Genomic DNA, 123,731 nt, shown 5'->3' on the forward strand with positions numbered 1-123,731 from the left:
CTATGATTACAAGTGGTCCTTCAGAAACGGCAAAGATATTTGGCAGGCCAACCACCCCCTCCCCCCACCACACACACATCCGTGATAGTTTGATTCTGGGAATGCTAAAGATCCCACTGCAATACTGGCTGGGATATTCCAGGAGTTATGATCTCAACATCTGGAAGGCATCGAGCTGAGGAAGGTCATCTTACAGAGGCTTAAGTGAGATCATAAAGGTTGCCAGGTTCCACATGCAAACAGTTGAAATCTGCTGGGCACACGAAGGCTTGGATCTGGAGTTTGTTGAGAGTAGCCATCTGGTAGGATTTGTAAATGGTGTGCTGGGTCCATGTTGGTCCCCAGAATATTTGATTAGATGCTTTGGGGCTAGGGAGAGCATTCTGGTTTCTGATCATTAGGGAATGGTTTTGGCTCCACACTTTTGACAAAATTAAAAACATCTCGTCTAGGGCTGTGGGTGACCAGTGGAGTGCAACAGTGTCTCAGAGGGCAAATGCTGAAGGATTAGGGAAGGGGGTGATGGAAACATGTTCTGAAAGAGATATAGCTGAGCCACTCATTTTGAGCCTGGGGCAAAAGACCAAATGGCACCTCCACTCATTCCAGGTAAAGAAGCTGAGTGGTCAAACAGCTGGATCTTAGTTCTGCATTGGTAATGGGACAGATGTTCTCCACCGAACTTGAAGGCAGCAGGCAAAAAAGTGTTAAGTTCATGGCAAGGCATCTGGAACAGTTTGTCCTCCATCACCTTGGGCCCCCTTAGTATATACTGTAGAGGCAGCTGCTTCATGCTGCTGAACAAGAGGGCTAGCCTAAGCTGTCACACACTGGGCCAGCCCAACCATTGGATAAAATGAGGCAGTTGTCTCAGATTCTGACCTGGGGATATGGATGATGGTAAGCGAATTCCCTGATAAACAGTGATCTCCTCTGAATTCTAGGAAACCATTCCTATTCTTTGAAATGAGTAGTTCTGAGACCTGGATGCTGAACAGTTTTAAGTGGTCCACATTTTGGCATCCAACTATACCTTCCACTCTAAAGTGCAAATTAGAGTGGAATTATCTTCCTGATTTGGACTTTTTCCAACATTTGCAATGTAGTGGATGTGCGTGCACGTGTGTGTCCAAGAAGCAGCTGTAATTGACATAGCCTGTGTCCCAGAAAGCCATGGATGTCATGTGGCAAGAAATGGTATGCTTCCAGGTACTCTCTGTGGCCATGTCTCCGTTGAGCGTCTGGGGCATTCACAGGTCTGAGAAGATGCCCCGCACCACCATCTTCCACAACAGGCTTAGAAGACACATAGCTGAGAAGCAGCTTGGGCAACACTTTGTGCCTCTACAGGAGACCACAAAGCCAAACCCTGGGAATCTTGAACACACAGTCCGACGTGAGTTTTTAAAATAGCCACATGATGGTTGGGTAGAATGGTCTAACATGGAAGGAAATGTCTTCTCCATCTCAGCCCAGGATGTTTAGTCACAAACTGGGTAAAATTTGAAGAACATAACAACAGTCCTGGTTGGACTGGACTCCAACAGCATTCTGTTCCCCAAGTTGCCAACCAGATGCCAACATGTACCCAAAGGTTTTTCTTGCTCATGTTCCCCAGCTATACCTAGTCAAAGACCTTTTATACTGAAGATGATACATAACTCTTACAAGTATTGTATAAGTAGCCTTATACTTCCAAATTCCTTTTCAACCTGTCCAGGGTACCACTTGTCCTTGCATAGTTTGCTAGCAAATCCCATAATGTGGCCACATATTGCATGGAGAAATAGTTTGTATCCTGCCAATTTCTCACTATTATATTTCACTGAATTACCCATTTGGCTTCTATTGCCAAGAGAGACAGAACCTCCAATTCACTTTATTCACACTTTGTATTTTCTTATGAACTGTTCATCCCCCTTCCTTGTTTCCACCCCTACTCCCTCCCCAGCTGCCTCTTGAAGAAGCTAGACAAAGAGTTGCTTATTCTAAATGTAAGTCTATATATTTAATACAACTGAGGTATAATATACTGCCAGTACAGGTTGTTCTGGATTCAGCAGTATACAAGTGCAATAAATACATACCTACATACTAAAAAGGATATTGGGCATTATGTTAGTGGCAAGAGATGGGTGGGAACACTTTTGTCCCTCTGAAATGCAAAAAGTTCACATTCATAAGAGGAAGAAATATTCTTAGACATCTTTAATAAGGAAAATGAAATTGCTTACCACATCCAGTAAGCCAGCCATCATGTTTCTAGCACCCAATTGGTCAAAGTTCAAACAAAACATCTCAGGATCTGCAGAGAAAATGATTTAGAACAAACAGGAAAATGATTACCATGCCAGCAGATGAGGGCAGGCCACACTCCCCAAAGTAGCTGGGAACCAGTACAAAACTAAACTTGGTTTAATTTAAATCAGTGTTTTTCAAACTTGGCAACTTTAAGATGTGTGGACTTCAACTCCCAGAGTTTTCCATCCAGCATTCTGGGAGTTGAAGTCCACACATCTTAGAAGTTGCCACGTTTGAAAAAACACTGATTTAAATGTAATAAAAGCTACAGTCAGGTAAGTATAATTAATAAGACCTTTTCATTCCCACCTGTTTCACATTCTCTTTCCATCACAACATTTGACCTCTGGATCTTTCCCCCCTTCTACATCAGAAGATGTAGAAACAAGGCAAGAACTGCCTTCTATAAACAGAAATTATGTGTTTAGCCTCCCCTGGCCAGGGGTTTGTCCTAAATTCTTCACATAGCAGGAAGAAAAATGTAATGGCTTTGTGTTCATTCCCCCAAAGGAAGTCAGGGCATGGTACAATTCTGTCTTAGATGCTGATGGATCTTCTTGGTTGGCTCCATAGGTGTTCGCCGGTCCTGGTTGTCAGAATACCTGGATGATCTCTGGGCGCACGTCTATCACTCCTTCCCTCGAGGAGCACTATATGCTTTCCCAGTTGTCTTTGTGGTCATGTTCCTTCTTTGCTGTGCCACGTAAGTGGGTTGTATTGTGAAAAATCACCAATGGGGAATTCTGGGAACTCTAATTTGCTCCAGGTCCCACTCTTGGAAGGAGGGTGAGGTTCTATAAATTAAAGAAAGTTCTTAGAAAATGAAGAATTAAGTATATCTCATTTGCATAATAGGTTTAATTAAATTCCTTTAAAGTCTTGAAGAAACATTCGGTGATCTATATCAGCTTTCCCTAATCTGTTGTTCTCCAGTTTTTGCTGTTCTCCTAACCACTATGGCCTTTGGAAGCTGTACAATCCCAGCAGATTTGAAGGATAACCAACTGGAGAAAGTTGCTTTGGAAAGCAATGTGCTATGCCTTCATTTGCTGCAAAATGTAGTAAGGAAGTATTGCTTCACTTGGGAGAACTCCTACCTACTCTGCTGAGTAAGGTCTGGACTATGCCCCAGAGTCTGTTCCAATGGTGTCACTCCACTCCCTGCTGGAGTCTTTGTTGCACCAAACCACAGATGTTTTCTGCAAGTTGGACACAGAATAACTCAGCTGTTCCAAGATGTCCTGGCTTGACCTTCCTCAATTATACCATATGATCGTGCAAGAAATCAGACGTCTTTGGAAACAGGGGGAAGGGTTAACCAAGCTGTTTTTTTCAGTGGCCAGATTTAAATAGCACAACATACCCAAGAGGAAGGAACACTCAGCTGAAAGCTGGTTTGAAAATATATCTCTAAAGATTCCAGAACGGGAGATAGACATAACATCTCCAATGTCAACAAGTGTATGAGGAATCTTGGTAACTCAGCATTTCGGCTGGCTTAAACGCTCTCTGTGCTAGTACACGTCAGTAATAGATTTGAAATAGGCAAAACAATAACAACTTATTTTTTAATATATAATTTTACTGAAAGTTTTAAAAACAGATAAAAACTAATACAAACTAATATAGAGCAGGAAAAAATGAAATGAAAGAAATCAAAAAGAGAGCTAAAAGTGCAAGAAAGAAAGAAAAATAGAAAAGAAAGAAAAAAGATATAAAGAAGTGCCTTCCAATCTTCTTTACAGCAGTTATAAGTACAATTATAAATTTACCTCTTTCTCTAAAGTTACATCATGGATCTCTTCTTTCTATAATCTATCCTATCTAATTGTCAGAACTATAAACCATAAGTTCATTTTTTTTCTGTTTTATGCAAAAAGTCCATAAGGGGTTTCCAGTCAGCGATAAACACAGATATTGTCTTTTCTCTAATCAAACAAGTCAATTTGGCCACCTCAGCAAATTCTGTCATCTTCACCAACCATTCCTCCGTTGTAGGTATTGCCAATTCCTTCCAAACATCCAACCTTTCTTGATACACTTTTTGAAAAGGCTTTCCTTCCACAGTGTGGATTGTATTTTCTTTTGCCAAAGTGACACAGTTTTAAAATTTTACTTGGAACAATTCCTGACTTTCAGCGCTGTGTGGTTTGGAGAGAATTCACTCAATAAAAAACCCACAAACATTGTCTTCACTATACTTAGCTTCCTGAATGTGGGTCTTCCCATTTCACTTGGACTGTTAGTTGGTCATGACGTAGCCATAGAAATGGACCTTTTCTCTGAATAAGGAGGGGATATCCACAAACAGAAGCTCTTATGCTTGTTCCAGCCCAGGGGGATGAGCAGAACCTGGGTCTCAAGACGATCTGAAGTAGCTGAAATATTAGCAGTTAACAAGAAGTCGATTTTTGTGGGGAAAAATGGTAAGCTCAGAATGGTTGGCTTTGAGTGATCAACATAAATTGGAAATCTTGAATTCAAGTGTATGCCTTTTTAGCTCTCAGCAAATTTCTGGCTTCTGATAAAAAACAGTCATCACTACAAATCACTGAAGATCAAAACCCTTGAAATCTGCCCATCTCTATACCAGTGTTTTTCACACTTGGCAACTTTAAGATGTGTGGCTGGCTGAGGAACTCTGGGAGTTGAAGTCCACACGTCTTAAAGCTGCCACGGTTGAGCAACTCTGCTCTAGACCAAATCACTGCATAAATAAAGAAGCAGCTGCAACTCCAATGGTTAGATTAGGATCGGAGCACCGGGTTCAAATCCATACCTAGCCTGTTGCTCTTTTTCAGCCTAATCTCCCTCACAGGGTTGTTGCAAAGATGAAAACTGGTGGGGATTGGAAGAGCCGCTTGGGGCCCCATTTGCTCCTGGGTGATTGAAAAGTAGAAAAAAACATTCGGGAAAAAAGCAACAGCAATATTAAGAAAACAGTGCAGTCCCCAAGCACTGAGCTGAGTTTGAAGGCGAGATTGTATTTGGATGTAACTGATCCGTACTCCCTGCTAGAACATGCGAGAAGGGCGAAGGGCGTCAGTGACTTAAAAGTAACTCTCAGGTCCTCGTTTATATTTTTCTCTCTTGCCAGCATTCTTCTGGACTGAGACACAGCTTCGTGAGGGAATCGGCATTTTGCTGGCCCATCTTCTGAAGACTTTTGAAGGTCCAGAATACAGTCCTATTAGTTCCAGGACAGTCCTTGTTGCAGTCTGATGACTTCACAAAGAACAAATGTTTGCTATTATCTTGGAATAAAAGTAATGCAGTTTGAATAAAAGTAACATTGGCATAGGTGTCATCTTGGTTCTCAGAGTTGAAGAACAGGCCAGCCAAAGGCAAAACTTCGTTTACAAAGTCCTGAAAAACTGGGGTTTTACAACACAACTCACAGCAACTGCTCTGTGGCTTTTCCCTCATCAGCTCCCCTTCAAGATTACAGGCATTTAAGTCCCAGACTTGGAGGCAGCCTCACTCAGCTGTGAAACAACAGCTATAGCTGCATCAGTTGTTAAACCCTTTAAAACTTGTTAAATCCTTTAGCGTTGAAAAACCTACTACTAGTTTTTATAGGTATTTGTTATCAATAAATCAGTTTGATATGCAGATGCTAAGACATGAGCGGAATAAAGAATTAGAGGTCCCTATATCACCCAGACAATGGGAGAACATTTGAACTTCTACAGCAAGCATGTCAGAGGACCTTAACTTACGACTTATACAACAAAAAATAATATTGAGAATTTATTGGACTCCATTATGTTTGTATAGAAAAGGGTTGTCTAAGACAACATGCTGTTGGAGATGTAATAAGGACAATGCTTCTTTAAAACACATGTTCTTACAATGCCCTATACTTGCTAAGTTTTGGCAGAAAGGAGTGGATCATATAACTGTGACTGCAACTTGGAGGCAGCCTCACTCAGCTGTGAAACAACAGCTGTAGTTGCATCAGTTTCACAGAAGCTTCCAGGCAATTATTTCATTGTGCAATTGTCCTTATTCCTTCATGGGATTTCACAAGGCAGCCCAGATTTTGTCTTCCATTCCAGTGATTTTGCTTCCCATAGAAAATTCATTTACAAGAGAAAGATGCAGATGTCAAACATCTGTTCTTTGCTAACAGGGACATTCTGCAGCTTGCAGTATAAAGCACTATGGCTGTTCACAGCCTGTGACTAAGCAATGGTTTGCTTAACCATGACTCTGAATAAACCATAGTTGGCCAAGTTCACTTAATACATTAAACCATAAGCTGTGGTTTACAAATGACACCGGCTTGGTTCACTCAGCACGCTTAAATCAAAGCCTAAGGAACTGAACATTTGCTGTCCTAAGAGATGACTGCTTTTAGCTGGGGAAGGATACAGAACATCACATTCTGAAAGGCTGTAAAGATCTGGCTTTTATCATTAGCTTAGTATTTTCCTCCAGGCGCTGGGCTAGATGCTCGATGAGCACAATATAGGTGTGAGGTGTGCAGTGGAGTTATGGGGTCTCTGGGTTATTGCAGAGTTCATGTGGAAGATGGGTGGCCATATACATTGTCTAAATAAATGAAATCAAATCACTGGGACATCAAGATGGTGAAATGACACATCACACTAATCCATAATATGATTTGTATGTTTGGGCTTAATTAGAGCTCCCCTAACTGGCCTGCAAAATTCCAGATGACAACTGGAGGGATGGCAGTCCAGAGAAACATGGGCCAAACTCTTGGCTGCTCCGGTCATCTATTTTTGCCGGCTCGATCTCCGCGTGCAGGTTGCAGGACCCCGGCTGGTGACTGGGGTCACACCGTGCACTAAGCCACAGCCTGCTTACCCCTGCTGCTCAGTCAGCCAGTACTGATGGAGCTGGAAGCACCGCAGAAGCCGTAAACCCTGGTTCACAAAGCAGAGCCCAGCGGGACCGGTGGCTTCGGCGTGCTGTGGTGGGTGAACCCCGCCGCCGTGTCTGTCACCCCGCCTCGCGCCCAGAGGAAAGCCGGCGGGGGATGCTGCGCCCTCCGGGGCGGCGAGGGGAGGCAGCTCCCTCTGCTTTGCAAACAAGGCCTGGGAAGGCGCGCTCGCCCGCCCCGGGTCGGGGAAAGGCGCGAGGCGGCACGGCGGCCAAAGGAGAGCCGGGCGCGCCCAGCTTCTGACGGTTGCGCGGTCGCGCCTCTGCCCCGCCGACCCGGGCCGAGCGGACCGCGAAGAGAGCGGCCGCAGCGAGCCGGGCGGGCGAAGCCTCCCGTTTGGCCCCTCCCGGCGGGCGGGCCCAGCTCGCCAAGCCTTCCTTCCCGGGCTCCCTTCCTGACGCCTGGCGGCTCTACGGTCCTTTTGCCTCGGCCGGCTACACCGCGCAGGGAAGCGCCTGGGCGCCGGAGAAGATCGCCTCTCGCCGGGCCAGCCGAGCCGGAGAAGCACCGCGCGCGCCCCGCCAGTCCGAGCCAGCCGCCGCCGCCGCCGCCACCATGACGCTGAAATCCGAGCGGAGCGGGGACAGCGGGAGCAGCATGCGGACAGCGCTCTCGGACCTCTACCTAGAGCACCTGCTGCAGAGCAAGCTCAGGACCGAGGTGAGCGGGGCGCGGGGCCGCGTCCGGGCCGGCGGGAGCTGAGCGCAGCGGGGCGCGCGTTTGGAGCCGGGGAGGGCTGCTTTCTCGCCAAGACCGGCCCGGCCCTGGTTGGGTTCTCCAGGCGGCTCGGGCGCCGAACGGGCTGGTTGGCCCGCCGGCTTAGAGGGACATTTGGGGAGCTCTGTTTAGGCAGGGCGCTTCAACTGGCCTGGGATTTGGAGCGCGACGCGTCGGACTGAAGTCCGAAACAGGCTCGCGGGAGTGGACCGAAAGCTCCCCTGGATGAAACGGGCAGGAGGGAGCTCCCGGCGCGGCTGGAAGGACCTACCTCTCCGATCCGACCCTGGCCCACCCTCGCCAGGAGGCCAGCTCGGGTCGGGTTTTCTTCACCTTCGGCCAAAATGGACCAGCTCGCTGGAGCCAACCGCCCCTAGCCCTTTCCTGCTGCTGGAAGGGGGGGGGGCGCTGTTAAAAACGCGTTCTTTGGGGGTGAACTGTGGGAAGCCGGCAGGAGGAGACGGTTTGCAGGGACCCAGCTTTGGGCTGGCCTTCCTGAATGATTATATGATATTCGACTCTTGGCCCAGAGGTGGGCTTGAGCGCTGATGTTAACTTGGGGCTTCCAGATGGATGTTGGCTAAGCCTAATAGGCTGTGAAATTGGTCTACTTTTTCCTCTTTGAATTGCTTCTCCTCCTCCTCCTCCTCCTCCTTCTCCTTGAAAAACACAACATACTTCTACTTCTAGGGAGTCTGGTAGGATCTCCTTTGTAACCTTCCAAGGAGAAATGCTGCTTGCAGAACCAAAACTTCACTTGGAATCATCGTAAACGTTTGTATGGAAGGGTGGTAGAGTTTTGGGAGATCACAACAGTTTTCCCATTTCCATCCCACTTTTCTGCCTCGAGGACAACTCAGAGAGCTAATTGCAGAGCAGTAAAACACAAAGAGATGAAGTGACCTATTGGTCTCCTTGTAGGACCACTCAGACAGTCGTGATGAAAGAGATCCTTATGCAGGTTGAACCTTGTCTGCCTCTGGCCAGGTATGTTTTTCCAGCCAACTACAGGGACCACACCAGGTTGGGAAAAGGTGATCTGGTTTGCTATGGCCAATTGAAAGTGGGTGGGAAGAGGGTCCCCCAGCTCTCCAGAAAGTAGAAATCAATAGCCGTTGAGAGCTTGATAGACATTTAAGGAGTCACATTCTGGGCAGTGTGAAGGTTGAGCCCTGCAAAATATCATGTTTATGAGCAGAATGCAGGCTATGGTGTAACCAGACAGGTAGACAACAATGAGAACAGTAAGCTCCACTTCTTGAAATCTCTGTGACGTCAGATATCCTACAAACAGGGCTCTCTTGACCTTTGGTCTTCTCCCTTTTATGATCCTCTCCCCCCACGCAAAGATTATCGTGAAGGACAAGAGATGTGAAAAGAAACCATCAACCAGCATACTGTATGTGACCACACACTGGAAATACACAGTGTGCTGGATCACCTGATCTGGCGTGTGCACTGCTGTTGCCTGAACTGTCCCTTGATTTCTTTAAAGGTGGCAGAAACGTGCTGTGCTCCATTCCACCCCAGTGGTGCAATTAAGTAATTTTAGATGCTGGACTTTTGCCTCTTTCTGTTTTGATAGCACTCAATGTCCCTTCAGTTGCTTTAAGCTAGACGGGCTGTGTTGGGGGACCTCCCCCCCTAGGTCGAGATGGAAGGCTGGCATTTGCCCCAAAGTCCTGCTTGAATGACTCTGCATTTTTTTGTGTTTGGAACAATTGGAGCAGATACCTTTAAAGGGAGGGCTGAGATTAATTAGGTGGAAGAGTTCATTCTTCTTGTTTTCTCTGTTCCTTTGGTTGCATAAGAGGCAAGATGACTGTAGGTGTGAAGGAGATAAGAATTGGGGCAAACCAATCTTGTGATTGTTCACATTGTCACAGCACTTGGGCAGTGAGGGGGAGATTCTGGTGCCTGCCAGGGAGGAAGCTGACTCCGGTTTGCTGCAAAGTTTCATCTGGTCTGAACAGGAAGTGGCTTGGTTTGTGCTGATTCAGCTGCCGAGGAGAATGTAGATAAAGATTAATTTGAGCTAAACTGTTTAGCTACCTAGCTCAGTATTTCTGACATTCCTGTCATAGCGTATGGCATTTAAAAAAGAAAGGGGGGGGATATTTTTCATCTTATTTTTTTTCTCTAAAAGATTAAAAAAAAAGGAAATGCTAGTAATAATAATGGAGATGGAGAAATGATGTGGAGGAGAAAAAAGGCTTCTTTAAAAAAAAAGAGTTAAAAGGAAAGTTGTTCCATTGTAAAACAATGATTAGCCTTTTGAGGGATGCCTGGAGACCCTGTATAAATTCAGAAGCAATTTTAAAAAATGATGGGTAGCTGCGGCCCAGTGCTTGTTTTGGAGATATGCCTGTGCCCCTCCTTCTAAGACAAAATGTTCTAGGAAAAGAGCATTCTGCTGGATAGTAGGGATGAAGAACAGCCCCCCCCACCCGCCATATGCATTCAGGTAAATGGGTGTTTTGAGATGGTGGCCATTTTGTGAAAGTGCTTACAACAGGGTTTCCAAATTCCAAATGGGAATTTGGGGGCTTCTGGTAGCTCATCACTCAGATAGTTCATTGATATGTTAGCCATGTTTTAACAAGCTTTTTTTTTTAAGAAAACCACATAAGAGCAGGGGCCACTCATGCCTTTTGGGGCAAGCTTTTCCATAGGAAAGTGCCCACTAAGAGAATGCCAACTTTTTAGCCCCCTTTCACCAGTTTTCCCAGAATGCGGGAACTTTCCAGCAAGCACTTTCCATTTGCACATATTGATTCTGTCTGGAATAAGTGGTTTCCAGGATAACCAGGTTCTGAGCCATATAAGGTTTTATAGGTAATTATCAGCACCTTGGACTGCACATGGAAAAAAACTGGCAGTCATGGCTGCTCCTGTAACAGTGGCACAATGTATCAGTTGTGGGTTTGACCTATAAGTAGCCACATTCTGTACCTGTTGAAGTTTCCCAGTGGTCTTCAAGGACAGCCCCATGTAGAGTGGATTACAGTAGTCCGTTTAAGAGGTGACAAGAGTGTAAGTGACCATAGTCAGTTCTTCCTGTTCCAGGAAAGGTTGGTACACCAGCTGAAGCAGGGCAAAGGTCTTCCTGGCCACGGCCTCCCGTGATCTTCCAGCAGGAGCTGTGAATCCAGGAAGCCTTCCAGATTGTGAGGTTGCCCTTTCAGGGGAAGCCCAAACCCATTCAGAGTCAGAACTGGCATAAAGTTGGTGTAATCCTGACATTGGCTGGCTTCTGAATTAATAGCCACTCCATCTTGCTTGGATTACTCCTGAGCCTGTTTGCCCCCATCCAGGCCTGATGGCCTCCAATTAGGTCTTCTGCTGCATCTCCTGTTCAACCCAGGGTAGATCTTATGTAGCTAAGATCATCTGCAATAGAGAATTAACTTGTTGGGATATCTATGGTTGGCTTTGGGCAACTCTAATTTTTCTTTCTTTGAGCTAAAGCTATCTGGTAGCTTTGATCTTTCTTCACATGACTTGGAAGCTGGGGAGAACTTTGAGTTTGCAGTTCTCCTCTGAAGCTTCTCTGGGCTTGTCAGAATCTTGAGAATTTCCTGTCATCCATTGACCCCAAAACCTGACTTTAGCTTGCTGCTCAATTCAGTGTTTGTCAGATTGGGCATGTGATGCTTCCTTTAGCTTGTTATATCACTGTTGAGTATGATACGCCTGAATGTTTGCAAGTTTTGAAATGTTGTTGATTGGATTACAGAATCAGAATTGAAAGGGTCCTTGAAGACTTTCAATCTACTGTTCAGCTCAGTAATCCAGATTACAGCAGACAGCAGAGGCTTTATGTCCTCTGCTTGGAGATACCCAGCAAACAGGATCCTTCTACTCCTTAAAGTATTATTTCCACTAAATTACTCCTACACTTAGTTTCCAGTCCCCTGATGGTCCTCTTTACAGCTCTTCTTGATTGTCCATCTTAAATTTTGGTGCCCAGATCTGGATACCGGAGCTGAGTTAGGGGTCTAACAGCACTGATTGGAGTGAAACCATGACCGACTGTCTGTCCCGTCCAGCCTCATTTCTTTAGGAATTGAATTTGAAGTATTTTGGCAATCCCAATTGGTGATAAAATGGGACACAATATTTTCTGTTGGGAAAAAGTTCCCTACTCTATTTTTTTGGTTGAAAAGTTTTTAGACTGATACCGTTTTGGAAATCCATGAGTGAACACCAGGCTGGTCAAATGGAGGAGCTGGAATGGATGTTATTGCTAATAAAAGTGTATTTGTTTAATCAATATTTATAGCCACCCATTTTACAACAATAACTCTGGGCAGTGCAGAAAAGATTGAAACAAAACCTAAGTATAATATACCAGAGACAAGCTCAAAATCTGAAACCAAATTTATAGCAAACTTAGAAAGAGCATACTGTTATGGCTACAACTCCTGGTTTGTTTTCCCTGCCTGTATCTTTCTTAAATAACTTAAAAGGAAGTGCATATGTTTGTTATGGATTGTCATCTCTTTAAATATATACAAAAGTTAATAAAATATTGACATTACTTTTGGCTATAATGTTTAAAAGTATACTGCTTAGGTCCACTTAATTAATTTTCTCCACCCTGAATCAAGTTCTAATTTTGAGATGCTTTCCACAGTTGTGGAAACCTTTTTTCCCAGATATTTTTATACAGCATGTAAAATTAATGTAACGCCTTTTAAAAATGAAGCATACTTCAATATAAGTATGTCAAGTGAGGTCTCTGTTGTTTTCAGAACAGCAGACAAGCATCAGGGACACTTTACCAAAAATTTCCCAATGCACATTTTTGGAGAAAGAGAAGGTGTGCTAGGGATGATGGGAACTGTGCTTCACTACACAAGAGAGCACCAGATTGGGGGTGGCTGCAGTATAACCTGTTTCCTCATGACCTTCAGAACAGAGGGTGGCTTTTAAAAGTAGCTAATGACTTGGAAATGAATGGTCTTGTTAATATTTGAACCTATTAACACACCACTTTGCATTGTTTACTGCACCTCTTGTGAGGTGTGTGTGTGTGTGTGCATGCGTGCATGAGTAAAAGTTATTGCTTTTGCCTTTCAAAGCTCTTCCCTTAAACAACTTTAAGGCACCTTTGCAAAGTGCTGAGATTACAACCCCCAGAATCCACTGCCAACATGGACATGATGGTACTTGAAATGCAGCATATCTGCCATGGCTGCCTCCCAGTCTGTTTTCAAGCCACGTTTTCTTCCTTAAAGCTCCCACGTTCAGCATTACTTCTGGCTTGATTGTGGACATCTTTGTCCTCTGCCAGAAGAACAGCATGTGCGGCCAGGACTTTGGCATAATACGCTGCCATATTGCATCCTACCTTAGCAATAAATTATGGCGTTTTGCCATATCACAATGACATACAGTATCTGGGCAAGAAGAGATGCCCAAGCAGTGGTGCTGTGAGATCCAAGGATTCTCCTTCTGGAGGAATCCCAAATTCAGAGCTACTTTGTTAAAAAAAAAGGCTATTATTCAATATCACCCTCAATCTTTTCCCCCAGACATTCTCTGGAAGATGGAGATGCTCTTGATTAAAGAAGGAAATATAAGGGCTATGAGAGTGTGCCAGGAAGTGGGAAGTGAGGACATATAGGTTGGTTCCACACAGCATGCTAGACTTGGTTAAAATAGGGTAAATTGTGGGTCACTGTATTGTGGGAATCCAGCCACTGACTTAACCCTTGGATGAACCAGACCATCATGCTGAGTCACATTATGGTTTATTTTTTTGGACACGGCATGCTTTGTTAACTCGGGTTTGTTACGTTATAAGAATCCCGCCTTTCTGGAGGGTTTATATGAAGATTTGGGTCATCCAAAGGCTGGCTGAGTTTCCTTATGAATTTCAAGATTATTTTCTTTCTGCTGTTGCTGATTTGGAGAACGGAAAATTAATCTGAACTGGATTCTTTTCCCTAGTTGCAATGGTTAGTAACCATTATGCTGAACCCTAAAGATGCCTGCTTTTCAGGCTGTGAACACACACATTTCTGGGCCCTGAGGTCCTACATTGCTAGTAACTGTTGTAAGCCCATTTGGGGGTCTGTGAACTCTCTGGAAGTCTGTGTCTCTGACACTGAACTTTATGCAGTTGTGATTGGGAAGCAAAGAGTGAAATACTAGGAACTCAGAATTACAAGTTAGGAAGCTAAAGCTTTGAAACCATACAGACCTGTTGGGACTACAACTCCCAGAAAGCCTGTGGTTGTGCTGGTTGGGAGTGCTGGAGTGGGAACCCATAAGAACATAAGCAGTCCCTTGCTGGATTGGACCCCTGGTCCATCTAGTCTAGTTGCCTGTTCTCACAGTGGCCAACTGACTGCACAAGGAAGCCCACTGGTCTCCCAGCAGATGGCTTTCAGAGGCAGTCACACTGCCCTCAAGGCACACACACACGCATACAAATACACCAGTCTGTTTTAGGTTGGAGAGCTTTATAACCATTCTTGATCAAGAGTGCTGATGGCCAGCGTAGGCTCTCAGGCCAGCTCCAGAAAACTCGCTGATGTCATCACCATCATTAATTTATTTGACCACCTGGTCTCTCATGCCCTCCCTGATGGTTTGTACATGCACTGACCCAGGTGTAGGCTTGCCTGGCAGCAGCTACTAAAACTGAAAAACTGCTGAACACTGCAGGTTTCCACAAGCCTTCAGACTCATGATGCATTGGCCTCGCTGGGGCATTAGGAGAAATTCAGAACAGGGTGTGGCTTCTGTATTGGTGCAAGTGAATGGACTCTGCAAGAATACCTGGGACCAGCACTTGCTGGGATTGCTAGCTCTGGAGGAAATACTCCAAAAATAGGGAACATGTGGTCTTCTAGATGGATGCTGCTGAACTCTACAGCTTCCAGGGGCTACCAAGCATGGATACCAGCATGGGGAGCTGGGAAGTATAGTTCAGTAACATCTGAAAAGCCACAGCTTCTTTGTCCTAGCTTAACCTGCATCTCTGGTGGCCTACAATATCCAGATATGTGGGTTCCCTGGTCCAGTCTCCCCCAGTGATGCCTCTTACCTGGGGGAGAAGGCTGTTTTTCTTCTCTTGGCTCCAAGCAAAGGTTGGGGAATAACAGGCTGGGGGATAGAGTGGAAACATCCTGACTTGAACAACCTTTGTGCTAGTGGCTGGAATGTGCTGTGCGCCTGGGAAATCTTTGCTGAGCCTAGAGATCTTGGCTGCAGCTTCGTCACAAGCTACTTCAAGGAAAGAAGATGAGATAAGAGATGAGGTTGGGCTGAGTCAGCTCTCCTGACAGGCCCTTTAAACCCAGGCTATGGCTACTGTCAGTGTCTTGGTTAGATAAGACAAGGGGAAGACGAACGTTGATCCAGTCAAGTATTGCAACATATAGCAGGTTTCCGTCTTCGTCTTTCAATCTCTGCTTTGCTGTCTCAGCTTATAGCTTCTAATCAGTTCTGGATTTCAGAAATCTAATCCAATTCCCATCTGAATGAGTGCCATTGCCCAATTCTTGTGGCTCTGACTTCATCTATCTCCAATTTGGGGCAATTGCTGTGCTAACTAGAAGTTGATGTTGAGGTCCTCCACATTCAGAGAGCACCACGTTGGGAAAGGCTGGTTTAGATCCTTGGAAAACTGTAGTCCTTGTGATATACATAATGGACCCACCGTGCTTGGGAAGAATTTAGTGGTGGATGCTAGAGAGAAATTAGTGCTCATAAAGTACTATTAGGCCCAGCTTGTGAATATGGTTAGCTAGTTTGTGCCTTAGCACATTGTACATACCCACCCAGGCTGGAAACTGGGTAAACTGCATGAACCTTTATATTGTATGGATATCACCACTCAAAGAAAAGTTCTTCTGGCTCTCTTTGAAGGCTCAAACTTGAGAAACAACTTTCAAGAGGATGAGCTGAAGCCACAGATTTCACCCTGAAGTTGGACAGGGACAGTAATGGCCATTTCAGTAGTTCTCAATTTTTTGAAACCAGCTAAGGGTGACCTTGGGTGAAACAGAGCCTTTCTAACGATTGGCCAACAATCTCTTAGCTGTCAGTTTTGGAGTTTCTGTACCTGTATGCCCCCTCTTAAGCAAGCTGTATTTCATTTCATTTTCTGCTTTTCCTAGCAAAGAGTTAACTTGTATGTTTGGAAGGATCAGAATTAGGGGGATTGCTTGGGATTGTGTTGTTCTGTTAATAACCAATGAAACTGAGGGATGATTATTGGACCCAAAAGGAAAGATGGATGAGAGATCAACCATCTTATCTCCAGATGGTTTCTACTATACCTGGAACAGTGTTATGCAAATTACGTTTTTTTTTAATCCATTCAATTGTGTCCAATTCTCAGAGACTGACAGGACAAGTCCCTGCAGTTTTCTTGGCTTTTTTTTCAGAAGTGGTTTTTCAGAAGTGGTTTGCCATTGCCTCCTTCCTAAGGCTGAGAGAAAATGACTTGCCCAAGGTCACCCAGTGGGCTTTGTGCCTAAGGCAGGACTAGAACTCACAGTCTCCCGGTTTCTAGCTCAATGCCTTCACCACTAGACCAAACTGGCTCTGCAAATTAGGTGCAACTCACCTAAAAAACAGGCAGAGCTTTGATTGCACGATCACGGCTGCAATCAAATCAGTCACATCTTGACTTTTTTGACCATACTAGGCAGACACCCCAACCCATAGAGATTCCCTGTGTGGCCCTCAAGCTTCTTCCCTCAACCCTGATACCCTCTCCCTTGTTGAAAGAGCCTTGTTTATTTCTGTAAGCCACATTTATTGGGATTGGGCTACAATGCTACCGGGAGCATGTTTTCAAAGCAGTGCCTGATCCTGCACAAACTGGACCTCATCCACTCTGTAATCAAACCTTGGCTCTTAAATCTTTTCAGTATTGAGGAGTGTGTAGCTGCTAAACAATCCACAGTATCTTTTTGTTCGGCGGTTAACAGAACAGGGCACGTGTGAGAACTCATTCTGCTTCTGCTTCGGTCACAGCTGTCTCTCTCTCTTTTGCAACCAAGGTGGAATGTATTTTTACACAGAAACCAAAACACCAACTTCCTCAACTGCTTCATGTTCAGCCTAAAGACAAAACAGCCTACCATACAAGAGATGCATAATTAAATTGGCCTGCTTTAGCAGCTGTGTTAAGCATACAGACTGAGTCTCTATCTGCAGATATGCTGAAGTGACCATTGTTTCTTTCTTTGATGAAAGCAATCTATTTCCTTTAGCCAAGAATATGACACAATTCTAATTATGACCGGTTGGACTTGGCCAGTAAACACCTTCATGCAAGGGCTGGCAACATTTTTGAGACTCCAATCTATGTACTATTTTAGTATAGTTTTTGTGGACTGGGGACCTAGAAATGGATGAGACCACATTTTTTCTGAGGTCTTCCTTCATTGTTTGCTATTTGGGGTACCTGAAACATACTTAATGTTAGCATATCTTAATCAGCCTTGTTTTGTTTTACATATTGTTGTGCTTTATTAAATAAAATAAATGACAGTGATTGCCAACAAGAGGTTCCAGCGAACTAAAAAAATACTCGTATCAAATTAACCTTTCATACTGACAAACCATATAATCTCCACTAAGAAGACTATAAAGGTAGATAATATTAAAACTTTAAACAAGAAAGGAAAGGAAAAGTAAAGTAAAGCAAATGACTGGAAACTGCCCAGTTGCTGAAAGTTGGGTGGCATATAAATTCAATAAATTATGGTTGGTTGCACAGTCAGACAGATGTTTAGATTGGATTTGGCATTTTTGTCCACCTATCCAGTCCTTCCCGAGGACTTGGGATAGACAGATATTGTTGTTTCATAATATTAAAGGCATCGTCGCAGGGTGTAAGCTGTTCCAGGTAAAGCTGACTTTTGCAATTGACTGATGGTGATTTTGTTGTTGTTACTGAAAACTCCTGAACATTTGACCAGATTGATCATGTTGTCTTCTTTGTCCTGGTATCAAAAACGAAAGTTCAGATATTGACATTCAGAGCAGATTGAGAACCTGCTCCTCAAAAATAGTTTTGTTTTCTGCTGGGATACTACAGGGGAAAATGCTACCTTTGAATTTACCAACCCTGTTTTGAGGTGGAGGTATATTTTGGGCTACAACAGAGTTTGGGTGCTGAAAGAGGCCCACAAGCCACATTTGGTCTATTCCTACCTTAATGGCTAAATGTGTTAAAGGAGTATGACTTTCAGAGTACAAGTGTGAGCATCTGTGGACCCAAATACTCTGTACTGTATTCTGGAATCAGCAGCTGTGCCCCTAGACTTGACATGGGTCCAAGGATGGGATTAGGGAGAAGAATCCTGTCTTAGAGACCTCTTCACCTGAAGCTTCTAGTTGGGGTCTCTCCTAAACCCAGCCTCTGTTTTTGCTCCTACAGACAGTCTCTTGTCCAATGAATGCAGTGACCGAGGACATTTACACCAACGGCTCAGCCAGGAATGGAAGCCTGGCCCACGCCAATGGCCAGGAGTTGCGGAAAATACGTTTTATCCAGTTTGACAAGACCACGGAGGAGCCCATGGTGAGCTGATGGGAGAGAGGGAAAGAGACCTAATTGCGGTCATTCCAGATGCTGGGAAATCTCTGTCTTGATCCTGTAGACCAACAATTGCAACAAGTGAGAAAGGAGTGGGTCAGCTCTAAACAAATGATTGATTATTTTCTTCTTTGGTCAAAGAGCTTGCCTGAAAAACAGTACTTTAGATGGATGGAAGGAGTTTCCTTGTTTGTTCTGCAATATCTGGCAGCTTTATGAAGGTGGGGAGGAATGGGGGTAGAGTTGAGCCAAATGGAATATGACTAATGAGGAAGACTTCTTCAGAGATGCCAAGCTTTGGTAGTGTATAGTTACTGGTTTATTTAAACACTGCACTTTAGTCCCAAAGGCTTCCAGAGCAGCTGACATAATGTAGATCATGCTCTAGAGCTACTTTTGGGGTTTTTTAAGATACAGCACAGAAGGAAAAGTAGAGGGGCAGGGGAAAGGAAGATGAAACTCTCAGTCCAGTTTGTCACATACTTCCTTGTCTGTTCCAGGGTATCACACTGAAGCTGAATGAGAAGAAAAGCTGCATGGTGGCCAGGATCCTTCACGGAGGCATGATTCACAGGCAAGGTAAATAGAACCAGGCCTGGAAAAACATTCTAGGAACCACCTACCTTTTTGATAACCACTCCAACTGCAGACTTAATGCATGACTGCATCCCCTTTTCCTCTTCTTAGCAGCTGTCATGTTCCCCGTTACGATGAATGCTTTACATCGTAACGTTTCACGTGCCTTTCACTGACACGGGGTTGGGGGTGCAGTTAGGCATTGTTGCGCTGGACTGCTTATCTGCTTTCTAGGATTGGAATGTGTTTGGGCTACGCTTTGGTTTCAAGGTTTTCTTCCCAGGCAATTGGCACTGTCCGTTGCCAGCACCTGGGGATAAGGGAGTTTGAACCGGTTGGGTGAAGGGAGGGGTTTCGTTTGCACGGAGGGTTTTTAGTTTGTAATTCGCGCGCTTTTGTTCATTCTCAGCTTTCTCTGTATTTGCATACTAATCCTTCAATAAATCAGATTTCATAAAGTTACACTTGTGAGTCTGGTTCAATTAGGTCAGGCAATCATTACATAAAGCTGAGAATCATAAAACTTTACCGTTAACATCCTTCCAGAGTAATCTGTGAGGAAATAAAGTTAGCGATGACTGAGCCTACTCCTTACTCGGGAGAAAGTGAATATTCGAGTGCGGGGGAGCCGGATTCCACGGTAAAGAGAAGGGAAAAGGCCCCCACTCCGGAGTCGGAGGACCTACAGGAGACTTCGAGTTCCAGTCCAGCGAAAGGGAAAACTGTGAAATCTAAAGTGGTTAAGAAAGCAGAAGAATCGCCGGCTGAACAGGTGATGTGGGATGAGGAGCAGGGAACCCTACCAGGGACGTCGAAGACGTCTTGGAAGCAGAGGTACCCGCTGCCCCCGAATGTAGCCAGGACCGATAAGAGAGGGTCGGAGGATTCCGAGACCCCTGTGAGGTTACAAGGGTGGGAAGCCAGGATGCAGTCCCTAGAAGAAATGATGATGAAAATATCATTGGCTTTGTGGGGCCCGGACAGAGGGAGAAGGGAACATCATTCCAGACAGTCGTCCCCATCTCTCCCCCCACCCTCGGGTGTGAGGAAGAAGGATCGGAGAAGGCATCGGGCGGAATCACCATCTAGCAGTCCCAGACGTTCGTCCCCATCGCCCCCACGGCGTTCGGAAGACAGAGGAAGGAGGGAAAATAAGGATGAGAAGAGAAATCCCAAAGTCAGGATTTTGAATTCCCTCCCCCCGATTGGGAAGATCCCCTGTGTCCAAGAGAAGGGCTGGGCAGAAGGAGAGGAAGAGGAGCCCGCAGGGCGCGAGATACAGGGATTTCACTGTCAAGTTTGATGGGGATCCCACTAAGCTGTCATTTTTCCTGACCAATGCTAAAAGCTATATGGAGGAGTTTGGGAGGCTGTTTCCTTCTGAAAGGGCTAAGATAAATGCTGTTGCCACCAAACTGAAGGGGAGGGCAGCTGATTGGTTTGTCCAATTAACTGAGATGGATGCCCTGGAATTAGACGAGTTCGAAGAATTCCTGTGGGCGCTCAAGTTGCATTTTGCTGACCCATTAGCTAAAGAGAAAGCCAAACTGATTCAAGGATCAAGGTCCGTTGCAGACTATGCCCTAGAATTCCAAGCTTTAGCTGCAAAGGTGGACGATTGGTCGCAAACGACTTTAATAGAAATGTTTAAGGATGGTCTGAGGCCCGAGTTGCTGAGATGGTCGTTGGGAAGAGAAGATCCTATTACCCTATATGACTGGATCCAGCTGGCAGGGAACATTGAGCAAGCCCACGCTAAGTTTGCACAAAGCAGGAAGGGTCCCAAGCAAATGGCCATGATAAGAGCTGCCAAGTCCACGGGCACCACGGGCAGAACGGGGCGAACGGTATGGCAGGAGGAGAAGGAGAGCCGCTTTGCAAAAGATCAGTGCCTGCGGTGTGGAAAAGAAGGGCACAGAGCAGCTGCGTGCCCGAAACCCCGGCTGAGTCTGAGTGCCCGAAACCAGCTGAGTCTGAGAACCTCAACTCTACATGGGGTCCTCACATTGGAAGAAGGGAGCAGTAGGAAGCTAACATGTCAATTCCCATCTCAAATCCCATTGCTTTCTAAGCAGCCATCTAAAAATGTTTCCCTAAGATGGATGGGCAAGCTTTAGCTAGCCAGAGGTTGCATTAACATTTCTGAAGGGCAGTAGAAGACCACTGGTAGTTAGGGATATCATATATGTGGGACTAGGATTCCCTACTTCTTTCCTGCAGTTCAAAGGGAGAGAGGAAAACTGTCTTGCATTTTTTTTATTCTTAAGCCTGTTGTGTAGTTTCTGCTACTGTTTCCTCTCTCAAAGTCTTCCTGATTTCCAGCAATCCTGCCCTTAACATTTGACAATTAATTTTTATGGGCTTTGGAAAGGGGGCCCATCCACCCCTGATGGAGGAGGAGAGCCGTTTTCTCAGGCTAGGAGTTGCTGTTATCTGCTGTTCTTGGCATTGTTCTGATCAACCATGGCTTATTTTCCCCCAACACATCGCCGTTCTGTGTGTCCTACTTTGACAGGTTTCCTTCATGTGGGAGATGAGATTCTTGAGATCAATGGGAAGAGTGTGGCCAACCATTCTGTAGACCAGTTGCAGAAGATCCTGGTAGGTTTGGGGACAAGGGAAGGCAGGATGGATCTAAGCTTTCCTTGGGGAAGAGAAACTGGGGCTAACTACAATTCTCAGAAGCGGTAGAGAATAAATCGTTGGACATAAGCCAGGCCTTTTTGATATATGTTTAGTTTTAAAAGATCTTTAAAAAAGGGAGGGTATGCGAAGAATATCCAGATGTAATTCTACCTGATTCACTGAAAAATATGCTCTTGAAAACACAGGGAAGGTGTGCTTGTTTAACTGGGTGGTCTTCACATTTATTTAGTGGTCCACAATTTCAGTAAATTTGAGAAACAAGGGTTTAGCATCTCTTGGGAACTCAGCCAGTGTCCCTGCACATCACACCAACCCAGGATTTTTAGTTATGGTTTAAAAATTAGAAGTAATTCACACATCATGGCTAGATGTAATTCACACATGACGTTAAGTCACAAGGGGTGAGTTTACTCACCATTGGAAGCTTGAAACCAACAAGCCACTATGGCTTGGTGTTATGTGTGAGCCAGATGTCCTTCCCACCCACTACCTCCCTTTGGGGTCAACTAACTTTCAGCTTGAAATTCAACAGGTGAGAAACTGCTAGGTATGGGTTTGAAAATTAGATCCTCCTTCTGGTTAAGTTCATAAGTCATTTTTCCCAGACTGCCAGGCCAACCTGTATCTTTTGGCTTCTGTAGAATTTCAAAAATAACTTGCAGTCTCACCTGTATTTGCATTTTGGGTGACTGAAGAAGGAGCATTTGGAAGTTTGTTCCGTGGTTGGCCTGGAAACCATTTCCTAATCCAGATAATTATTTTCTCTCTTTTAACATCTAGAAAGAAACCAAGGGAACTGTCTCCCTAAAGGTCATTCCCAACCAGCAGAACCGTATTCTGGCCCTCCAGGTAGGTAGAGCATTTGTAATAAGCAGTTTTACTGTTTTATGTGATATTTTAAAAATCCGATTTTTAAAAAAAGTATGAATTTTGCACCCGGTATGTAACATGGATACGTCTGCTTGATCTGTTCAGCCGAATTCTGCTCCTGTCTTACTCACAAAGAGGATGCAAAGTCCTGTCAATTGGAAACTTTACTCTGCATCCCATGCATCCCTAATCAAGAAATAATCAACTTATGTTGTGTGAAAAGGTGTCATACATTTCTGGAGAAGAATTGCTTAAATAAAGGTTATTAGGCCCAATAACCAAATGGAATCACCAGATGCCAAAACGATCTATTGATTTTGGGGCCATGAGAGGCAAAGGGCTATTAACTTCTGCTCTTAGAGAGTTTTGTTTTTACTACTATACGAAAGACGACCATGGTCCAGATAGGATATGGAACTATTTTCCCCGGTTTGTTCAGGACAGAACAAGAAGTTAGTTCTTCCTATCATTTCCCCAATATGCCAATAATCAGGGGTGGTATGTTGTAGTCTAACATATGAGGATTGCTGGCATAAAAATACACTTTTGCTGACTCCTCTTCCCAGACTAGGTGTTAGTAAATCTTGATAGCTGGATGAGACTAATGTCTTTTGAACCATAGAATCATTGAGTTGGAAGGTATAATGGTATGTGGGAATGACCTTGGAAGACTGAGCCCAGAGATGCTGCCTGGGAAGTAGTCAGATAAGAGATGGCATAGCCTGCAGCTGGACAGTGGGTGGAGCAAGAGGCTCAGAAGTGACCCTTCCTAGTTTCTGGGGCTGTAAAGGAGATGGCAGGAAAATTGTACTTTCAGACTTGCAAGATTCTGTTAATGCAGCCTTACAATAAAGTAGAATTAGCTCATCTGTGTTTCCTGTCTGGTCTACCTGGTAAGGCTGACAGAAGGGACCTCAAGGGTCATCTAATCCAACTCTCTGCATTGGCCCAGAATTTGGCTAGTCCTTTTATTTAAAGCCATGGAAGCAAGTGACCTCATTCCCTCCTGTGGCAATGTTGGACTACTGCACAGCATTTCAGCTGGCTGCCCCCACCCTCATTGCCCTTCAGATGTGGGGGTTTCAACTCCCAGAGTTCCCCAGCCAGTGCGGCTGTTACTGAGAATTATGGGAGGTGGAAATCCACAAATCTGGAGGGCATCCAGACTGTTCTAAAGCATTCTTTCCCGAGCAAAGTACACAGGAAAAAAATTTGTATGCTCAAATACTGGTCATCTCCTTTTGGGCACAATGCCCAGTAATCCTGCTGTATATGTGTAGGAGTTGGGAGTCCCTTCTCTCTTTCCTGCCGGCTGTTTTTCTTTCTCGTTATTTTGATATTTTTACATATATGTATTACCGCCTTACGCTTTACAGGAGGGAGGTCCAGCAGTGCATTGCACAGAGAACTTGGGGTTGTTGGGAGAAGCAGAAACCCCAAAATTCTTGGATTGCAGCTCTCTTGTCCACTCTCAAGTAGCTTGTTCCTTTCTTAAAGCAAAACCAACCAAAGTTCAGAGTCCTGTAGCATGTTAAGGAACCAAGTGATTGACACCGATAAATGATTTCAAAGAGAGAGAGAACAGCAAGATAAACACTGATTAAAGTGCAAACAATTGGTGGGAATAATTCTCTTGCTGTTGCACTTGATCCCAAGCAAAATCTTTTCTGGATCTCAGGCAGCACCACAGAGGAACTGTGTTGTGGATTCCCACCTGCCCTTGAAGTTATGTCACATTGTTGGGCAGCAGACTCTTGCAGGGAAAGGCTATTTTTAAGTTGCTTCTTTTTCCTGTTCTTGGGAACAAGCCAGATACCATGCTGAACACACTGAAGCCCCACTCAGAAACCACTGCAGAGTGAATGGTTAAGGATGCTGTTAATGCATGTTTTTCAAGAACTGCCAAGCCCACAGGATCCATTTCTCACGCCCCTTTTTTTCCTCTGAGTGGAGCTCTTCCAACTTTTAGCTATTGCAAGGCAAATAGAAACCGACCCTGGGAACCTTTTGCTAGCTGTGTGATCTAGTGACGATTCATGTCAGGGAGTCATCTTTCTTGAAGAACGACCGTAATGCTGCTTTTATTTTTGCCTGTTTATTTATAGTATTTATACCCTGCTTTTCAATGGGTAAGGCTCCAGAATGGCTTAGAGATCAACAGCAACAAGATAGATCCTACTGTTAGGTTTATAGCCAATGCAAAATACAAAGCGAAACCAGGATCGGGAAGGAAAAGGAGGAAATTGTCAATTATCAGTGCATGTTGTGCAGATGTTAGAGTAAGAAATATTGCTGCAGCTGTAACGCAGTTAGAGGTTGTGGGTCATTTTCTCACAGTGATCTGGAATGGGTTCATTGTCCTGAGAAACAAGTTGGTAGTCCTAAATCAGTGGAAATAGACAGGGCAAAAAGGTAGGGAAATAGAGAGGCTAAGGTGGCAGATGAATAATATTTGAGGAAGGAAGGAAGGAAGGAAGGAAGGAAGGAAGGCAGGCTCTTGAGATGGTGTAAAGAACTTGTATCTGTTCCTCCCAGGTAGACCAGGCCTCCTCATTTTATCTAGGTTATGCAGGAAGCCTTAGGGGAGGGAGGAGCGGTACATATTGGACTACACATTTATTTGTATCTAAATGTGTCTAAGATGAAAAGAGAAGAGTCAAAGGAGGATCACCTGCATTTTCTTCTGGACCTTCACAAACATTAGAAGGAAACACTGTAGGTTATGTGGTTTCTGTTAGGACCTCTCCCTGCCATACTTTCCTTCATAGTTTGAGATGTCTCTGATATACCCTTTCTCTCTTATGTTCAAAGTAATGTTATTCCTCTGATGCAAGATAAAGCTGATTGCCCAGTTGAAATTTCCTTTCTTTTTTTTTAAAGAATTTTATTAAATTTCAGAAAAAGATAAAAGATGCAGAAAAACAAAAAAACTACCAAAAAAAAGGAACTAAAGAAGTGTGAAAACACAAGAGAAAAAAAATTAAATAGGTTACAAAGAGAAGTGACTTCCAACTTTAAACATCAAGGATGTACAGCCAGTTGAAATTTTCTTGATTCCTCCCATCCCAACAGATGTTTGTCAGAGCCCAGTTTGACTACGACCCACAGAAGGACAGCCTTATCCCCTGCAAAGAAGCTGGCCTGAAGTTCCAGACTGGAAATGTTATTGAGATTATCAATAAAGATGACAGTAATTGGTGGCAAGGCCGGTTAGAAGGTTCCTCCAGTGGCTCGGCAGGACTTATTCCATCTCTAGAGCTCCAAGAGTGGTGGGTCCTGCTTATGTATGTATGTCTGTGTGCCCTCGAGGCAGTCTTGACTCCTGGCAACTGCCTGGGCTAGTCCCAGCAGTTTTCTTGACATTGCGTCCTTCCCAGGGCTGAGTGTGTGTGACTGGCCCAAGGTCACCCGGGTGGCTTTGTGCCTAAAGTCACAGTCTCCTGGTTTCTAGCCTGGTGCTTTAACCTCTACACCAAACTGGCTCTCTAATTATTAGCTAAACTGACGACCTCGAGAAGTTGAGACCAGACTGGCCAGCATGGCTGAAGCTGACTTTGAATCCTGTCATCCCTCCAAAAAAAGCTACTTGGTGTAGCTCTCATGGGTGCCTTCAACCCAACATCTGCAGTAGTAATTGGGCTTAATCCTTTGGTGCCCTTCCAGCTGCCACTGGGCAGAGCTCAGTCCCTTGATGAAATCAACAGCTAAAGAGCCCCTTTCCCCCCCTTTCCAAGCCCTTTGAGAATGACAGAGACAGGATGCGGCGGTAGATTAAGGAAAAGCCATGTTGTGCCCAAGATTTACTGTGATCACTGCAACCTACCCTTTCACCTTCCTGCAGGCGTGTTGCCAGCATGACCCAAGACCATCAGTCCGAAGCCCAGAGCTGCACTCCCTTTGGAAAGAAGAAGAAATACAAAGACAAGTACTTAGCAAAGCATAGCTCAAGTGAGTCACAACTTTTGTTGTTCTGATGGATTCTGCTCAGCATCAGGTCATGCTGCACTTTGTGGCTGTGTTTGCACAATATCTTCGAGCCACGCCAATAAACCTGGGCTAGTTTAACCTGATAGTCTAGTTCTGGATGCTAAGAGAAGGGTTCCCACAACGCAGTGAACCACAGATGGCCCAATTCCGTTGTGGGCTAGCCTGAGGATGTTATGTGAAGCCAGCCTTGGCGCTGGGTGGTGGTAGAGCAGCTTTGTTACGTCCTGGTTTTACTGAGGGACCACTGTGAGATTGGGATGGGGCAGACTCTGTATTTAGGAAACATCAGAAACACCGAGACTTCCTCTTGGCACTGGTCTTGAACTTCATGTATGCATCTTGTCACTCTCTGGCAGCCTTCCCCAAAGAGTCCCTGTTAGCAGAATTCTGTTCAGGTGCCTTCTGTTGGGATTAACAGAGGTGTGGAAGGCATACAGTGAAAGACGGGACACTCACATGGGCCCCTTGGTCAACTGTGGAACTGAGTAAGTGCAAGAGTGCCATGTTCCACCAGGACTTTTCCCCCATGTCTCTTCTCTCGTGAAAGACATTTCCAAATTCAGTTCCATAATCGGAGGGAACGAAGAACTGAAAGGAAAAAGCACAGCACGTTTCCGCACATCACCATTTCTTCTGGTCAGCCTGTTTTTCCAATTAGCTCATCCTGGCCTCGTCTCCAGCATCCTGTTCTCTGTTGCTTTTTAGACTGTAGGTGCCAGAGACTGACCCTGATTGTTTTTGCCCGCAAAATCTATTGGTTATCCCTAAGATAGCAAGCCCATTCATAGGTTAGTGGTAAAGCTGCATCAAGAGTTCAGTTGTGTTCCAAAGCATTGCTTTGCTGTTCGCTGAATCAGGAAAGGAGGTGATCCATGGCCACAACTTCTCCAAGAGGAAAAAAAAACAGAATTTTGTGGTTTGGATAAAGTACACAGATTTGCATGTGGAATGCAGTTTCCAGTCACCAAGGTTCTCCAGAACTTTAAAGATGATCACACCATAATACAGGTAGACCTCGCTTAACAACCACAATTGGGACCAGAATTTCAGTTGCTAAGCAATACAGTCGTTAAGTGAATCCTGATTTTACGACCATTTTTGTGGCGGTCGTTAAGCAAATCACATGGTTCCCCATCGATTTTGCTTGACAGAAGCTGGCTAGGAAGGTCGAAAATGGCAATCATGTGACCACAGCACACTGCGATGGTTGTAAACGCAAGGACTGGTCATAAGTCGGGTTTTTTAGTGCCATCGTAAGTGCAAACCGTTGCTAAATGAATGGTCGTTAAGCAAGGACTACCTGTACAACCTGCAGGATGTCTGTGGGATTCACATTTTTCTGGAGCTTGGCTAAATTCTTTGCTTTCCTTTTAGTTTTTGACCAGCTTGATGTAGTGTCTTATGAGGAGGTGGTCCAGCTGCCAGCTTTTAAGCGGAAAACTTTGGTGCTTATAGGTAATGAAATCATACCTCGCTCTGCTGTTTTAAGTATTAAATCAATGAATTCCTACCGTTCTAATGCTTTAGATAACGAAGTCATGTATAAGAGAAAATCCTACACCTTTTTATCCTAAGATAGCAAGCCCATGTTTTAAGGTGCAGAATATTTGGGGAGGGTGGAAGGTGAATTGTCAAAAATATCTGCTAACAGCAACCGGGAGGTGATGGAGCTGGGCAGGCAAGGTAGCCCAACAGCTGTTGATGTAACACATATGTTGTACATAACTACTTTGGGGACAAAAGGAAACAGGAAGCTTTGGCTAGCTAAGGTCTTATTTACTGTGACTATGATTAGTGATGCGGTGGCATAACTATCTTTGTGATGCCTGACTTACTTTTTCTTTTGCAACAGGGGCAAGTGGTGTCGGACGAAGCCACATTAAGAACACGTTGCTCAACAGACACCCAGAGAAGTTTGGATGTCCTGTCCCATGTATGTCTGCCCACAAGAAACCTACTGACCATGACTCTTTTGGGGAGGTTCTAGATCAGTGTTTTTCAAACTTGGCAACTTTAAAGTGTGTGGACTTCAACATGCTGGCTGGGGAATTCTGGGAGTTGGCCCACACATCGCCAAGTTTGAAAAACAGAGTTCTAGATCCCCTATCCTGCTTTCGGGATTTGCCTGCCTCAGAACATGCCTCTTGGCTCTTTCCAGCTGAGGAAGATGTATTTTTAAGTTGGAATGTTTTATCCCACTTTCCTGCTTGTAGCGCTCCCAAGCCATTATACCTGTATGAGTCTCATTCACATTGCAAATGAAATTGGCCATACTGTAAAGGAATTTAGAGGTGTCTTTGGGGAAGCTATGAGAGAACCATTAAGGAGGGACTTCATTTATTTATTCATCAAATCTGTATGCCTTGGACTTGGAGAAGAGATTACGCAGGCCAGCAATAGAAGGAACTGTGACAAAGGAACTCAAAATATCTCCGCCTTGATTTTGTTTAGTGTAAGTTGGAACAGAGAAAACTTGAAAGGCTATCAAGATTGATGTCAGCCCTTTGAAGTAGGCCTGGTCAAGAAGCAACCAATACATTCCTGGAGTGCTACTGTATATAGGTATATATATAGGTGTATTACCTATATACCCTATTTAGGTAATAAATGGTATATTACTAGAACCTTGAAAGCTTGTCAGGGTTTCTATCTGTCCAGTCTTTATTTATTTAGCAGATTTATATAGCTGCCCATCTCACAACTGACTTATACTGAACATAATCAAGGTGGAGTTGAGTTTCTTTCTCACTCTTCCTTCTATCTCTGGACTGTGTAATCTCTTCTCCAAGTCCCTCCTTAATGGCCCTCTAATGCCTTCCCCAAGGTCACCTCTAAACTCCTTTTTAGTCTAGAAGGAAAGAAGAATAAAAGCTAAGTTGGGATGATGGAGAAAGCTTGGGGGCTACCTCAAGAGTTTTTAGATTGGCCATTTTCATCCTCCCCAAATTCTACGTGTGCCCAGCAAATGGTTGCCAAGCCTGGTTGAGCTGGTATTTCCACCCCTCCCCCAAATTCCCAGTCACAAATTTTCCCAAGTACTTTTGGCCCAGGCTTACAAATATAAGGACCTCTTGGGTTCACGCATCTCCACGTAGATGCTATCATTCACTTATCCTCAGAAATTTAGGTGGATTCTCTGGTGAGCCACCTCCCAGCAGTATTGTCACATGGCATTGATTTTCGCAGATACCACTCGACCCCAAAAGAAGAATGAAGAGGATGGGAAGAACTATCACTTTGTCTCCACGGAAGACATGACAAAAGATATCTCTACTAATGAGTTCCTGGAATTTGGAAGTTACCAGGGCTATATGTTTGGCACCAAATTTGAGAGTTTGCACAAAATCCATCAACAGGGCAAAATTGCAATCTTGGACATTGAGCCTCAGGTAGGCAGGGGCCCGTCATTCATCTCTTTGTTTTATGGGCAGAGTAAATTTGTAAGCATCCTCCTCCTCATTGCCCAAAGCAAAGCAAAAAAAAAGGGAGGGCAAAAAAAAAAAGTTCATAAATATTTAGGAAGCAGAGACAGGTGGAATGTAGATCACATCAGAGCCAAGAAAAAGGATGGAAGATAGGTAGATCTTTCCACCTATTCCTCCTCAATTAGGAAGTGAAGTTGAAAGTGACCAAAAACACCTTGGGAAGTTGATATAGACAATTGGCACTGTAAAGCAAATTGAGTACATCTATCTATGGAAGACACCAACTTATCCTGTAAGAGCATCCCATACTTTGTATTATTGTTACATTGGTAATTTATATTCAGATGGACATTTTTAAATGGTCAGAACCAAGAACACTGTAACCCCAGCCTTGTTTATTAAGCAAGAATGAAATGGAATCATATCCATGTCCGTTTACTCCATAGCAGCCTTTCTCAACCTTTTGTCCCCGGAGGAACCCCTAAAATATTTTTCAGGCCTTGGGGAACACCTGCACATTCAGGCTCAAGTACAGGCCAGAAGTTACCAAATTATTATATTTGTTTCACATGTAGGCCTGTAGATGTGCATTAACAGTGTTCTTAAACTAAAGAATGAGACTTGCCTGTTTAATGTGAAGTTGCCCGAATTCAAAATAACTTTTTAAACAAATTGTGACCATCCATCCAGGGAACCCCTAGTGACCTCTTGCAGAACCCAAGGGTGCCATGGAACCCTGGTGGAGAACCCTGCTCTATAGTGACCCAAACCTTGAAGTGTAATAGGCAGTCATGTCACAAGTCAGGGAAATAGGCAACCTTTTCTCTTTAAGGCAGATATTTACTGTCTCCTCTTTCTGGCAGACGCTGAAAATCATCCACACTCCTGAGTTTTCTCCTTTCATCGTGTTCGTTGCTCCTCCAAACAAAACTGATCAGGTATCTGGTGCTGGGACCTTAATGTGAGATCGCAGATGTTGTCAAAAAGCTCTTTTGGGTGTAGCAAAGAACCCACTTTCCTTAACACTGAGCTCTCTTAAACACAGCTTTGTGCCTGACCCTTTCCCCATGGGGGTGCTATGAATACAGAGCAGATGTGCCTCCCTGACTCACAGCAATTCCTGGCATATAAACTAAAGCCTCTTAGTTTTGTGATTTTCAGAAAAGTGTGTGTTGACCGTGATTTAGTTGAGTAAAAATACGTGCAGAAGCATTTCAGAAGTCAAAACCTTTACGGGTTTTTTTTTTTCCAAATCCATTTTTTTTTAATCCATTTGAAATCCACCTGTAAATAGCAGACACAGAGAGAAGAGTTGGCAATTAAGGCTATTTTAAAATATGGTGGTTTTTTTTTCCTTTTAGCTGAGCAGTAATTTCTTCACAACGTTAATGAGAGAGCTCAAGTCCAACATCTGCATGCCACGGCCTGACCCTTGTAATTTTCTTTCTGTGTAGACGGAAACCTTGCAACAACTTCAGAAGGATACTGAGGCCATCCGGAGCAGATATGCCCATTACTTTGATTTGGTGCTGGTGAACAACGGTGTTGACGAAAGCCTTGAAGAACTGCAGGCGGCTTTTGAACGGGCATGCAGCTCCCCACAATGGGTGCCCGTTTCCTGGGTATATTGAGCTGGCCTGGGTCTGACAGTGCTACTCGGGCCACCTGAATGCAGCATGTTGAGGACGATCAGGGTCACCCGCTTCCCTGCTCTATGCTTTTGCCCAATGCGCAACCTTCTAGGAGCAGCCATTGCCTGTTACTGCCAGGACAAGTTCCCGTCTTTTCAGCTGCGAATATCCTCCGAGTATATATGGAACCGGCTTGCCCTCTTTGCTCTGTATTTCCACTCATTTGCAGATGTTAGCAGCAGGGATAGACCAAGAATTCTCTTCCTCCAATAAGGTTAACAGGGATACTAAGAACACCTTCTAGGTAAAAGCCATAAATGTGGTAACGCATTTTCCTAGTTTTTCTCACTTGCAATACAGGCACCTTTAAAACCTCTGCATGAATGAGGTTTATTCCTTTGCTCATCCTCTTTTGGGGAGAGAGAATGGTTAATGTTGAACATCTGGTTCAACTGGGTGTTCTTTTGCCTCGGTCAAAAAGGTGTTTTGGTTCCACCTCTACATCCAAGCACAACCCCAGGGATGTGGCCCTCAAATAACTACCTGTCAGATGGGGCATTTTGTAACTAACAGTGATAGCAGGAGGGAGCATGGATGACCATGTGTTAAGCCTCATGCTCTGAAGATGCCAAAAAGAGAGAAAGATGTGCAATAGACCCATTTGGTTGAATCCATTACAGGGAAACTAACAAGCAGCAATAAAGTATGATTAAAAAATGTGACTGGCGTGTCTTCCTATATGCTACCCATCTTACGAAAATTGGAAACTAAAGGTAGAAGCAGATATTGTAGGAGAGGTGTGTTAATGGTGGAGAATCAGAAGTCTGGTAGCACCTTTTTGGACCTACAAATTTTATTAAATGGCAGACGCTTTTGTGAGCTGATGGATCACATCTGATGAAGTGAGCTGCAGCTCGCAAAGTCCAAAAAGATGCTGCCAGACTCCTTCTAAAGAAGTGGTGAACAGTTCCTCTTGGTTAAGGCACACTGCAACCAATAAACGCTAAATAAAATAAAATGAATAGTAAATACTGACTGGGGCAGCGTTTCTCAACCTTGGCCGCTTTTAAGACATGTGGACTTCAAGTCCCAGAATTCCCCAGCCAGCATGAAGTCCACATATCTTAAAATTGCCACGGTTGAGAAACACTGGGGTCTAGGGAAAAGCAAGCAATTACAGTAGAGTTGAATTCATTACATCATAAAAACTGCAATCATTCTACCACTCTCTCCTCAGCAATATGAATACAATGAACCCGTTGCTGATGAAATATAATCTGAGAATTGCCATCAGGAAAATACCATCCCTCCTAGCCTCTCTATGCCAAGTCCTCAGTTGCTTCCCATTCCCCCCTTGGCTTTTGCAGTGCTGTAGTCCAGCCAAAGAAAGCAGCAATAAAATAAGGTCTGTAATCTTTTAATAAAAAAAGCCTTTTAAAAGTAGCATCGGTACTCTGCCTAGAAAGGGAAGAGAACAGGACAAGACTGGACTAGATCATCCTGCTGAAAATGGTGATTGTCTGCTACAATCGCGACCACAGAGACTGATTTCCAACCTTCTTCCAGAGACTGCTTAGGACGGGTGAAAAAAGAGAAAACGCCTCTGAATTCTGTTCTTGGGCTAGGACAGATGGTGGATGGCCCCCCTTTGTCGACACACGTTTTCATGTTCCCTCTTGAACTAACAAAAGCAGCAAAAGCTTTAGCACCCTGAGTGGGAAATGTCTGGACTTGTTCTTAGGGAATCAAGGCAAGTAAAAAAAAAATGAGAAAAGGCTACAAAAACATTGTAAAACGAAGCATCTGACAACATGTGGCTTAACTGCTTTCTCTTCTTAATCTTCACCAACATTCTGCAACTCTTCAGGCTGGCAAGTGAAAAAATGGGTTGCTAACAGTGCCAAGCCTGAGCATGGCATTGCATCTCCCAGACAGGGTTCTCAGTTCTTCTGCAAGTCGCCAGGGCCTGGCCAGGGAGTCTGCTGCCTCAACTACCTCAAACTATCCTTAGAACAGGACAGAGGGGGCGTGCCGCACTGGCCCCAATAATTTGCACAGCAATCAGGACAAATCTTTACACACTGATCCAGTCTGTAGGCCATTGTATTTTTCCTTCCCAAACTGGTCCAGGCTGCTGGCTCTGGGTGGAAGCAAGGAGTTACTCTGAACTCTCCTCTGTTTCTTCTCGTTTCTTCTTCTTCTTCTTCTTTTTCACGCTCGGGTCGCTGACCTGGGAGAAGAAGAGAAGGACTCAAAAGATTCACTCCCTGTCACTCCTTTCTGGAGAACCCAAATATTCCAATGTTATTTCCAAGATTAGTTCCCAAGAATACCAGTGGAAGGCACTTCACACAAAGTTTTTAATATGGCACAGTAATTTAAAAAAAAATGTTGTGCAATTGTTACACCTCTCCTATTGCCACATCAGATGCTGCTCCAGACAGGCGGGCCTTGCTCTTGTGAATAGGCCATCACAGATAAAAAAAACCCCCAAAACCTGTCATACCCTATAAAATGTTTGCAGATGTTTAAGCTGGTTATGGCATTACCTTGTTTTCAGACAAACTTTCCCAGGATTTGCAAATCATGCTAAACCACCCCAGAATTACTAAGGTTAAAAGTCATTAACTGTAGCATGGTGTGAAAATGCCATCATTTGCTTTGTATCTGGCCTGTTTAAGCATACTGTGTGAACAGAGTTACTATATTTTCAGTGGATGAAGTTCACCAACAGGCAAACAGCAATTAACATGCACGTGTATGTGAAAACAAGGATGCAGTTCGAAAACATGCAAACGTGAGTAGATTAATAGGTACCGCTTCGGCAGGCAGGTAACGGTGTTCCGTTTAGTCATGCTGGCCACATGACCACGGAGGAAGTGTCTATGGACAAACGCCGGCTCTTCGGCTTTGAAACGGAGATGAGCACCGCCCCCTAGAGTCGGACACGACTGGACTTAATGTCAAGGGAAACCTTTACCTTCACCTACCATTTCAATTAAGTCTCCGCTGCTCTCGGCAGACGCCATCTTCCTTTTTTCTTTCTTCTTCTTTTTCTTCTTCATCTCTGCTTGCTCCTCTGGAGAGGCTGGGGGAGATGAAGCTACTGCTTCACGATCACCATCACTCTCAATTTTTCTTTTCTTCTGAAAAGCAAGACAGGAATGTCAGAAGCACTCTGGCCAGAGCAGCCTATTTTGCAGCTGAGTTGCTGTTCTTGCTTCTTTCAGCAACAGAACAGCCTGTGTTCATTTTGGTATCTTCTCTATTTTTAAAAAGCTGGAACTGAGGCTTTGCAAAACATTTTGTTTCAAGCTGCTCTGAGTACAAAATGGACTGTCTCGAGCCTTTTGTTTCAAGCTCCAAGCTCAGCACATTTCCAAGTGCCCAAAGCAGGACATTTTATACTTAAAATAGCATGAAACAGCGCATACCGTTGTATGAAATACACATTAACACAGAAGGAAAACCCAGGTTTTAGATGTCTGGGACTCATTACAGACACCCTGCTGCCAGAGATGCCAATTGCACTGTTTTAGCTTTGCTGCCTGAGGAAGAAACAGAGCCACTGATTCCCTAGCAAGAAATTATGCAGCTTGACAACTAAAGAGGATTGAGCAAGTCTTGGATGGATCAGAGGTCAGCTGGCAGCTGTGTTGATTCGCCCTTCTCATCGCCAAAATGACACAGGGAAGCAACAGCAGTTTTTGCACAGATAATCAGAAATGCCTACAGGGTGATGCAAGCTATGATGGGACTGCAAAAAGCCCCACACTGATAGCTCTTTTAGAGGCCTTTACTTTCAACCTAGTAACAAAACAGAGTTCAGTAACAGAACTTAAAGACAGGACCACTCCCCATCCCCCGAGACAAGATGCTGATACAGAGCTTTGCAGTAACCAACCTTGGGCATCCTCTCTGGCTGTTCTGGAATCTCTTTTTTCTCCTTCTTCTCTTCTGCCTCCTTCTTTACAGAAACCCTAGGAAGAAACATGAGTTTAGTTCTGCATTTTTCCTTCAGGGGAGTTGTAGTGCCAGTCTACCCTGCTCTGCCCCACTTTTACCCTGAAGGGGAAATGTGATGTATGGAAAGCTGGCATAGACACCCACACGCATGGAGCCAGAGTGCAGCTTTCCTAGATTCATGTTGCAGGCTGACTCCCTCTAGAGCCACGGAAAGCAGTCAAAAAAGGGATAACTGCCTGCTAACACAGCGCGGATAGGACCCTCTCCCTCCAGAGCTCCCTCTCGCTTTCCTAATGCAATTGACCAGAAACCAGCATATCTTAAGGCAGAGGCACCAGCAGACATTACCTGTTGTAATCCACATAGTCTTTTTTCCAAGCTTGTGGAGTTTTCTCATTAGGTTTGCCATGAGCGTCCAATAATCCTTGCTTGATCATCATCTTCTTCTGAGAAGCCTGAGGATAAATAAGGAGACAGTTCAACTTCTGCCCTGCCTTTAGCTAATGCAGGGTGTGATAAGGTCCTGCACTCTGAAATAAAAACCAAACTGCAGTCCAGTTTGCTGCCACATTTATTGGCAGTGAAGCCCACAAGCAAAACAGATGTCAAAAGCACAGGACTGCTCCTGTGAGCTGAAGTCTCTAACTCTTGCATGCCCAGTCTATAGTGGAGAGCCATCAGTTTTGGGTGATAGATCGGCGTCATCTTTGCACAGAGTGCTCATCAAGGCTATTTAAACATCATTTGGCTCACCAGGGAGATTCAGCATCAAGGGCCACTCCTGAAATTGAGTCAAGCTTAAAAGTACAGGTAGTCCTTGCTTAACAACCATTTGTTTAGTGACAGCTCAGACTTACGACAGTGCTGGAAAAACTGACTTGCAACCAGTCCTCACACAACCGTTGCAGTGTCCCTGCAGTCACATGATCACAATTCGGGCACTTGGCAACTGGTTCACATTTGGAACCATTAAAGCGTCCCATGGCCACGTGATTGCCATTTCTGACCTTCCTGGCTGGCCCTGGCAAGCAAAATCAACGAGGAACCTCATGATTCTCTTAACGAAAACCTGGTTTGCTTAATGCCTGCAGTGATTCACTTAGCGACCGCCACTAAAAAGGTCATAAAATCCGGTCAGATTTGCTTAATGACTGCTCTGAATAGCAACCAAAATTCTGGTCCCAATTGTAGTCATTAAGCCAGGACTACCTGTATTCAAAAGTTACAAGGGGTATGTCCAGGGAAAAACAGTCACTAAGGAGAGCGAACACTGAAGAAGCCAATACCCCCAAGTAAACTTCCAAAGACCTGAAAAAGTGGGTGGCCCAATGGGTCCCTTATATTGTGAGAGTTCTGTGGCTCTGCCAGGCAGCATAGCTAGAGAGGACCACAACTATTCCTCTCTAGAATCCGTCAGTTCTTCAAAGACAAATAATTCACCACCACCCAAGACTTACTTTGGGACCAAGCCCCCACTTGCGAGGATAGGTGTCTCTTTCCATGATCACACGCTTGATCTTTGCCACAACTCCATGGTCACAGGTAGAGATCACCGCGGTTGTCATCAAAGCAATAGCTAAAGGAAAACATATAAAGAAAAGCTGAGCATTCCTAAGCAAGGCACCATAGAAGTCCTCACACAGCCTCAGAGTCAGCTTTGCAGATGCAATCAATTTTGGAGGGGCTTAGCAAACCCCAGGCTGCTTCATTCTTGGCTTGAACCTGCTGTGCAGAAATACGAGAGCTCTTCCCACAAGGAAGTTTAATTACATCCCTTCCTCATGGTGTCCTATCTTGAAATGATTCTGTCTCTGGAAAGCAGATTTTTTTCCCCTCTGATTTTTCACATGGGAAACACATCAGTGCATGCAAGAATATAAAGAAAGCAGAGATCATGCTTACCTGCCAAGAAAAATCTCAAGCTGTATAGGAGTATTTAATACTATTTTTCTGTATTTCTGTACTTAAGATTCGTCATTATAGAAAGGCACCTCAGAGCAAAGTGTGATCAGACGGCTTCATTCTTCTTTGTTGAGTCAGAACCCCAGATGAAAGGGCTCTGGCTTCTCTGCCCAGATCCAGTCAGTAGCTAGCCAAACACCCTCACAACCTCCAATAGAACACTGGAAGCCTGGAAGATGTTTAGAAGCCACAGAGCATTGAGGCCACAGAACTGAAGTCTCAATGTGACAGGAAGGGAAGAGCAGCTGCACTCAGAGAATGGATAAACTTCATCATCATTTCACATATAGCCCTGAGCAAATGCAAGCGGGAAGGGATGCTGAAGACACGTTTCAAAGAACGAACAAGGCCGCACAAAGCGGCGCCACAGTTCTAGGGACATGCCCTGTGAGAATCAAGAGGGGAAAAAAACAGGAGAACCTCATTTCCGATCAATAGGTCTACAGGAAAAATAGCTCTTCACCATAAGTCCTGCAATTTCCCTCTCATGCCATGGCACATTTACTTTGTCCAGGACAAGATGCATGTCCATGCCAGCAAGATGAGATTTATAGCATCATTTTAAGTGATCTCTGTGGTAGCACCTCGACATCCAAAAGCAGGCCTGTGCAAACATGTATCCTCCTACTAATCTGAAGATGTCCCCTACATGAGATTTAATATACCTAAGTCCTCGACTTACAACCATTTGTTTAACAACCACTCAGTTATGATGGTGTTGAAAAAAGTAACTTGCGACCAGTCCTCACACGACCACTGCAGTGTCCCCGTGGTCATGTGGTCAAAATTCAGGCACTTGGCAACCGGCATGTATTTATGATGGTTGCAGCATCCCAGGGTTATGTGATTGCTATTTGCGACCTTCCCAGGGGGCTTCCAACGAGCAAAGTCAATGGGGGAAGCTGGATTCACTTAATGACTGTGATTCACTTAATGACCACACCAAAAGGTGGTGAATCGGGTGTGACTCACTTAATGACTGCATCACTTAGCAACAGAAGTTCCAGAGCCAACTTTGGTCGTAGGTCGAGGACTGTACTTATAATTATTTTTCTGCCAGAGTACTTCCAAGGAGCATATGGTGAAAGAAATAAATTTAAACCACACAATAAGGCAATTATTTAATTTGCCACTAGACATCTGTAATTTGCCTGTGATTTGCAATGCTAACAAGTACTATAGGTTACTGCCCAGAATAATCACCAATTATTCTGGTGGCATAAAAAGAAACTCCATACGCTTCCAGAAAAAAAACTGTTGACTGGGAAGAAGAGCAACCGCAGACAACAAACTTCCTAGCAAGCAGGCCTGGCCTCCCATTCTCACCTATGCAGATGGCCTCTCCTTTTGTGGTGATCACAACTATTTCCTGATTGACTTCAATCCCATCTTCATACCGCAGTAATCCAGGAAGCATGATCTTCGCACCATAGCAGATTGCGTTCACCTGAACGAAAAGCAGCGACCGTCTTAGGGAATTCTACATTTCAGCCAAACCTGCTTCTTCTGATTTCACACTCTTGCGAACGTACAATGCCTTCTGCATTTCACAGCCTTGAACATAGCCCACAAGTAACACGAAGACTAAAATATACAATCCTGCCTCAATTAATCAGGCAGCACCTTTCATTCCTGAAAATGCTTAACAGAGTTACTTATTAAAGTACCACGAGAGACATTTGAGAAAATGAATGGGGCCCCTTTTGAGAAAATGAATGGGGCCCCTTCTAAGAAACGGCCTGCCACAGCAGAAAGAATTTTCAGTTTCCTTAAGATGCCGATTTATATAAGCAAGTTTGAACCCACTGGTTCCCTTTCCTCTGAGTGACTCTACTCAGTACAAAGACGAAACCAGTCATCTGCAAACAATGACTGATTCTATCTCCGGCCTGGAAGCAATCCCAGGCACAAATTAATTATTTATGTCCTGGATTTACATCCAGCCATTTCATGTATGAGCTCTTAAGCAGCACACATACAACTCCCTCCTCCTCACCCCCACCACCCTGGCAAGGTAGGCCAGGCCGAGCAAGAGTGACTACAGTTCTAAGCTAGAGCAACTGGCTGCAATGCCGTCAGTGCAAATAGGGGGCACTTACCGCACTGTCTTTCATTACGAGCCGCTTGTGTGATACCAGCAACTTCTCCAAAGGGAAGATCACCCTCCGGAGGTAACTTTCATCCTTATTGTTGTCATACTGCCACTGAGCATCCAGCACATCGTGCATGGTCACCATGTGGTCCTAGAAGCAGATCCCCACCAGCCCCCAGTGCATTAGAATTCCTGCTAGGAACACAGAACACTGCTTTACAGAAGTCAAATTATCTATCATCTATCAAAAGTTTTAAAAACAGCGGTAAAAACTAATACAAACTAATATAGAATAAGGAAGAAAAAAGAAAAAAAATCAGAGAGCGCTAAAAGAGCAAGAAAGAAAAGAAGTAAAATAGAAAAGAAAGAAACCAGATACAAAGAAGTGGTTTCCGATCTTCTTTACAGCAGTTGTAAGTACAATTATAAATTTACCTCTTATTCTATGGTTACAACATAACCCTCTTCTTTCTATAATCTATCCTGTCTAATCATCAAAACAATAAAACTTAAGTTCTTTTTTTTTTGGTTTTATGCAAAAAATCTAAGGGGTTTCCAATCAGCAATAAACACGTTTTTTTTCTTTTCTTTCTTTCCTATCATCTGCTACTTGATCCTGTTCTAACCAAGTACTACATTTTTCTGCATAGGAAGCTGTATATTGAATCCTTGCAATATAGGCTCTCCCCAAATGCAAGCCAAGAATGCATTAAAAACACTGGGGAACAACTTGCTCTATCCACATTTAGCCTCATTCAGACACATGGGGAACTAAGGAACTTATACAAGCATTGGTGTAAACCAGGGTTTCTCAACCAGGGTTCCATGGAATCCTAGGGTTCCATGAGAGGTCATTAGGGGTTCCCTGGGAGATGATTTATTTAAAAAAATTATTCCAAATTTGGGCAACTTCACGCCCCAGCTTTTCAGGATAAAGTCTTCTCTCCAGAACTCTGCAAAAATCCTTTGTAGGTATCATCACTCCCCACTTCAGAGAATCTGACTGCTTTGTGACCTGTGCTCCCTCCCAAAACAGACTAAACTTTTAAAAGCTGAAAGCCACTGTTTTCCCACAGTGACTAAGAACGAGCCATATCAAGCTGTTCAGGTCATGTTTAGCGTTAACCTTTATGTAGTTGGGTTAACTTCAAAGCATTACAGCCTAGCATCCCATGTAATTAATCTCACTTGGATGCAACATAATGTTGTAGGCTGAGAGAGGGACCTGGCAGAAAAATGAAACTTCCTACCCCAACATCTCCCAACTACTTACTGTCCCAAAGTTCAATTACCAGAACAGGGGAAGAACCCTGAACTGAACTCAACACTTTGGGTAGCTAAAGCCACATGCCTGGAAGGTCACACCCTTGACCCACCTTCTCTCCCATGACCCCAGAGCGCACTCGTCGGAGCTCTTGCATTTGACCGCCGACCCCCAGCAACAAGCCCAGATGCACGCAAAGTGTCCGGATGTAGGTTCCAGCTTCGCAGCTCACCCAGAAGATACCTGGAAAAGGGGCAGAGGAAAAGCTGACGCCAAGGATGCGAAGAGCACCTTGTCCATAAGAATCTGAGCTGACTATTTCAATCGAAGCCATCAGTACTGGGTGATAGATGAAAGTCATCTTTGCACAGCATGCTATGCCATCACTTCTTCATCATTTGGCTAAGAAAATGCTAATAGGGGGACAGCAAAGCTAGTGAAAGAAGGTTTGGAAAGATAAGCTGCAGTGAAAGAGAAGGGGGGAAGGGACAGGAAGGGACAACCAAATTTTTTGGGGGGTTCCATTACCCAGTCTCCTTTCGGGATCATATTCAACCAGTTTGCTTTCATAGATGGTTCGGACTCTCAGCTGCCTCTTCACTGCAGCAATGAGGGGAGGTCTCTGAAACAGGGCACCCGTCAACGTTTCTATTGCCTAAAGAAAAAAGAAATATTGCTATGTCAAGCAGCCCAGAAGCAAAGAGGAAAGGAATTTTAGTTACTCCCTCAACAGGTTCAAGGGAAACATCAAATCAAGGAAGACCAACTATGGCCAGCGTGGTTATTTAAGCCTGCAAGACACGCTCAAAAGCCCATCAAAACTAGAGCCACATTCCCCAGAGCACAGCACCGTTATAGCCTCTCAGTTCCACAGTCACAACCATTCTAAGTTCAAAACATGGTTTGCTGGTATGACTGACATTTCCATTCATACCTACACAGGAGAAAGCAACAGGTGAAGGTTTCATTTCCTGCCTGGCCAAGACTTACCCTTGAAAGTTGAACCTCACTCTCAATTGCATTGTGCAGCCGAACGATTCCCACATACTCTTTGCCTGGAAGATGACAAAAGAGTAGTAAGGAGGGGCCACTTGAATTTTACTGTTCCATCACGAGGCAAAGGAGCTTGGGCATTCAGTGTATAGCAAGACACCTTCTTTCTGGATTAGAGACAAAGCAGACGACGTACCGGCACTTTGTTGAGACTTGACCAAACGGGTTGCTCGCTCAATGCATACAATCAGGCACCCAGTAACTTTCGGGTCCAATGTGCCACTATGCCCTGTCTTCTCAACACGGAGAATGCGGCGGACCCAGGCCACAACCTCATGGGAAGATGGGTTGGAAGGCTTATCCAGGTTGATGAAGCCCGTCCTAGGACAAAATCACAGTGAGGTAATGACTTAAATCTATCTTAAATCAGAAGAAGCCTTACAGGTAAAGGTCAGCTATAACAACATAAACAAACAATGGTTAAGGCACCAGACTAGAAACCGGGAGACTGTGAATTCTAGTCCTACCTTAGGCACAAAGCCACCTGGGTGACCTTGGGCCAGTCACTTTCTCTCAGCCCTAGGAAGGAAGCAGTGGTAAAGCACTTCTAAAAATCTTGCCAAGAAAACTGCAGGGACTTGTCCAGGCAGTCACCAGGAGTCAACACTGTCTCAAAGACATGCATGCACACAACACATAAACGCGCACACACAGATTTCAAGCACATTACAGGGTTCACTATAACTTTAAGCTGCAATAAACATTTATGTATAAAATATTAAACTAAATTCCCTTTTTGTCTTTGGCTTGTTTTTGATTTGGCCAACTAGTACACATTGCCTAGCAGATGATTTACTACACTTTATGTGTCACAACAATAGATAGGTTACCCTGTGCCAAGCTAAGTGTCAAAGTTATAAAGAAATGGCAGCACCGGGTAATTGTTAAACAGAGGCTCATGCTTCAGTGCACTGAAAACCCAAGGAGAGAAGAGTACCTTCCCTTTGTGATTTGGAAATTCCATAGCAAAAGTTATAAAGCGACTTTCTGCATGGTGGGGTGGAGGAAAAGATGACTTTACATTGCATAACACAATCTTACCTTACATACTCAGAAATCTCTCTTTTTAAGGGATTGCAGCCAGAAGGAAGTGGGGTGTAGTGTGCAGTCCTCACATTTAACTTGTCAAAATTCTACAAAACCCCAAAACAAAGCAGAATTATACTTAGTTTATAGGCAATTTTTAACTTTGGGCTGTACCCAAAAGTGCCTATCAGATGTTATACATCTGATCTTCTTTGATGAAAGGCCTCAGCAAATTGCCTTGCTCTGAAAGCTATCTCCCCTTTACTTAAGTTTCCTTGGAGCATAATTTGCCTTGTCAGCTCCATAAAGACAGCAATACCTAAAATTTACTCTCAGCTAGTAAAAGATTGCTTTGGTTTTCTTGAATTGTAAACTATCTTGTATTTGTACAAAAATGTCATAGTGACATTAAACAGACCCATTTCACTGGTACAAATATCTTACCTTGAGAAGCAAAGGCCATTGTGATGTGTCCAGCTGCGCCACTCTTGATTCAGGCTTGATAAGGAATTCTTCTGTATGTTGTATATCCTAAAAACAATTGAATTAGTAGATGAATAACTGGGATTGTGAACATGAGCGTGAAAACTTCTCTTGCAGCTAAGATTGGGCTTAAGATAAACTGTCTCTCAAAAACAAGAAATGAAGCACCATCTACTTGTATTATATTGTTCATCAATGATTGCAGGACACAGTTTTCAGTAAGAAAACGTGGAAGCTGCAGCATACGCTACTCTCAGCAGGTGGTAACATCATGGTTGATCTTGCCGGGGCTCAGGAGCTAAGCAGGGATCAGAACTGGTTGGGAGCCTATCCAGGAATTCCATGGCTGCAGGCTAAACCAGGAAATCAAAAAACATCCCAGAAAAAAGGAGTGGCCAAGAAAACCACAAAGACGTATCAGTGAAGTTAGGAGTTGAGTTTGACTCTAGAAAGACTTTAATTTTACCTAGTCTAGGACGGAAAAAACCATAATTAATCATCAAGCTTCTCTCACTGTACTTGAGAGCGTTTTTAAAAATAGAAGTCAGATTGGAAGCTACTGCCTAGTAGAATAGAGCATAGTTATCAGGATGCATGTACACGTTATTAGCACATAAGGTGTTTTCAGTGCTACAGAAAAATAAAAATGGGATCTGTAAACAATGATGATATCTTAGTGCTAATCTTGCGCTGTGTGGTTAAAATAGCAATGTTCCAGCAAATGCAATTTAAATTGTATTTTTCTTTGGGAACACCACAGGATTACTGAGTCTTAACGGAGTTTGCTACATAAATTGGCAAACTACAATACTTGGCCAACTCACAGCAACATCTTCATCGGGCAAAGACTTCTTTTTCTTCTTGTGTTTCTTAGAAACAGAACCTGTTGAGACATAAGCAAACAAATCAATAAAAATCAGCACCTGCTGCAAACTTAAAGAGAGAAAGATTTGGCAGTGTTTACTGGTCTACCAAAACTAAGCTTTAGTGCTTTGATTAATGCTGATGGGAGAATACACAAAGTAACTTCCTAATAGGGAGCAGATAAACGCTAGGTGAGCGACGGTGGTACAAAACAGAAGTGATATTGGTAATAGTAAGAACTTCCAACTGTTCTTGTAACAAGATGTCCAGGACTCAGAGGGAATGGAAAAGTTTGAAAACTTATGTTTTGGGGGAGGTTTTTCATTTCAAACTCCTTATATAAAACAAACATACACACGAGATCCCCTGTCCCAATTTTTTGTGCTAACACATCTGGTGGACTGCAATTTGAAGAAGGCTGCCCTACTCCACCTTATCTTCCAAAATGGCCTACCAGGGCCAAACACGTGCCTACCATTTTTTCCTCCCACCATCCTTTAACTCTTGGGAGAACACCAACAACATTACAATACAGAGCGGGCAACTCACATTAGACACAACTACGCAACTTGAAGTGAAACGTGTTCAAAGTGAAACATGTTCAAAAGCAGCATAAAACAGTACTATAGGCAGAAACACTGTAGAGCATTCACATAAACGCATGCATTCAATAGGCTGGGTGACTTTAGGCCAGTCACGTTCTCTCAGCCCAGCCCAGCCCACCTCACAGGGTTGTCGGGAAAATAGGAGGCAGGAATATTATGTAAGTTTCCCGCCTTGGGTTATATATATAAAAAAGGCGGGATAAAATGATGAAACGTCCGCGCGTTAAGTTTCCAAGACTGTCACAACTGTCACAAAAGGCACTTCTGTTTCTGGGTAAAGGTCAAAGTTCCCTTCGGAAACGTTTATGCCAGGTCAGCTCACCTGCACTGGAATGGGAAATTCCGGCGCCCACCCCGGGGAACAAGGGACCGCTCAGGGACCTCTTTGCCCGGGGCCCCAATTCTCCAAAGCCCGGTTGCGAAGTTTCTGCACCCCCCCTTCCTATTCCCGCTCCTGAGCCCCGATATCACAGCAGTGCATCCTCCTTCGCAGTCCCTTCCATTAAAAAGGACTTCTGTGCATGCACAGAGTGCATTTCCCGATGCACCGAGAAACACGTGCTTCCTCCCAATGGGCCTTTCAGAAACAAGGTCCTCGGGTCTAGAGACAAAAACGTCCCATCGTCAGCAACATGTGAGCCCCGACATCTTTTCTCACGCACACCCTTCCCCTCTTCGCCGTCTGAGACCCTGAGACTCCCAATCTGTCCCCGGACGCGCGTTTTGCACCCACCTGTCCCGTCCGCCATGTTGCCTCCGCCACGCGCTGCCTCAGACGCAGGAGCGCGACTGCGCTATCCCGCCACCCCGCTCAGACCGGAAACGGCCTCTCCGCCCACTTCCGGCTCCTATCCCGGCAAGCAGAGCGCCACGGGGGCGGAGCTCAAAGGAACATCGAGGATAGAGAGAGACGGCAGGAGCTAGTCGCTGTACCATTAAACGGCCGGCGGGCTGGGGGGAAACCAGGAACGGCGTCTAACGAAATAGTGACTGACCCACTCGTCTCTGCTTCGCGGGTCGACTTGAAATTCACGTGCTGACAAACCAGAGCAAATGCTTTCGGTTTCCAATGACGCAATGGCTTTGGAGAGAAAGAACGCGAGGGAGAAATGGCACCAGACCAGCGTTTCTCAAACTTGGCAACTTTTAGACACGTGGACTTCAATTCCCAGAAATCCTCAGCCAGCCACACTAAGTCCACGTGTCTAAAAGTTGCCAAGTTTGAAAAACGCTGCGCTAGGCTGACCTTATTTGCAACCTGACTGCAGCTCCTGGGATGGTGCTTCCTCCCGTCATCCCCAAAAAATCTAATTCAGAGACAGCAGCAGCAAGGAAGCAGATTGGGAAAAAAAGAGTGATTTTAAGATGTCTGGACTTCTCTGTAAGCAATCTTATAAACTATTTTATTTAACAAAATTTTAACACCGCCCATCTCCTTTATTTTATTTAATAAAATAGTTTATGGGGGCACTTTGAGAACCCTAAGAGTTAAGTGGTTTGTCTGTAGGCATGAGACAGCCCACCATACCTTGGTCCATAAATGCTGAAAACGGTGTGCCTTGCATGGGAGACTATTGTTATTTGTTCAGTCACTTCCGACTCTTTGTGACTTCATGGACCAGCCCACGCCAGAGCTTCCTGTCGGTCATCAACACCCCCAGTTCCCCCAGGGAGGAGTCCGTCACCTCTAGAATATCATCCATCCACCTTGCCCTTGGTCAGCCCCTCTTCCTTTTGCCCTCCACTCTCCCCAGCATCAGCATCTTCTCCAGGGTGTCCTGTCTTCTCATGTGGCCAAAGTATTTCAGTTTTGCCTTTAATATCATTCCCTCAGGTGAGCAGTCTGGCTTAATTTCCTGGAGGATGGACTGGTTTGATCTTCTTGCAGTCCAAGGCACTCTCAGAATTTTCCTCCAACACCACAGTTCAAAAGCATCCATCTTCCTTCTCTCAGCCTTCCTTATGGTCCAGCTCTCGCAGCCATATGTTACTATGGGGAACACCATTGCTTTAACTATGCAGACCTTTGTTGTCAGTGTGATGTCTCTGCTCTTAACTATTTTATCGAGATTGGTCATTGCTCTTCTCCCAAGGATTAAGCGTCTTCTGATTTCCTGACTGCAGTTAGCATCTGCAGTAATCTTTGCACCTAGAAATACAAAGTCTTTCACTGCTTCTACATTTTCTCCCTCTATTTGCCAGTTATCAATCAAGCTGGTTGCCATAATCTTGGTTTTTTGAGGTTTAGCTGCAAGCCAGCTTTTGCACTTTCTTCTTTCACCTTCATCATAAGGCTCCTCAGTTCCTCTTTGCTTTCAGCCATCAAAGTGGTATCATCTGCATATCTGAGATTGTTGATGTTTCTTCCAGCAATTTTAACTCCGGCCTTGGATTCCTCAAGCCCAGCATGTCACATGATGTGTTCTGCGTACAAGTTGAATAGGTAGGGTGAGAGGATACAGCCCTGCCGCACTCCTTTCCCAATCTTAAACCAGTCCGTTGTTGCATGGTCTGTTCTTACTGTTGCTACTTGGTCATTATACAGATTCTTCAGGAGGCAGACAAGATGACTTGGTATCCCCATACCACTAAGAACTTGCCACAATTTGTTATGGTCCACACAGTCAAAGGCTTTAGAATAGTCAATAAAACAGAAATAGATGTTTTTCTGAAACTCCCTGGCTTTTTCCATTATCCAGCGGATATTGGCAATTTGGTCCCTAGTTCCTCTGCCTTTTCTAAACCCAGCTTGTACATCTGGCAATTCTCGCTCCATGAATTGCTGAAGTCTACCTTGCAGGATCTTGAGCATTACCTTACTGGCATGTGAAATGAGTGCCACTGTTCAATAGTTTGAACGTTCTTTAGTGTTTCCCTTTTTTGGTATGGGGATATAAGTTGATTTTTTCCAGTCTGATGGCCATTCTTGTGTTTTCCAAATTTGCTGGCATATAGCATGCATTACCTTGACAGCATCATCTCGCAAGATTTTGAACAGTTTAGTTGGGATGCCGTCGTCTCCTGCTGCCTTGTTATTAGCAATGCTTCTTAAGGCCCATTCAACCTCACTCTTCAGGATGTCTGGCTCTAGCTCACTGACCACACCGTCAAAGCTATCCCCGATATTGTTATCCTTCCTATACAGGTCTTCTGTATATTCTTGCCACCTTTTCTTGATCTCTTCTTCTGTTAGGTCCTTGCCATCTTTGTTTTTGATCATACCCATTTTGGCTTGGAATTTACCTCCAATGTTTCTAATTTTCTGGAAGAGGTCTCTTGTCCTTCCTATTCTATTGTCTTCTTCCACTTCCGCGCATTGCTTGTTTAAAAATAATTCCTTATCTCTTCTGGCTAACCTCTGGAATTTTGCATTTAATTGGGCATATCTCCCCCTATCACTGTTGCCTTTTGCTTTCCTTCTTTCTTGGGCTACTTCTAGTGTCTCAGCAGACAGCCACTTTGCCTTCTTGGTTTTCTCTTTCTTTGGGATGTATTTTGTTGCCACCTCCTGAATGTTGCAAACTTCTGTCCATAGTTCTTCCGGGACCCTATCTACTAAGTCCAGTCCCTTAAATCTATTCTTCGCCTCCACTGCATATTCCTTAGGAATATTGTGAGCTCATATCTAGCTGATCTGTGGGTCTTCCCTAATCTCTTTAGTCTGATCCTAAATTGTGCAATAAGAAGTTTGTGATCTGAACTACAGTCAGCTCCAGGTCTTGTTTTTACCGACTGTATAGATGTCCGCCACCTTTGTCTGCAAATGATGTAGTCAATCTGATTTCGATGTTGTCCATCCGGTGAAGTCCATGTATAAAGCTGTCTCTCAGGTTGTTGGAAGAGAGTGTTTGTTATGCAGAGTGAGTTGTCTTAGCAAAATTCTATCAGCCTATGTCCTGCTTCGTTTTGTTCACCCAGGCCATGCTTACCTGTAATTCCAGGTGTCAATTGACTGCCCACCTTAGCATTCCAGTCTCCCGTGATGAAAATAACATCTTTTAGGCGTGTTGTCCAGTAGGTGCTGCAGATCCTCATAGAGCTGCTCTACTTCAGCATCTGTGGTTGGGGCGTATATTTGGATCACTGTTAGATGGCTTGCCCTGAATTCAAATTGAGATCATTCTATCGTTTTTTGGATTGTATCCAAGCACTGCTTTAGCCACTTTACTATTATGAAGACTACTCCATTTCTTCTGTGGTCCTCTTGTCCACAGTAGTAGATCTGGTGGTCATTTGATGTGAAGCGGCCCATTCCCATCCATTCCAGTCCACTGCCGCCCAAAATGTCTATCTTTAATCTTGACATCTCACCAATAACCACATCCAATTTGCCCTGGCTCATAGATCTTATGTTCCAGGTTCCAACGGTGTGTTGATCCTTAGAACATCGGATTCGCCGTTCACCACCAGCACCGTCGGCCGCTAGCCGTCCTTTCGGCTTTGAGCTAGCTGCGTCATCACGTCTGGGGCTAGTTGAACTCATCCTCTGTTCCTCCCCAGTAGCATTTTGACCATCTTCCGACCTGGGGGTCTCATCTTCCGATGGTATACCGACATATCTCTGGTTGTACTAATCCATTTAGTTTTCACGGCAAGAATACTGGGGTGGGTTGCCATTACCTTCCCCAGCATGGGAGACTAGTGAGGGTGAATCAGCCTCACTTAAGAATAATTTATACTGGTACTTAGACTGGATGGTCCAGGGGGAAGACAATGTGCACTAATATCAGCTAGGGAAGCTCTCTTCACAAACACCAGCTCACAAAAGTGCAAGCAGTAGGACTGGGGTGTTTTCAGTGGCAGAGGCCCAAGCTGTCCTTTATGCTGTCTTCTTTCAAAACATCACAGAAGACATGCCCATTATTATTAGAAAACCACTTTGCGTTCTTCTGTAAGAGTGGTATAAATTAAAAATATCCATACCAAGCCAAGTGTTTGGTCAAGTCAACATTCCTCCTGCAATAGCCATGAGGTCAAATTGTTATTAAAATACAGTATGCCAGCTTTTTACCTATCACAGTTTGTTGAATAGGCCATGATTGCTTGGATTCACATAAATTAAGCCAAAATCAAACAAGCACATAATGGCTTACATATGCCGGTATGAATGCAGCTAACAAAATACTTTAAATGTGATGGAAAAGCATTAGCAAAAATCAGTCTGGCAAGATTTTTTTTATAGCTCAGGCCTCTTTTTACTCAAGTATGTAAAGGGACACTTGTTCAAAATTATTTAAAACTGAATACACCTTCAGAAAAAAATAGTTTAAAAAATCAGACTTTCCCACACCTCAGTAAGAAACCAGTTCATTTTCAAAGAATGTTAGACCCAAATTAAATTATACAACAAGCTAAGACTCAGGCAATGTAAAAAATCACAGAACGTTTTCAAGACAGAAATTAATCCAACGCAGAATCCTGAGAACACGGTTTAGTAATCCATTTCGGTTCAAATAGACAAGTATTTTGAAATTCCTACAACTCTCCCAATTTTTTTTGTTATACATGTTGATTTTAATATAGCCTGCATCAGAAGCATAGTGCCGAGAAGAATGCACTATATATTTGGTGGGTGACACTGACAAAAAAAAGTTGCTTAAAGCTTTCCATAATCTCAGATGAAACAAGGGGAATGTTCTGAACAGTTTTCAGACAACATTGCAAATCTCATATGAGTTCCACTGTGGATGAAGGAAGAATTCTAAGAAGCTGCAAAACAAAATATGGGCCAATAGTAAACAATACGGGTAAGCACCATGCAGCTCTCTCAAACTCATAATTAAGTTCAAGGAATGACAAGTTAGAAGGAACAAGAAATGTCACAACAAAACGCCCTCTGGCACAGGCAAAGCATGTTTAAAAATGGAAGATATAATCCAACATATTTGGGCCAGAAGTTCCCTCACCTCACCATATGAGGAGGTTAATGACATATGAGGAGGTTACAAACATTTACATACAGAGAGGCAAGATTATTAGTTTCAATGAGTTGAGTACAGAAGCTGTTGAGATCTGATTAACTGTCTCCTTCCCACTAACTCTGACTACTGCAGATCTCCTTAAGTTCTTCAACTCCTCTCAGGGTTTCTCAGCCTTGGCAAAGTTAAGATGCGTGGCTGGCTGAGAAATTCTGGGAGTTGAAGTCCACACGTCTTAACCTTGCCAAGGTTGAGAAACCTTGCCTCAACAAGAGCAGCATCATTGAAAAAGTAACATCAGGTACACAGTCAGAACCCCTGACCAGAGGGGGTGATCATCTCCTGCACAACCAAGTGGAGCAGGTTGTTCTGCTCAGCAGTGAGCAGCAGCCAGAGTTCCTTCTGCAGCACCTTCAGGGACTCCAAGTCTTTCTCCTGGCAGGCCATAACAGCCGACTGGAGGAGCAAGAAGAGCTCTGAGGGCACGTAGCCGGAGGAGGCATCCAGGGCCTCCCAAGAGTACTTCTCAAGGGTCTGGGCATGTTCTGGCAACAGCTTGGACGGTGGGGGCTGCAGCAGGAGCAGGAGCAGGACTCGGGTCACCTCGCAGTGAAGCAGATGGTCGAGGAACGCGCCAGGCAGGGAGGTGGCACCGGTGGCGGAGGAAGAAGCAGCAGAGGCGGCCCCGCTGCCCACCTGGGCCAGGTGCTGGGCCTGCGTGAGCACCGCCAGGGCGCCGTCGTAGTCGCGGGTGAGCAGCAGGCAGGAGGCCACGTCGCGCAGGCCGTGCAGCGCCTCCAGGGGCAGGCGGCCCGCGGCCAGCAGGTCGGCGGCACGCAGGAAGGCCGGCACAGCTTGGCCCGGCTCGCCGGCGGAGCGTAGCTCGTTGCCCAGCTCCAGCCACAGGCCGGCCGCCAGCGCCGGCTGGCCCAAGTCGACGTGCAGGCGGGCGGCGAATGCCACGCAGCCGTGGGCGGCCGGCAGGTACTCGGAGAGGCCCAGCCCGGGGCCTTGGCGAAGGCGGAGCTCGCGCTCGTGGCGCAGCCAGAGCCGCGCCGCCTCGGCCAGCGCCGCCGCCTCGCCCGCCGGGTGGCCCAGGCTCTGCGCGCAGCGCGCCACCGCCAGCTGGCACCAGGCCGCGTACGGGAGGCTCTCCTGGGCGCGCAGCTCCCGCGCCAGGGCCGCGAACTGCTCCGACGCTTCCGACACGTTCGGCTTGCGCAGGAAGCGCTTGCGGAGCTTGGCCGACACCAGCCGGTAGCGGGCCAGGAAGTCGCCTCCGGCGCCCGCGCCCGAAGCCGCCTCACCGGGGCCGAAGCCCGAGGACAAGCCGGCGCCCGGGACCGAGAGCATCGCACCCCGCTTTCCCTCGGCCCCGCCGGAAGTGACGGCGTCGCGTTGCTTAGAAACGAGCCCAGACGTGAGGAGAAGGGAGGCGCGGCTAGATGAAGCCTGCCCGAGCATCTGATTGGCTGATCTAAATCGGGGGCAGGCTCTCGCATTGGGCGGGTGTGGCTATAGGCCTTCAAGGCGAGTTGACAATTTAAAAGCAAACCTTGGTTTGTTTCATAAGCCCCAATTGGCTTAGATTTGCATCATCCACTTTGCGATAAAAACCATGTTTTGCAAACAGTGACATAAGCTGCATGGTCACACAACCTGCTAAACTCTTAATAAACTTGTTAATAAACTTGCTAAGTTTGCATAACGTGGCTGTGTTGCCTGTAAACTCAGGCACCCAGAGTTTGGCATGGAGCTGAAGATCCATTCCCTGAATTTGGGAGAGAAACAACTTAACCTTTGCAAAGGTGGCTTTCTGCCTACCTGAAAACAGGAATCACACAGCAATTCAGGCAAAAGCAAAAAGCGTTTATTAAGGAGGGTGAAGACCTTTTATAGGGTGCAGAAACAAATGATACACACATTCAGTACATGTGATATGTCATAAAGCAAGTAATCAAACAATGAAAGACACTGATTACATGTGAGAATTGAATAATAGAAAACATGGATTCTAGATAGCATTCCACAAGTTGCAAATTTACGAGTTACATTAGTCCCTTTCTCAGAGGGGTTTGTATCTTCTAAAACTTGCAAGACTATTCAAGGACTTCCAGAATATGCTCCCCATTGTTTAGTTGCTGAAAAGGCAAGTTCTCACATACTAGAAGAAATGGCCTTGTCCCAGAAGAAAAAAAGTTTTCCTAAAGTTAGAAAAGAGGCCTAGACTGCCATGTTAGAAATGCCAACATCACCTTTCCTTAAAAGCCAATAATGAAGCTAACAATTCCAGGTAACACCTCAACATAAGGATGGGGCTCACCACACCCTAAGACAACAGCTAGGTTTCCACATCATGGTGAACTACACAGATAACACAATTTGTATGTGTTCTGTGTGAGTCTGAGTTGTAGGAAGCATCCAGTGTTTTGAATTGCTTCTTTTTGAGGCTGAGAAGGGACAGACAGTTATGGGCTCGTTACTCCAATCTTTAAAAAGGTGCTGGGGCAGATTTACAAAGCAGTCCTTGGTTTTATGGCTCTTCCAGCAATAAACTGGGCTAAAATGTTTTGTGAAAACTGAGGCTTGGGGGTCAATTCAATAGCCATGAGTTAGCACATTCTGTGAATGCACAATTGCAGAAGAGCAATGCCCTAGTTTCCTCACACACACACACACACACACACACACACACGGATAGAGTTTCTCCTAAAATGTGTAGCATTATTTATATATACAGTACACACACATACACGCACCCCCAACCAACTTCCCCAGCTCAAAATATCTATACTAACTGAAAATCCACCCCACCCCGCCCCCTGGGGCCAAGATGTATGGCCTTGCCCTCCCCATATGCATCGCTACTGGTCCATTTCAGCCCTCCCCACCACTGGAAACAAGTATGGTCTCTAATTTGTTTATTTATTTATTTGAATTTATTAGCTGCCCAACTCCAATGGACTCTAGCCACCAATGGATCCTTCCCTCTGCCTGTTACAGAATGTAGATAACAGGCAACAGGCTGACCCACACAGTTAGTTCATCCTGGAGAGCTGAAAAAAACCATCTGTTGCATGGCTGTTGTTTCCCCAGCTTGTCCAATTAGTGTCTGAGCAGAAAAAATCCCCCATTGGAACTGAAACTGAACATCCCTTCTGAAACTGAAAGGATTGAAGGGCTTCCCTATCTCTTTTCCTGAAATGTAGACTTCCTCATTGGTGTAGGAATGTTCTTTTGTTTCTATCCTATTTCTTTCCATTTCAATCTCCAAAGAGTTCAGGAGATGTGCGCGTTCCAGTCTTCACAGCGTCCACATAAAGGATGTTAGATGCCTCCAAACCATTTGTGATGTTGCAAAGTTCAACTTGTTCCAAAGACAAGTGGCTTCATTCATTTCCCTAAAATGTTACCCTGCTGCTTGCTTGCTAAAAGAGGGTCTGAAAGCCAATGGCTCTTTAGGCTTCTTCCAGACTGGCACTGACTAGCAAAGTTGGGCTGGTTCACGTGACACATTGAACTGCAAAGTACCCATTCACATTTTAGTAAATTATGCAAACCCATCCCAGGAAGTCAGTTTATATAAAACAGGGTGGGAAAAGTTCATTGATCTTCAGGAAGACATTTATGATTACAAATGATGGTCTATGATTACAAAAGATGGTTTATGTTTATGAAAATAATCTGTAGCTCCTACTGTTTCAGAATGGTGTCACATGGTCTATATAGAATAACTGACAGCAGTGATTCAAAGGATATATACACACACTATGCCCATCCACTATTCTCTTTTGGATTAAGCAACATGAGGAGTGCTTGGTGCTCTCAGTTTGGTAGTTTGCTTGCAGATGTTTCATTACCTGACTAGGTAACATCATCAGTGTCATTAAGCAACATGATGCAGAGTGCAGAAGGAGTAAGAAATAGTAAGATGAAGGAAGGTCGGAGGTAAGAAAAAGGAAAGGAAATATTTGCATGAACATCATTCATTGTATCTCCCCATATCTTTCTGTCCTTAGAAACATTACAGTACTTCTCTCACACCCATGCACTGCTTCATGCATTTTCTTCTCTATCCTCTAGGCCAGGATTTCTCAGCTTGGGTTCCGTGGCACCCTCGGGTTCTGCGAGAGCTCACTAGGGGATCCCTGGGAGATCACGATTTACCTAAAAAAATATTTCAAATTCAGGCAACTTCACATTAAAGAGGAAAGTTCCATTCTTTATTTTTAGTTTAAGAACACTGTTAATGCATGTATATAGGCCTACCCATGAAATGAATGTAATAATTTTGTAACTTCTGGCCTATATTTGAGTCTGAATGTTCAGGGTTCCCCAAGGCCCAGAATATATTTCAAGGATTCCTCCAGGTCAAAAGGTTGAGAAAGGCTGCTCTAACCTAATAAAGGAAGGATAAAAATCAATCAAACAAACAAATAAACAAACCCTCTTTTTGGTGATTTCATAAACTCTACCCAGCTATGAATCTATGACTTTCTCACTTTTCATCTTCCTCTTGACCCATTCACTCTTCCTTCATATTTTTTTTTATGATTTATTTCTCATTCATTCTCTGTGCATGGTGAAATCACTTCAAAATATTTATTTGTACTGGTTACTCACTTCTGTATTCACTCCACACTCATTTAGCACCCATATCTTTTTATCACACACACTTCTTAAGTACCCCAGTCCCACTGCACTCAACTTTTTCCATTTCTCCTAGCAAACCCAACTCTTACTTCTTCATAACAAATAGGCAGGAAGCATGCTTTTATACCCAGGCTTTTTACTTCTTTGGAAATTCATTCCTTGCAACAGACCAAATGCTATGCACTACCTTTTCTACCAATATTTGCATGTCTTAAAAGTTCTCCATCCATTCCCTTCCACACCTCACCACTTTCAATAAATGTTCTTTTCCCCCCCAATAATGTTATTAAGAATTATAAATGGAAAGGATAAAAGCCAATACAAAAAAAAATGCAAAGGAAAAGAAAGAAGTGTGAAAAAGAAAAAAAGGAGAAGGAAAAGGAAAAAAAAGAAGTAACTTCCCCCATCATTCTAGCAAGTAAAAACAATCTTAATATCTTATCACTATCTCTAAATACAACATAATCTCTCTTCGCCCCATATCTCATCTATCAAATAAAAAAAAAGCAAAATCCAAATGTTTCATCAGTCATTCTTTATCAGCAAAAGTCCAGTAAGGGCAACCAGATGTAACTATTTTTCTCCTTTAGCCTTGGTTGAATAAGCCAATCTTGTTTTCCTTCCCTGAGTTTTAAAAATATTTTTTAACCCCTTCAAAAAGAGTCCCAGAGCTAGTTTTTTGTTCATCTGTGTTTTAAGCCAAAAACCTTCTAGAACTTTAACAGATTTCTTTTGTATATCCAATATGCAAATGGCATCAGCAACTAGAGAGGGCCGATTTCACAGTACCCCATATAGTATGGGCTTCTGCCCTTACTCCAAGGAAACCACAGAAGATTTTATCCATTATTTATCATACTGCCCTATTTCTGCTTCAGCACGTGGAAAATTTCTAGAGCCCCTCTTGGTAAGAAAATCATTTTGGCCTGATTCATATAAAATTAAATATATAATGAATTTAGACAAGGAGACACCGCTACGGAGATTAGCAAGCTTTGCACAGGCTGCTGCTAAACAGAGAAAATATTTTATCAAAAGTTCTTAATGTTTTCTAATATTTTATCTGCTGTGATAACACTGTTTTAACGTTTTTAATGATTTGTGTACATTTTAATCTATTTTATTAATGCTTGGCCACTTTCGGGCAGGTTTTATTTTATTTGTTATGACCAGTGGTCAAAACAATAATTTAAATAAATTGAAATTGTATATCCAATAAGTAAAATTTGACCTTTTATTACTTCTAATAAAGTCCTTCAAAACCTCAACAGAACTTTGTATATCCTTTATTGTACATCCAATAACAAAAAATATCCAAGTCAATTTCTTGGTTCAGTATTTGTACATTTCCTTTTTGGGAATAGGTCATGCATCAGTTCCGTTGGCATGCCCGTATCTTTCTCCATATCTTTCCCATTACTGGTTACATTTAAGTCCCCCTTCAGAATAATTTCAAAATCATCCGTTGTCACTTGTTCTTGTTCTTTAATTCCATTATAGCATGCTCTGTCAATTTTGTCAAGCAATTTATCCATTTTATCAAAGAACTTGGCAGACAAAAATTCCAAGGTTTGTATTGTAGATGTCTGCTCCATTTTCTTGATCCTCTAGCTCCCTCTAGTGTCCAACCTTCAAAGTCCCCTTATCATAAACAGCCTCAAACAGTCACTATTTTCCCAAGGGAAAATTTCTTCTAATTAATTCAGAGCTCTTTGGGAGCATTTAAAATTATTATTATAAGTCCATCTGAACCCTTAATCCATTGTTTATGAAGTCCATATTCTTTTTCTGTTTAATACAAAAAGTAATATTTTTAAAAATCGCATTTAAAAGTTCTTTCTCTAAGGAAAAGGTGACTCACCTAGCAAATACAATATAACCTGCTTTTCTGAAGGATCTTAACCCTTATGCGGCAGCAGAAAAAGAATCCAGAATGATTAAGAAGTGAGGCTTGGTGGATCTTACTGTCTTTAAAAAGCTGCGTTAATTACTGTGAGCAAAGATGGTTCTTCCCTTGACTCCCAGCCACTCAAGCCATAGGCAAACCACAAAATTCCTGCAGTTAATCCTAGGAGCAGCTGTGCGGAGTCACATGGGTGATCTCAAAGAACTCTCCTTAATCCGGAGAGCATTTCAGTGACCAGGATCCTGCATCCTACAGCGATCTTTGTCAAAATGCCATCCCACTGCAAAAAGGGTTGTTCAGCTCACCATGGCCCTCAACCGGAAGTCCCACTTTCAGAAAGGTTCTAAGAAGGTGTACAAATTATTCTATTTGCTCTAAGGTGGTGGGGTTTGGGTTGTTGTTGTTTTTGCCATTAAAGGCTGGTCAACGATGGAAATAAAGTACTTTAACTTTGATTTTAGGGTATTTATATCTAGCTTGCCATTATTCATTCCACTTTCCTAGTCCAACCAAACAGTCCTTATCTTTGGTATATTAATTTTCTGGTCCGTACCACTCATTGCACCATGCAATCAATCACTGCAAATTGTTTGGATTCTTAACCACCAACATGGCATAATCTGCATAAAAGTATGCACACATTCATATACCTGAACAACACGCTTCTAATATCACCACAAGCATTTCTTATAATGTTTATCCATAAATATAGGGACGCGGTGGCGCTGCGGGTTAAACCGCTGAGCTGCTGAGCCTGCCAATCGGAAGGTCGGCGGTTCGAATCCGCCTGACGGGGTGAGCGCCTGTTGCTAGTCCCAGCTCCTGCCAACCGAGCAGTTCGAAAACATGCAAATGTGAGTCGATTAATAGGCACAGCTTCGGTGGGCAGGTAACGGCATTCTGTTTAGTCATCCCAGCCATATGACCACGGAGGAAGTGTCTATGGACAAACGCCGGCTCTTTGGCTTTGGAACAGAGATGAGCACCGCCCCCTAGAGTCGGACACGACTGGACTTCATGTCAAGGGAAACCTTTACCTTTACCTTATCCATAAATACATTAAACAACCAATGGACACCACATCATTCCTTTCACTCCTAGCACAATGTTGAAGCATTTGCTAACCATTCCACTTTTGCTCACGTTTTATTTCTTCATATTGCATCACATATTCCTCTCTAACTGCACTCAGAAGCCCAGCCTTTAACACCATATTCACACACAGCATTCCATACTGTAATTAGAGTCCATTCACTCTATCCTATTGTATGTTTTCTCCAAACCAACAAACATATAATAAATATTCGTTTTCACATTCATACATTTCTCAATGGCCAGCTAAAGAGTGAACATCTGATCTGTGCACCACTGTCCTGCATAAAGTCACACTGCACTGCCCCAATTTTATTCACTGTCGCCTCTCGCATCTGGTGCTGTTTTGGCTATGTGGTCTTGTCTAAGGGCCATGAGGCTTTTAAAACCCCAGACCCTCCCACTGCCGAGCCAAAGCTTAGCCCCATTGCCTTGCATTCTTCCTATTTCTCTAAAAAGAAAACAATCTATTTCCCCTCTGCTGGTTCTCAGCAGCTTCATCTAGTGGTAAACATTGACTCCGTTTTCATATGCAGTAAACCCTACCAACCACATCCATCTCTTTAACTTTGCTGACTGAGCTTTAGGGCTCAGCAGGCTGAACATGTTTTAGGAAATTCTCAAAAGAGACTTTGAAAAGCTGTGTGAAAGCTAAGCTGTGAACTCAGTCCTCATCAGGGTGAATGTCTGAATGGAGCTGCCAAGGTATGTGATGATATGAACCACTTAAATTTTCTTGGGGTGATGATGGAGGGCTGAAGTGGGTTCAAATGTGATTTTAGTCTCCGGGCTTCTAGTGATGAATTTAGTGCTACCATTGCAAACTCCACATAATGGAAATCTAAGAAACTAGCAACCACACGCACACTGCATTGACAAGCTATCAGCATTTAAAGATCAAAAATAATGATTCCAGGAATGGGCAACTGTTGAGCAATACGGACTACAACTTTTTATTATTATTATTTTGCAGAGCAAAGTAGGAACTTGTGCCATGATGTGATAACCCAGAAGTAGACAGGCTTCCCATTTTTATTGAATTTTCTGCTTTTTATTTTTTTTTCTGATGAACTAAATGTGTGGCTTTGCTTGTGGAATCTACTAACAGTTTTAATTGCTGTCAGGGAGCGTTGTGGGGAAATTAGGAAGGTGGGGACTCAACTGATGGGTTTCCTGATCTTAGTCCTCTTGCTTTGGAAGAGCTTGACCCAGGAGATCAAGCTGGAGTGGCTTCTTCCATATTATCTCATTCTGGAGAGCAGCAAAAACTGTGTTCTTCCTCAGAACATAATCTAAGACAGACAGACAGCAATATTTAGGGCTTGCCTTGGTGCCAGCATTATGCTGGTTAGGTTATTATGTTGATTTTAGATGGGTTTTTTTATGGGCTACCCTCATAAGTCATCTGGAATCAATAGAATAGGTGGCCTACAAGTAGTTTTGTATATAAATAAATAGGGACATTATATTTAATGTATGTTCTTGTGTGCAGACAACAACATGGCTCCAGATATGGCCAACTTGAAACCTGAATACCTAGTGGTACACTAGATTTTCATTATGTTTCTGTCACTTCCATTTCCCAAAACTCAGCTGGCAGTTGACCCCACTTCTCTGTCTTGTTTAGGTATTTTAAAACAGTTCTCAACATCACATCCTATTTGAGTCTGCTCAGAAACAGACCCTATTAAACCCAATAGAAATCAAGGATAGTTTAATAACTGAACCACTTCTTGGGCTCCTAAAGACAACTATAGCACATTTTGTGCTGCTGATCTGACATTATGTAATCAAAACAACACTTTGGTTCTTTTTCATTCAACCATCTTTTAAAATTTCAAAAATACATACTGAGGTTTTTTTCATCACACCAATTCAATTCATTCAAAGAGGCAAGGCAGCTGATTCAGCAACTCAAGCTTATTTAAATCTATTGACAGCTCTTAGCAATGTGCTGCATTTAAATATTTAACAAATGTGTATAGGTGCCCATCTACCACAGGAACAATAAAAAAGTAAAAATATAACACAGAAGTCAAACAAAAGAACCATGTCGAGGAACTGGAACAAATACATTATCAACCATGCTGGGCTCCGTTTACATCTTAGCCTCAGGGCATGGGAGAAAAGCCGGTCTTCATGGCCTTTTTTTTTTTGGGTGCCTTTGGGTTAGTTTTTGACTCCTGGTGACTGCCTGCACTAGGCTTTGCAGTTTCCTTGGCAAGGTTTTTCAGAAGTGGTTTGCCATTGCCTCCTTCCTTGGGCTGAGAGGAGGGACTGGCCCAAAGTCAGCCAGCTGGCTTTGTGCCTAAGTTGAGACTAGAACTCCCAGTCTCCCGGTTTCTAGCCTGATGCCTTAACCACTACATGAAACTGGCTCTTCACGGTCTTAGGTACAGCTATTAATTTACAAAGCCAAGCAACCTGGGAGGAGTGGGAGCCATGCTTTTCAGAGAAGAAACAAGTCTAGAGTTTCATTCCGGCTAAGTTTATTAGGCAATGATGGGCCACCATGAAATGTGTGGAACCACCTAATTAATTCTGCCATATCTTTTTCCACAGAGGTATGTGCATCCATTCCTGTCTTGGCGAGAACCCCAGAAATGGATCCAACTCATCTAATGAATCCACATGTGGAATCCAGGATGGCTTTCTTATGGAGACCCTGCCTGCAATGTACTCGATCATTGCCCTCATTGGTTTCATCAGCAACCTCCTGGCCCTCTGGGTGTTCACTTTTGGCACTCTGAAGACAAACTCCATCACCGTGTACATGAAACACCTGGCTGTCGCTGACCTCTTGCTCGCCCTTTGTTTGCCCTTCCGGGCGGCTTACCAAAAGCACAACGGTCCTCCCGCTCTCTGCAAAATGATAGGCATGATCTTCTACATCACCATGTATGTCAGCATTTTGCTTCTCAGCTTGATCAGCCTGGACCGCTACTTCAAAATCATCAGGCCCCTTCAACAGTTCCGAATCCACACTGTGCCATTCAGCATTGCCATCTCCATGGTGATGTGGCTGATCTGCATTGCCACGATGCTTTGCTTCCTTTTGGACAGCAATGCAAGCGGGCCCTGTGACAAGTGCTTCCACTTCAAGTACAGAACCAGCACTGCGGGCATACTCAATATGACGGCTGTGGCCATTTTTTTCCTTTTGCTGTTCCTTTTGCTTTATTCCTACGGCAAAATCTCGCTTAGGCTCCGTGCGGTCTCTTTAAAGAAAACGCAGCAGCACAGTAAGAGGATGAGCACCCGAGCTGTCATAAAGACTTTTGTAGTCTTGGTCGTCTTCATCGTATGCTTCGTCCCCTATCATATGGTCCGAGTACCCTACATCCTTGCCCAGCTGAGGATCATTTCTGAGCAGAAAGTACAGGCCCTCCATCTTGCAAATGAACTGGTTCTTTGCATTTCAACCCTCAACTGTTGTTTTGACCCTGTGATTTTTTTCTTTCTGTCCAGCAGTTTCAAGAGATCCCTGTTGGACACCACCCTTCGGAAGCTAAAGTGGGCTTCCCGAAATAACCAGGGAGCATTATATGTCAGATAATCCATTACAGACTTTGGGGTCCAGGAAAGTGGAGTTGCATAACTAGGATGAATTTCTGGGTATTAGTTCTTTGTACTAGATCAGCCTTCCTCAAGATGGTGACTACCAGAAGTTGATGGACGGCAGAGATTAAAAGCCCTAGTTAAGGATTTCTAATCCAACAATTCCAGAAGACACCAGGGCACAGAAAGCTGGCTTAGACATCATCCAGTTAAGATGCTGATATATTTTAAGAGAAGATAAAAGCCAGTGATGGGATTTTTAATCCCTACTGGGGATATGCATACATTTGATTTTTTTTTCTGAGAAGAACGTGGACAAAACAAAAAGGAAAGAGGATTTATATTAAAAATAGTTTGTGAGAGAAAGCAAAACTGACAAATTTTGTATGTCTAGACAGAGAACTGAGTGCATTGCTCTTAAAAGTTAGTTAAGCTGTTCATACCATTTAAAAAATTTTAAGTTTCGCAAAATCTATTCTTAATGATTCTACTTCTGCCTTCTGAAGAAACAGGAAACATGCTGGCCTTCATGTTTCGCATGATAGTTGTTCTGACACCTTTTAGCAAAACTGGGAACCAAATGTTTAGGAAGTCCCCGACTTGTTGAAATGCATTATTTCTTTTGGCTTTCTTGTAAACTAAATTTTCTATATATTCCTCTCTAGATTAAGCAATACGTTGGTGAAAAATGATTTCTTGCAAGTCCTATTTGCTTACAACAACCCTTTAAACCAGGGTTTCTCAACCAGGGTTCCATGGAACCCTCGGGTTCCAAAAGAGGTAGCTAGGGATTCCCTGGGAGATCATGATTTATTTAAAAAAGTATTTCAAATCCAGGCAACGTCACATTAAAGAGGTAATTTTCATTCTTTATTTTTAATTTAAGAACACTGTTAATACATATATACCAGCTGACACAGGAAACGAATATAATAATTTTGTAAGTTCTGGCTTATATTTGAGCCTGGATGTGCAGGGGTTCCCCCAGGCCTGGAAAAAATTTGAAGGGTTCCACCAGGGTCAAAAAGTTGAGAAAGGCTGCTTTAAACATTAACAATAATTCTTGGGAGGCATTTATCTTTACCTCTAGGAATGAGACAAAATCTTCTAAGAATTATTGTTAGTCTGATTTTTTTTTTAACCTGTTCAATCATGTCCAATTCTTGGAGGCTGCCTAGACAAGTCCCTGCAGTTTTCTTGGCAGGTTTTTCAGAAGTGGTTTGCCATTGCCTCCTTCCTAGGGCTGAGAGAGGGTGACTGGCCCAAGGTCAGCCAGCTGGCTTTGTGCCAAAGGCAGAACTAGAACTCATGGTCTCCCAGTTTCTAGCCTGGTGCCTTAATCACTACGCCAATCTGTTTGATAGAATTGGGTATTTCTACATGTCGGATTTTGGGGATTACTAAAAAAGGGAAAAGCTTCTGTTGCTGAGTGTTACATATCCTACGGACAGTGAGATAAACTATGTCATTTCTTAAAAAGCAATATTTAAAATTGCTTTAAGTTTTCTTGTTTCATTATTTAAAGGACTTGTAGAAATTGATGGACTAGACAGCTTTTACTGGAGAACAATGACATTTGATGCTTCAGCTTTCTTAAAACAAAGATGCAGAATAGGCTCGCACTGATTTTGGGGGCTTAAATGAGTCAGACAGCTAAAATTTTTAGTATAACATCCTCTGCAGCGAAGTAGCAAATTCGAGAAAGAAATGTGGCAAGAGCTATCACAATACAAAATCTATCACTCATGCAAAGTACAATTACAATTGCAAAAAGCTACAGTTTTTTCTCTGCACTCATGGATGTTCAAAGAAATGCTTAACAAGAGAATTCTTGGCCATGGCAATGCAATGTTTCTTGCTCATTATGTCTTTCATATAATTTAATCTAGGTTTGGTTACCCCTTATTTATTTTAATTTGGATTTAAAACTATCTTTTTTTTAAAAAAAAAGCCAGAGAAATTCAACAGTGAGACTTTTTATTTAAAAAATGCATATAATTGTCTGTTAATTTTACTTAGCAGAGTTGGGTTACTGCTGTACATATATGTTATTTCCTTTATGAAACATTTGTTTTGTCATGCTCTGCAGATTAAGAATAAACAAATCCAGGTCTGGAATACAACATGAAGAGATGTAAATGCGCAGAGACTAAGGTCTTGAGACCTTTTAATAATAAAATAAAATAATAAAAGTGACTGAAGGCTGGCCTAGAGAAGGGTTGTTTAAAATGAGAGCATAATGCAGCCTACAGGCACACGGGGTTGAAATTGGGAACGGATTTACTCTAGCAAATCTGGAGGGCTTTTAGGGTGAGGAAAGCTTGCAGAGAGAAAATTGGTTGAAAAGAATATTTGTCCCTTAATATTCAAATTGATTCAGATAGCATGACCAGGTGTAAATAGTTTCTGCTCTGCTCCTAGGTGGTCATGGTTTGATTAGAAGAATGCTCCTCAGATTTATAGCTGTAAGTTCTTTAAGCTTTGCAAAATCCCATCAGATGACGATGCCCTTTGAAACTGCTTGGTCTGGGACCTGCTTTAGCATTGCAAGACATTCGTACCAAGGATCCGAGTGCAAAGGAACATCTTGCTAACTGGAGGGTTTTGTGGTTTGGAGACTTCTAATAGCAGGCAGCTTGAACTTCTCTGTCTGAAAAGTTGCTTCACTGTTATTTCTTACAAATAGTTGCCATATGATCAAGCCTGACCTGTCGCTCTTTTTTCCTTGAACATCAGCACTGCTGAAACAGAACTTGCTCCATTCTTATTTTTAAAAAATGCTGGATGGACATTACTGAAAACAACTTGGGTTAAAGTGAGCCTCAGGCTAACCTCTGTGTTCAACCTCTGCGGGTAGTTCTAGCTTGGGACCGTATTTTCTTGCCAAGCCTCTTTGGTGTTAAGGCCAGCTTTGGTATACACCATCACTTTAAGTATCCCACAATACCCCTGCTGCAGTACCGCATCGGGGCATTGTGGGACATTTAAAATGGATGTGTGTTGCTAGTTGGTCCGCATGTATTTTCTGAGATCTCAAAAAAAAACCAGACACACAAACGTCGGAAGTAACAGAACAGTAATGATAATGATCCATGCCGCTTTGGCATGTGAGTGAGCAACGCTAAATGCCTAACTTTAATACACTGTGGTTGTCTTATCGGAAGAATTCGATAAATTTACACACATGCGCGCACGCACACACACACAATCCGCCAAAGTGAAAGGCCTATTCAGCCTTGCATTCTGCTCCCATGGCAATAACGCCACCCCAACCACATCTCTCCATTCCTAGAGACAGGTAGCTATCGTGACTCAAAGCCAAGAGTTTGCCTAATTTTCCTTCCACGTTGTCCAGTTCAGGCATCACTTATAGGAAGTTCTGCAATTTCATTACAGTTTGCAATTTGTAGAGGACTTTGCTTTTAATCTGTTCAAGATTTCCCGCCATTGGGTGACCAAGTCCTAGAAACCACCATCTGTAGAACCTTTCCAAATGCCAGTCCATCTTCTAAGTCTTTAGTTGGGAATATGTTACCCTTTTTACATGCTTGCAATTAAAAAGAGAATTTGACAAAGCAGAAATAATGTGGGGAGACTCCTACGTGTTAAGAAAGTGGCCCAAATTAGAGGGAGAGGAGAAAGGAAAAGAAAACTAGTAACTAAATGTCCCACATACTTGTGTGGAATTTAAGTGAAGGAACCAGATCAGAAAAGTAGCATGAGAAAATCGAGTCCTTTTGTGTCTTGCTTTGCTCGATGAGGTTAACCACAAGGCTTCAATGTAGCGTAAAGTTTTGATAAGAAGCAAATATAACCTGTTCAGGTTTCAGTCCACCCCACTTTTTCTTGACATGCTCCTGTGGGCTCCAAGACTAGCAAATTCTTCTAAACACAAGCCCCAAAGTCAACTAGCAAAACTTGATACTGCAGTCATACACTTGGAATTTACAAATTAGAAACCCAAAATTCCTTTTCAAATCTTAATTCAACACCCTTACACATACCCACAGACACACATCGGTTCCTGGTTTCCCACGGTTTTTTAGCTTAACAGCATGATTTAGGTAACTAGCAGGGGGAAGGCAGCAATATAATTGCTGTTATGGGTAGTCCTTGCTTAAGGACCACAGTGAAGTGGTCATTAAGTGAATCTGATTTTATGACCTTTTTAACGGTGGTTCAGCAAATCACTACAGGCATTAAATGAACCATGTGGTTGTTAAGGGAATCACACGGATCCCCATTGATTTTGCTTGCCAAAATCTGGCTGGGAAGGTCAAAAATGGCGATCATGTGACCATGGGATGCTGCAACAGTCATAAGTGTGAGGACCAATCATAAGTCAATTTTGTCAGCACCATTGTAAGTCTGAACCATCACTAAATGAATGGTTGTTTAGTGAGAACTACCTGTACTCGTAAACAATTAAAAAGCAAAAATAGCCAAACTAGCTGCAACGCCCCCCCACCCCCCCAAAAAACTCATAGGGGCCTTTATTAGAACAACTGAAATTTTACATGAGAACTGCAAGCTTTCTAGTTTCTAAGAACTCTTTATTGAATGAGAATTTTGGTTATATTTCTCCCCCCCCCAAAAAAAGGGTGAGTTATCCTCAAACCATGTCTGAATGAAATAACATTCTTAAGTGGACAGAAGGTCTCCCCATTCACATAATTAGGCTTCAATAGGGGAAGAGGTCATTAGGCTGCATTTACGAGTTTTCTAGAACTTCTGGGAAGGAAAACCAAGCCTCCCATTTTTGGAAATTCTATAAGCCCAGCTACTAAAGTCAAAACTGTTTCTCTCATTTGTGAGATACATAGATCCCTCAGCTGCTGGAAAATAGATTAGAGATTGTATTATTTTAACAACATTGGAGGGAATTTAATCAGTGGCAAATTGATTCTGTCACCTATTTGGGAGGAAAGGTGTTGCAAAGGTGCAAAGTTGTCTTTGGTTCAGGATTTTCCTGTTGAACTAAAGATAAGTCTCTAAGGCAGTGTTTCTCAACCTTGGCAACTTTAAGATGTCTGGACTTCAACTCCCAGAATTCCCCAGCCAGGCTGGGGAATTCTGGGAGTTGAAGTCCAGATATTATAAAGTTGCCAAGGTTGAGAAACACTGCTCTAAGGGTTTTATTGCTGCATTAAGCAGTGGGGAACTTTCCCAACTTCACTTTGGGCGCAGGTCTGTGTTTTAAGAACAGCTCTCATTCCATCTTCTTTATGCAAATATTCTGTGTTCTGAAGACCAACCGCAGTTCAACCTTTGGGATGCCTGTAAAGGGATGTTGCTCGTCAGCATTTCTACTGATGCACGAGGACAGCCAAGTGTTAATTGTGCAGCGATTCGGAGGCTCACCTGCAATTGATTTGTCCATTTTTGACCCATGGAGAGTGGGAAGAAGAAAGATGGAAGGTGTAAAAGCATTATTGTATAATTATTAAAAAAAAAAAAAAAATGGACCCCCCCAATAGTTACAGCAGCAAGAAATCTTTTTTCATGGGATTCCTACTGTCAAATTGGGATTCCATTAGCATCCTTCACTTGATGCTTCCCAGACATACCGGCATTGCAGCTCCCCAAATCCCCATGTTCTGCAACATGATGGCCACACTTTGCAAAAACCCATCCGTTTGGTGAAATGAAGCGGCGAGTCAGCTGCTCAGCTCAGAAAGAAATAGCACTGATGTTTTTTATTAGAAGAAGAGCATCAGAAAAAAAATTACAAAGCTTGATGGCTGATGGTGAGAATAACAACTACTGTTCCTAGAGCAACAAATGAGTAGCCATGTGAGGGATAGGATGAATGGGAGCTCAGACGGCTACTTATAATAAAGCCACATCTCTCCTTACCAAATGTACTGAGAACACAACCCAAGGTCCACTTCTTGCAAAGACTTTCTCTGAAGTTTCTAGTTGGTGCATTCCTGAAACTCAGTAGCTAAGAAACACCGGAAGGCTGTAGACGTAGGACCCAGTAGCCTTGATCCAAAGATCCTATCTGCACCACCTCTACATTTGATGCATTCTAAGCTGTCACAAAGCTCATACACAATTAAGAAAATCAAGGTAGAAATGGCCTCACACACCACTCTTGGCAATATCTTCTGCTGCTAAAAGCTGAACGTCGACTAAAAGGAGTTCTTAGGAGTGTTAGGAGCAAAAAGCGTTACTAAAGCAATCAAGTTAAAATGAAATCAGAAACAAAATGGGAGGAAGTGGGGAAGCACCTATAGATCTAGTTCTCGCAGAGAACACCAACTCACTGAGGTGCAGCCAAACGCTACCTGGGCAAAACGATGGCAGACAGCAGCTTGGAGCTCATGGAATAAATATTGCTTCACTAGACAAACAAACCTAAAATATATTCCCTGAAGAAAATGAGCATTTCAGGAAGAAAGTTCAATTAGACCTAATTTGTGGATGTTTGTGTAGGGTTGCGGTTGTGTAGGACTCTAGTTCTTTAAGGAACCATTTTCTCTCCTGCTCCCCTATTCAAGGTCTGAAATGACAGAAGTTTCAAGAGGGGAAACGCCACAAACATTAAAAAAACTGACCAGCGAACATGGCAGCCAATTCTTGATGTATAAAAGAACAGGGTCCTTTTCTAGCGTTTCCTTCTTGGCAGCTTTGCACGTTCAATATCATTCTAGTAGGGGAAAAAAAGTCTTGTTTACCTGAAAGGGATCGAATGCTCAACTCTGGACCTAGGAAGGATAGTTGCTTCTCCTTGGTTAGCAGAAGTGTCCCAGCAAGAGCCAATGAGTTCAGCCAAGGCTGGCTGAGCTTGGCAATAACAGTTATCAAGAAGATTTCTTCCATTTTTCACAGTGGATCCTCTTTTTGCTTGCGGTTAAAACATCCTTTCCCACTCCTAAATGCGTGCCCAGATTAGTTCTGAACTTTGGCCCAGGCAGGCGAACCCAACCCCAGAATTTGCATCCCGAGTTCTGATGAAGGGTTTCATCCTTCGTTATTAATAATGAGCATGTTGCCCCGAGTCCAGTGCAAAATGAAGGCAAGATATTTCTATTTGGCTTGAGGCCAGAAAAGGTGGCTTTGGCTGCTCCCTGTAGGTGGTGCTCTTCAACAGAGCATCAAATCTTTGCTTCCTATGGTAGTTCTGGACATCCTTGTTGGATCTTGCTCAAGAGGCACCGGAGGAACAGGAATCTCTGGTGATGGCAGGGGTGCAACCAATGTTCATCGCCCAGCCCTAGAAAGAGCGACACTCTAGAACTCCTAGTTCCTAGTCAAGGAGCTCTTTCCTAAGGGTATGGTGATAAGAGCAGATAGTGGGAGTATTGCCTCCACTCAGATCTTTGAGCTAAGCATCTCAGTTTCAGCAGAAAGACCCCACTTGCTTTCCTTCTGTAAGGCCTGAAAGGAACAGTGCTACTGAGAAGGGGAGTCAGTGAAACATGCAATTATTTCTTACTTAATTGGCTAAGAGGAATAATCAGATGCCTTCTCTCTCTCTCTCTCTCTCTCTCTCTCCCTGTCCTCAGTCGTTTGAGCTTTAGTCTGGAGCAAGGTTTGGCAGCTTCCAGCTTCCAAGTCTTGAGAAGTCCAGCCTCTTGTTGTCAATAAAGAGTGGTCCTTCAAAGGAAAGAGCAGAAAAGAAAAAAAAGCAACGAAACTACAGGCTGAAAAACCCCCACGGGGACTGTGCTTCTGCCCAACCCAGAAAGGGCAGCAAGGCATATCTGGAGAAGGTTGAAGTCATTATCAAAATCAAGAGTGTACAACAGGGGAAACTGAAAAGAACTGCAGTGCTGTGGTTGTCGAGTTATCATTATCGTTATTAGTAACATTATTATTTTTTACAGGGCTGGGGAATCAGGACTTTAGTGTCTTCTCTCCCCAGATCTGTGTGTTTTCTTCCCTGCTCCTGCTCTAAAGCTTTCTGAAGCAACTTTCCCATCACATGGCAAGTTTGACATCGCCAGCAGGCAGCAAAGAGAAGAAGCCTGAAGAGGCTTAACCTTCAAACATTGGGTACCTGTGAACTTTGGAAGACTCAGAAGGCTGGAACAACAACAAACATGTCTTGCAGATTAATTGGATCAACTTTCTTTGAGACTCTACTGATTTCCAGGAACGTGCGTACGTCCAGTAAATCCTTGACATTTTTGTACACGGGAGGTCTAAAAGAGGACGGTACTGCTTTCAATAGCAAAAGGTGCAACATGTAGCACCTTTAGAGTCACAGCAGGTCTCTACATGGCTCCCAATCCCATTTGACCCAAGTTGAGCCAATTGGCTGGGCTTTGGAAACCAAGGGGAGCCAAGCAGGGAGCCTAGAATGGGGAGAGTGAAGAAAAGGCAGCAGAGTTTACTATTTGTTTGACCATCAAGTGATTCTGGGAGGACCTCTCCTCTCTCCTGTGACAGGAGGCCAACTCTGTGAGGTATTCACTTTTTTCTCCCCATTCCTGAATCAGCAGTTCCCAACCATCAGAAGCCCCAGCGATGCTAGGCTTGAAGTCCAAGGAAACGGGCAGTGTTTAGCACATCATCTCTTGTGAGGTAGCAACCGCAGAGCTGACGGTATCCTGTGAAAGACTCTCGGCCATGCAGCACTCGCCAGTTGTCCACAAACAGGGCCTACAGACGGAATGAAAAGTAGTGAAGTAGCCTACAATATACAGGTAATCCTCGCTTAACGACCACAATTGGGACCGGAATTTCAGTCACTAAGCAATGTGGTCGTTAAGCAAATCTGACCCAATTTTATGACCATTTTGTGGAGGTTGTTAAGTGAATCACTGTGGCCATTAAGCAAACCATGTGGTTGTTAAGTGAATCACAAGGTTTTCCATTGATTTGCTTGCCAGAAGCTGGCTGGGAAGGTAGAAAACGGCAATCACGTGACCGTGGGATTCTGCAATGGTCATAAGTGCAAGGACTGGTTGCAAGTCGCTTTTCCCAGTGCTGTCGTAAGTTCAAACCATTGCTAAATGAATAGTCATTAAGCGAGGATTACCTGTAATACACTTTCAAGTTCTGGTTTTGTTGTCAGAATCCGGGAAGGATTTTAGCAGCCTGCCATGTATTCTTAAGCAGGAGTGTGCACCTTTCACCAACTCAGGGGCACGTGGTGCCTTGAGGGCTGAACTCCAAAAGTAAGCAGGTTCGGAACCTAGTTTTTTTGGGGGGGGGATGTCAGGAGTTTTAAGGGCCCAAATGGGTATTTGAAGCACACACAAGGCTTAATACACCCGTTCTGCTCCTTGCTCCCCTGAAAGATGCAACATGCAAACATTTGGGCACACCCATGCATGGGGAGTGGTGCAAAAGAGATGGTGGCAGGTTGTTTGAGGCCACCAGGCTGCACTTTTTGCACCTCTGCTTTTATGAATGAGAAGGGAACTAGTGTAGTGAAGTTGCTTTACACAGCCCAATGGTTTATGCAGTCCAGTATTACCATAGCAATTAAGAACCTAGAGTTTTGGTCTCTGAGTATCCTTTGTGAACCAGGCCCCTAAAAGTAAATGGGCTGACAACTGAACTTTTTATATACGTGTTCAAAAACGTTACACAGACACCCACATGCTTAACGTGATATCTGCCTGCACTCTTAAGGTTTTTCGTCTTCAATCATGTTGAACTCTGCCGTTTGGCAGTCACTTCTGCTGAGGCTGTGGGGTCCACCCCCGAAGTTTTAAGGCATGGACCCAGAGGTCTTCAGTTATGCACCCCTGGCCTGAAAGGAAGGAGCAGGGCTTCTCAGAGCTATCTAATTTCCGAGCATTTCTGCCTGTGATCCTCTGGATGGATCCTGGATTCTGTAGTAGGAACTGAACAAATTGCTGCCTGCTGAAGTGGCAGTGAATGGGAATGGAACATTTTACTGCAAAAGGCAGTACGAAAGGAAACAAACAGATATCCCACAATAAAGGCTTGGAAGCATTCTGTGTATCCGCTTTTCTTCTCAAGGATGAGTAAGAGGAGAAGAACTTGGCCCTCCTGTAGAGGGGTAGGATGAAGTTGGATTGGAACAGCGAGAGATTTATCCGGGCAGCATTCCACTGCCTGACATTATCACGCCTCCTGCCTTAGCCGGCCTCTCCCACAAGCCACCTTCTAACTTACTTTGCCTGGTTTCAGCTTGACCCAGAGCTCGTTCTCGGGCCTCCTCAGCTCCGTGGTGAGTGTGCGGTGTGCCATGTACCACCGGTGCACAGTGTCATAAGGCACAGTGTTAATGACAGCTCGGTCGTAATTATTGTACCTGAAGAAGGAATGGAAGGCTAGTCAAATGCATTTGGCTGGAAGGGTCCCTACCAGTTAGGACTACCCATTGCTGAACCCCTATGCAGAAGTAACTTCAGTCATCACTGGCCAACCACAATCAAGCTGGCTTTATACATCACAGTTAGCCCCCCATGGGCTTTAATACGGGTTGTGGAATAAGCCGGGTTGTGGAATAAGCCGCTGCTGGCTGGGTTCATAGGTAGCAATCCATAAGCCATGGCTAACGAACTACAGGAGCTGGATTCACATCATAGGCTGGGCCAGGAGCAAACAGATCACGTTACGGCTTAACGGGAGATGTCCGTAGGAAGCCAAGCCTTAGCAGAAGGCCACCCCGCTCACCTGATCAGGTAGAGCTCCTTGTTCCAGGGATAGATATTCAAGACAGGCCCGACCCCAATCATGTGATTGTGGCAGCCTCCCATGGTCTCAATGTATTCGTGCTTCAGTGGCACCTTCGTGAGAAGCTCAAAGTCATCTGGGGCTCGCTGGAGCACCTGTTCGGCCGCGTAGAAACCATCCACCAGCAGAGTCCGGCCCCCTGTCCCTTCGTGCCGGAGGCAGTGGAACACCTGGATGCTGAGAGGAAGCACTCAGTCAGCTGTAGGCATGGAGGCCAAGGTGAAGGGGTAGAAACCAGAAGGGCCTAAGTTGCTCACAAGAGCCTTTTTTATTATTCCAGAACAGCAGCTCTGAAACATTAGGCTGATGACCTCTCTGCTCAGCAGGGGAAACTGCAGCCCTCCCAGAGGTTTTTGTGACTATTTTTAGATTTCATCCTGCCTTTCATCCAGAAGCTCAAGATGGTACAGGTAGTCCTTGCTTAACGACCATAATTGGGACCATTTCAGTCACTATGCAGTCATTAAGCAAATCTGACCCAATTTTATGACCATTTTTGCAGCAGGCGTTAAGCAAATCACATGGTCATTGAGTGAACCACATGGTTTCCCATTGATTTTGCTTGCTAGAAGCTGGCTGGGAAGGTCAAAAATGGCGATCCCCTGACCATGGGACGCTGCAACAGTTGTATATGTGAACCAGTTGCCAAATGCCTGAATTGTGATCATGTGACTGTGGGGAGGCTGCCACGGTCTTAAGTGCGAGGAACAATTGCAAGTCAGTTTTTCCAGCACTGTCGTAAGTCAGAACTGTTGCTAAATGAATGTTTGTTAAGTGAGGACTTCCTGTACATATAACTCCCTCCTCTATTTTTCTCCCATTAAAAACCCTACAAGTAGAGTGGTGACTGGCCTAAAGTCACCCAGTAAAATTCCATGGCTGGGAGTGGACTTGAACCTGACCCTCCCTGTTCCTATCCAACTTCACCATTGCTGCAACATCCAGCATCCTGGACTGTTCATTATGGGGACTGGGTGATGTATTTCGGAGCCATCTTTGCTTTCTGTTTGAGCTTGTTTTTCATGCAGACTATTTATTAATGTATTAAATCAAGTTATTTAGCTGGCCAATCAACATGCAGCTCAAGGAGGTATATACAATTTAGAAACAGCCCATCACAACCAAAACACATGAAAAAATAATAAAACTGCCCCTGAGGCAACTTCATTGACACCCTTCCCCAGCCCCTCAATCCCAAAATAATCGAGACGGGCATAAAAGCTCATGACCCAAGACTGGGAGGAAAGATCAGGCCCTAAAAGCCTTCTGAAAGGCAGGTAGGATTGGGACCATCCAAATCTTTGGAGGGAGGGAGAGGAAATGCTGTTCCATGGGGCAAGCAAAGTGACAGAGGCGGTGTACCTCCTGAGTCCCACCAGATGATACTGCTTAAATGAGGGAACTTGGAGCATGCCCACCCTGCTAGATCTTATCAGATGGGCAGCAGTGATAGAGAAGGTGCAGTAGCTGCCATCTGCTCCTCAAGCAGGAACAGTGAGTCCAGGAGGAACCCAAAATATCAGGTCTGTCTGGGGTTCTACAACTGCACCCAGAACCAAAGATAAAAATTCTCTGAACTCAGGTGCTCCTAAAATCTACAGTGCTCATTCTTGCTAGGGTTGAGCTTCAGCCTGCTTGCCCCCATAATATGCTGCATATCTTAATATTTTGAATGTCAGGAAGCAAACCATGGCCTTTTCAGTTTGCTTTCTTTTCACCAGTGATATGTTAAACTTTGGGTTCTTCTTTACATCACATTCGTCCTCCCTTAAACCTTGCCCAATGGAAGGATACAAAAGCATTACAAAGTGCTGTTAGAGCTGAGCTCAAGTCAACTGGAATTCATCTAAGCCGAAGGCCTTCGATTCCATTCTCTAGTGCAGCTGCCTTAGAATGATGTCCAACGCTGAAATGTATATAATATTGTAAGAAAAACATAAAACTGCTGTCGTAGGTAACAAGGGCAGGGCTGTGTCTTATCTTACTGATGTCATTCTAAAACAATGAGACTTGCAAGATCGTGTTATTGTAGACACTCTCAATAAAAGTAGTCTTAGCCTTCCTGTGGAGTTGATCCTTGGACTGGTCTACCTGGTGGGGCTGACAACAATCTTGCAAGTGTGATTGTACTGTACCTCCTCTCCTTCTTATACTCATGTGAATTAGGGAGGTGTCTGCCTGAGCATCTTCTGCATATTTTCTGCCTGTTTTAGGCTTAAGAAACGTTTTTCCCCTCATTGCTTTGATAATGGATCTCGCTCATCTCCATCAAGGCCATCTTCCCTGCTCCCTACAAAGGTTAATCCTGTAACATTATTTTATCATATAACTAGATGTGGTCTCCCCTTCCATATGTATTGAACAAAATAAATTGTACCCGTGTGATTCAGTCTGAGATGTGCAAAACATTCTGAGGTTGAACTATCTCAACACCTCCAGTGCCAACTCATCAGAGACTTTCTGAGGTTAGAAGAGACAGCTGAGGAGCAGTGTCAGAATGGCTCATACCACTCATTACAATAGTATTCTTTATGGTGTGCTGTCTTTTTGACAATTGGCCCATACCCACAAGGTTCCTGGAAGTAGGTGGTATCTGTATGACGGTCCAAAGCCAGTTTGGTGTAAGCTGTGTCCCCCCGGGAAAAGTCAGAGGTGAAATACCACATCCTGCCATAAATTGTTTCCCTAGAAGAGGAGAAAAAAAGAAAGTGAAAAACAGAAAGAGAAAGAGAGAGAGAGAGAGAACCAACACCTGAGTTGACATCAACTGTTCCTACAAATGTAGATCTGGATAAAATCAGAATTGTCCATGTGGACAAGCAAGTGACACTATTCTAGTTCATAATTCCCAGTAACTTCTGGAAACCTGAAGCTTTTGCTTGGTTGGGCAGGAATTATTCCAGCTGTGTTTAAATCCTTAAGGTGGAGTTGCACCAACAGAATTACAGATAAGCCAGCTGAATATCTTTAATTTTATTTATTAATGATCAGTGCTTCATGTCACTACTCTGAATGGCTTATAGCAGCCTTTCTCAACCTTTTGACCCTGGAGGAACCCTTGAAATATTTTTCAGGCCTCGGGGAACCCCTGCACATTCAGGCTCAAATATAGGCCAGAAGTTAAAAAATGATTATATTCATTTCATTGGTAGGTCTGTATATATGCATTCACGGTGTCCCTAAACTAAAAATAAAGAATGAAACTTACCTCTTTAGTGTGAAGTTGCCTGAATTTGAAATAATTTTTGAAATAAATTGTGATCTCCCAGGGAACCCCTAGCGACCTCTCACAGAACCCTGGGGTTCCACAGAACCCTGGTTGAGAACCCCTGGCTTATAGCAAGTTACACATCCATAATGCAACACCTGACCTTAAAACTGCTCCTTGATAAATAGGACTGGGAAAGTAGGTTGAGACACCTGGTTGTTGTTTCCCCTATTCTGCAAAGATCTAATCTACTGCTCTTTAAATGATTTTTTTTAACTAGCCCACCCCATGTAAGTTTTATGTCAATCTGTGTCATCTTTCACCCAAATGCAAGTGGTGATCTTTGAAAAAAAATCGGGCGTAAGCTGTACGTCTCACAGAAATAGAATGAAATGTACTGAAGCTGGGATAGATGGAGACAAATCTGACAAGAAAACCGCTGTGCACTTGGAGACGCAAACATTTGTATCCGATGCCAGCGTGATGAACATTGGAAGTAACCGGATATCCCAGGCTGATCTGAACTGATTTAGGCTAAGCTTTTGCAATCTGGGCAGAGAAGGAGGGGAAAAGGAAAAGAAGCAGGGAACCATTGCAAGTCCCTTCTTCTTAAGGCTCCAGGTCAGCTCAAGGTCAGCCTGGCAATTTAATTTTAATTAGATGTGAGATGTGTTTCCTTGCCCTTTCCTTGGGGGTGGGAAGAACTGTTTTGATCTTCAGATCTCCCAGGACCAAGGCTGCCCTCTCAATCTGCTTTATCAAAACAGGAAATATTGCTTGCCCCAAACACTAAAATGTTCCCACCCAGCCAAAAGATCCTGCTCCTCCTTTTTTATTTTTTTGTTCAAGCTCTTTTATGGTCTTTCAGAGAAACAGGATTTTTGCTGGATCTGCACATTAACAGCCTGCAAATGGAAAATGGTTGCACCTTTGTATCTTAAGAAAAACGAAATCTGGCATTTTTTTTTTAAGCAGAGGAGAGAGCATGGCTGTAATGGAGAAAGAGAATCCAGAAGCAATTGATAGGGACAGATATAATATTGGGGGACTAACTCACAGCCTGATGTGCTTGACGTGCATATGGTCCCAGGTTCAGTATCTAATACCTCCATTAAAAAGCTCAAATAACAGCTGATAGGGAAGTACCTTCTCTCTACTTGAGACCTTGGAGAGCAGCTGTCAGTTAACCCAGGCAATTGTCTAACCTTGTATGAGCCAGTGTGGCAGGACAGGTCATGCCCATATTGCAAGCCCCTGGGATTGCTTTCCTCCCTTTGTTACTCCTACGTCCCTCAGCGTAAGGACGGCAGGGCTGCTGTTAAAAAGCCCTGTGTTTGGAACCGCTGGGTGGGTGGGTATGGGAGAGGAGGAGGAGGTAAGAGGCAGAAAGGGAAAAAACAAAAGGTGTACTGAAATGCAAGAGAGAAAGAACAGGAGATTCTGTCCTCTGGAAGGAATATTGTATTCAGGAGCAGAACTGTAGTAGAAGTGGTAGTGTGTAGTAGCTATTGCAGTAGAGTTTAGTAGTTGTAGCAATGGGGTATTAAAGAAACAGTCATAGTTTAGTGATGTAATGTATTAGTTAGGAATAAGCACTGCTTAGAGTAGTTGTAGTAATAGACATATAGATTTAGGAAATCATAGAATGTATTAGTTGGTCACTTAGATAGGCAAAGCATTTTTATATTACCAATAGTTGGTTACAAGTAAAGTACCCCCCCAAATATAAAAGGGGAGAACCAAAGGTCTTGTGTGCAGTGTCTTTGTGGGGAACGTCCTGGGTGAGTCTGAATAAACAATCCCTTGGGTATCAAACGAACCTGTGACAGCCAGCAAGGCAAAGGGCAAGGCCTTCCCAAATGGTCCGTAGTTACCTGATCAAGCTGATCCTCTCTGCTAAGATCTCAGTGTCTTCTTTGGTTGGGGGAACGTTTTCTACAAAAGCAATCCCATACAGCAGGAAATTCTGCAGGAATTCTTTCAGCCCCTCGTTGGTTTCCAAGAAACTCCTGTAGTCCACGGAAGGCACTTGAGCTTCCTGGTAAATCTGGGCATTCCAAAGGACACGTGGCTGCATGACTTTCTGCTTCTGTCCCTCGTAGCTGTTTCTCAGCAGCCACTCTAGACCATACTTGGTCACGTGGCCATCTGGCCCTGATGGTGACAGGAGACAGACAAGATTATGGGACCGTTCTTCAAAACGTGGGTGTTGCACCACTAAGTTCTCAAGATGTTTGGTTTTGCTTTTTGTAAACTTGGTTAGCACATGTGTAACAAACACTTTGGGCTTATTAAAAAACTATGGTTAAGACAAACTATGGATTAGCACAAGGTGTGAACCCAGCCAAAGATTCTGTTGGTTGTTTCTTTTGGTTATTTCCAAGGGTACATATTTGTTAGTGGTGTACAATAAATCAGTTCAAGGCAACTAGTCCCCAGGTTGGTTGACTATGCTAGCTAAGAATTCTTGAAATTGATATTTCAACACACCTGGAAAATGTCAGCTTAGACAGGACCAGATTAATCAGTTAAAAGATGTAACCTTATTAAAGACCACCACCCCAAAAAACAACAACATAGCTTTCCTGCCAGAAACCAACCAATGTTACAGGGTTTTCCACCAAGGCTCTCTGAAATAACCAAGTTTGCACTGCTTGCCATATGGCCAGCATGGATAGAACCAGGTGGACCTCTTTAGGAGGCTATTCCATCTTCCTGACTGTAACAGTACTTCAGTAGGGCTTCAGTCTGAAATGGGACAGTGTATCTGGCAAGTCAACATTAAATTGGTAGATAACCTGTGGCTCTCCAGATATTGATGACCTACAGCATCCAGCATCCCTTAACAATGATCATGCTTCCTAAGGATACTGGGAATTGTAGTTCAACAACATCTGGAATGTCACAGATATTTATCTCTGTTATGCAAGGAAAAAAAACAATCAGGAAAAGTACTGTGGAACTAGGAACAGGCAATTTCTGTACTAAGCTTTGTCATGAATGGCCTTCAGAAATGGGTAGGGTGAGGTCTCAACTCTTTAGGTGGGGAATGGGGGTTTGCTGGGTGCAATCTGTCCCCTGAACTTCTCCAGGACCCTCCAAAACAGCTAAAATACTTGGCCCCATCCAGCCAGGAGACTGCAAAAGATCCGCTTTATGAGTTGTGTGTGGCCCTAAACAAACTATTGACTTCAGTGTCAACTGAATGACCAAAGAAGGAAGAAAAGAACCTATGAGAACAGAAAAAAGAATTCCTTCTCTAAATTATTCACCAGCTAGAGTATTTGTTTTCTTCACTTTCATCCTGAACCAGAACTCCAAGCAGATCTGAATGTCCCAACAGCTTTACTTTTGTTAAACACACACACACACACACATAGCCCAGGGTGAACCTGAGGTACTATGTGACAGTTTGCAGGCAGAGGCCACTTGACTCTTGCAAACCCTTTGAGTTCCAAAGGGGTTCTTTTCAAAACAATGCTTAGTCAAGAGAGAAGCTCAGATTCACCAGTGACATTTTGGGCAGGCATTGCCCCGTTTGTCAAGAGCAACAGAAAAGCCACTCTTCCAACTTTCTCCCAAGGTGGAGAACTCCAGGTATACTGGAATTACAATCTCCAGAACTCTGTATGGGCACCAGCCTGGAAAAAGCAACTGTTGAATTGCATGTACAGGACTTTTGCTAATGGTGTTCCAAGGATGGGAGATCTTGCCAAGATACGTTCTTGCTTAAGTTTTTCCATGTTCACTTTTTACGTCTTCTAGAGGTTGCCACAAAGTCCAGAAAGTCAATCTTAATTGGTTCCCTAGGATCAACAAAATCTGTCCCTGCTTGGTGTTTCTGCAATTCTGCTTTAACTACATTTGGGACCTTGGAAAGGGCAAATTTGGGGTTATTGAATATTTTGATGGGAAGATCTCTTGATACAAGGTGGTATGTTGGTTGAGAACTGTGATTCACAGAGGACGTTGCTGATGACACAGCAACCTAGACAGATTTGGGTAGATCACTACTACCTTAACTTGCAAGATTGCTGTGAAGGAAAAAGGGGGTAGATGGACAACAATGTGTGTCACTTGAAGAACACTGAAATAAGATGGAACCTAAGAAAAGACAAGAGGATGTGATGGTAGCTGAGGCTACCACATTTCTGTATCTACAGCCCTTGCATTTTTTCACTCCAAAAACATGATGGTGGAGCTCACTTCCAGGAGCTCAGAGACAAACTTTCCCATCCCAATTTCAGAAAGAAGAACCATCTCCCTCTCTGCCTCTGGAGACACAAAAAAGCAGAAACTCACAGGTGAGGAAGAGAGTAGTCTCATTGACTCGCACAGCCTGGGGCTTGATTGTGAGATCCACACTGGCCGTGTCCAGACTGCGTTGGTTGGTCTTGGAGTTGTAGCAAGATGGCGAGCGGCAGTGGTCACGAAGCCAGATGTAATCGAAGCGCATGAGCGTGTCCAGGTATTTCAGCTCTAGGAAAAGAACATTTTTATTTTATTTATTTATTTTATTTATTAATCAAATTTATCACTGCCCATCTCCCAACATCCTTCCCTTGGTCAAAATGAGTAACATAATTAAGGCTCTCTGCTTCCCCTTAAACCAGCCTTTCTCAACTTTTTGACCCTGGAGGAATCCTTGAAATATTTTCCAGGCCTGGGGGAACCCCTGCACATTCAGGCTCAAATATAGGCCAGAAGTTGCAAAATTATGATATTCGTTTCATGGGTAGGCCTGTATATATGCACTAGCAGTGTTCTGAGACTAAAAATAAAGTATGGAACTCGCCTCTTTAATGTGATGTTGCCCGGCTTTGAAACATTTTTTTAAATAAATCATGATCTCCCAGGGAATCCCTAGTTACCTCTTTTGGAACCCGAGGGTTCCACGGAACCCTGGTTGAGAAACCCTGGTTTAAAGGGTTGTTGTAAGCAAATAGGACTTGCAAGAAATCATTTTTCACCAATGTATTGCTTAATCTAGAGAGGAAATATGTAGAAAATTTAGTTCACAAGGAAGCCAAAAGAAACCACGCATTTCAGCAACTCAGGTACTTCCTAAACATTTGGTTCCCAGTTTTGCTAAAAGGTGTCAGAACAGCTGTCATGTGAAACATGAAGGCCAACATGTTTCCTGTTTCCTCAGAAGGCAGAAGTAGAATCAGTAAGAATAGATTTTGCCAAACATAAAGAATTTTTTTAAGATGGTAAGGTCTGTATATATGCATTAACAGTGTTGTTAAACTAAAAATAAAGAATGAAACTTGCCTCTTTAATGTGAAGTTGCCCAAAGATGAAATCATGATCCCCCAGGGAACCCCTACAGACCTCTCGCGGAACCCTAGGGTGCCACGGAACCCTGCTTGAGAAACCCTGCCTTAAACTATGGGCATATTTTACCACCAGTGCAACTTGTTTGGGAATACAAGTCTCATTATCAGCAGATATACTTCCTGAAATGTATGAATCCTGCCTGGAACACTCAGGTTGGCTTTTTCTGGGAAAATAATGGAATGTTCTGGAAACAAACTGCCCCATTTTGTATATAGTTGGCAAACTGCGCTCACCCTTGGTAATGTTTCACTCAAGAGAGCTGACAAGAACATTAAAAAGCAACTAAAATCACCATTAGAGAGCCAGTTTGAAAAAGTGGTCAAAGCTGGACTAGCAACCGGAAGACCATGAGTCCTGCCTTAGGCATGAAAGCCGGCTGGGTGACCTTGGGCCAGTCACTCCCTCTCAGCCCTAGGAAGGAGGCAATGGCAAACCACTTCTGAAAAATCTTGCCAAGAAAACTGCAGGGACAAGTCCAGGCAGTTGCCAGGAGTCGAGACTGACTTGAAGGCATTAAAAAAACCCTGTTAAAAGCAATTAAAAAACACCATTCAAGACATGTTAAAAATAAATAATTGCCAGCAGTCCACTGACTCAGCAATAAAAACTTGCTTGGGCAACAAAAAGCCTGATGAAATAAAAATGTTTTTGCCTGCTGAGTAACAGACAGGATGCTGGTCTAATCCTGACTTTGATAGGAAGACGCTACAGTATTTGACGGAGAAACGCTGAAAGAAAAACACTGGACTCAGTTGCTCTGTATATGCTGTGACTCAGCCTAACTTCTTGTGTTCTTATAAACTTCCCCTCTGCCTGCCTACCAAGCAAGCTGCTTAAGCATCTAGTGCGTAGCTCTAACACAAGTCTGGATATTTATAAAGCCAAGGTGGCACCATTCACATGCTAGACACATAATGAGAAACTTTGGAGAGAAGGTGATCTCAAATTTGCAGCCTGCCTGCCTGCCTGCCTTCCCTCCCTGCATGGTGATGTTCGAATGTACCATGAGGATGGACCATGGCCATGGAATGCTTCATAATGTTCAAGGATGGGCAGAAGAAGGCTAGAAGGAATGGAATGCATCACTTTGGAAAAGGGCATGACCAGGTGGCTGGCATCCAGAGCAGGAACATTCCCACCCCCCATGATGTATAGATGTACTCCTACCTATACCCATCTCTCCCAGTCTTTTGGAGCCTCTTGCCTTCAATGTCCAGTTCTTACCTAGGTGACCATCTTTTAACTGCCAAGCACAGTTTGGTGAGGCGGGGATGGTGTGATGCCAGTGGGTCGAAGCTGGAAGAATCCGGAGACCTTTCTTCAGCTGGTGGTGGAAGCTGCAGAACAAGTGCCTCAGTTGACAGCCCCACATCCTGGGAAAGGGAGACCCGGAAAGAAAGAAGCAACAGTGATTTCTAGAATTAACTAAAAATGCAAAGCTACCCTGCAATCTCAGCTTAGCCCATGAGGGTCAATGGCGTAGCAGAGTGCAGGTCTTTATACCCAAACATTGCAATTTGCCACCCAATTCTGTAGCCATGCCAAGCTAATGAGACAGGGCTCCAGGAAACCAGTGGAGCCCCTGAATTAAAGAGGGAGCATCTTTGAAGCACCCCAACTTCCTCAAAGCTCCAAAGAACATCAGGGAGCACATCTGCAGTGTGGATTACTGTTCCAGACTCAGGCCAAGCTGCAAGAGACAGTCTTCCAGCACAGGATTTAGCAGTAATCACCTTGAGGGCAAACTTCAGAACTGGGAGATGGCCAACATGCCTTGTTACCACTGACACTTGCTAAATCCAAATACAACTCATGCCATTGTCTTGGTGACCACAGATCTTGTTGACTGTGTTGGAGCACCAGGTATTGAGGGTATCTTGGGGAGAGCAGAGCAGGACAATCAGATGCTGGCTTCTGCAGCTGAAAACCAGCTTCCATTCATCCTTCTGGTGGTGTTTCTCCAGGAGCCATGGGTAGAGCACACCAGCGCAGGTGTGTTTGGCTGGGAGATACGGTGTCACTGAAACTGGCTGCTCAAGAAATGTTCTCAAAGGAGATGGAGGAAGTATAGGCAGAATAGATGATAGATAAACAAGCTGATAGATAAACAAGCTCAGAAAACTGCTTTAGTTTAGTTTAGACCTGGGCCAGGCCATTTGCCCATGTGCTTCATATCACCCACTATATTAGCAGCATTTTTCCAGGCTTTTGACCTGCAGAAATCCTTCCCATTATCTGCTCCATGATTCTTCAAACTGGAGATGCCAAGAAGTACATCTAAGACTCTCTGCATAAACCCCCCTGTTTTGTACCCCTGCCTTGTGTTTATGGCTTGAATCATGAACCAAAAGTCAGAGGAGTGTGTATGTATGCGCATGTGATGCAATTAAGCACCAATAAACTATTTTGGGGTAATTAACTCATACCCAACAAAGATTTACAAAGCGAACACAGACCCCTTGGGAATTTTAAATGAAAAATGCTATTTCCTAGCTAGAATTGCCCGATACGTATTGCAATCGAGCATTTTAAATCTAAAATTTGCTTCCTGATCTTTACAGGGCACATCTTCAAAAATAGCCCCATATATCAGATGACTGACCATTCCCACATTATGGAAATTATGACAGATGAGCACAATTTCCCCACTTTTGCTCAAGGAGCCCAGAGCAGAGCTGCACCTCAAACCTGTATCTTCTAGGTTCCAGTGAGGAATACCTAGGTGTGGCTATGACTCCTGTGATCTCCAGTGGTTTCTTTAGTAGGTGGAAGTTATGAGACATGGGCTCCAGAATCTTTATCTGGAGATCCAAGGTTTGAGGCCATCTTACACAGAACAAGAGAAACAAAACCACAAAACAATCAAGGGTTAGAGGAAGGGAGAATGCCAAAATCAAAAGGAAAGAAATAGCATTTTTCTAGCAGTCCTATTTTTCGACTTTCATATCTTTGCATGTGTAATCTTAATACAGGCATTTTGGTGCACATTTTGAGAGGCAAACTGCATTGCAAAATTCTATGAAAGATAGAAATAGCATAGAAACACATCCCAGTTCATACACTTAGGATAAATGGATGCTATACAAAAGCTCAGACCTAAACACTTTTCCCCTACATCCCTGCCTTTGATATTTATTTTTAAACATGCTGGCTTGGCTCCGAATTAGGTGCTTGCACAACAATCCTTAACTCAGATGCCCAGAAATCCCGGTCACAAAACAGCGGGGATTCCTTAATCCCAGAGGCACCAAACAGAGGCCAGTTTACAAAACATCATCCAAGCTGCCAAGAAATCATTTTAATCAGCGATTGGTCATTCTCTCTTGACCTAAAGGACAGGATGAGAACCAGTGGGATCAGATTGCAAGGAATGAGGTTCAGGCTAAATGCCAGGAGGACCTTCTTGACTGTACAAGCTGTCAGCCAGTGGAACAGGCTGCCACATGATGGGATAAGGTCTCCTCCACCAGAGGTTGTCCAACAGAGGCTGGATGGTCGTCTGTCAGAGATGCTGTAGTCGATCCTGCACTGAATGGGGGTCGGACTTCATGACCTCTAAGATTCTGTCTAACTCTCTGATTCTATGATAAAAACGTTTTCTGAAAAGCCACCCTGCTGCCTTAAAATCTGCTCCTGGGGTGGGGGGGGAATAATAAGAGATTGAGAGCCAGAGCTACAGTCCATCTATGGCTCTGCTTAGAACCCAGATGCAGATGATACCTTTCGTCCACCTGCTCCACATTTACTCAGTGGCAGCTCTCCTGAAACACATCTCTAAAGGCAGAGCCCAGATTTCAACACCTATTCATGCAGTGCTGGGAATGGTTACTGACATGGGGTGGGGTGGGGAAGTTCAGGCTTGAAATCCTGCTCCGTAAAGAACTACATCAACATCCAAGAGATAAGAAATTGACATTTATACCCCATTGTCTAAACCGGTGTTTTTCAAACTTGGCAACTTTTAAGATGGGTGGCCTTCACCTCCCAGGATTCTGGGAGTTGAAGCCCAGACATGGCCAGTTGAAGCCCAGACATGGCCCTTTAAATAAATGAGCCAAAGAGATGTTTAAAAATGACATCAGATAGGCCGTCTCAAGCATTAAGTGTATACTACTCACACACACGAACACACTCACAGACGCATACACATGCCTATGGCTTTGAAGTCATCGGTTTTCATGCTATACATACAAAGAGACAAAGATCTGGAAGAACAGACATTGCTCTTTAAGTTGGCTTTCCAAGCAGAAGGTCCTGAGTTCGATCTCTGGGACGTTCTGGCAGGAAAAGGAAACCTGAAGATCTGGAGAGCCGCTACACTAACAGCAATGCCATTTCAGTATATTATGAATACATGAACCACGAGAACTGTTCTCCACCACTTTAGCTGACCTTTTGAGTCACTCAAAGGCTAACGAATGACTGCCAGATGGCAGCTGTTAGGCTACTCTCAAAGAACAGGAAGCACAAATCAGGAATGACTTTTATTAGACCAGATTAGGTTGTGCCAGGGCACACATATATTACAAAAACCCAGCTGGCTGGCCCTGAGGAGGTAATTTTCAATCACTTGCTTTTTATTGCAGAGATTCTGCTTTGGTATTTGGTTCTTTTGAGAAGTTCTGTAATATTTCAGAGGTTAAATCCTTCAAAAATCCTAAAAAAGCCAGAGTTGGACATAACCCTAAATTGGATCATTTAATCCAATTCCTCCCTGATACAGGAAATTGGCTGCCATAATCGCCCTCGTCCAGCATTTCTTTTAAAACTCCCAAACAAAAGAATTTGGATCATCCTGGCAGCAATTCTTTCTAATCTTTAGTAAAACCCTTTTTTGTTGAAATTTAAACTTGTTGGTTCAGGTTACACCAGCCTTTCTCAAATTTTTGACTCTGGAGGAACCCTTGATGTATTTTCCAGGCCTGGGGGAACCCCTGCACATTCAGGCTCCAATACAGGCCAGAAGTTGCAAAATTATTATTATATTCGTTTCATGGGTAGGCATATAATATATGCATTAACAGTGTTCTTAAACTAAAAATGAAGAATGAAACTTACCTCTTTAATGTGAAGTTGCCCGAATTTGAAATAATTTTTTTAAAGAAATTGTGATCTCCCAGGGAACCCGTAGTGACCTCTTGGGGAACCTGAGGGTGCCACGGAACCCTGGTCGAGAAACCCTGGTTGAGAACCCTCTGGAGCAACCCAAAACACATTTGCTCCATCATCTGTCTGGCAGCCCATCAAAGATCTTCAAATTATAAGACTTTTGGTTACACACCACCAACCTTTTCCTTATGACTTAATCTCCAAACACTTACCTTTTTTAATCTCCATGTATTTAACTTGCCTGTCCCAATTTCTTTATTAACACGTTCTTGTTAAGAAGTTATCCTAATGCCCTTGCTTCCAAACTATTTGCAAAGGAAAAAGGAAAGAAACATTGCCCATAATAAGTCTTAGTGTTTCTAGGATTTACTGTTTGTGTTATATGTGTTATTTTGCTAGTCCCAGCTCCTGCACACCAAGCAGTTCGAAAACATGCCAATGTGAGTAGATCAATAGGTACCGCTTCGGTGGGAAGGTAACGGCGTTCCGTGTCGTCATGCTGGCCACATGACCACGGACGGGTCCTTACGGACAACGCCGGCTCCAAGGCTTAGAAACGGAGATGAGCACCGCCCCCTAGAGTCGGACTCGACTGGACTTTACGTCAAGGGAAACCTTTACCTTTACCTTTGGGTGTCCTAGGGCCAGAAAGGCAAGGTAACGAAGCGTTATTAAGGATAACAAGAGTAATAAAAGGAGTGATAATGAGGATGAAAGACCAATCTGAACATTTCACAGACCAACAGGGCAGAAAGAAAGCAGAAATAAGGAAATCTGATATCCTTTAGGATTAGTTTATAGTGCCTGGTTCTTGAGGAAATCAACTTAGAAAAAAATGACTGGAGGTGTTTGTTCAAAGGTCTTTCCAAGAATCTACCAGCACTTCAGACTGTGGCAGTTCCCAGAGATATTAACCCAAGGTTGCTCAGACAAACCTACTGAGTGATTCCTTACTTGACAAAAGCCCCCAGTAAAAAGTTCTTATCTCCTTCCCAACATATGGCCATCATCCTTCTTCGTCCCACTATCTTTGTCTGCCAGAAACTGACACCAAGCACAACTCACAGCTGGAAGACCCCTCTGCCTTCTGCACGCTCGGCTTCCTCAGCTCTCCCATGAATTCAGAACTTTCAAGGCACCAAAGAGGAACATGAATCGGACATGGTGTTTCCATTTTTATTAGAACAGGGTGCTGAACTTTTGAGAGTTCCTGCACCCCTTCCTTCCTGTTCCTCCTCCCCAACTTGTGTGCTTCTTCTAACCCACTATTCCTCTCTCCTTTCTAGCTGTCCCATCATACCGGACCTACTTTCCCGCCCTTCCTTCTTCCTCTCGCTGTTACAAGAACAGAACTGAAAGCTCACCCAGGATGGAAAGATTCGGCTCGACCCGCCATGGAGGAACAGTTGATGAAATTGACTGAACTTGCCAAGATGGACAAGATGGCTTCTTTGATTCGAGAAAGGACAATATCCACATTTATTGGTGACCGGAAGCCCCTTATGGACTTTTTGTGTAAAAATGAAAAAAATGCACTTGTGATTTATGGTTTTGATGATTAGACAGGAGAGATTATGGAAAGAAGAGAGTCACAATGGAACCTTAAGAGAGAAAGAGGTTGAAATATAATTGTACTTATAACTGCTGTTTGTACTTATAACTGCTTATACTTATAATTGTACTTATAACTGCTGTTATAAGAATATTGGAAGCCACTTTTTAATATCTTTATATCTTTCTTTATACCTTTCTCTTTCCCTTTTCTACTGTCCTCTACTTTTTTTCTTATTGCATTTTTAGCTTTTTCTGTTATATCTCTCTTTTTCATTTTCTCTGTTCTGTTTTAGTTTGTATTAGTTCTTATTATTGCTGTGTATGTATGTATGTATGCATGTGTATGTATGTGTATGTATGTGTGTGTATGTGTATGTATGTATGTGTGTGTGTGTATATATATATATATATATATACACACACACACACATACACACACACATATATATAGTCTTGTAACAAGATAAGATAGGATAGACAAGATACTGTAGGATACAAGATAGGATAGTGAGGAGAGGATAGACAGGATAGGAGGAGGAACTGGAGAGGATGTGGAAATTGAAGGCCAAGTGGTGGTAGGAGCACTCAGGTATGTGACTCCTAAGCTGGGACAGTAGTTCCAACAGATCCCAGGAACAACCTCAGAGCTCTCTGCCCAGAAGATGCAGTGCTACGAACAGCCAAGATCCTGCACAGAACCCTCAAACTCCCAGGCCTCTGGTAGGGGACCCGAGGCTGAGGAGGACACATACCACCCATAGGGGTGAGAAGGGAATTTGTGTGTGTGTGTCTGTGTAAACACTCCTATAAGTCTCAGTCTCATAAGGAAAGCATGAAAGCATTGTCTTTTGTTAATATGTTTTCTACTACAGATTGAGGTTACTATGGTAACTAATCATTTTGGCGGGTGAAGAGGTTGAATTTAATTGTCCTCTTTTTGGATGTTAATTTTTTGCACCTGGGAGAAGAACTTGCCTGGACTTGTTTTAGTTTCAGTTTCCCTTCTGTGTAGGCATGTAGAGAGTTAAGCAGCTCTCGCTGAGAGCCTGTAAATGTGTTTGCTTTCTATAAATATATATATTTTTTTATAGAAATGCCTGGTGTGTGACTTTTCTGATCTCTCCTGGGCCAAAGGCTTTCCTAGCAATCTGCTAACATCTTTTACTATGAGATAAGTTTTAGGGCTGAGTGAGATAAAAAAAAAGGGGGGAACTGTTTCTGTCCAGAGGAGTGCAGTGCTAGGAACAGCTAAGGTCCTGCGCAGGACCCCCAAACTCCCAGGCCTCTGGCAGAGGACCTGAGAGTGAGGAAAACACATACCACCATACATACATACATACATACATACATTTGCAAGCTTACCTGATATTTTCATTTCTTCAGGGGGTCTCTAGCAGAGGGAAGGAGGACATAGGACAAGACTGCAAGATTTTTAAGACCAGCAGGGTGCCATATCGCTCTCCTGCTTCTTACAAACAGCTGAATAAAAGAGCGGCTTGAGCTGGCGTCACTTCCCTGACTTGGATTTTGTTTCAAAAATCCAAGTCTGAAAGTTCTGTTTTCTTAACTCTGCGTATTTTTACAGAGAGGCTGGGCATGTTATCCTATCTCTGGAGAAACTGAAATAAGATTACCTCTAGGATCTGGTGGATGGCAGGCAGGCAGGCAGGCAGGCAGGCACCTGCAGAGGAGTTCTACCACTTTGAGGCGTCAGGAGCCTTTGCTAGCCAGGCCCGAGGGAGCAACTCAGAAGAGGCACCCTCGTCTGTATTCCGCTCAAGAGCCCAATGAGAGAAGGTGAGGAGAAGAACCATCAAAAATCTTCAGCAACTTCTTCCGGAGAGTTAATAGCAGGGAGGTGCCATGCTCCAGCAGGACTGGCTGTCCATGAAAGGGTAGAATTTGGAAAAGAGCAAAAATGCAATCAATTTGGAGTCTGTGTGGACTGCTGGCCGGCCACCATGAGAAAGCATCTCTTCGGATCCTGGTGAAGCCCTTCCCCAACCCTGCACATGGGTCAAGGCAGCTCACTGGTGCTTCAGCTGCAGGCTGGCTTTTGAGCTGTTGTTGTTTTAAAAGGAGGGGAAGGGGGAGAAAAATTGTCTGCCTTCCCATGAGAAAGAAAAGCCACATTGACTTCCAACCGTCTGGAAGAGCAGCTGTTTGTTTTGGGCGCAGAGAGAGAGAGAGACAGACAGACAGACCGACACGTAGGCTTGAAAAATATTCTAACTCCCTCAAACGTCATGAATGACTTATGGGACTGTATGAAATAAAATGAAAGGTTCCTCTGCCTGGAAGTCTCTTCATTGCTGAATTCATGGAGAACATTCCTTCCTCCTTGTTAGATCCCAGAGTACTAATTAAAGCAAAAAAGCTAGATTCTGTAAGCCTAAATTCTGCTCTCCCCAGGACTAGCCTATTTATAACACACAGCACTGTGCAAATGCTCCTCTGTCTGGTTTAAAAGGAGAAATGAAGCCAGGCTGTTTCATCAGAGTTGCAGGGGATCATCTTCTCTCGAACCCAATTGCTTTTCAGATGATCTTTTAAAATGAATGTTGTATTCAAAGCTCCATTCTTATTGTTTTTATCGCCTTGCCAGATGGTTGGTTGTGTTTATTGCTTTTTTTTTTTTGGTACATCATTCCAGACCCTCCTCTGGAAGGCAAGTATAAAACAACAGCAGCAGAAACAGCAGCAGGATTCCTAGTTACAAATACGACTTCCAGGATGCACCCTTGGATGATTCAAAGGAAAACAAGAGATTGCGCTAACTTTGCAACAGATTTTTGTAAGAGGTTTATAACCGTCCCGACTGATTCTTCTGTTACCCTTGGAGCCATCTTCCTCAGTCATCCCAGGTCCTCTAATTGGAAATTAGATTAATTGGTCCATTAACTCAGCTCCTCCTTTAAAGCTCCTCTGAAAACCTTTGGTCTGCTCATTCAGCCTGCAGCATTCTCTGTGCTCAGGCAGAACAAACCACACCCTTGTAAAAATTCAGCCAACTGGCTTTTATTTTCTAACACCCAGGAAAAGGAACAGGATTACAGAATGGGAACAGCAATACCTCACTGTAGGTAGAAGACCCATCAGCCACTTCCCAGGTTCTCTGTTGCCCAGCCTTCTTCTCAACCTGGAGCTCTCCAGGCAGTCAAGTCAAGTCAAGTCAAGTCAAGGAATTGTCCAGGTAAAACCGGGATTTCTACTGCTAGGATTCCCAGCTAGCACAGCGGATTCTCTGAGAAATGCCACCTCAATATATCACCCACAAGGGCCCCAGGTTTGAAAAAAAGCTTCCATAGTAGAATACTCCACTAGTTTCAGCAAGCCGGAGCTGAGAGATTGGGAAAGGGGCACCAGTGCCCACTGGACAGAAAGTCACCCATGGGATAGAGATAAAATCAGATTGAAATAAGCCAGAAAGTCTGGAATGATTCACAGCAATGCAGATGGCCATTCGGGGTTTGATAGGATTCAGACTAGTTTTTTAGTTGGCTCTAACAACTAATGCACCAGCAACAGAAGGAAGAAAACCAAATCTGGGCACATCTTTAATGTACCCAATGTCCTTTCTCTTATTAAACCAGAAGAATCAAAAAGGGAATTCCAAAGACAAAACAAAGGAAAGCTGTGAATGCACCAGTGTGGCAAATAAGGCCATCAAAAGTTCCCCTGTCCTCCAGAAATCTGTGACTTATTCATGCTTGGGAAGGACAGGGTTTCCCCCTCCAGGCAGCTCAATCTAGAGTAGTGACAGAGTAAAGGCTGCCTTTGAAGTTGCAGCTAGCGCAAAGGAGACTGAGACTGTTTTCAGGGTGGTTTGAAAGAAAAGCCAGGCTCCTACCAAAGCAGGTTCAAGGTGCTAGGCCTGAATGTAAAGCTCTGTAATGCTTGGGATTCTGGCATCAGATGGATCCTTTTCTGCCTTATGTATCTGCCTAGCAATTCACACTGAAGAGGAAAGCATTTACCCAGCTATCTGAGGATGGTCTCAATACAGCTGACTCAATTATAGAATCTCCTTGCTATCCAGGTTGGGCTGGAGCCAAGTCTTCTTAACTTGGAGCATCACCTATGGCCTGATCTGTTCACACAAGACCAAACTTACGCTATTTTTTATTATTTTATTTGATTTTAATTTTGCCTTCAAGTCAGTCTTGACTCCTGGCGACTCCTTGCAGTTTTCTTGGCAAGGTTTTTCAGAAGTGGTTTGCCATTGCCTCCTTCCTAGGGCTCAGAGAGTGACTGGCCCTAGGTCAACCAGCTGGCTTTGTGCCCAAGGCAGGACTAGAACTAACAACCTAGTTTCTAGCCCAGTGCCTTTAACCACTATGTAAAACTGTCTCTCGCTTAGTCTTTTAATGTGGGCATTTTAATACATCTCCAATTTGGAAGCTTACTAGGTGATTTTGAGCCTGTCACTTCCTCTCAGCCCAGCCTACCTCACAAGATTGTTGTGACAGGGAGAAAATGAAAGAAGACGGTCATGTGAGTCACCCTGAGCTCTGGAGAAAAGGTGGAATGTACAAATTAGAACGATTATTATGACCCTATTTTGTAATTTTGCATGGTTTGATTATCTTACTGTGGGAATACTTTTAATGACAAATGGGCTTTAAAACAGCATCATAAACAGAGTCATTCCTCCATCAACTTGTTTTTTCACCCATGTGCAGTCCTTTGCCACAAATGATAACTAAAGCAATTGCTTAAATACAAGACTACTCTGAACAATAAGGAACATTCAGTTCCTTTTTTGCCAAAAGCATGCACTGGGATACCTTCCCAGATACTAAAATAAGCATCACACACATACAATGTTTATCCAGGCTGCAAGAATGGAAAGAAATTCAGATATTAGGTTACTTAACCTTCTACCCATCTTTTCATCCAAGTCCCTGAACATTTGAAAATGATTCATCAGAACAAAACTCAGTTGGGAAAAGTCAGATCTTGCTCAGATTGCAAAAAGAGGTGTCAGAGGAGGAGAGTAATTCCCAGGGATTCAGGAAAACAAACAGAGGGCAATTCAGCAGTGATGTAAAAGATTCCTTTGCACAACTTTGCCCAACGAAGATCTCAAACCTCAATGACTCCCATTAAAGTGTCCTCTTAGGAGAAAGCGGGGAATGGCCGACCAACTCAGGTTCAAAAACAATCTAGGGTTTGAAGCAAGGACTCCCATAAGTAACACCCATTAGATGTGCTAGGTGGGGCTTATGGAAGTTGTACTCTAAGACATTTCGAGGGTACCAGGTTACAAACTACTTGCCTCTCCTAATCCTTAATCTACTGCAATGGATCTACACTGAATCCCCAATACTGGTAAACCACCGACATTCCAGTATGTTGTGGAAAAAGCAACACACATTAAGTTGGACAGTGAAAGTGCAGGTAAGAAGGACATCAATCACCCACCTTTATGATTTCTGGGCATTGCAATACATATCTCTGCATAGCTCTGATGAACATGTCCTTTATAAATAGGATTTTTAGAGATAAGCATTCCATTACTCCCAGACGCTCTGTATGCGTGTGTGTGTGTTTGTGTATCTGGCTGGCTGGCTGGCTGTGTCTCAAAATGCCAAAAATCTCTACTTTAGCTCTGCAGTTCATGGATGGAAGCAAACAACACTTCAATCCCAGTCAAGTAACAATCCAGCCTCGATTAAGATTACAAGAGGCAAGAGCCAAGTTCAAGTCCACCTACAACTGTGGAAGCTCCCTGGGTGCCTTTGGACCAATCATTCACCCTCAGCCCAACCTACTTTGCAGGGTTGTTGTTGTGGGGAAAAAATGAAGGAGGGAGTGCTAAATATGCTATCTCTTGGCTGGAGGAAAGGCAGGAGGTAAGTCTAACAAATAAATGAAGAATAAACTCACCTGTTTACCTCTAGTTTCATCAAATGTCTAAAATGTCCCATCAGCAAAGATCACACTGACTAATAATTGATTGATTATAAGCCATCAAGTCATTTTCAACTCCTAGCAACCACGTACATAGATTTGACTAGTACATGCAGTCCTCACTTAACAACCATTCATTTAGTGACAGTTCAAACTTACGACGGTGCTGAAAAAGCCTACTTACAACCTGTTCTCACACTTATGACCATCTGAGCGTCCCCATGGTCCCATGATCATGATTTGAATGCTTAGCAACTGGTTTGCATTTATGACCTTTGCAGTATCCCAGGGTCATGTGGTTCACTTAACGCCTGCAGTGATTTGCTTGACAAGCACTACAAAAAAGGTCATAAAATCAGGTTGGATTTGCTTAACGACCACTTCGCTTAGCAACTGAAATTCTGGTCCCAATTGTGATCGTTAAGTTAAATTCGTTAAATTACAGGTATGTAATTATGGCAACTGAAATCCCAGCACACCAGAGGGCACCTGGTCATAGAAGGCTGAAGAAACAACACTGAGCTCACTCAGGAACATTTCCATCACAACACAGCAGGAGGTCTACATTTCCTTTTTGCTGCCTCTCTATCTATATAAAAACAGAGATATTTTCATCCCAGTTCCTGCTCCATTCTGTCCCATGCAGGAATGCAAACAAGCAGGAAAAGTGACCCAACAGCATCACCTCCCAGCAGAGGCCATGTGGCCCCTTCCCACCCAGGCTATGTGGTAAGGTGATCTTCCTGATCCACGGGCAGGGAGCATAGAACACCGGAAGTCTTGAAAACCGCATCCCTTTCAATCCGATACCCTTCAAGATAGGCTAGTGCAGAGTCTCTCAACCTCGGCAACTTTAAGATGTGTGGACTTCAACTCCCAGAATTCCCCAGCCAGCCATGCTGGCTGGGGAATTCTGGGAGTTGAAGTCCACACATCTTACAGTTGCCAAAGTTGAGAAACACTGTGCTAGTGGTACCAGATCCAAGCTGCATGAATGCCGACAACCACTAGATGGCACCAAAGGGATGCAGAGAACTCTGAACTCTTTCCTGCCATCTAACCAGCCTCTATTTATTTGCAGCCCAGATCTAGGATCCTTAAAATATGCAGGATTACAATATCTCCCATAGTTCTGACCCAGCAGGGCCAAGGGGCCCACAAACCGGCTGGTAACCAAATATGACAGGAAGGCATCAGTTTGAGGAAGCTTTGGTACACTCAGTGGTGGATGAGGGAAGGTTTGTCTGCAGAAAGCCAGCCATCCCTTTTCTGTCCACATTCTTGGCAGAAAGTACGTGCTGGCAGTGCAGAATCAGAGGTAATGATCCAGCTCATCCTCAGATGGCATTCCAACTTGAAAAGTGTAAAGATCAGGCAGCTGGTGAGAGAGGAAAGCACCCAATTCTGTGCCAGACTTTGCAGAAGTGGGATCCAGATGTCTGTGGCTTAGCTGCTGGCTGAGGCTGATGGGAGCTGAGGTCCAAACTATTTGGAACACAGCCGACTGCTCCCCCTTCATACCGAAATAACGTGACATGAAGCAGCTTAAAGCAGCTTCCTCAGAGACAGGATGCATCTTCACCCAGGTCAGTCCCGACAATGACCTGGCAGGATGGAGCAAAAACCCCCAAGACTTGCGAAAGGGATGTTTTCCCCAAGCCAACACTCCCAGCCCGAATACAGCTCGGACTTAACAGCGGCAGACTATTACGGGATGCCTCAACAAGGGGAGTCAGGAACTGAAGCCTGCAATCCTGGGTCGAGCGACATAGGAGCAAGCCCCGGAAAAGAGGGGGACTTATTACTGAATAAGGAGGGAGAAGACAGGAGAAAAGAAAAGAAAAGAAAAGAAAAGAAAAGAAAAGAAAAGAAAAGAAAAGGAGTTATAGTCTCCAGGAAGTCTTTGGAGAACCAGTTCATGTATTTGTCTCAAATGCTTTTATGCCGATTCCATCACCAAGACTCTACGCGGAGCAAACGCACTCTGGACGTGTTCAGAAATACTCTCTCTTTAGCTTCCGGGGTTCCCCCTCAGTGAAATCCAGTATGAGACCCCTCCAGAAACCCCTAAAGGTCTCGAACCCCCTCCCCAATCTTCCCTATTTCTTCTTTCCTAGTCCATTCCTGCAGCAACCGACGCGCGCGCCTACCTCGCCAAGCTCTCAGGGGCGCAGCCGGGAGACCTGCCCCGCTCCGCCCCGCCCCTCCGGGAGGAGAACCACAGCGGCTACCATAGAGCCACAGGGGAGAGCGGACCCGGGAAGCACCCCGCCCCTAAAGAAAGAAAGGAAAAGAGAGCGCGAGGCGGGAAGCGGCGGACACTTCCGGATCCCAATTGATTTTACCCCATGCGGGGTAAAAAGCCTCCCCATCTTTTCGCCTTTTGCCTGCAGGAAAGGGAACAATTGCACGATTATTTGCGAGAGCTTAGGACCTTGGTCTTTTATATCCATCGATTGCTTTATTATTATTATTATTATTATTGTTGTTGTTGTTGTTGTTGTTGTTAATTAGTCACTTGCTGAGATGGGCGGCTGTAGAAATCAAATAAATAAGTAAGTAAGTAAGTAAGTAATATACTAAACTTATATGCCACCCAACTTTGCATGCAACATGCAACAAGAGATGATGATGATGATGATGATGATGATGATGATGATGATGAAATAGTTTCTTAGCCGGTCACGAACTGTAACCAAGTATTCATATTCTATTGTTAATGCATTTTAGGATAACGGATTGCTTTTCCGTTTAGTTGTTCGGGTTCACCTGACTGCTTTTATACTGGTCATGTTCATATTCTATGTTATATTTCATTACTGTATTCATATAGCGAAGCCTTATTGGATTCTACCGTATTTTACTTTGCTATTTGCGGGTCATTGACCGAAATAGAATTTCTGTTCGTAACCCTTTTGCCTCGCAGATGGATGTGGTCGCATAGAAACCGGAAGTCAAGTTGTCCACGCTTGAATCTCTATGGCAGTGTTTTTCAGCCTTGGCCGCTTTCAGACGTGTGGACTTCAACTCCCGGAATTCTGGGGAATTCTGGGAGTTGAAGTCCACACGTCTTAAAGTTACCACTGCTCTATGGAGTGGAGGGCTGCTCACCTCCAAGGGCTCCAGTCTTCTGCCTTGTAATTTCCGGTTCTTCATTGACGTTGGTGGGTTGGCGAATAAAGAGGTTGCGTTCACATGACACCGGGGTTCCCCAACCAGCCAGCCACGCTTAAGCTGTATGCGTTGTAGCCCTCAATCCGTGGGGTTAATTTATGGTTCTATGTGTTTTGCAACTCCAGGAAATTGCATTTATTGAGTAAATCCTGATTTTAGTTCAGCCACTCAGCAGGTCGTGCGAAGATCGCCACAGAATAAGCGACAAAAAATAAAATATCGAATGAAATACGGATTTGTAGCAGTTGCACCTTAAACCAAGCAATTTCATGTCAGTGTCTGTTTACTAAAATGAAGCCAAACGAAAGAATGGTAACACTCCGGACATGCTTGCAACAGTAACAAAATGAAACAACAAGCGAGACTTGTTTTGTTAAATATTCCTTAAATGTTCCATTTCTAAGCAGAGCTGCCCAAAGCCAACTCAGTTCCTGTGTTTAGGACGTTCTCCAGAGTAGTTTAAAAAAAAAAAAAAAATCATTGGTGCCATGCCAGAAAGATCAGGAAAAGCCTTCACAGAATCGCAGCATGTCAATTACAAAAAGTTGTATTACTTCAAGCAGGGCATATATAATAAATTATAATGATATATTTAGCTATCCTAGATCCTTGGCAAGGATCCAATAGTCAAAAGTACCAAACCCAGTCAGACCTATCTGGTAGACTGTGTATATAATAATAATAATAATAATAATAATAATAATAATAATAATAATAATAATACACACTCTACCAGATATTAGTAATAATTATTACTATTACCTTAACAAAACTCAGGGTCTTTCAAAACTCCAGATTCTTCTTTGTTGTTGCTGCAAAAGAATCTTTAAACAATTATTAGAGTATAGTTTGTTATATTACAGAATGGGGGAGGCAACCTTTAGGGGACAATTTGGAAATGGGAGATGGGGCGTGGCCAATCACAAAACACCCCATTTATCAGGAGACAGCTGGTCCCCCATCTGCAGTGGGACTTTTGTGGGGCTGAAAAGTATCTCTGCAAACAGTTGGGTGCTTTGCTAAGCTTCTTGATTTTTTTTTAATCCAAGCATTCTTTAAAAAGTTAGGAAGGAAAGGGAAGTTTGTGGGTATTAGGGAAAATGTCCTGGGGACACATAGGTTACTTGTCCCATAGAATCCACCCCCTCCAGACAGTTATATTAAGCTTTCCCAGCCTGCTGCCTCCAAGCACATGAGACAATATCACTCCCCAACCAGAGTGTTCGCCATGGGAATTGTAGTCCAACCCCTGGGGAAGGTGGCAATATAACAAAATTGGGACATCCTATCAACAGACCAACCACAGTATACCCAGCAGGGCTCAGACAGAAAGTCCAACCAGGCCATCCCAGAGTTGGTTGTCGTCAACACTGAGTAAGTGGAATTAAGCCAAGCCTACATGAAATTCCTCTTCCTACCACTAGAGGTCACCCTACTCCACAATTGAAAGTAGTTTTGGCTATTTCCTCCCTTTCTGGGCCAATCAACTCGTATTGAATAGCGCTATCAACAGATGTCCTGTTGAAAGAACGTGGCTGCCACCAGCTCTGCAGTGCTGACCTTAGTTTTGTGTCAGTGACCAGAATGGGCATTGCCAAAGTTGAGGACCATGTCAAGGGTGCTGCAAAGGGTGAACTCATCCACATGTTTGCAGTTGTACCCAACAACTGGGGAATTGGATGAGAACATGCCTAAGAGTTGTAGCAATTGACTGGAAATTAGAAAAAAAAAACCGAGGATCCCATTAGAACAAGACCCAGATTTTGACTGGAAATGCTCTGACAGGTCTCCTGCTGATATTAGATTTTTCTCTCCTGAATTGCAGTCAACAGAGGTGGAAAAGTGATCAAATTTGAATGGCCATATCGGTCCCCGTCCTGTCTCTACTGCTGCAAATTAGCCAGCATGGCCTTTTCTGTCGCAGGCGTTTTCTCTCCCAGCCAGCTTTGAGAAATAGCATCACCGACTCCATCAGCTGCTTTTAGATTTGCTGTGATTTAGCAGGGCCAGGTTTTCCGAACATGCCAGGCTGAATAGGAGTTGGATTGCTGGTGGTTTTGTGTGGTGTGGGAAGTGAGGTAGCTTGTTAGGGAAAACTGGATTATTTGAGATAAATGAAAACAGTAGTTTTCTCTAATGGGAGCTTTCTTTCTTTCTTTTTTTCTTTTTTTCTTTATTTTTGCCCCACAATTTATGCCCATCTGGTGGCATTCTATGGAGATCTTTTTACCTATGATTGGATTCACACATTATGCTATGCCATAATGTGGTTTGGGGTTGGGGCAGAGTTTTGAGGGATCCTGGGCCCTGTGGCTTGTAAATCATACCACAGTTTATGGCTTGGCATATTGTGGTTTATTCAACAAATTATAATTGAGGAAGCCTTTCCCTTACTGCATTGGTGCATTGGTCTTTGGATAGGCCCCAAATATACTTAAAGTGTACCCTATTAAGGTGTTGGGCAAAGCTTGAGAATTTCATTAGTGTCCTTTTCACTCCCTGATTCAGTAATTTGAACCCTGATTTCAGAGAAGCAAATGGAGTGGCATGTGAATCTCAACAATGGCTTAATTTAAAATATTTCTGGTGTCTGTCTGGTTCTTTTTTTTTTTCCACCCCCTCCTCCAAACAGCAAGGCTTACAAGCAGCTTTAAGACCCAGCTGGACATGTTTTATCATTGGCCTCTCTTGCTCTGGGGGTAGGAATGGAAAAGCTTTTCACAGGCTCTCATGCCGAGCAGTTCCCAGAGGAACCAAGATGGTGACTCACTCCATGAGCTCACAGCTGAAGCATTTTTGGCCTCCATGAGAATTTTTCACAGGCCCTGCTTGGGATTCCTGGGGGCCGTTGGCACCTCTCTGGGGGGCCATGGAAGGGATCCATTCCAGCCTGTGGTGGGTGGTGGCCAGCCTGGTGTCCATGGGAATGACCCCTGTCTCCCTAAATGGAATCTTGTTCCCTGGATGTCCACACCACCACCTCCTTCACTTCCCTCCTGGGGTGACAAGGAAGCAGGCTGTTTTCAATTTCCCTCTCAAGGAATGGGGAGGAGGGATACTGGCTGTCAGGAGGAAAAGGAGTTTCTCTAATCTCTGGTGGCTGCAGGTCCAAATCCTCACAGGGCTTTTGAGGCTGCAGGGATGATGGGAGAACTTGACCATCATTTGGTTTCTCCAGCCCAACAGTGCCCAGATAAGAAAAATGGCAGCTTTGGCAAAGGGAGAATGTCATCCAGTCAACTACAAACACTCTTTCAAGCAGAGAAGAGAAGGCGGTGAGCCTTGGATCTCTTTTGCAGATCCTGCAGCCCTCTAGGATCTTAATGCTGAAATTAAGCCGCTTCACTCAGCTTGAAGACCGGGCTGTTCTCCTGGGCTTTGGGCATCTTTTTGCCATCTTTTGGCTCCTTTGCTCTGATTGTTACGGGGTTTGAGTGTATTTTCTTTTCTGTGCTTTTTGCTTTGGGAGCTACCCAGACTTGCATACATTTAATAAATAAATAAATGCAGGGCTGGCTGTGCGAGAGGGAATCCGTGGCAACGGCATCTCAGTAATATCCTGCTAGAATGGATGCTGAGGGCCAGAAGAAACCAATAGGGCTATGGAGTGCTTCAGTTTTAAAAACAGAAAGGTGCTTCAGAACGTGCAAAGGCACTCCTACAGCACCTGTCTGTAGCTCATTAAAGCCGCTGGGTCTTTTCCGGAGTGCATGGCTTCCTTCCATGGCTAGAGCAAAATTCTGGGAAAAGGCACATTTCACTGAAGAAGTTGGAGGCAGGCTACCCCTGTGCTCCCGCCTGCTCCAAAGCATCTTTTCTGCTTCCAATCCAAAGCACTCCATGGCCTTACAAATACATGGCAACTGCTTGTCTTGGCCGAGCTGACCCAGGGAATCCCTTCTCCTCTTACCCGTACCTCTGATACAGCCAGCAGAATTCCTTAATTTGCACCAGGTTGTGCTTAATGTTCTGCCTTTGAAACATACAGTTAATCCTTGACTTACAACCACAATAGGAACCAGAAAATTCATCATTAAGCGGTGTGGTCATTAAGCGAGGAATCATGTGACTGCACATAATTCTACGACATTTTTTGCAGCCGTAGTTAAGCGAATCATGCATTGCCCCATTGATTTTGATTGTTGGAAGCTGGCTGGGAAGGTCACAAATGGAGATCGCTTGACCCCGGGACGCTGCAACCATCGAAAATACAAGCTGGTTGCCAAGTGCCCAGATCTTGATCATGGGACCTGCAATGGTCATATGTGTGAGGACCAGTCGCAAGTGACTTTTTTCAGTGCCATCGTAACTTCGAACAGTCACTAAACGGATGGTCGTAAGTCAAGGACTATCCGTACCGTGATTATCATTTAAAATGTTTGATGATTGAACTACCTGCATTATATAGCTGAGTTTCCACTTCAGGAAGGTGGGCCACTTTCTCCAATGAGTCTCTTCCCTTTCCCGTAAAGTGGGACAGTTTGGCTTGGATTACTGCATCAAAGTCTAGAACCCCCTGGCCTGGATGGCCCCAAAATTCAGTGCCAACATCCTTTGGTGGCAGCAGTGCTCCTCAGGAGGTAGAAGTGGTGAGGGAGGGTAGGATGGCTGCCAGAGCATCCGAGAACCTGTGTGCCCTTGGAAGAATGCTTCTTTAGGAAGTTAATGTTCTCATTCGTGCTGAAAAAAATGAGGTTAGAAATTGGACATAGCAGAGCAGCCTTTACAGTACTGCTTCAGACTATAAATTTGGGGGTATCCTTTTGCATTAAAAAAGTAATAACAATAGCCAGTAACAGCACAAAAGTAAACAATAAGAGATAAACGTTGTCACTCAGCTTCCCCTTGCTCCTCCTTCATGGGAAGTGTAATGGTAGGTGGGAAAGACCTTGGGAGACTGGGCCAAGAGAAGCAGCCAAGGGAATGGTCAGATAAGAGACAGCTGTGCCCACAGCTGGATAGTGGGTGGGGCAAAGAGGCCCAGAAAAGACCCTCCCTAGTTCCTTGGGCTGTAAAGGTGACCAGGCGGAGAGATGCAAGGTTCTGTCAATGTAGCTTTACAAAAAAGTAGAATTAGCTCATCTGGTCGTGATTCCTATCTGGTTTACCCGCAAGGCTGACAGGAACCCTTGAACGGCAAAAGCATTTGCCAACCTTTTTCATTAATAGTCTCAGATGATGCATTCCTTGTTATTGCCTTCTGACCTGGCCTCTCCATTTGCACTCCAGTCTCAGCTTAGCTTTCTGAGAAAAAGAGCTCTGTGTCATTCTAAAGTCTTCACATTTTTCTCCTCTGTACTGTGCCCCAAGAGACCCCAATCAATATCAATATTCTCAGTTTCCCCAGAGACCTGGGATCCCCAAATTCTCCCTCCCTGAGATCTATTGATTGCTATGGAGACATAACAGCATATTTATTTGCGCTAATTTTTCGCAGGCCATTCCATTTCCTCTATCTTTCTGAAAAAGGGGGAGAAAAACTTGATTCTGAATAGGAAGGAAGTTGTAGCTCAGATGTTTATCCATTCTGTCCTTGCTGATATTCTCTTGGTCTTGCTCCAGCGACCAATAAAGTAGCTGGGAATTGGTGTGATGAGAACAACAAAGCCTGGGAGCGGCCAGGCCTCCCATCCTCCCTCTTGTCATCTCATGTCACAACTACTCTCCGGTCCATTTCTGTCCTGGGATATGATTTCCCTTTGATGTTGTGAAGGGTGGTCTCTCTCTCTTCTCTCTCTCTGTGTGCTGGTGTGTGTCTGGTGGTTGAACAGTCACACTGGAGCAACAGAGCAGATGGAAAGAGCTTCCAGTGACCGCCATCCATCTTGCACTGTGGGAATTCCAGAGAAGAAAACACTTTGAAGCAGAGCCAAACAAACAATCTGTTAGCAGTGTCCTAAAACAGAGAAACTCACTGCTGCAGGGGTTTGGAGGGCCTGGTGGCTCTGAGGATGGAACAGGGAAATCGGTCAGTTTCAGCTGGAGGGGGAGAAGAATGGGGTTAGCCTAGAGCAGCCAAAACTCAGAAGTTTGGGAGCACTTTTTCAGAGGAACGCGTCTGATTTATGTCAGGTGAAGTGAGCTACGGTTTATTCACAGAAGTTCTGGGCACTGTGCATTTTGTGAATCTATCCAGTTCAGCTTGGCAAGCTTGATACTTTTTTTGTTTCTTCTTTTAAAACATTTGCGCTAAAGTTAGTGAGAATTTTGGGATGCCAAGACAGGTGTTCCTGGCAGTAACATTTAGCAGCATCGTTACGGTTTTTGCAAATATTTTTCCCTAATAGAATGCATTTCTGTGTATTACTTTCATGACACATATAATTCTGAAAGATGTCTGCTCTAAATACTTGTGGGTTGGGGTTTTTTTTGTTACTGTTGCAAAATTCACTGTAAAAAGGGCAAAGGTTTCCCTTGACATTAAGTCCAGTTGTGTCCGACTCTAGGGGGCGGTGCTCATCTCCGTTTCAAAGCCGAAGAGCCGGCGTCTGTCCGTAGACACTTCCATGGTCATGTGGCTGGCATGACTAAACGGAACGCTGTTACCTGCCCGCCGAAGCGGTACCTATTAATCTACTCACATTTGCATGTTTTTGAACTGCTAGGTTGGCAGGAGCTGAGACTAGCAACGGGAGCTCACCACATCACGCGGATTTGAACCACCAGCCTTCCAATCGGCAGGCTTAGCAGCTCAGCAGTTTAACCTGCAGCACCACCATGCAACCCAAAATTCACTGTATTTCATGTCAAAATGCAAGCTGCCTCTGAGTTCAAAAGGATCCTGGTTAAGTGCCATAGCGTGATGACCTGTCTCTATGAACAGACTCCTGGCTGTTACCTTGCTGTGGTTATTCATTGCTCCATTTCAGCATGGTTGGACAGGCCAGGATTCATATCTTTTTCTGGGTTGCCCTTGACATTTGAAGCAGTGGCACAGGTTGTGTTCTAAAAAAGAGAGTGGGGCTAGGACAGCAACCAAACCTGATTTGTCTTTTTTTTTGGTGCCTTCAAGTCAGTGCTTACTCCTGGCAACTACCTGGACAAGTCCCTGCAGTGTCCTTGGCAAGATTTCAGAAGTGGTTTGCCATTGGCTGCTTCCTAGGGCTGAGTGAAAGTGACTGGCCCAAAGTCACACAGTTGGCCTCTGGGCCTAAAGCAGGACTAAAACTCACGGTCCCCCAGTTTCTAGCCTGCTGCCTTTAACCACCACAGCAAACTGGCTCTCAATGCTTTTAAGTCAATCTTACTCCTGGTAACTACCTGAACAAGTCCTTGCAGTTTTCTTGGCAAGATTTTGGAAATGGTTTGCCATTGCCTCCTTCTTGGGACTGAGAGTGTGTGACTGGCCCAAGGTCACCCAACTGACTTTGTGCCTAACGCAAGACTAGAACTCACAGTCTCCCAGTTTCTAGCCTGAGGCCTTAACCACTACACCAAACTCTCTCTCTTTATGTCATTTATATTTAACATTAATTAAGATGGAGTTATTCCAGGAACACTTATTCTCAAGCCATGCACTGAATAATCACCCCGCTTCAATGTGTTAAAAATGACAGTTTGGAAACAACTTCTGGAGGGGCTGAAAGGGAACTGTATTTAATATGTTTAAAGGGAGAGCCCTAGATGTGTATATCAGATCTCACACCATTTCTAATTTTCCATAATGCATCAGAGTTAGGTACCATGGGAAGTTCAACCTATGCCAAAGGTCTAGCCAGACATTCCCTAACTTGCATGCTCTTAATGAGGGGACTGCACTCCCAGAATTCCCCATGCTTCTTATGGAATTCTGGGAGTTGTAGTCTCAGTGCATCTGAAGGACATCAGAATGCCAAGCCACAGAAAAGCCATGCTGACAGATGAGGTTTCATAAGGATGACAGGTGCTGATGGACAGCCTTGTTTGGAATCCACTGTCCAGGGCCATGGGCGTGGGTTGAAGTCATGGAAACAATGTGCAACTGTTACAGGGACCAGATGCCTGTTAATTTGGAAGGTTCTCTGTTTTGAGGAAATGTCCAGCTTTCCATTGCTTTATTTCCAATATTTAGATCTGCCTCACTCCCAGAGGCAAGTTAAATTAATGCTTTGCTGAAGTCTGCACTCTAATTCTTCTGCTAATTTTTTTTCCTACCTCTGTTCTCAGTGTGCTTGAGAATTTCTTTCCAATTTCTCTCAATGAGGGTGGAGGGCCTTACTGCAGTATCCGTTTTTTCTGTTCTACATCTTTCCAGCAGTCTGAAGCCTCCCTGGCTGCCCACACTAACCAGTCTGGAAACAGCTGAAAGGAGGCATTTCTCTCTGATCATTCTTCCCTGAAGCTTGAATGGAATTGTGAGAAGCCAGGGAGGGTTGATCAGACAATGAAAGAGAAGCGATTCAGACAAAGCCCTCTACCCCTGATAATTATATAAGGGCAAAGACACCCCCATCCATGGGACCGTCTCCCAAATTCTCTCCTCTTCAGAAAGAAATTTAGAAAGCCAATTCTCTTCCATCAAACCAAAAGAGAATTGGGGTGGGAGGGGAACTGGGGGCAAGGCAGGGGAATGTTCCTGCAGAATCTCATGTTAAATGAGTGTTTAAATCAGCCATTTGGTTAGAACAAACAAATGTTGCACCTATCAAACGGTAACATCTGTCTGCTCCAATCTGGCACCCTTTAAAAGTGTTGGGGTTAAACTGTTCCAAGTTCTCACCCTGGCAAGGAGCTTTGGGGAGATGAAATTCAATTCTGTCGAGTGTATCAGTTGGAGACAGTTTGCAAGGTTCAGAAACACATGTATACATATACATATACATATACTGTACATATACATATACACATGGGAGTGAGTTTGGTCTACTGGTTAAGGTGCTGGACCTGGAACCGGAAAACCATGAGTTCTAGTCCTCCTTTCCTTAGGCATGGAAGCCTTTGGGTAACTTTGGGCCAGTTGCTCTTTCTCAGCCCAGCCCACCTCTTGGGCTTGTGGGGAAAATAGGAGGAGGGAGCATTAGGTATACCTCCTTGAGTTGCCCAAAAGAAAGGCAATATAAATCTACTCTCACTCTGAGTGTGTGATTAATTGATTGATTGATTGATTGATTTGTTCATTTGTTCACTCATTCCCAGTTCCTAAAAGGTTCCCTAGTCTTTGAGGGAGACAGCATGTTCCCTCCCCCCCCCATTATTTGCATGTATAAAGACATTACATGTGGACAGGGCAAGGTAAACAAGATGGACATATGCTAGCCCCCCAGCTGTGAAAGAAAAACACCCAAGAGCTCAGACACATCCTGGTAAACTTAGCTGTCTTTCCCAACCTGATTCCCATTTTCACTGGTTGCATTTCCACCCTCTGACTCAAAGGGAAGTGTTTAGTGTTTCGGACACCCCTGGTGGCGTCAGGTTATGAAAAGCAGCTTAGTGCCTCGCCTGGGCATGTTGTTTCATACCACCCTGCTGGGCCAACTGGTTGGGAATGATGGGAATTGGAGTCACACGCTTTCTGAAAGGCACTGGCTTAGGAAAAGTGATGTAGCTGGATCTCTTGGGCCTCCAATGGCTACATCAAAGGGGCTGGGTGGCTCTTAGTATCTACAAGGGAAGAAAATCCATTGGGACCCCCTGCAGCTTTTAACTCAAGCCATTAGGTTGCAAACGCGGTACTTCCTTACACCGTGTAATATATGTTTGACATGGTCCATAATGGGGAAATATTTATGGAGTATTGAATATATGCTGTGTGGGGATGGATGAGGAGAACACTGCTCGCTGATAGATGCACTGGGCTTTTCATTCTGCTGCTGTAGCCCAGATGAAAGGCGTAGGTCTTGCTAAGTTCACAGGGCAAATGTGGGAGGTGTGCTGAGCATTTAATTGGCACAAAACTCTGCTGCTTGTCTTGCCCGCACACACATCCATGCATATGTAAGTTCAAGCCAGTTGAAGCAGGGGTGGGAGACTCTAGCCATGAGCTGAAAAGAAGGGTGCTTGGGTGCCCAAGAGACGGACAGCCAGGTTGCATCACACATTTGGGTGCAGTGAGCGGTTTCCTCCACCCACTGTTAGTTTTGATGGCAATGGGGTTTCTCTTTATTTTGAAAAACATGTTAAGCCTGTTGGGTAGCCCTAGAACACAGATGTGCATTTGTTCTGGTGTGTATCTCCTGTCTCTGGGTGAGAATCCCAACCAGTTCTGGTCAAAGGGGACTCTTGAAAGCTCTGAAGAAGCCATGTTTTTAATTAGAGCAATTGAAGGTTTAGAACAGTGTTTCTCAATCTTGGCCACTTTAAGTTGTGCAAGTAAAGCGTGCAATGCTGGCTGGGGAATTCTGTGAGATGAAGTCCACACATCTTAAAGTGGCCAAGGTTGAGAAACACTGGTTTAGACAGTAGTTGCAAGCCTTTGTGCTTCCCAAAGCACTCAATCAGAAATGATAGTTAGAAGTCAGGGAGCAGAAATTGGTCTGGGTGAAGTGAGTCACTTGGCCGTGACTTGGACTGGCTCAGTAAACTGATTTGAAGTGGTATCTCAACTTGGGAGAAAAGGTGCTTTGCCTGAAATTGAAGTGTTGCTGCTTCAGTCCGGCGGATCTGATCTGGCACTGTGAAGGGGCAGTCTGCTTTCATTCAGTGCTTGGTTTTGAAGAGAAGATTCCAGCGAAGTTTTGTTCGGTTTCTGGGACTGTGCATCCAACTGGAGTAAAGCATAAATTGACCACAGGTGCTCAGTTCACCCCATGGGTGAGGCTAAAATGTGGCTGGCCTGGTGGTGGTTCAGTATGTCATCTGAACGCAGCACATTGTGCAAAAGTACAAGAAGTTATTGGGACATGAAAACAGGAGATTCTTATGTGCCAACTTTGCAGGGCTCCTCCTGGCCATTCCAACATGGTTGCCTGGATTCGCACAGCAGAGGTAATGGTGGGAAATCTTAGAAGGTCTCACCTGGGGAAACGGCAATGAACAAGCAGCTGGAAGATGCTGTCTTCCGATAACATTGCTGATAGGGACGGCCCTTCTTCCTGCGGACTCAGCCCCCAGCCATCTGCTAGCTGGCTGTAACTCTAGCCTTGGTCTCTCTCTGCTTCCCAACCCCTCAAGCTGCTGACTCAAGGGCTGCTAATTGAAGTGGCAAAGTGGGGAGATTGGCAGGCGGGCGGAAACAGGTCTGATGGGAACTAAATGTGCTGTTAAAACCCAATTAAATTAAGACATTTCCTCTGTCTAGCTCTCTTTCTCTCCACTTGGGTCCATGTGCCTGTTAATGCTCAGAGCACTCTGATCTTGTGAGAAGGGCCCTATGGCAACCATGGTGCTCTCTTCTACCGTAAGGGGTGCCAGCTCCTTGATGGCAGTGATGCAGGGACACCTCACATTTGAATGGATTTACAGATCACCTGAAATGATGGTTTGTAAAAACCACTGCTAGCTAGAGTCACTAAACTCATTAAACCATGAGTTCCATCCTGGTGATCAGAAGCACCAACGTCCCTGACATTACTACCTTGGTATGCTGGGCACCATGCCCCACTGTGATTTTAGATTGGTTTGATTAAAATGAAATAAGAATATATATTGTTGCAATGCCAATCTCAAGGACCACCCGTCTTTCCAACACATAAACATTTTTTGAGATCCAGCATAGTGGGTGGCCACCCAACAGGGCTTTCTTTGGACAGCTGCTCCTTTGCCCAGAAAATGAGAAAGGGAAATGAGGTGGGAAGGGGCATCTGGGAGGCCTACCAAGGGTGGTAGAGAGAAACCTCACCTCTCTATTTTCTGGTTATTGGCTGTTTCATGGCTGGTCATGTCCACAACCACTGCCATTTTGTGAGAGCACCCATTCTGTATTCTTAAACTTCCAGATGTGCCCAGACAAGTTGGGGCTCCTGGACTAAGCCATAAGCCTTGGTTGAACAACTGCGCTTGCACAAGTTGTGCCAAGCTTGCTGAGTTCTCCCTGTGATGCATGAATAGCAGAGAGAAACAGTCTCAGCTCATCTGCAAGAATGACTTTGATTCCCTTGAGATATGAAGAGCAGCAAAATGTGGGCAGATTTATTTAGATTTGTTTGGCTAGAAGACAGAAACAACCTTTTCTCTTACCCACATTTCTAACAACCCATTGGGCTGTTTTGGCCACCTAAAGTCCTTTCCTTACACCATCCATCACAGAGCAGTTTCATTTTCCTTTTATTGCTCTCCAATATTACGGTGATGTGCACATGCCCAAAGCCCCTTCTCTGCCTTTAGGTGATTGGCTGCATGTACACGACATCTTTACCATAGTTAACTTAAGCATGGTTAGCTGAATTGATCCATTTTCTGAATCTGCCCAACCTCTCCTACCACACACCAATCACACAGTCTGGGTTCAGACAATATGCTAGGTGAAAAAGTGATTGGATACTATTTACAATTCACCGGGTTGGGCAAACCCAACTGTTCTAAGATATCCCATCTTTGAACTCAGGAATCTCTGACTCCTCTTTCTATTCTACCTTCACAAGCACACAGTATGCAGGTTAGGCTGCTTGATAGGGGGTGACCTATAGTTGCCCTATGGCTTTCCAGGCTGAATGGGGATGTAAACCTGATTCTAGTCTGACACATCATCATCATCACACCCTTCCTGCCCTCTCTTATAACTCCACTGTGGGCTTAGCCTCAACACTTTCATCTATCTGTTCTAAAGAGAGAAGACCATTGTAGTGGTATTCTGTAAATGCTCAAAGAAACAGATATATTCAGCAGCCTGGGGGATCAATCTTGAGCTGGAAAGCACCCCAAGGCTCCTGGGATCCCTGTCTAGACCAGGGACCAACACTAAATAGCTCAGAATTCCATCTCTGAACCATCTGAAGTGGAGATGAGGAGCAAGGACCTTCTCCCTGTAGACCCTTATCTCCCTCTGGCATACAGCGATGTCATCCTTAAGCTCTTGTGGGTGTTGAATCCTGCCCCAAGGAAAGGACACCCTGGAAAAGGACTGCCATCCCAGCCTATTTCTCCTTCACCCTGTGGCCTGCCTCCATCTTCACTGTATAGTTGGACTTGGAGATGGGGGGAACATACAGTGACCTCCTGTGGGATGTATTATAAATATTTGATAGGTCTAATGTAATCATATACAATCGATGAGGACAAGAATATATACACCCCGGTTTCTTACCTCCTCTGCATCTCTTCTGTTCCTTCCCCCTTCCCCGCCTCTCTCTTTCTTTGCCTTTCATTAATGCATTCTCCATTTTACATTATTTATTAACTTCCTTCCCTTTTTTTTCCTTTTGAAAAAATAAATTAAATAACATTGGTTATCTGTCGTCTCAGACGCTCAGACTAAGCAGTTTAGGGTTGAGAGGGTAAGAGGAGGGAGAATGTTGCTGGTCTTATATTTTCCCCTTATAATTCAGGAAGCTTCCCCTGCTGTTATATTGTTGGGGGCTGGAGACTGCCCCAAAGTTCCCTTGGCAATATGGTTAGATCCATGCTCCACCATGAGATTCAACCAAAGACCTCTAGTAACTCACTGTCTCTCAGACTGATCTACTTCAAAGGGTTGTTGTGAAGCTGAAGCAGGGGCAACTGTGCCACAGAGACTGATCATGGACCTTCTACTGAGGGTGGGATAAAAAGAAAAAATGAACCGCTCAGAGTCCCTCTTTGGGGGAGATGGGCTGTGGCACAAATTTGAGAAATAAATGAAATAAATAAAGTTTATCCTGGATACTGGAAAGCCTCTTATATTATGAATGCTCTCTGTGGACATTGATGATCTTAATTTGCAGAGGGCAAAACATTAAGGCCCTTTGCTTTTCTTGCAACTCTTCATAGCTCCCCTGTCATAGCAACGTATGACCCTAAGTTGACAAATTGGGTTTACATATCGTATGATGCATAAACCAATCAAGCATGTGAAGGCCTGGTTCGCTCAGCATGTTCAGATGGTGCTGGTGTTCTCCCAACGTGCTGAACCGCAAACAACCCAACACCATTCTCCTTTAGTCTCGTATGTCATTACTTACCGCCCAATCATTAAATAATAGTAAAAATTGTCTGAGCAGGTGCAAAGTGCTTTTCCAATCTGAACAGCCTCCCCAGCTGATGTCCATCTAGAGTTAAGCTTCTGAAAACAAAGAGTATCCAACCTGAGACTTGGAGTTCTTGTTTTAGTAAACAAACACTGGTTGAAATAGCTGATAGATAAGATTATTTCCATGTTTTAAAGAATCAGTTTTACTATCTAATAACAATAGGAAACCAGTACCTCCCCTTTCAACATAATGATCCTCAAAGTGGTGAATATTAAATAAAACTGAATGGAATCTCAACATTTATAGACGATCTACTGCAACTGTAGAACCAGGCAAAACTTCATGCTATGTCAACTACAAGAAGCTTGTCTATCTAGTCAAGTTTTAGAATTTTGTAAGAGCCAAGGCTCAAGACTGAATGTGGTGAACCACAATAGATGGCAGATTCTATGACTTCTATATTTTCTGGGGCCAATACAGAGCAGGCCATGGTAACCACCAACCTAGTAGAACCTGTAGCATTGCAGAAGCTCCTGAGTTACAGCTCCCAACAACTACTGAGAATTAACTGCTCAATGACATCTGGATCTGGATAGCTTCATGTTTCTTGTTTTTGTATAGATAATAGACCCATTGAAACTGTATCTCTAGTAGAACTTTACAAACAGGGAATAGGTATGAGAGAAGACCCTCTTTCATCTTAGATCATTCTTGGTTCACTTTCACTTTTCTTCCCCTCCCCTTCCTGAAGTCAGAATTCTGGGATCTGTGCCTGCTGGCCCAGACAAGAGCAGATGGAAATGCAAGAGCAAACGAAGCAATGGTTGATGGTGAGCACTAAATTATTCATCTCCTGACAGTGCGGTGTTCCGGTTGCTTCTGTTCTCAATCAGCAGAAGAAGCCACAATGAGTTGAATGATTTGACATGGAGCATTTAAGGCAGCTTTCCCTTCCCTAAACTGGAGTCCCCAGATTAGGGACCTGCTGCTGTCTTCCCTTGCTCTGGAAGCCACTTGATGTCTTCCATCTGATGTGGAGCCAATTCCATTTTCTCCAGGGAGCATAGCCAGTGCCAATGGATTGTGGGAGCTGTGGTTTAAAACCTGTTGAGGGATACAAGATTGTCTAAGAGTCCTTAGCCAGCAATGCTTTGGAAGCAGGGTTGTTTGCAGCAACTATTACTGGCCTAAAAGTGGTGGGCATGGCTGGGTAATCAAAGCCCTGCTCTTTTTACATGTGTGCATTGCTGATAATGTCCCTGTTTGGAAGTCATGGGGAATCTGAGTACAACATTTGCGGGGAGCAAGAGATGACTTTGGAAATAAATTCCTACATTTTAGCCATTGGGTCCAACTCAGCCAGTATTGTCTGCTCTGACTAGGAAGGGCTATCAGACACACATTTCCTTTGTCTAGCTGGAGAAGTAGATCCCCGAGAAAGAATCTCACACCTTATCTTTGTATGAGCTCTGTGACTAAATGATGGATTATTACTTCTATCTGGATTCACTAACAAGGCTGAGAACATCCAGAGACCAGGTGTGCTACAGATGTGCTGGACTACAACTCTTACTGTGTCCCTCAACAATATAACATTATGTTGTCCATCATAGGATTGGGCTGGGTTGGGAGTGAAGGCTAATGTAGTCCTCTACAGTTTGAGGGTGCCCGCTTAGGGAAATCTGCTAGGACATAATTTTCTATCTCAGCTGACAGTCCAGCCAGGGAGTTCCTGATGTGTAATTCATTCTTTTAGCCATTGGTATGTCACACCATCTGTTTTTTCCTGGGTGAGTGTAGTAGAACTCTCCTGCGTCTCCCTCAAAGCATTAATGAATGTACAGACATGTGCATGTGCAACTCTTCTCCTATCACAAGCGGGATCTGTGGAGTCTCTTTTTACAGCAGCTTCTGTGCCTTCATTTACTTGTCCTCCTCTTCCCCCCCACTCTCTCAAATTAAGGTCAGGAGCAATTCCTCTAAGCTCCCAAGAGGCAAAACAGAACTTCAGAGGTCTAATTAAGGGGGCAGCCAAATCTCCTTTGTTCCTTGCTTAAATGCCAGTCTTCCCTACTGCAGAACTCTGCCAACCTCCTTTACAACATTATCCACCGCCCAAGCTACCTTCATCACTTTAATTCTTTTATAATAGGATTGCACAATATTTCCTGGTTCAAGGATTATCTGTAGCTGTTGCAGGCCACACTGGGAGGTGACACTCCAAAGAGCGGGTAGGGCCAAGAAAAAACTAGTTGTGATTTAATTTAAAATAATTAAAATTAAATACAGTTAATTCAGTAGTAATGATTACTGCCCATATCTTTCATAATATCTCCCACTGGAATGGAACGTTACTATTTAGCAGCGAGTGTTTTGAATCTCTGCAAAATCCACAGGAACAGTAGATGGAAGAATGTCTCTTTGTTGCCGCCTGGTGGTTGTCTGGACTTCCGCAATCCAAGTCCAGTAGTTTGGGAGACTGCATCTCTAAATCTGTAGGTTATGCACCCTGTTTTTATAGGCATATTGGAAGTTGCTGTGTTTACACAACATGCATAACCAAGTCAGCTACTCAGCATGTGCATTCACACAATATAGTCAGCTTGGTTTAAGATCCTTTTGTTTCAATGTGTTCTGCAAATCTAGTCCATTTAGGTAGTGGTTGGTTCCATGTATTGGGGGATCCTTGAAAATGGGTTACTTCATAAACCAGGTTAAATATATTGAGTAAATATAACCACTGAGTAAAGACATGGATCTAACTTGACACTGCCTGCACTGGCTGGAAGCAGTACTTCAGGACCTGAGCTCCTGTCTGTTCTTCTTGAAGATGTGGGACCAGCTCTGGCATTGACTGTATGCAAAGTAGATCTTCCGCCACTGCATTATGAAGGTTCCCTGGTTTGGCTAACCCAGAACTTTCTTCCTCTCTATTGTCACCATCACCATTAAATGATTTCAGTTATAATTAGCTTCCTGATCCTGATAGAAATGGAAGTCCAGAACAACTAAAGGGACAGGAGAAATTTACACAGAGTAAGAAACATATCAATTTCTCATGAAGAAAGTCCTGGGATACCTTTGACAAAATAGGCTCGGGTCTGTAAAACCATTTGCCATAATAAAAGCAATGGTTGGTTTTTGAGGAGCTATATTTTATTTTGGGTAAATTTTTGCGTGCTGGCAGACATTAAAGATTATAGAATCTTTTGTGGTCATTTTGGTTGGTCTTTGTAATACCCAGCTTTGCTTTTTGGATTTTTCCCCATGAGCCAGTATGGCTATGGTAGTATTTTACAAGCCCTTTTGTTGACTAAGTGTGACTACAGTTCTTCCTGGGGAAGGTGTAATGTCTTTTCTATGGCTATGCTTTACCTAAGCTTGTACATCTCTGGACTCAAAAGAGTCCCTTTTGGGAGATGGGCAGTGATAAATTTGATAAATAAACAAACAAACAAATAAATAAATAAGACCCATCAAGAACAGCTTCTGCAATCTGGGCATCCTCCAGCGGTCTTCAATAGACTTCAGAGGAGTGGACTTCAGCTCCCTGGATTCCAACCCAGCAAGCTATTGCTAAGAATTCTGGGAACTGAAGTCCACACATCTGGATGATGTCCAGGTTGGGGAAGGCTACCTCAGGGGCAGTTGATAGACATATTTCCATGCTCCTCAAAGAAGGAAGTTTGTAGGTATTTGGGGTGAATGAACTCTTCAGCACCTTGGACAGCTCCCATTGGTTGCTAAGGCGGTAATAGCTGTTAATGGAAGACTTAGTCTTTCCCAACCTTTGATCTCCAGAAGTTGGACTATCCTCCCCCATCTGTGAACATTGACTATTCTGGCTGGAGATTAAGACAACTGTGTACTAAGAATTCTTGAGGCCCAAGGCTGGAAAAGACTAATCAAATAATCTCCAGCTCTTTAGCAGAAAGCTGCCATTCACTGCTGTTTTTTCTTGGTACCACTCAACAAGGCTGTTTAGAGAAAGAGAGCTTAACATTTAATAGACCCTACTATAAGTAAGACTAATGAATACTTAATCACTTCTTCCCTTTTGATTTTGCCTCTATTTCTCTTCTCTTCTGCTATGGGTTCTCTTGTCTCTTTTTAGATTGTAAACCATTCGGGGCTGGAGCCAATAATAGATTACAGTATAAGCCTTTTGGCTTTAGGGCCTCTACCCCATCATTCTAGAGATCAGGGGTGGACAGACTACAGTCTGCAGGGGTATCCAAATCCAGTTTTGCAACTTCCAAAGCACTCCTCGTTTGCCTTTCCAAAATTTGGTATCAAACCATGTATTTTCAGCAGTGAAATGTTTTGGCCACCTTCATTCATGCCAGATTAGGCTAAAATAGGATTGGAAGATTTGGAGTCATTATGACATTCACACGATATGCTTAACTTGATTGCTGAATTAACCCATATTCTAAATGTGAACTGTAAGCTAATCAAATGGTCATGTAGCACATTGAACCTTACAAGGCACACCAAATCTAAACAAGGTTAACATTAGCCATAGTTATCATGGTTAAAATACAACTGCTAGACTTTTATGTGAACCAATTAAATGTGATGTGTGAATGTATGCATGACCATTGTCTTAGTATGTTGGGTGAATCAAGCCAGCCCTAATATGGCATAACTGTGGGTTCTCCATGGATGACTCCTAGCTACCTCTATAACATCCTACATATTTCACATAGGGTATTTTTTAAATCTTGGCTCAAACTGGCACCCTACCTAATATGGAGACTATAAACAAATAAATTAGACTCCCATATAACAATAGTATGTATGTCTGCACAGATGTACAGGTTGAGTCAGTAATCCATGTGTTGTCACACTACCCATTGTGCCAGCCATTGCATCTGGCACTCATAAACCTGATTGTCTCTCAGATCAAGGAATTGGAGTCTTCCTTGTGCAAGACCAACTTGGACAACCACTGTAGAGGTTGCCAAGTTTCTGGCAATAGCTATGTCTTGCAGAAGCTGGTTGATGTTGTATTTGAGTTTTTCGTTTTTTTGTACTTGTGTTTTATTACCTGGGACCGTAAATAAATGATCTGATTTGCATGGCCTTCTTATAACTGTGTATTTTGTGACTGTCTGCTCATAAATGGCTGTCTTGGTGGTGTAGCCAATTTCCACCACCCTATTTTGTATCAGGGCCCTTATTTTACTCTTGAAATTCCAAATTGCCCCCAGCCTAGAAAGATCAGGGACTCTTGCTTTGTCTTCTCCTAGCAATGGACAAAACTTCTGAAATCTGAACAATCCCCAATGCTTTGAACAGGGCAAAGGCATTTCTTTTCACCGCACTGTGACAATTTCACTGCACTGGAGGAGAAGAAATGAAAGGCACACTTATGGGATAATACTGTACCACATTTCAAGAAGCAGCAGCAATTTTGCACCATGGAAAATGGTAACAACTTATACAGAAGCCAGGCCTGAGTCTACCCTTGGCCTTGGAAGGTCACTGGGTGACTGTGGGCAAACACTTTCTCACAGCCCAGCTTATCCCACAGGCTGTTGTAATGGGGAAAGGAGAGCAAGGAGTGCTGGGTATGTCACCTTGCAACTCTGAGCAAAGGCAGAATATATAGTACATGCAAAAAATCAGCAAAATATCTAGCAATGCATCTCTGCCCAGCTCAGTAGACATCCTCCACCCCCCTGCCCCATTTCAGCCCAGCCCACCCCCCGGCTTCGCAACCAGTCTTATTGGTGGGAGAAGTCCAGGATGCAACCGGTGCCAACGATGCAAATTCTCCAGTTACATAAATAAAAATTTTACAGCAGGGTGGCAGGAAATGCAGGGTGGCAGGAAATGCATTTTCAGTTTATCTGCAGCTATTGGATTACCAGGAAATGGCTGGCTGGCCAGAAGCCAAGGTGGTGCCTTAAAGAGATAGAGGAGAAGGAAGAAAGCAGGGGAGAGAGAGAGAGAGAGAGAGAGAGAGAGAGAGAGAGAGAGAGAGAGAGAGAGAGAGAGAGAGACTCTAGCGAGCTAAGAGTGCTCTGTTGGACCTCCTTACTTGGTTGTGATGCAGTTGACCTCTGACCAGTTAAAGAGGAGAAAGCAGAAACTGTGTGTGATCATATTCTCCTCTGTGTCTGTCTCCCTTTGCAGAGAGGGGGGCAAGAAATAGATTGAGCTACCAAAAGAGCAGACCTTTCTTTGAAAGAATCCATCTTAGACAGTCTGTCAAGTCTAAATCTGGCTTAAAAATAAAATAACCCAAAGCCAAAAAAGTAACTGTCCATCAGTCACCTGACTACAGGACACCTGTATTGCAGTTTGCCTGGCTATGTAATGATTTGTGACCATTCTGTTTCAAGCCAGCATGGCTTAGTGCGGTGTTTCTTAACCTTGGCAACTTTAAGATGGGTGGACTTCAACTCCCAGAATTCATGCTGGCTGGGGAATTCTGGGAGTTGAAGTCCACCCATCTTAAAGTTGCCAAGGTTGAGAATCACTGGCTTAGTGACTAGAGGGTGGGATTAGGACTGGGAAGACTCCAGTTCAGGTTGATGCTATGCCACGTGAAGTTTGCTACTTGGGTGACTTGGGGCCTGCAGCAATTCCCCAGCCCAATCAATCTCACAGGGTTGTTGTTATGGTGGGAAAGGCAGGAGGAAGTTCCCAAAGAGGGAAATGCAGGATGTAAATCTAATAAGTAGGTCAGTTATACTGACATTTTCTGAAATTGCCCTTGTACATTAGCAGATGCACAAGGGTGCAGAATGGCCCATGTTGACCTCTCTTTGTCTGGCAACAGCTCCATGACCATCGTAAGAAGAACATCTGCTTTTCTTCCTGGAGGAAAGATGGGATAGAAAGCCAATACATTCACTGTGGTTTCTCCAGATGCTCCCAAATCTTTGTTTCTCAAGTTGTTGAGAACTCTGACCATGCCCATCAACGTGGCCAAAGGTTGTAGGTGATGATGGGTGGGTGTTGAAAAAACTGCTTTCCTAACTGGGCAAATGCTTTTTCCAGTCCAGGTTCCCAGTGCTGGAGACTAAATCCAGGACCTTCAGATGCCAAGCATGTCTTCTCCCCAAGGTGTCTCATTCCACCCCTGGTCATCTGAGAAGGGCACGCCTCAAATTGCTGGCTGGAGAATTCTGGGAATTGAAGTCCACCCCTCTTAAAATTGCCAAGGCTGAGAAACATGCTCTAAAAATTTGCCCTTTTAATAACTTTAAGGCAAACTGCAATGAGGGCTGGGGATGAACCCCTCCCTAGAGAATTTTAGGGCAAAAGCAAACATTTTCCCCCAATCATTTAGAAGCGATTGTGGCAGCAATGTCTTACACGGTCTTGCAGTAACTTAAACATTTCTAGTTATTGTTCCCCTACCCATCAAGAGGCAGAGGCATCAGTTTTGGTTTGAAGTTTAAATCCTTCCTGAAGGGCCATAGGGCAGGGATGATTTCTCAGTGAAGCCTGCAAGATGGTTGTGGGGAAGGAAAGAACTAACTTTTCCTTACTTTGAGCACCTTAGAGCCAAGGAGCAAAGATACCAGTAAATATAATAAATAATTGAAGGTGAGAACTCAGAAACTAGCCTCTTCTGAAAGCAATGAAAGGTAAACACGTCTGTTTTCTGCTGTGCCACCCATCTCTAGAACCCAGTCCAGCCCTGTGGGTGCTGGCTTTCAGTGCACACAGGAAATAAGCTTGCAAATGCTCCCTCAGACTCCCTTGCCAATCTCAGTAGGGATTGCTTGGCCAATGCCTTCCTGCATCTTCTCTGATGCCCTTTCAGGCCACCCTTGTCTTCTCAGCACAATTTTGGTTTGGCAAAAGCTTCTAAGACTCATTTGGCAGGTGGCTTGCAGAACAAGTCCAATCGTCTTGATCTCTCCCCTTCGGCCCTCCTGTGGTCCCTCTGCAGTTGTGTCTGCAGTGAAGCTAACCCAAGCCAGGGGTGGGCAACCTCCAGCCCCAGGGTTTCATGCAGCCCCAGAAATATAACATGGCTGGGGAATTCTGGGAGTTGGAGTCCACACATCTTAAAGTTGCCAAGATTGAGAAACAGTGATCTAGCGGTTGATGTCTTTCAGATATGTACTTCTTTGCATCACCTAATGGAGAAAATGTTGCTGCAGGGAGGAAAACCAGCTTCTTCTACACCCAGCTTTATATGGGCAGAAAAAACTCCATCAAACCATTTTTAAACACTGTTCCTGAATGTTATTGGGTTGAATGTCTTGGCTTTTAACCTTACTATTTGGGCAGTATTTTTTTTGAACCCTCTTTTTATTGATGTTTCATTTGAATTATTACTTCAGGTAACCACCGGACAGAGATATTCAGGTTATATGTTTCACAAGTAAAGAGGCTGCAGAGGACTTACTTTTCAACAGATGTGGGTGTGGGATTGTGCTATACTTCTGCTCCACCCAATTTGAAAATGCAGTCTGGGACATTTTCATCATCCCTCGAATAACTGTTCTCGTTTTCCTGTCTTCCAGATCGACTTCCCTATTTTGTTATCTACTCCTTCCCTCCCCTTAAAAACCATTTTTATAAGAACTTTGAGAAACTGGAAGTTTGCTCTCGGATTGATGAATTTGTTTGCAGAGACAGAAAGAGACAGGGGGACTGGCTAAGGAACGGAAGGCAGTTGTGATGCAGAGCAGAGCAGTTTATTAAAGTTTAGCAGGCTAGAAGCCCCAGATGGCTATATTTAGCCCCAGATAGGATGTCAGCCATGAAAATAGCATGCTGGCAAATGGTGACGTTGTCCCATCCCCTCCGGTAGGGCAGGATGCTCACAGCCTCTCCCCACCTCCCATCAGCAACGGACTCTCACAGGAAAACACACCCTCTGCACTTCTCTGCTGCTCTTCTCCTTCCTGGTCCTCAGCCAAGAAAGTCAATGTAGAAGCAGCTGTTGTGTGCTGAGCCCTTGCCCAAAGCCTTAGCCTCTCATCACATCAGGAGAGGTGGGTGAGCATCGTCACACTCCACCTCTTCTCCTGTGATATTGACACTGGCAGGCTGAGTTGAAGCATCCGGAAACACACAGGGGTCCTGATGTTGTCTCTGAGACCACCAGCCACTGCTTCAGAAGATAAAGAATGCCCCAAGGTGGCCATCTGCAAAACCAGGCCAAAGGACATCTCGAGCCAAATAGGTTTTTCTTCTCAGCCAAGGCACTTTCTGTCACAGTGTCGATCATTCACAGGTCTGCTTGGGGGAATTTTTCCCCCCGATAAAAAATAAAAATCAGTAGCAAGTGGATTGGACAATAGTGTTATTCCTTTATAATGCTAATATGGGAGCTTTCTGGTTTATGGAAACGATTTTTCTGTGAAGCCCAGCAAATATCTGTCAATCATATATGTTAGTGGCAGACAGAGAAATTCTCTTGCATAAAGGTTTCTGTATGGTCTAGATTTCATACATTAAAGGACTAAGCCTAGTTGTATAGTAATCCTACATGGCTCTTGTCTTTTTTCTTATTTGAAGTTCAAGTTCATTTTAGTAACTATTTAATCACTGTTATGTATTTAAACACAGAACTCATTTTGGTCAATCGGTTTGTAAAATTTCACCATAATCATAACCACCCTAATACATTCAATACATATATAAATAATACATTTCAACATAAGCACAATCACCGTAAGTGTATATTTTTAAAAAGAGAAAAATGCTCTTGTATTCTGCCGCCCCCCCCTGCCCCCGGGCTTATTTGTTTCCCTTTAGCTTGATAAAGATGCAAGAAAATGTCAAAAGCAAGAGAATTTCAAAAAGTCTCTGGAGTGGAGTGTGGTATCCTCATACTTACAGTATTTACTGATGAGATGGCTGAGGGTTGTGTGTGTGTGTGTGTGAGAGAGAGAGAGAGAGAGAGAGAGACTGTCCTGTTTTCATGACAAAGCTATCTCACCCATGGTCTGCAGTCTCCCTCCAAGAAATTCCAATAGATCCTCTGTCTAACATTGTTGGGGTGAGAAAGAATGATTGACCAAAATGAGTTCTGTGTTTAAATGGAAACCTGTTTCTCTCCAGTCCCAGTCCATAACCTCTCTGACACACTGGCTGTACACAATCCCCCCCCAATAAATATTCAACTTTCTTTTTTAACCTTTCCTCTAAACATGCTAGTTTGCATTCCAGGTTTTCTTCTCATGGTTTATTTGTTTGTCCATCATATGTTATCTAAGCCCATATACTGTCTTTTGTTAACCTGGGTTTAAGATACTACAGAGGAACAGAAATAGTCCCCTTATGATGTTGCTCAACCCAAACAGCACTCATCAATAATGAGGAATGATAGCTGAATTGGACTTCATCAACATCTGGAAGGTTGCAAGTTCTCCACCCTGGTTGACCTTCTTAGTGCTTCTTAGTTTAAACAACCCATTTAGTTTATCTTGGGAGCGATGAAGCTGGTTCAGCTTCACACAGCCTGCACCAACCTGGGTACCATTCCAGATGGGTGAATTTCAAGTCTCAGCATTTTCAGCAATGGCCATGCTGGCTAGAGAATTCTCTAAGAACTTAAGTCCAGGTATCTGAAGGGCATTTGGATGGGGAAGCTGGTTTAATGAACACAGAATTCTTTCCATGGTTCTGGGGTGAGATATTTCTTCTTTTATACATCTGTGATCAGAATTTTCAAGTCTTTAGAAATTTAAGCATTGCCTATGAGGAGGATGGGGCATTGGCCATGTGGGGTTGGGGGAGAATTTTTCAACCCCCTCTCTAAAGACAGTCTTGCTGCTCGATGCAAATCAGAGGGTATGACTGGATATCTTCGGCTCCCTTCGGTGGTGGAGCTGCGAGCTGGTCCTCCACCCCATCTCAATAACCCAAGCCATTCTCTCCTTCCTCTTTAGTGCATTCAGGCTGATTCATGGCAGTTTATTATTGGATTGTGAAAGCAGAGTCTGGGCTGGATAGTAAATGGAGAGACACACACAGGGAAAAAAAGGGGCAGAGAAAGTGCTAATGGATCTCGGAAATAGCTCCAAGCTTTTCTTTCCCTTTGCTCATTTGACAAGGAAACTCGGAACTTTGGGGGTTTCTTGGCTCCAAAATTAGCTGCTTTGTCTTTTTTTTTTTTTTTAATGAGCATTTTAAACACTAGAAGGAAGCCAGTGGAAAAAATGGCTAAGCGCAAAGAAATCAAGTTAGCCCTGCTATGATTGATAAAGGAATCATATCAATTTGATCTTTGATCTGATGTCTTTAGAAAATAATACCTTTCCATTCTTGGGTTCAATTGAATAAGCTGTTGTTCTAACTGCTGTCTTAAACAGAAACTTGCTGTGCTTATATCTGAATCAGGAGAGAGAGAGAGAAACAGGAAGGAAGATGGGAGAAAACTGAAAGCAGACCATGGAGAACTGAACTGGCTCACTTGCTGCAGAGTGTTAATGCCAAAAGTTCTTGTTTCGTTTTTAAAAAAAATATCTTCGATCGTGTCCAGTTCTCAGAGACTGCCTGGACTAGTCCCTGCAGTTTTCTTGGCAAGGTTTTTCAGAAGTGGTTTGCCATTGCCTCCTTCCTAGGGCTGAGAGGGAGGGACTGGCCCAAGGTCACCCAGTTGGCTTTGTGCCTAAGGTGGGACTAGAACTCCCAGTCTCTGGGTTTCTAGCCTGGTGCCTTAACCGCCACACCATACTGGTCCTCTCTTGTTTCATACTTTGCAGCTGAAGTGTGAGATGCTGATTCAAGAAAAGAACAGAAAAAAGTTTTACTCTGCTTTCCAGAAGATATTCCAGCTAAGAGGCTTTAAGTGCTACAGTGAGATTCCTGGGCAAAGTAATCCACCTCATTGAACTTGATGGGGTTTACTTCTCAATAGAGATGGACTGCAGTCCTTATGAAGTTATCTGAAACGAGCTTGCCCAAAGTAGACAGTGTGCATCTTTCTTGTACTATCTGTGTAATGTGCAGGACAATAAAATCACCCAGGGTGGAAAGTTATGCAACATGCACACCCACACCTACAAAAGGGGATCTGGAAGAAAATCTTGCAGTGCAAAGTTCAGTTGTTTGGGCACCCCAAAGGTAGCCATGAGGATCATCTGTTTTCCCACTGCACTTCACCCCATTGGCTGTCTAGACAATGGATCATTAAACCTGTCCAGTCCACATAGGTTGGCATTTGATTTTGCCTTTCCCCCAATTCTTCGGTTTCTTACCTTTTAGATTTGGCCTGCTTAATTACAGAAGGAAAGGAAAAGAACTGAGTTTTCTATTAGTATTATATGACTAAGACAATATAAATACCATAATGTATATTGTAGACAGATGATGATGCTCTAACCACAAGAGGTTTTGTTCCTAAGTTATTATGGCTATTACGATCATTAAAGGTTATGTCCCCCCTTTTCTATATGGGAATTTCCCATCATTTCATCCCCACAATAACCCTGCGAGGTAGGATGCTTAGAGAAACTGGGCCAAAGTCACTCAGAGAATGTCTATCACCAAGGATGGACCTGAATCCAGATCTCCCTATTCCTATTCTTAAAGTGAAGGGAAGAGGGCTTCTGAGCATGGGCGGAGTTTCTCACCAGGAAAATTACACTATACTGGCTCTCAAGAAGATTGTTGTACTTCTAAGAGTACCTGTGTGTGTTTGTGTGTGTGTGCGCACATGTCCGTGTGTGCACGTGGAGAAATTTAGATTATTTTATTC

General features: G+C 43.9%; 5 protein-coding genes and 4 non-coding genes across 12 annotated transcripts; 2 read left to right on the forward strand and 7 right to left on the reverse strand.

Moving 5' to 3' along the window:
- The first annotated feature begins 7,637 nt into the window (after positions 1 to 7,637).
- On the forward strand, positions 7,638 to 32,349 carry MPP1 (MAGUK p55 scaffold protein 1). Its single transcript, XM_063313508.1, has 12 exons — positions 7,638 to 7,870; positions 18,336 to 18,479; positions 18,995 to 19,073; positions 21,586 to 21,671; positions 22,497 to 22,565; positions 25,659 to 25,855; positions 26,428 to 26,534; positions 27,948 to 28,028; positions 28,426 to 28,506; positions 29,760 to 29,962; positions 30,862 to 30,936; positions 31,453 to 32,349. The coding sequence occupies exons 1-12, from the start codon at positions 7,766 to 7,768 to the stop codon at positions 31,627 to 31,629; spliced, it is 1,404 nt and encodes a 467-aa protein (XP_063169578.1). The 5' UTR covers positions 7,638 to 7,765; the 3' UTR covers positions 31,630 to 32,349.
- Positions 32,350 to 33,030: 681 nt separating this feature from the next.
- On the reverse strand, positions 33,031 to 45,763 carry DKC1 (dyskerin pseudouridine synthase 1). Of its 2 annotated transcripts, XM_063313352.1 has the most exons (15): positions 45,678 to 45,762; positions 44,300 to 44,358; positions 43,437 to 43,523; positions 43,008 to 43,099; positions 42,103 to 42,287; positions 41,904 to 41,968; positions 41,442 to 41,568; positions 41,026 to 41,156; positions 39,657 to 39,800; positions 38,884 to 39,004; positions 37,053 to 37,171; positions 35,944 to 36,050; positions 35,534 to 35,609; positions 34,620 to 34,775; positions 33,031 to 33,859 (listed from the first exon to the last, which is right to left on the reverse strand). In XM_063313352.1, exons 1-15 carry the CDS (start codon positions 45,691 to 45,693, stop codon positions 33,788 to 33,790), a joined length of 1,557 nt encoding a protein of 518 aa, XP_063169422.1. In that variant the 5' UTR covers positions 45,694 to 45,762; the 3' UTR covers positions 33,031 to 33,787. The 2 variants fall into 2 exon arrangements, with proteins under 2 accessions (XP_063169422.1, XP_063169424.1); XM_063313354.1 differs by lacking the exons at positions 33,031 to 33,859; positions 34,620 to 34,775 and having other exon boundaries at positions 35,534 to 35,586; positions 35,939 to 36,050; positions 45,678 to 45,763.
- On the reverse strand, positions 36,268 to 36,344 carry LOC134504571 (small nucleolar RNA SNORD83). The gene has a single exon (XR_010068659.1). It is a non-coding gene; the product is annotated as a small nucleolar RNA SNORD83 (small nucleolar RNA).
- Positions 37,600 to 37,841, reverse strand: LOC134504565 (small nucleolar RNA SNORD17). The gene has a single exon (XR_010068656.1). It is a non-coding gene; the product is annotated as a small nucleolar RNA SNORD17 (small nucleolar RNA).
- On the reverse strand, positions 40,853 to 40,984 carry LOC134504564 (small nucleolar RNA SNORA36 family). Its single transcript, XR_010068655.1, has one exon. It is a non-coding gene; the product is annotated as a small nucleolar RNA SNORA36 family (small nucleolar RNA).
- On the reverse strand, positions 41,242 to 41,316 carry LOC134504572 (small nucleolar RNA SNORD83). Its single transcript, XR_010068660.1, has one exon. It is a non-coding gene; the product is annotated as a small nucleolar RNA SNORD83 (small nucleolar RNA).
- Positions 45,764 to 50,491: 4,728 nt separating the features above from the next.
- Positions 50,492 to 52,246, reverse strand: LOC134504418 (40-kDa huntingtin-associated protein-like). Its single transcript, XM_063313619.1, has one exon. The coding sequence runs from the start codon at positions 52,213 to 52,215 to the stop codon at positions 51,172 to 51,174; it is 1,044 nt and encodes a 347-aa protein (XP_063169689.1). The 5' UTR covers positions 52,216 to 52,246; the 3' UTR covers positions 50,492 to 51,171.
- Positions 52,247 to 59,092: 6,846 nt separating this feature from the next.
- On the forward strand, positions 59,093 to 62,509 carry LOC134504284 (probable G-protein coupled receptor 34). Its single transcript, XM_063313421.1, has 2 exons — positions 59,093 to 59,218; positions 61,076 to 62,509. The coding sequence occupies exons 1-2, from the start codon at positions 59,205 to 59,207 to the stop codon at positions 62,067 to 62,069; spliced, it is 1,008 nt and encodes a 335-aa protein (XP_063169491.1). The 5' UTR covers positions 59,093 to 59,204; the 3' UTR covers positions 62,070 to 62,509.
- A 7,053-nt stretch (positions 62,510 to 69,562) lies between these two features.
- Positions 69,563 to 96,103, reverse strand: TMLHE (trimethyllysine hydroxylase, epsilon). 3 transcript variants are annotated; one of them, XM_063313510.1, is made up of 9 exons: positions 89,307 to 89,547; positions 85,815 to 85,938; positions 82,506 to 82,654; positions 80,244 to 80,420; positions 77,816 to 78,095; positions 75,299 to 75,418; positions 72,674 to 72,910; positions 72,170 to 72,308; positions 69,563 to 70,681 (listed from the first exon to the last, which is right to left on the reverse strand). In XM_063313510.1, exons 3-9 carry the CDS (start codon positions 82,651 to 82,653, stop codon positions 70,550 to 70,552), a joined length of 1,233 nt encoding a protein of 410 aa, XP_063169580.1. In that variant the 5' UTR covers position 82,654; positions 85,815 to 85,938; positions 89,307 to 89,547; the 3' UTR covers positions 69,563 to 70,549. The 3 variants fall into 3 exon arrangements, with proteins under 3 accessions (XP_063169580.1, XP_063169581.1, XP_063169579.1); XM_063313511.1 differs by lacking the exons at positions 85,815 to 85,938; positions 89,307 to 89,547 and adding an exon at positions 96,008 to 96,103; XM_063313509.1 differs by lacking the exon at positions 89,307 to 89,547 and having other exon boundaries at positions 85,815 to 86,200.
- Between the last annotated feature and the right edge of the window lie 27,628 nt (positions 96,104 to 123,731).

This window comes from Candoia aspera, chromosome 12 (genome assembly GCF_035149785.1).
Source record: "Candoia aspera isolate rCanAsp1 chromosome 12, rCanAsp1.hap2, whole genome shotgun sequence".
In the NCBI taxonomy this organism is placed as follows: Eukaryota; Metazoa; Chordata; class Lepidosauria; order Squamata; family Boidae; genus Candoia; species Candoia aspera.

Coding starts and splice junctions, on each gene's coding strand:
- TMLHE (XM_063313511.1), bottom strand. CDS start 82,653: ATGTGGGGCTGTCAACTGAGGCACTTGTTCTGCAGCTTCCACCACCAG. Junction 72,911..75,298: donor TACTTCCAGGAACCTTGTGG/GTATGGGCCAAT, acceptor GCTTCCTCTCAG/CATCCAGGTGTTCCACTGCC. Junction 72,309..72,673: donor AAGGAGCTCTACCTGATCAG/GTGAGCGGGGTG, acceptor TTCCTTCTTCAG/GTACAATAATTACGACCGAG.
- DKC1 (XM_063313352.1), bottom strand. Junction 43,524..44,299: donor TGCCCGATGAAGATGTTGCT/GTGAGTTGGCCA, acceptor AATTGTTTTTAG/GATATACAACATACAGAAGA. Junction 37,172..38,883: donor AGGAGAGGCCATCTGCATAG/GTGAGAATGGGA, acceptor GTTTTCCTTTAG/CTATTGCTTTGATGACAACC.
- LOC134504418 (XM_063313619.1), bottom strand. CDS start 52,215: ATGCTCTCGGTCCCGGGCGCCGGCTTGTCCTCGGGCTTCGGCCCCGGT.
- MPP1 (XM_063313508.1), top strand. CDS start 7,766: ATGACGCTGAAATCCGAGCGGAGCGGGGACAGCGGGAGCAGCATGCGG. Junction 28,029..28,425: donor GAAAACTTTGGTGCTTATAG/GTAATGAAATCA, acceptor CTTTTGCAACAG/GGGCAAGTGGTGTCGGACGA. Junction 29,963..30,861: donor TCTTGGACATTGAGCCTCAG/GTAGGCAGGGGC, acceptor TCTTTCTGGCAG/ACGCTGAAAATCATCCACAC.